At 45.4% G+C, this 144179-nt stretch overlaps 1 protein-coding gene across 1 annotated transcript; it reads left to right on the plus strand.

Annotated features, from left to right (window-relative positions):
- The first annotated feature begins 9131 nt into the window (after positions 1-9131).
- On the plus strand, positions 9132-90175 carry LOC129383851 (complement C3-like). Its single transcript, XM_055068788.2, has 26 exons — positions 9132-9188; positions 12898-13110; positions 26072-26261; positions 26841-27069; positions 35329-35538; positions 45229-45328; positions 48762-48854; positions 52924-53112; positions 53591-53669; positions 55317-55473; positions 59942-60022; positions 62000-62168; positions 64195-64367; positions 65490-65648; positions 69580-69690; positions 70989-71094; positions 71186-71221; positions 74842-74923; positions 76182-76269; positions 78097-78168; positions 80125-80230; positions 82516-82605; positions 83331-83435; positions 84585-84668; positions 86697-86841; positions 89806-90175. Exons 2-26 carry the CDS (start codon positions 12981-12983, stop codon positions 89975-89977), a joined length of 3156 nt encoding a protein of 1051 aa, XP_054924763.2. The 5' UTR covers positions 9132-9188; positions 12898-12980; the 3' UTR covers positions 89978-90175.
- Positions 90176-144179: the final 54004 nt, after the last annotated feature.

The raw sequence follows: 144179 nt of genomic DNA on the forward strand, positions 1-144179 counted from the left end.
GAAATATTTATCCATGTTGACGATGGTGTGTGAGATTTTTGTTTGGCGCAGAGGTGAGAATATGCGACTCGAGCGGAAAATTTTTCCACTCGGACAGCCCTCGAATTTTCACTACTCCGTGTAATCAACCACCGTTCTCTGCAAGCTTTGCTTTGCTTCCACTGACGTCGATTCTGTAACTGTCGCAGACGAATGAACTATTGGTTCTGCGCAATGTTACCTTCACGAATACATTTCTTCTTCAGTATCTAAACTAGTGTGCTATTATCTACTGTCATCGGCTCCATTACTTCTGCTGAAGTATTTCCAGCTCTTGATGATGACAAAATGTATTTATTAAGGGATGGCGCGAAGGCCTATAATGGGGAATAGGAAGAGGAGGGGGGAGGCGTATTCAGAGCCGTCCTAGAAGCTGCGCGTCCTTGGCGAAAGGTAAGAGCGAGTCTAGAATGACCCTGTCGGAATCCATCGACCCAGTTGCCGGTCTAATCCACTCTTCGTAGAACGACACTCGCACCGCCCTCAGGTGGTGGTCCCGCTGCTGAGCGTGTCGCTGGCACTCCCAAAACAGATGGGCTGCGGATGGCCGCGTGGCCATGTCGCAGTCAGGGCACCTGTGTGGCGTCTGGAGCACTTCTTAGTCCGCGGAAGCTGTGGGATGGCCGGGTTCCTGCGATGGAAGGGAGTTGGGAGACGGAGATGGAGGGCGTCTTTCCCCGCGTGGCCGGTACTGCCGCTACCGCTCCAGCACATCCGGTGTGAGGAGGAAGCCGGAACGGAGCCTATGCAGCAGCACCTGCCCCGACCTGGGAAGACCCGCTGGAAGTGGGTCTGGGTCTGAGGGCACACTCGCACGGAGTTCCCTCTTGCGTCGGTTGGCTGCTGCTCTCAGAGCTCTGTCTGGGTCATACGGGGCTCCATTTGCCGTGTTGTTTGTGGTGGTTGTGAGGGCTTCTGAAGGATCCCGGGAGGCGACGCGGTTGGAAAGAAGGGCGCGCGCCGCCTCATGGGCTCTCTCATTTCCCTCGATGCCCTGGTGACCAGGGATCCAATGAAGTGTTGCAGTGACCCCGTGGGCCTCTGCACGCCTGAAGGCCTGCTTGACGAGGAGTACTTCCGATGATGCTGTGTGGCGTGACTTGCAGGCATGCAGCGCATACTGAGAGTCGGTGTATATATCAATGTGTTTTGCTTGCGTGGTGCTTGAAACTCTATCTAATGCCCAGACTATTGCGCGGAGTTCAAGGTCCGTTGAGTCGTCAGCATCAGCAGTTGTAAAGGTAGAATGTGTCTCACAAGAACCCACTATGTGGTAGGCGACTGCTCCTTCGCTGGTGCGTGGGTCGACTGCTGCGCCAGTGTACACTTGTTCATGGCTTGGCGGTGCGTCTGCCAATGTCTTCACATGGCGCACAGCGAATGCTGCCCGGTGGTGCTCATGTTGGGCGCCCATGTTTCGGGGCGTTGGTGTAGTGTCGATGACAGCAATGTCATCTCACGGTGAGATGTTGGATGGCAGTTGTGGCAAAGTTGTTATATCCTTTCCCATGTAGGCCAGTAGAGTCCTGCCTTGTCTGGTGCGCTTCAGGCGTTCCTCGTGTCCTGCCTTCGATGCTTCGATGGTTGCACGGAGGGTAGGCAACTTCGCATAGCGATGTAGCTCCTCGACACGTGTGTGTTTCGGGAGCCCTGTGATAACACGGAGAGCTGATCTGTGTGGAGTACCTCTAGCTGTGTCCAGTGCCGAGCAAGCAGGTCATAACAGCGCGCTCCGTATATCGCTCGGTATGTCAGCAAAACACTAACAAGCTTTCGGCATACGTCGGTACCAGCACCGCCCATGCGGAAACAGATTCGTTTTATGAGGTGCAGAGTGTTGTGCCATGTCCGACGAGGGTCTGCGAGCCACGCATCCGCGGTGCCTGTGCGGTCAATAGGTATCCCGAGAACGCGCACAGATTTTTTCGCTCGCTGCAGCCTTTTGCCTGCGAGAGCGAGCGTGAGGGCTGCTTCGTCCTGCGTTGAACCTCGGATCACCACATAGGTTGTCTTCTCTGGAGATGGCCGCATGCCAGTTTGTGGCAGGTAGTGGTCAATAACGTCAAGTGCCGCCTGCAGGGTCTCCTGCTGCTCATCAATTGGTCGTGATGCAGTCCATAACGTGATGCCATCTGCGTAAATTGTGAAGCCCAGTTCGGAAATAGCCTCCAGTCGCTCAGCCAGGCCTATCATAGTCAAATTAAAGAGGAGGGGTGATAGTATGGAACCTTGTGGGACTCCCACTATGTTTGGGTAAACCTTCCCCACGTCTCCGTCTACCCGTATTGAAAAAGTGCGATCTTGAAGGAAGGAACGCACAAAGTTGAAGGGGCGGCCCGTGATTCCGTGCCTCTCAGCTGCCTCGATGATTGCCTCATGCGTCGCAGTGTCAAAAGCTTTACGGAGGTCCACCGCCACCAGGACGCTCGGGTGTTGCTTTCCGCGACCGACTGTCTTTCGACGCAGTACACCCTCCCTCACAAGTTGGAGGCTGTCGAGTGCCAAGGTTTGGTCTAAACCCTGTCTGTGCTGGATGAAAGCGTGTTTCTAGAAAGTGAGATATGCGTGTCAAGGCCATTCGCTCCGCCAGCTTACACGTAGTAAGTGTGAGAGATACAGGGCGCATGTTCGACAGTACATCTGGCTGTTTGTTTGGTTTCGGTATGGGTGTGACTATCGAATGCTTCCATCCTGCCGGGATTTCACCGTTGATCTACACTTCGTTAATCTCCTCGAGAAGTTGCTTTTTAGCGTATTCTTCCAGATTCCTCAGAGCCGCCCACGTCACGCCGTCATAGCCTGGCGCGCTGCGCGCGTTGATGGAAGAAAGTGGCTGCTCGAGCTCAAAGAGTGAGAATGGGGCCTGGATGCCCTCATCGGTCACTGGCGGCGTTTTCCGGTAAATGTCGACGTTCGGGGGCGTCGACGGTTGGGGAAAAACGTGTTCGCGGCATCATCTTGGAGTTGGCTGACTGACTGGCTAGTTTTGAACAAGACGTTTGAAATAGCGCTGCGTGTTTTACGCTGACCTGTCATAGCCTTGAACGTGTGCCACACCTTGCGGAGGCCAGTTCTTTTGTTGAATGATGAGCAGTGCTGGCTCCAACGTTCCCGATACAGGCGCTTGGCGTATCTTCTAGCGATGGCAGTGCGACGTCGAAGTCGCACACGGTCGCGATGTGGTCGGCCATTGGCTTCGTACGTCAACTGTGCTCGCTTGCGCGCATCCCAAAGGTTTAGCATATGTATGTCCGGCGCCGGAGCATCAGCTCTCACCTCAGTCTCAGTAGTGGCCTTGCGCAGAGCGCGTGACGCCCGCTCCGTTACGGATGAAGTATTGAGTTGCTCCGCAAATACTCTTCTGTAGGCATCCCACCTGATCGTGCGCACAATGCGCCCGGCCGCACTCTTTCGTCCCACGTTCAAAGTAATCCACAGTGGATAGTGGTCGCTGCCCCAGGCGTCCGGGTCGCATCGCCAGTCTTTCACGTAGGCTGGTGTGGATAACGTCAGGTCTGGGGTCGTGTTACGTTGTCCACTATGCAGGGCGGCGCGGGTGGGGTAGTCGGTGTCATTTGCGAGCACTAAGTCAGCTGACTCCGTGGCATCTGCGAGTGCCATTCCGTGGGGCGTGTGATAGTCATAGCCCCACTGCGGATGCTTGGCGTTGAAATCGCCACCTATCAGGAAGTCGTCGTTTGGGTAACGTCTCCGCAAAGCGCGAATCCACGTGAATGAACCGCGTGTACGGGAGCTAACTTCAGGGCGCATGTATACCGATACCAGCAGTGCATTTCGCTTTGCAATCGTGCAACGGACAGCCACCACTTCCTGCACGGCAGTCGAGTACTGAGAAGTGTCAATCTGCGTTTACGGAATGTCGGTGTGGACAAAGACAGCCGCTTGTCCCCGTATTACAAATTCTTCGGCTGCACTGGCGATACCATTGTGCTGCGGGTTTCGGTGTCGTTTCCTGTTTCTATGCTCTATTGATGGTTGGTAATAACCATTGAACTGTCGTAGTGTCCGATCTGTGCCATTAGTTTCTTGAAGTAAAAGCGCAAGGGGGCGTCCGACACAGTCAAACACGAGGTTCAGTTCTGTCGCACAAGTGCCGAGCCCTCGGCAGTTCCACTGTAAAACGTGTGGAGTGGGACTGTCGAGGGCTGTACGCGAAGCCGGGTGGCTATTGACGCGAGGCGAAGAGCTGTTGGAGCAAGCCATATTGTCGTTGGAAGTGCTTCTCCTGCGCTTGGAGGAGAGGGTGCAAAAGTTGTTGTACCAGCAGAGCCAGGTCTGTCTGCTGTGTGGTAGTAGAGGTTGTTTCTTGCATTTTAGTGAGCTCCTGCGGATTGCATGGCTGCTGCTGTCGCTTGGCACGAACACGTTCGAGCAGTGCTGCATGCCTTTTTTCGTTCTCTTCTAGTTTCCGCCGCAGTTCGACGTTCTGTCGTGCGAGTTCTGCAATCTCAGCTTCTACACTGTCTTTCGATGTATCAACCAGCTGCGATGGTGAAGGTAGCATAGGTGTGGTATAAGGTGAAGAGTTTGCCGGTTTGTCTCCACTTGGTTGAGTTCGCTTGAGCGCTACTGCGTAGTTGAGGTTGCAGCCGTTTCCTCCCGTTGTTGGTTGTGCGCAGTTCTTTGAAACAATCTCGTTCACTGCTTCCTTTATGGTACGTGGCTGCGTTGAGATGTTTTCACGTTCAAGTAGCTGCTGCGTCGATTTGACGTGATGGCACTGGACAGTTCTAGTGCGGCTTATCGATCGTTGTGCGCCGTGCCTTCTACGACGAGAGCGGGGCCTTGAGCGGAGTTTCTTAGCAATTTTTGCGTCGGACTTCAGTTTAGCTGGACACTTCGGGTCAGTCGCCGTGTGACCTTTTTCATCACAGTTGCGGCATCTGGGCGTCGTCTGTTTGCATTCATCGCCAGTAGTACTACCTTCGTGTGTCTTGCCGCATGTAGGACATACCGCTTCGTGCGGGCAGACATCCTTTTTGTGACCAAAGCGATGACAACGATTACACACGATGATTTTAGGTTCGTAAATTGAAACTCAGGTGATGCGGCCGTAATACACGACTCTGTTAGGGGGGTGGCGTCTTTCAAAAGTCAGTAGACATGCCCCACGCTTTCCCATTGGGCGCGCGTCAAGGATACGTCGGTGCTCACAGGTCAAGGCTGCCCGGAGTTCAGCCTTTGTATCATTGCAGTCAATGCTGTATATAACACCTCGGCACATGTCTCGTCCTGGTGCCTGATACACTTGTACTGGTATCTGTCCGTGGTTCACGTCTAGGTGTGAAAGCTTGAGAAGCCCGTCTACTTGCCTCTTGTCGTGAACGAGCAATCTTATGGTACTAGATGCTGGTTGCAACGTGTACGTCAAAGGCTTGGTGTTGAGGGCAGCGGGTGTGGCCATCACGAATTTGCGGTGGAGGTCCTTGCCTGGTACAGTCGTGAGCGCCACGTTTACCTGTGGTTTCACGACTAGCACAAAAGTTTCTGGCGGTGTTTCCTTCTCGGGCCGCGTTTGGTTGTGCTTACGGCGTTGCACATTCCACGCTGCTTCGTCACCGTAATCTTCAAACGCGTCCTGGGAGAGGGCTGTGGTGTCTTGAATTGTCTCTAGCTTCTCAGTTCAGTTTGCGTAAGAAAACAGTTCTTGAGACGCGTGCTATGCAGTTTCTGCTTGACGTGGTGTTGTCACATCAGACTGTAGGCTTGAGGATGTCGGTGGTGCTTGTGTTTGCATGTCGTCTTCGTCACTGGAAGGGGCGGAAGCGTCTTCGTAGGTAGATGACGTGAAAGAGTAGTGCCGCGTTCGTTTCGATACCGCACTGGCCGTCGTTGACAGACTTGCAGAGCGGTCTCTATCACGACGGTGGCGGCTGCGGCTGCGTTCGTTCGGTTCCGTATTGTTCTTTCGTCTTTGGCGTTCGCGTCTATGTTGTTGGTCAGTGGTAGCATGCCCACAGCGTTCTTCATGCATCCCAGCAGAGCGTTCTGTGGTAGACGCTTCCGGAACGCCTTCGGGACGTGGCGTAGCCGCTTCCTGGCCCCAGTCTTGGGTAGGCGTCATCAAAGCTGATTGTTCCTGGCGTTGTTCATGGTCGTCAGATGGAGGTAGCTTCGATGACCCGGGCTCGGTCATCAACGCAGTCGTGGCCATGCATTAGGCTTAGCAAAGCCGCCCGCTGGCGCGTAAAAGCGGCCGTAAAACGGCCAGAAAGCAACGCACCTTTCCGAGGCTTGTCTCGACGTGTGGCCGAAGCGACACCGATGAAGAGGATGTGCGACAGAAGATGGTGATACGCGAACAGCGCGCGTAACTGTCGAAAAGAAACGGAGCGCCAGGAAAAGACGTGCACACACACACACACACACACACACACACACGCACACGCACGTACGCACGCACGCACAAAAGCAACTTGTACTATGAGTTGTGGCTTGGCAGAAACTCTACAAAGGTGGCAGACAGGGGGCGACACCGCCTTCTTTCATTAGCTGCACGGGTACGTCATGCCCTTTCAAGGCGTGTGGTCGGGCCTAGTTAGTTCTTTATAGCTTAACATGGTGTGTGTTGTATCCTAAAGGAGCTAAAGATTTATTCAACTTAGCAAGTTTCGAGAGCATTTCTGAGCCACTATGGGCCGAGTTCGAAAAGAAAGAACACTTTGAAAACGTTAACGTTTCAGTGACATACAGGCACTCGGGTTCCAGCGCCAAATCAAAGAAGAAAGAAAAAGCAAACAAAATTTTACCTTAAAGTTTTCATCTAATGATCGACATATTACCGTGAAATCTCCGAGGATAGAATTAGGGAAGGAAACAATAAATCTGTCGACACTGATTTATTGTTTCTCTTAAGCGTCCGTTTAATGTAGCCGCAGTAGTCTGCTGCTTCGTCGTTTGGTCCGCAGTGATTATCTCCCTTACATGTCTGTCCACGAGAATCGTTCTTATGGAGCCATTTTTCTACTTCCGGGGCGATCATTTTACTAACTCGTTGCGGTAACTGAGGGGCTATGACGACATGCCGCTAAGCGCGAGGTTGCGGGTGCCACACCCGGCCAAGGTGGCCACACATGGATGCGGACCAAATGGAAAAAACGTTCGTGCATCGTGCGATACATGAACATTAGAGGAATCTGTGAGAGGCCGAATTATACCGTTGCTTTCAAACTATGGGGCATTCCCCACAACCCACTGTGAAAACGCTGGGATCTCAAACCCGACAGTTCGCGTTTTGTGGTTTTTCAAAAACTTCGTACTGTTTGCTTGTGTTTAAGTGAGCATCTTTTTGATTTTTCTTCCCAACAGCTGTTTGCGATGTTGAAGTCGCACGACATGGGCTATGGTCCTGGGGGTGGTCACACAACCGCGGATGTATTGTCCAACTTCGGCGCTGTCATCGTCAGCAAGGAGTCGCCGGACATTGTTCATGTAAATGGTATGAACCTTATTTGCATTCGAAAGGAAGGAGATAATACGGAACCTAATTTCTGAAGCTCTGACCTGCACTGCATCCCTCAAGCCACTCAGATGTTTGAACAGGAAGCCTTGAAATAGCTTTCGAGGGCTTCCTTAATTTTATTCGCGTAAACTGCCGCATCCTTGAGCAAACATAATCAATACTCTTGAACGGATTAAAGAATGAATTTGCAATTTATTGCGCACGTTAGAAAGCTTTGTCCTTAGCTAGTGTATGTCTATTAAGATTCCCAGTAGGTAGGTAAGATTTTTCTTTTATCATTGACGAAGCCAATATAGGCGACGCCATTGGAGGATCTTGATGTTATACTGTACATAACAAAAAGAAAACACAGGTTTAACGTGTCAGTAACAAATGTGGATAGGTAAAAACTTCAAACACATCAAAGACATTCACGTCACGAACGGGTCCATGCGCAGTGGCTGTACCATGGGACTATAGAGAATTTTAGCGCGTCCGGTATTTCAGTATACTCAATGGCGTTTGCTTGTTATCGGATTAAACCGGATGCTGATAACGACATAGTATGACGCTTCGTCTAACCACAGTACCTTATAAACACATTTTTGAGCTTTACGAGCGTTGTAAAAAAAAACCCACAAATTTAAAAGGCCGAGTTTTCCCTATCCTGCCGCCACCGAACATATACACCGGCAGCAAAGTATAACACGCTTGGTCACTGCAGCGATAGCTTTGGGCTTGTCTGGTTTAACCCGCTGTGGTTGCTTAGTGGCTTTGGTGTTTCGCTGCTAAGCACGAAGTCGCGGGATCGAATCCAGGCCATGGCGGCCGCATCTTTATATGGGCGAAATGCGAAAACACCAGTGTACTTACCTTTGGGTGCACGTTAAGGAACCACAAGTGATCAAAATTAATTCGGAGTTCCCCGCTACGGCGTGCCTCATAATCAGCTCATGGCTTTGGCACTTAAAAAGCCATAATTTAAAAATTTGTCTAGATGAGCTCTACACCAACAGGTGGCAACACCAACGCATCCGCTCACGTTTACGTCTCCGGTAACCCGGTGATCAGCAAATGCAATTGCGCATACTGCTATACCGGACGCGCTAAACTCTCCATTTTATTCAACTGAAATTGGCACAGTAAGCCCGGTAGTGCACTGACTCTGGTAGGCCCATGCACTTCGGTGCCGTTTCTTTGACACATGTAGCATTGGGGAGTTTTATTTTACATCTTTCTCTTCAAGGGAATTTAGGGGATCTGTGCCGCGGCCCGCTTTCGCTCGTGTGAAGAGCGTGGAAGCGGCGCCGGAAGAAAAAAAAAAAGAAAGAAAAGCAGTGCACATGTAATTGCACTTGGAAACTTGCAAGCGAGAATGCTTTCATCACGTGTCGTTCTTCGCATGACAGTGGACGCGTTATGTCATATACATGTGCCCATGCGTCCACCGGCTCGCTGACACAAGCCGTTCAGGAGCAGTGGGAAGGCAAGCGTAGTTAGGGATTAAATTGGCTCCCAGGAATGCCGAACCAAATGTGAAAATGCGTTGAAGGATCGTGCGCGTAGTAATGCTAACGAATTCGCAGGTGTCAGATTTTTTTTAACTAGTGCTTCACACTTTCAGAAACCAACTGCCCAAGCCGGTCCCGCCATCGGAGGAGTCTTGGGCGAGTGAAGCACAGTACACGTAAGTCATTGAATGTTAACACATTCGTGATCGTCTTTAAAAAAAAAGTTATGCGGAAGTTTACGGAGTGCTTGCAGATGTTTTTCTCTGAAATTTGTTGATTGTCGATAGCTGAAGAAGCACAAGGCTGTACACTTTTTGCCGAGAAACGTCCCGTTCGAACGATCTATTGGAAGGTCTTTCCATAGACGGCTTGAATTCATATTTGAATAAAGAGTCACAAGAAGTTCAAGATTGATGAACACATATAAGTGGGGCACGCCACAAGAATGCTTCAGTACTTGTGTCCCGTTCGAAGTTCGTGCTCGAAATGGCAGAACGGACACAGCGTTGAATTTTGTTCTTTAAGTGGAAAAGAAAAGTGAGTGTTAAAGGGCCCTCCACCAGGTCTGGCCATTTCAAGCTGATAAACGCCGTGCATACAATGTGGTGTAATGATCACGTCTGCTAAGTATTACATCGCTATGCGCCTCAGAAAGAGCTCAAATTTCAAACCAAACGCTATATGCCCTTCTCCACATGGGCGCCGCGTTCCCAGCCGGAGAGTCGATGTATATCCCACAAGTGTGCCTACTACATCGCACTGCTGTGGGGGGCCCCTCACCAGGTCTTACCATCTTGAGCTGACAAGTGCCGCGCATACAATGTGGGCTAATGATCGCACCTGCTAAGTATTACATCGCTACGCACCGCGTAAAGAGCTGAAATTTCAAATCAAATGCCTTTTGCCCTTCTCCACGCGGGCGTTGCAGTCCCAACCGGAGAGGCGACGTATATAGCACAAGTGCGCCTACCTACATTGCACTGCTGTGCCGACGGTCGTAGTGACAAGTGACTTTGAGAATTATTGAAGTCAACATCTGTTAGTTGTGTAATCTGTTGCTTTAACAGACAAATGAGAGCTTAGAGAAATAATAAAACACAAATCGAATGTCTGCTTGTTTTTGTTTTACTTCACACCGCAGCAAGAGAGATGTCCATCCGTTCTGTCTGCTTGTTCTCAAGTGGTCCAGTCGCGCGCGCAAACAACGAAAGTTTGTCATTTTCTACCGCGTTCCAGCACGCGATTATGCTCTATGAACCACTTGTGTCTGCCTCATTATTCACGTAGCACTGACTTATACCGCTAGGTAGATGTTCTCGTTCACAGCACACAAATGAGCGTGCTGCGCGAAACGAGACAAACGCGACAGCTCACGCGCGGCGCTGTCAACGAAAGTGCGTCGCGCCCATGACGAATGTGTCGCGAGATCTTCGAGGTCGGTATGGGAGAATGCAGTGTAGGGATTTCGATTGCGGAGGCTAGACGGGGCAAGTGGAGAGAGTGTATCTTGGCAGTGGCCCTCACCTCTTGAAAACATGGGTTCGCGGCACTGAAATATTTCTGTCTCAGCTATTAATGAACCATTTTGAATAATTCTTTCAGCAGAACGCACCCTAGAGGGCACGTAACAAGTTCCAGTGTACAATCGAATTTGCTACATGGCCTGGTGAGGGACCCTTTAAGAAGTAATAGGGGTCGCGGAGATAATGAGTTGGTATTCGAAGTGTTAGTCACAGTTCATGGTAACGGGCCGAGACAGAAGAAGTGAACGTGACGAAAAAAAAAAAAGAAATGGCAAACCTCCCACCATCGTTATCTCAGTTCTTTAGTCCATCTAAAGGATGTATGTTGGCGCAATCAGTCGCAGTGCACAGTGCTTTACGTGCCACCAAGCGAAAGTACTCTTGAAAATGACCAATCCGGAGCTCCTGAAAGGGACACCAAGGCTAAAATGTTAATTAGGTACACAATCTTACTTAAGTATCTTGGCGTTTTTTTCTGACTGAAAGTGTTGCCTATTAATCGGTGTAATGTTGAACATCCCGGATCCCTCCTTCAAACTACGGACACTATGTCATAATTCCGTCGTCACGGAGTGAGTGCTTCGGTGGTAGTTGCTGTTTATTTTCTCGTATTTAACCTATATGGAGCAAGCTGACTTTGCATATAGAGTGAACGCAGTTCATCCAGTGCAACGAGCCATCAAAAGCATGCTTAACTATAAAACGAGCAGTTACTGCTGCAGGAGAAACTCTCAGTGCTCCTTTTTCTGCAGCTGCAGCTGCTTCATTATCTCATATTTTACTCCATTATCGAGAATTCACGCTCTTTCTGTTTAAAATATAAGTTCACCTAATCACTGACATCTTTAGCGAGTGCCTAAATATAAAATATTTTCTCCCTAGACACGAAGCCAGCTCCGCAGACTAATCGCTTTTCTTGACGGCTCTTACAGCCGGCTGGCATGTTACGAACTTGAAGAGCTCACTTTTAATGCTAGTAATAGTAACAAACTTCATTAAAAGCTTAATGGGTAAGATCTCTTATCCCCTGGACAAAAGTGACCTTGATTCCTCCCCCTCCGGTGAATTTACTTCTCAGTCCACATGTCCAGCACCAGACTGCAGTTAGATGCCAATGAAATCACATCCATGTTGACAAAGTAACAGCCTCCTCATTTTTCTTGTGGTAAAGTAAATTTTTACTTCATTAAACACAGAAATGAGGACGCAACATGTCATGGTGGGTTGCCTTGTTGATGCTCCCTCCTAGAATTTCACGCGAACGCGGGGAACTCTAAACACGTACTTCACGCAACGTTTTTGTAGGCTGCGACGACGCAATGGTCCACGTAAAATTTGTTGTAAATATTCTCGAAGGCTGACGGCTAGAACACGAATAAATCATATGCGTACAGTTAGCTATGCAATGGACTCCAACTCGGGATGGATACTGAACGTAACTGCTTACGAGTTTGTTGGATTGCGAGTTCAGAAGTTTCAGATCAGAAGATTGCGTGTTCGGATCATGACCGGGTCACCACTGCGGGGAACCGAGGGTCTCAGCGGAGTGCCAGCACAAGAGGACCTGCGTAGCAGGCTGCTAGAACCGAACTGCCCGTGTCGTGCCTGCGCATCGAGCACTCGCAGCCCATCTTTATTTTCCTCAACTGTCGCAGCCGGCACCTTGGTGCCGGCTGCGAGCGCCGACTTTAGGATTACTGCGTTGCTGCGTCGCTGGGCGCTCCAAGGTACATAAAAAAAGGCAATGGCACTGGGTAATGTAACATAGCAAGAGTATTAGAAGTGAATCTAAAGTGAAATACAGGACGGGGCGTTTCTTCTGCGGGAGGACTCGGCAGCAGTGCGTTAGGTTTCTCAGGGTGCCCGTTACGTCAGAAGCAGAGTTCAAATGAATAATTGGGGGTGAACAAGGGAAGCCTCAGGTAAAACCAACGTTTTGAGAAATGAATTTTTTTGTCAGTCTATTTACACCGCCTCGGTATGTGTCTTTCGAGAAACTAGCTTGTCATTGTCAGGGTCTTCATCAAGATCTGTGATGCTCACATGCGTAACTGCTAAAACGCGGGATCGTTCTCCACATGTGGGAAGTTGTTTTTTCACCCACTTTCATTGCCATTTATTTATCATTTCTTTAATTCAGTTAGTAATTAAGTACAGGTAATTTCCCCTAAGTTATCATTGGCGCCTTTGTTTATTGGCTTCTTATGATATGTCTCCACCTGGGTTATTTGACAAGATTTGTCTTCGCCCTGACGGAGTCAAATCCCTCTTGGCGAAACGTCGGCTCCAGGCTGAGGCCTCCCTTATTCGACCACTGTCCCTCGCTGCAACCACGTTTCCTGTAAACTCTTTATCTTCGCAGTGCCGAAGTATGCAGTGGACCCATTCCTGAAAAAGTGCTGCTCGCTGGGAAAGAAGCGAGACCGGGCCGGACGGAGCTGCCCTATGAGATCTTCAATCGTGCGGCGCTACATCAGTGGACAGAAGGGCGAGCAGTGTGCAGATGCCTTCGCTGAATGCTGCCCGCGCGACAAAGGCCGCCGCGTTTTTAACCTTATGCGGCCAAGCCACCCCCGTGAGTATGCCTGCGGTGAAGTGTGGATTTGTTGTTACTGCCGCTGTGGGACAAGTTGCATGGTGTAAACAAGTGGGCGCTGCACCTGCTAAGTGCGCGATGACTACGTTGACACGTCTCCTCTTCGCTGGTTGCTGATTCAAACAATTATTATTACCAAACAAAGTGCTTTAAATTTGGATGGGGCTATTATTCTTGCAGGTCAGAACGTTAAGGCCAGTAGAGTTTGTGAGTTTTTTAGGGGCCTGCGCTGAATGTGATGGCAGCACCTCCGCACCTTTCTAACGGTATGCTCTCCAGTCTGTTCATAGAAGAAGCTGTAAAGCCTAACGTTACGAAGGGAGAAAAACAAAAAAAAAGAGCGGAGTGCCATGATCTCACAACGATTTCACACCGCATCTTCCTGACGTCCCGCTGTGTCGCTTGCCCCTCTTCATGATGTCAGGCTTTGCAACTTCTCTATGAACACGCTACACCGAGTGACTTGTTTAAGATTCCGCGGTGCTGCCATCACAGTCAATACTGGAAAAAGAAGACGTTGGTGCAAGTTTCCTTTTAGCAATACAATGTTAAAGAGACACAATAGAGGAATGCAAAGGTCGTCTGATAGTTTAAAACATGTAGAATTTACATGAATATTTGCATCTATTTGAGCAAGAGAGGTTGGTTGTTAGTGGAGGAAACGAAAGGCACAGTTTTCATTTGAAATGACCATGACCGAGCCGCAGTGTGGATGCGTTAGTATGACGTCATGGATGTACTGTATCTTGAAACTGGAAGAGCGCACACAGACAAGAATGAGAAGAGTGGACAGGACGAGGTGCTTACTCGCAACGGAAAAATTTTTATTGAAAAGAAACGAATACATGCGCACAAAAACAAACTATGACGACTGCGCATGCATGTCAAGGATCACGGGTTAAAACCATTCAATGGCAACGTTAAATGTTAAAGAAAGTATAACTATCAAGAAACTTGTACTACTTATCATGTAGCAAGACCGAGGGGTGGATGACGTAGTTATGTCCTCTTTTCTTTATGTGGAAGGCCCGTGCCATTTCACGACTTTGCTGGTTAGTGCTCTTGAAGATCATCTAAGTATCTTCGAGAACAGGATAACAGTCGCAATCCCTACAGTGGGCATCTAGATGTGTCGTTCCTGATGAGTTGTACGTTGCCAGATGCTTTCTTAGCGGCACATTGACGTAACATCCAGACTGGCCTACGTAAACCCTACCGCACCTAAACGGGATCATATATGCTATACCCGTTGCATGATCCGCAAATTTTTCGGTTTGCTTAATATTGTGTTGCGATGGCTTCCTGCGAATGCGTGAACAAATTTTCTGAAGTTTGTTGTTCGCTGAAAAAAAAAACCTCAACCCTATACCTAGTGCCTATATGTTGTAATTCTTGCGATGTTCTATGTAGGTGCGGAGCGACGGCTATTTTATTATTTTTACGACGATCTTCCCGGGTGATCTGACTGTGTTCTTTGGTTTTATTTCTTTTAAAGTGTTAGTGCGCGCTGATTTAATGGCATTCTGAGGATAGCCTGCTTGTTCAAGCTTGTCGATCTTTGGCTGGCTGATTTTAGCTGGTCTTTATTATTCCTTTTTTTACAATTTATGAATGACCCGATCGGTAGTTAAGGGTAGGCTTAATAGACCTGGGTCAGCAGTACCAGCAGACATGAAGCGTTTGAAAGACTAGTCTTAGAGAAAGGAATTGTAATTAGTTATCCCTCGGCGATTCAAAAGAAAATTATTTTTTCATGCAGCTTTCCTTGAAAACATATAAAATGTTTACAACGTCCCGTGTTGGATTAATGGAATTAAGACCAGCTCGTCTCCATATCTGAACACATTAGTTACTAGTCCTGAAAGATCAGGCTGTAACCCTCTATTGAGCTTTCTTTAAAAAAAATTCACTTATGATTGGAGCAACTGACGATCCTATGCAAATCCCTGAACGCTGAACGTAAAGTTCTCCTTTCCCCCAAGGCACATACGCACAATTTAGGTAAAAGCTCAGCAACTCGAGAAAGCTTGCAACCGGGGTTGCACTTTTTAGACTAAAAGAAAGTTCATCATAACCGACCGTGATACACTCTTTTACCCAATCCATTAGATCGTAATGAGGTATGGAGTAATACAGATCTTCGATATCGACACTAAATGCACTGCCTCTACTGGGATTATCTGTTTTAAGAACTTTACTACTGCTTCGGAATTGATTACACGATAGATATCAAGGATAGTTAAACACTCCAGGTTTTTTTGGAGATACCTAGAGATCACGCTTTTGGGTTTTTATAGATATGACATTATGTAGAATCGAGCTTACGGGTTTTTATAGATAGCTATGGCTTTGATAGACAGTCTTTGTGTGCTTTTATGGTTTCAAGATGCAAGTTTCAAGTTGTCTGTTCTGTTACCGAGGTCCCGTACGTTAGGGATGTTTTTGCTCAGGGACAGGGGCCAAAATTAAAAACCTTTTAGTTCCAAAGTGCTGCTTTCTATTGGCAGAAAGCCTTTGTTATTAATTTGTGCAATGCAAGGTCGATATAATGCAAAGTTGTTTCAATGCGTTCCTGTTTAATTACAGCTATTAGCACTTTGTGATTGGTAAAAAAAAAATCTTTTTTCTTTCCTAGCTCACTTTGCCTCTCTATCACGCCACTTCACGAAAACCGCGAAAAAGCTCACGACCTTAAGGTGACGTGCACGCATTAAGCATACATTGTTGTGCCTAATAGAAGCGCATTTCTTGGAATTTATTTAAATGATGCCTAATTTTAAATCACTACGCTGGCCTTCAGATATAGTGCTCAGAAAAGGAGCAAAATAACTATTTTAGGATTGGAATTTCGCTTTTACGGACGAGTTTCTGTGGGTACATCAATAGAAATCATTTTGCTATGCGACACCCAAAGAAGACAACAGCCAGTGCATGAACTGAAAGCAACGACGTGGTGGTAGTTGGACTGGTGGTGGCAAACGAGTGTGTTCACAGTTCCCGTTTGTATGCAGTTTTTTTGCTTGCTCACGGTCATTAGAGACATTTAGAATAGGAGCCCGAATCATTTGGGGACCCAAAGAAATAGCTTCAAAGCCACTGCGCATGCGGGAGGAGCAAACTGCATGTGGGTTTTGCGTCATGCACGTTATTTCTCTGATTTAGTGGGAGCCCCAAAGGCGTTGCGACAACAAACATGGCGACACGCATCGAAGTGACGGCTCTAACCTAGCACTAAACTGGGTTCGATTCGGGGAGACGCATGAAGTTCGCAAGCCAGGAGAAGTGACTGGTTGTCGCTGTCCCTCAACTAACGTGTTTTATCAAGATTGATTCATTAGATGCCACTGATTCCGAATTCCATTGTCGATTTCATGGATCGTAGGCGTAACACGGCTTAGCTTGGCTGCTGAAGGCAGGTAAAGTTTGTTACTCAAAACTAAGTGCAACAAATTTCTTGCTGCTAATAGAAGAACCTCTAAATGATAACTTAACGCGGAACTCAAATGCCAAAATTGCTGTTCTCATTATAAGATGGTATATTTTATTTAGTTATTTATGATGGCTTTTCTTTGACGCCTTAGTGGCGCTGCAAACGCGAGATGTTATCCACAAACGCAAAGCCCCATTCGAACGACAGAAAGCTGAGCTAGTTGGTAAGGATTCATTATGCAAAAAAGAAGTGAGGCGTGCAGTCAGGACAAAAGAGTAGAGAAGTGGACGTGTTGTCCAATTCTCTACTCTTGTGTCCTGTCTGCCCGCCTCACTTCTTTTTTGCATAATGAAGCCCCATTCTTACACTCCTCACTCCTGCGTACCCAGACGCTAACACCAACAACATCTGACACGACCTAATTCTAAACAGTCTTGAATCCTCCCGATGCGGAAAACGCATCTATGATTATGTCCGAGACTTTTTATCTGACCGCATGGCGGTGCCAAGGAATATGAACCCTGAGTTCCACAAAGAGCGGCGGGCGGCGAGGGCCAAGGCGCTCATCGATCTCTATGCCAAGGACAGGGGTGCCGTGTTTGTGGACGCGGCAGAGTATCAACATGACAGAAGGGCATTCGCCGCTGCAGTCGTCGGGGCATCGACCGGTGCAACGAGAACAGCTGTGAGTGTGCGGACTCGTGGCGCGCATCAAGCCGAGGAGGTGGCCATTGCTTTGGCCATCGCCGACCCCGAGTGCACGACTGTGCTCTGTGATTCTAGGACGGCAGTGAAAAATTACGCCAGAGCAAGGGTGTGTGGTGAAGCCGCGCGTGTCTTGCGTGTGGTCGATCTCGCGAGTGAAAGTCGGTGTGTGGTGATAAAGTGGTTTCCGGCCCACATGGGCAGTGATGTGTCGGATCGCGGCAACGCTAACCACAACGAGACGGTGAACGCGGCGGCGCGAGGACTAACGAACCGTGCCGCTGCAACTACAGCCGACCCGTCGTGGTGGTGGGAAACCAAGGACAAAATGACTTCCTATAACGAAATTGTGAAATGGTACCGACTAGAGCGAAGGACTATGCCGCCACCTCATCCGGGCTTGAACCGTAAGGAGGCGGTTTTATATCGACAACTTCAAACGGGGTCATTATTCACCCCGGTGCTGATGAGGCACGTGTGTCCAAGTGTTTATGAAAGTGATCTGTGTTGTGTGTGCCGAAAGGAAAGAGCCACTGCAGCTCACATCCTTTGGGACTGTGCTAAGAATCCGCATGAAGCTGCAACAATAACAACGATCCCGCCGCGGCTCGAGGCCGCAACGAGATGCTATGACCAAGATGTCCAAACCCAGGCCGTCCAGCAGATCTCGGCGGCCCTCGAAAGGCAACGACCGAGCGAAATCGGAGGGAGGCTGCCACCCCAAAAGAGGGGCAGGCGTGGTCGACCAAAGGGAATAGTGCGGCCGCGGCCGAAGTAGAGGCGCCACACGCCGCGAAGACGTCATGGCCGCGTCACGGTAACGCCTCCCTAACAGGGGAAGGCTAACCGTTCTGCAGGCGTTCACAACAAAGTTTCCTCACTCACTCACTCACACCGCATGGCCACCATCGGCCTAGGTGAAATTTGGTCAGATATCATAAAACTCTGGCAGAGGAACTCTCCGGGGTTCAGTTCTGGAGCCCACACTCCTCAACGTTGCGATGGCAAAGCTACGACCTCTCCTCAACAAACTTCCGAACGTGGCGCATGCCCCGTTCGCCGATTATGTAACAATCTGGGTGACCACAAGGTCGGACGGCGCTATTCACGACGCACTATAGGAAACTGTGGATACAGTACAAGAGTGTGCAGCAGCCGGAGGACTCACCTGTGTATTTGAAGAGTCTGAGCTTCTGCTTGTATTCAAAAAACGCAATACGGCCGATATTCTACCAACTATTACATTGCACCTTAATGGCAACCTTATTCCAATGGTAGACACACTATGTGTACTAGGCCTTCACATACAACACAACGGGAAGGCCACACATACTCTACACATACTCTGCCAACAAATCGCCCAAGTAATGCACATGATAAAGCACATTACAAACTGTAGACAAGGTCTCCAAGAAAAAGATGTACTCGGAATCGTGTAAGCCCTAACGATTAGCAGACTAACCTACCACCTCCCCTATTATAACCTGACTCAGCGGCTATTCAGGAACTCAAGAAGGTTGATAAGGCGATGGAAATCTGCGAGACAATACACACTATGAATAGTAAAACAGCTACTTGCGTCAAGGTACACTGGATTCAAGGCCATTCAGCGAACCCTCACAACATTGCTGCTGACCAGCAGGCACACTGCCCTCCTAATCCTGATCTTCCGCCTAGTCCCCTCCCTCCTGAAATCCTTAATTCGCTCCGAACCCGTAAAAATTTTCTCCGGCAGGACACACGCGCTCTTATCCCACCGTGTGTCTGCTCCCTCCCCCCTTCACCTTACTAGGGCGGAGAAAGTTGTGCTTAGGAGGCTTCGGGCCAGGTTGGCCCTTACACCGGCTGTTATCTCAAGGTGGAACTGGTCGCATTTACGACTGGGTGCTACGTGTCCATACTGCTCCGTTCCTGTGATGGAAGCAGATGCATACCACCTAATATGGACGTGTACTGGTTTAAAATCGAAACGCTCGCGTCTCCTACTGCAAGCCGGCCTCCGCTACAGTGTGACAACCAGCTATGACCGCTGGATACATGACAACAGATTCCACAAAACACTGCTTCAATTCATACGCAACACAGGCCTCACAGCACACATATAATACACATATACGCACCAAGAATTATGCCTTAAGGGCAAGTCTTTATCGCAATAAAAAAGAAGAGAAGCACCAGATTAACACCCTCCTCCGTAAGGCCCTGAAGGCAGCGCTGGGACTACCCCAATGTGCATCCACGCAGCTCCTACTATGACTCAGGGTGCGCAAAACCATCCGCGAGCTTGTCGAAGTTCATCCTAACAGCCAATTGCAACGTCTTCAAGGAACAATGCTGGGGAGCCTCATTCTATCCTGTCTAGGATAACCAAACGCCAAGAAAACCACAACAGGAAGACCGCTCACTTCTTGTGCTTAGCACTCGCAACAAAGTTCACGTCGCCACACTTTCCAGTAATATGCACCCTGACCGTCATAAAAGTCGAAGAAAGGCAAGATCACAAGCCTTGGCTCGACTCTTTGGCTATGACTCATCTGACACACCGGTCCCACAGAGACATGCCCTATGTCTAGTCGTACTAGAGAGTGGAGACATTCTGAGGGCTTCGGCCACGCTCAACACTGTGGACAGTGGCACGCGGAAGAGGCTGCTATTGCCCTAGCCATCGTACACGCTTCAACCATACCGGCATTGGATGGGCCCATCACAGTGGTTACTGATTCACAGACTGCCTGGAGGACTTTGGCACAAGGGATGGTGACACCCTACACAAAGTGCATCATTACACCCCACAGCGTTGGTAATGGTAATGAACCATAATGGTAATGGTAATGGTAATTAATCTCCATGGTAATGAACGCGCTAATGTGGTAGCCCGAGAGCTCGCTAACCAGGTGCTATTGGATTAGCTGTCGAACCCAGACGATGCACCGACAGAACCACTGAACTACACTGAAACTGTACAACATTACAGAGATAGCTGGAGACACTTCCCCCACCACATAATTCCCTTAACCAAGAAGACGCCGTCACGTAGCGACTGCTTCAAACTAATTAATTGCTCTGTCTCTTTTATCTTTACCTCTTCCACCTCACACAATATCCTTCTTACTGTCCCTACTCTTGAGCAAAGCCCACTGTATATCATTGCACCTGGGAATGCCCACAGCCTCCAGGTTAGCCTTTCATCTTCCTCCTGGGAGACTGTGTTGACTAGCTTAGACCCACAAGATCGGCGATGGCTGATCCGGCGGGCACGTGGAGTGGGGCGAGCCAATGAAGCCTTGAACTGAGGGCTCCATCCTACCAGGAAGTCTCACCACCTCATTAAAATAAATGTTTTCTCTCTGTCTCACCTCTTCTTAGCCTTCGCATTAAGGAAAACGTGTCAGAGCAGGCAATGGTATTCTTTAAAACGAAAGCGACCTCGTGCAAATGAAGAGAGCGTTTGATTGGGATGTTACGAAAACGCTGCTGGTCCTCACCCACGCTTGAAGTGGTAACATAATTTTGATGTCAGAAGATAGGAATTACATGAAAATGAAATAGCTTTACGTTATAGCGCTTCAGGCGTTGCAAGCATCTGATCCTATGAAGAGTATTATCATAAGGAAGGTTTTTTGGATATGGGCCCAATTCTTTGAGTCCTTGGTGACATAAGAATGAAATGTACGGAAGTGTTTTTTTAAAATTAATTTCTAACCAGTGCCAAGCATACGCTGTCGAAATGTCATGACATCACGAGGCACTAACGCGCGAGCATCCAACCAGTCTACCGCTCCTGCATCTTTTCGTTTTGTTTGTGTTGCCGTAGGTTCTCTCACCGAAGGCTGATGTTGTCTTGCTGTTTAGCAATCCAGAATAGCTTAATTCTCTGCTTTAGTCCCTTCACACACTATACGCGACTCATTTTCGGCAGTCATTTCTGTTGCTATAGCGAGAGAAAATACAAAGAGCATCAGAGCGCAGGTAAGTTGCGCTCTCTACATACCCACTGTGGTCACATTTGACTTCATCGTGTTAGGCATTTCCGCCCACAAGCACTTTGATGAAGGGAAATACCATTCTCGACTTGTAAGGTGACCCAACTTCTAATAATAAATTCTGATTCTGAGTCTGATGTTCGATCCGCAGCGCGTCGTCGCCACTTTCTCGCGTGGAGGCAGGAAAGCAAAATGAGGGATGACCGTGAAGCCAGAAAAAGTCTGCACAACACGTGACCACGTCTAGATAAGATTTAGTGTCTTGAGTGCCGCGCTAAGTGCACACTGTTCCGTAAAGACAAAACATACGGTTGTGACAGCAGCGGGCAGCGGCCATACTCGCAGGTCACAAGAAAGTGGACAAATGTATGCATTGCAATAAACGAGTGAAGTTACAGAAACCTACTGGGAGAAAATATGTTGCTTGGCAAGGGACGTGAAAAAGTGCTCGTTAATGCGAAGCTACTGGGAACCAAGTGCACTTGGTGGAGTACGCCGAGCGTTGAGGCACATGCTAGGCTGACTTTTTGAGCGAGAAAAAGCACAAGAAATGGCTTCGCTGAGCGTGAGCCTCCGATCGAAGGCTGGTCTCTTGAAGTTGGAAGTAATGCTCCCTCCTAGTTTCTCCTCCCGATGCTGCCATGTGAAACTTACTTCGTCCCATCATGGTGACAACAGCGATGACCCTGACCCTGACGATAGGTTGTTTGTTGACAAGGTTTCAGTGTTATAGCGATGGATATAGTTTCCGGACCCATGTTCTTAGTGTGAGCGGCGCGCACTCCCATGTCAGGCAGCGCGCTCCACCGCCGCAATCCCGTAGATCACGAGACGCACGAGAGACGCGGCCGAGGAAGGCAGGAGAGACGCACGAGCGACGCGGCCGAGAAAGGCAGCGGAGACGCACGGGAGACACGGCCGAGGAAGGCAGGGCAGACGCACGAGAGGCGCGGCGGAGGAAGGCAGCAACACGCTTCACGCCGACGCTCTGCAGAGAATAAACAGTTTTTCATTTAAGCAAGAACCCAGCCTTATTCATTTTCGCTGACATGGCGCAGCCGACAGGATCTGCAGATGCGTCTTTCCCGAACGAAGAACGAGCGGCCACCACGGAGCCCAGCAGAACGCCATCGGTGAGCTCGGAGTCGACATTCATCTATTCACCGGTGAAATCAACTGTCCGCGAAGTTCTGAGCGCCCTGAAAAAGCAACAGCTGACCGACGAGCTGAGAATGCGTGGACTTCCGTGCAGCGGCCGCAAGGACGATCTCGTGACCCGTCTCCAAGACGACATCGTGGTGAGAAGATCGATCGAGGGAGGACGAGCTTGCAAAAGGGTGGTGGTTCCTGCGGCGCCCCGAAGCAGCGTAATGGCAGTCTTTCATGACAACAACGGACACCTCGGAAGCGAGAAAACGAAAGCCTTGGTCCAGCGAAAGTACTGGTGGCCATCTATAGTAAGGGACATCCGCCGCTACATCGAGTCATGCCACACGTGCCAAATGATTAACTCACGAACGACACGAGCCGAAGGGTGCCTCAGCCCCAGAGAAGTTCCAAACGAGCCCAATGTTGTCATCTCTCTCGATCACATGGGTCCCCTGGATGGAGGTGAAGGTTATATCCTCGTATGCATCGACCACGCTACAAGGTACATGGACGCGGTAGCAGTGCCAAGCACATCTTCCAAGTACTATCTGGAATTTCTTACGAACCGGTGGATCCCACGATTCGGCGTCCCAAACATCATCCTCACGGATCAAGCGAAGGGCTTTGTGAACAAACGAACAGCGCAAGTTCACAACAGGCTTGGAATCCACCACATAAACTCTCCTCCGTACTGGCCGCAGTCGAATGGACTAATCGAAAGAATGGTGGGAACCCTGAAACAGGTATTGCGAAAGGTCATAAGCAAGTCTGAAAACTGGAAAAGGGAACTACCTAAGGCCATATTTGCCATCAACGTCTCAAAGCACCGACACGGCAACCTAAGTCCCTTCTGGCTCATGCACGGCTACGATCCGAGGGTACCGGGAGAACTAAATATTGGAACAATCGGAGAAGAAATGGAAGCCGCACAAAGGCTCCATGAAATGGCCAAGGGGCGCCAGGACATGATAAGCTGTCTTAAGAAAAGCCAAGAGGAAACGACCAGCCGGTACAACGAGAAACGCCGGACACCGCATTTTCAGTGTGGTGATCTCGTTCTTCTGGAGCTCGGCGCAAGGTCTCCATTAGATGCCAGATACGAAGGGCCGTTCGAAATAACGGCACTGACAGGTCCCAACATGGCTGTTATAAGCAGGGCTACCCCCATCCCCGGAAGGTCAAACGAAAAAAACTGTAAACGTCGAACAGCTGAGGAAGTACAAAGAACGCGCCTTGGACACCGAGGAATTGACATCGACGGACGCGTGCGCCTGAGGACAGTCGCAAATTTTGGGTGGGCCGTGTGAGCGGCGCGCACTCCCATGTCAGGCAGCGCGCTCCACCGCCGCAATCCCGTAGATCACGAGACGCACGAGAGACGCGGCCGAGGAAGGCAGGAGAGACGCACGAGCGACGCGGCCGAGAAAGGCAGCGGAGACGCACGGGAGACACGGCCGAGGAAGGCAGGGCAGACGCACGAGAGGCGCGGCGGAGGAAGGCAGCAACACGCTTCACGCCGACGCTCTGCAGAGAATAAACAGTTTTTCATTTAAGCAAGAACCCAGCCTTATTCATTTTCGCTGACATTAGGAATATGTGTGCGCATTTCCTATCGATGGCGTCATTGCCAGTGCACATGCAAACAGCAATACCCTGTAATATAATGCTACACTCTGAAGTGGTTTAAAAAAATGCAAATTCACTGTCATGCAAATTTATTAAGGACATGCTTACACAACGCGATCCTTGTTTTCTTTTCTGATATGGTAGGCCTCAATAATCTCCCTCGTGCTATGTAAGCACGCCTTTACTAAGTTTGCATGACAATGAATTTGCATTTTTAAACCGCTTCATAATGTAGCATTAGATTACAGGGTTTTGTTGTTCGCCTGTGCACTGATAATAACCCTATCGATGGGAGAGCACATGGTCATAGCTTGTAGCACTTAAATTTTATGTATGCATTCTAATAAAGTTTGTTGTGAGGTCAGCGCTGTCCTGTGTGTTTCCTGCCTTCTGTATTTTTCGTCTTGCGCTGCCCATTCAAGATGTTCAACCAGTACCAACTTGCCTAAATGTCGATTCTTCTATAGTGCACATTCAAGCTGTCTAGTTGGCCTGGGGATTTGGGCAGTGAAGGTTGTCCCTTGAATAGCTCTAGCACTTTGTGTTGTCTCTGAGCTGACCACTGGCTCTGAAGCCGTGGCCCTGATCCCATAATATATATATCCTAAAGCGAGCAAAGGGCTCGACACGAGAGCAGCAGGAAGTGTCGGCAGCGTTTTTCAACCAGAGCAGCCCAGGCAATCTCATTCTCGCATCTTTCTGGAGACTGGTGATGTGGCCGCAGTGCCGAGCATCCCTCTTCACTGCAATATATATTATTTCTGAAGTACCAGACATTGCTGTGCATTAACAAACCTTCTGCAGGCTGTTACGTTTCGCCTACGACGCGCGGTATAGCCGGCGCCGATGCAACAGTTGCCGGGGCTTCGTTCAAAGCGGCGGACATTTTGGCCCGCCAAGCGCGTCCAGGCATGTTTCAGTGCCACGTGTCTTCGTGTGTGCGTGTGTGTGTGTGTGCATGTTGGTGCCCACGCTTGTCAAAGCGCGGCAGCCGGGCAGAGGAGCTTCTCGTCTCAACGTGTCCGTGCGCCGCGGTCACGTTCGCCTCTTCCCGAGCCGTTCCCGCTTGCCCTCGACTCCGAGAGTATAAAAGCAGCTGCCCCCGGACGCCAAGAGAGAGGCTTCGAATTCTTCCGTCGAGTAACGTGCTCTCCCGTCTCTCCACTTCGGTCGACCTGACCGGCCGCTCTTTTTCGATGCTATAATAAAGAAGTTGCTCTATTAGCAGTCGACTCATCCTTTGCCAGGACTTTCGGATGCTTCCAGTTGTGCCCCAGGCGGCCAGGCCAACGCTAACCTTGGGGCTTGCGACCCAGATGCAACAAGGCTCGATTGCCATGGCACAATGGTATGCAGAAGTTGACAGTCTTGTGTGGTGACGCGATCAACACAACGTTGTTTCTTGTGCAATAAAAGTGGCTGAAAAATGCTTAAGCAGGGTTGCTTTGCAGGCTTACAACAATAATTGGCCATATTAACTTTTAGACAGGATGGCGCACTTGTCCAGATGCCTTGACATTATTCCTGGTGGTAGCGCTACGATATACTATAGCTAATAACTTTTGATTAAAAACATACCCGGTTTCATATATATATATATATATATATATGCTCGCGGTGAAGTTGATATTATAGAATACCAACTTTAAAAAATGTTGACAGCTGGCGATATATTTTGAGAGGAATGTTTTTTTTTATATAATTAGGATGCAGCTTGTACTAACAAATTGTAGTTAAAAAGGACCTTGAAACCACTGATCGTTTTTACACTGTCGTATGTTACTTAGCTGGGCATCATTTTTTTTTGCGAGAAATTAGCTGGTGCATAGTTACTTTATGATGTTACTTTCTTGCTGCAAACCTGCTCTCTTTTGCATCTGCAAACTGCTCAAAAATTGTAATGTACCCGCAGTATAAACGCAGACGCCCTCCCTCCGTCCGGCCCGTTTGCCCGCGCACACGCACGCACGCACGCACGCACGCAAACAAACACGTATACAATGGATGAACAATCGGGAAAGCTGAACTGGTTTGTATGCTCATGCAGAGGAGTTGAACGTCATCTTAAGGGATCCTCTGCCAGAGTCCCTGGTCAGGGAAAGTCCCACCAAGCCGACGCCTTCCTTTGACGAGGTAGATGGAGATGACGGTGAAGAAGTAGATGATGTCCTGCCTCCGGCTTCTCCAATCCGAAAGGAGTTCCGGGAAACTTGGCTATTCGACGAACAAATCATTGGGTATGACCGCAATCGGCATCAGTTTTGTTTCTTTATCGCTCATTATGTTAGTCATGACAGTCTTGCGGGGTCGTGGTCATGCCTTGACTTTTACTTCGTGAGTCGTTGGCGGCGTGAGTGTTTGCTATTGCGCCTCCTTAATGAGATAATGTTTTACATCATGGCGTCAGGAGCTGGCACACCCATTATAAGGCCTCTGACCCGATCATCATCCTTCTTTGTCAATGTATGTCAAAGATGAGCATTGGAGCATTGCAGAGGAGCGTAGCACTTTAAAACTAGAATGCCATAAGACATCCATTGCACTGACATGTCATAGAGGAAGCAGGACCTCCAGGCCCTCAAGCGATTCACTAATCTCGAGATCGAGAGTGAGAACATCTAGCCCGCACTAGAGCTAACGGTTAAACGAATGCTTAAACATTTGCGTAAACACTCGTAACTGTCTTGAGACTTTTTTTATGCTTTTTAAGTCTGTGTAAGATAGTCTGGATTTTCCTTGAGCGTGAATTCGCTCCCTCTAGCGCAGCCCTGAATTCTCTCTTTCGGCTACTCTTGTACGCTCTAATTTCGGTGCAGGCCGGACGGTGTGGCAGACATCTCGGTGAGCCTTCCTCACAGCATCACCACGTGGTCGGTGCAGGCGGTGAGCGTGTCGCCCTCTGGCGGTGTGTGCGTTCCCGAACTACGGGAGGTGGGCGTCTTCCAGCCGGTCTTCCTGCAGGTGACGTTGCCTTACGAAGTGGTGCGCAACGAGCAAATCGAAGTGCTCGCTACTGTCTACAACTACGGCAACGAAACAATCCGAGTGAGTTCTATGTCGTCGCCAAATTGAATTGGCGTGACTTAGCTCCTCAAAGCAGCACACGAGCTGTTGGGTGCGTCGTAAGGAAGTGAGGCGAGTGGGTGCTGGTAGCGAGGGGGCTATTTGCAATGATTTCGACTGCCAAGGAACTTTATTGCATTTATCCTCCACGAGTGAGGCCGCTGTGGCCAAGAATCAAAGTTGCATCCTCTTGTCTAGCAGTAGGAATGATTGATTGATTGGATGAATGAATGAATGAACGAATGAATGAAGGAGGGAAATTTATTCCCAATGGTGCAAAAACAGCACAACTACCCATTTATCGCGAATTGTTCGCCGTGACTGGGTATAGTTTGTCTGGTTGATCGAATTATTTATGCAAGTGGTATGTTCAACTAATCGGGCATTTGTGGCATTGACTACCGCTTAGATTCCTAAAAAAAGTTAAGAATAACTTTTTATCAAGTAATAAAACAATATCTACCTAGTGCCTCACCCCCAAGTAAATTTTGCCTACCAAACTGAACAAAGAAAGTTATGTTTCCCTTAATTTTATTGCATGTAGCCATCAAGTGTTAGTCACATTGTACCTAAGAGCGGTAGGTTAATTGACGTACTTGAACATAAAAATATTATCAACGCACTCTGTCAGTATTAGGACACTGGCCGAAAACTTGTGCGACAGCAAATGAGCTTCAGAGATAAGCGATGCTAAAGTTAACACAGCGTGACGTTAATACTCAGAAAGGTAGCTGCGGGATTTAGAGTCGAGAGCATACGGGGGGGGGGGGGGGGGCGGGGGGGGGTGAGGGCAAAGTTACTATTTTAGCAGAGATTATTTATTTATTTATTTATTTATATTTATTTATAGTACCCTCAGGGCTTACAATGAAGCATTATAGAGGGGAGGGGCTAATAAATACAGATAAGTATGCAAGAAAGGAGAAAGAAAACACGAATACTAATTAGATGACAATGCATGGTACAACGTAAAAATAACTCGAGAGCGACACAAAAAACAAAAAAGCATAATGCGGTAAAAATATAATTATACAAAGAAAAACGGAAAACTTCAGTAATACAGATTAAATATAAATACATGGTATATAGGACAGGTTAGAGTGAGACAATAAGCACAGAATGATAGAAAATAAAGCATAATACAGTACACAATGTTTGCAGATTAGGTAGATAATAAAACAGAGAGTTTATCAACAATAATATTCAGGAGAAAGCGGAATTGCTTTATACATTCACATCAGGCATACTAGATAATATTAGTAAGTGCCTTACGGAAGTTATCTGTGTTAGTTATACAGACTAGTGGATCCGGTAGGTGATTCCATTCCTGGCATGTTTTTGGAAGAAATGAATTACCATAGGTAGACGTTTTGTGGAATGGGATGTTCACCTTATGACGATGGTCCAAGCGTGCGGAAGTAAAATGGGCTGGTTCGATAAAGCGTGATTTGAGTGTAGGAATTAAGTGGTATATTTTATGAAACAGACAAAGGCGAGCGATTTTTCTGCGTTTGGAAAGGAGAGGTATGTTGAGGGCAAGTCTGATGCTAGTTACGCTTGCTGTGCGCTGGTAATTGTTGAGAATAAAACGAACGGACCGATTCTGCACAGCTTCTAAGCTGTTAATTAAGGTTAATTGATGAGGGTCCCATATTGAGGATGCATACTCTAGATTAGGCCGAATGTAGGTGACATATAGCTGTTTTTTCAGGGAAGAAGGTGCGAGTGAAAAATTTCGTTTAAGATAGCCCAGCATGCGGTTAGCTTTTGATGTAATGTGTTCGATATGTCGTTTCCATGAGAGATTATTTGTAATGTGCACTCCAAGATATTTATAACAAGATACTGATTCAAGTGGGATGTTGTTAAGATGGTAGTTATAAAAAGATACTTGGCTGCGTGAGATTCTCATGAATTTGCATTTTGAAGTGTTAAGATTCATGTGCCAGCGGGAGCACCAGGTTGTAACGTTATCAAGGTCTGATTGTAATGTAACCATATCAGAATCATTAGTTATTTTTCGGTAAATTACGCAATCGTCGGCAAACAAACAAATAGAGCTAGTGATTTGGTTAGGCAGGTCGTTAATATAAATGAGGAAAAGTAAAGGCGCCAACACAGAGCCTTGGGGTACACCCGATTCTACTGGCACCTCTGGTGAGTCATTGTCATTGATGGTTACATATTGGGTACGATTAGAAAGAAAGCTGCAAATCCATTTGAATATTAAAGGGTCAATATTTAGAAGGCTTAGCTTATAGATAAGTAATTCGTGATTAACTTTATCGAAGGCTTTAGAAAAGTCTAAAAAAATACAGTCCGTCGCAAAACCTGAGTCCAAGAACGCATGCAAGTCTTTAGTGAATGTTATTAGTTGTGTTTCACAAGAAAAAGATTTTCTGAAACCATGCTGATAAGGGCTAAAAAAATTGTTTGATTCAAGAAAGTTTACAAGGTGAGTGAAAATGATGTGCTCAAAAATTTTGCAGGGTACCGAAGTTAATGAGATGGGTCTGTAATTCAAAGGGTGATGTGGGTTTCCCGATTTAAAAAGTGGGGTAACCTTACCGGTTTTCCAATCAATGGGTAGGGCACTGTCGTTAAGTGATCTAGTAAAAATAAAGGTAAGTATGATGGAGCTGTATTCTGCAGTGTTTTGGAGAAACTTGGAATTAATACCGTCAATACCACATGATGATGACCGCTTTATCGTGAAAATTCTGGCTCGGATACCTGCTGGGTCCAGGGTAATGGGATCCATCGCCGGAAAGTTAGGGGATGTAAAAGGGGGATAGTTACTTAAATTTTCTGTGCAAAATGATTGGGCAAACGTGTTGTTTAGTACAGAAGCGCAAAGATGATTCGGAACTTGATCGCCTGAATCGTTTACGAGACTTATAGCGCTATCTTTGGTACATTTCATAACGTTCCAAAAACGTTTTGGGTTAGTTTTTAACAGAGACGGTAGGGTTGAGTTAAAGAAGTTAAATTTGGACATCTTTAAAGCGCTTGTGTAGGTTTTCGCAGCGGATGTATATGCTAGCCATCGATCAGCGTTTAATGACCTTTTGGCGGAACGAAAAAGTCTGGATTTTGTGTTGGATAATCTTTTTAGATGGTGATTGTACCAGGGGGCGTTAGAGGATTGATGAATTATTCTAAGTGGAATATATTTGTAGATAAGATGCATTAGTGTAGTTTTAAAAGACAACCACATTTCTTGAACTGATAGGTCTACATGTGTTAGAAGGAAGTAGTCAAGAAAGGATGATAGCTCAGAGTTTATAGTGTTATAGTTAGCCTTTTTGTAATCCCTAATATACTTGGTGTGTTTCTTTACTTTTGTAGACGGGATGGAAATGTTAAAGTGTAAGATGTCATGGTCGCTTAAGCCAGGCACGTGGGTTACTGGTGAAACCTTATCAGCATGAGTGGTCAGAATCAAGTCGAGCAACGAACTTGTAGTAGATGTGACACGTGTTGGTTTGATAACGAGCTGTGCAAGGTTAAAATCTGCACAAACGTTAAGAAATCCTGTAGCCTCTGCAGATGTTGGATTAGAAAAGGGGCAGGAACGCGACCAGTCGATAGTGGGGAAATTAAAGTCTCCTAAAAGAAACATAGGTGATCCAGGAAATCGAACGGATATTTCGCTTAGGGTGTCATGAATTTTGTCTGCAAAAGTACTATCGGGATTAGGGGGACGATAACACACCCCTATGATTATTTTTTTTGAAATTAATAGATAGGCAGCACCAGAGTAATTCCAAATTAGTGGTTACATTCAAAAGGAATGATTCAAAACTAGAGTTAATAGCAATCAAAACACCACCGCCTATTCTATCGGTGCGGTCTAGCCGATATACAGTAAATTTCTTGTTGCATTGAAAGAGTTCGCGTGTCTCTATTTTGTCAGAGAGCCAGGTTTCCGTTAGTACAACAACATCAGCTCCAGTATCGTTAATTAAACTGTTCAAACCATCTCTTTTAGGAAAAACGCTCCGAATATTAGTAAGGATAACGGATGCTGTTGCCGATGGGCCTCCACCCCTCGCGTGAGCCTATTTATTTTCCGCATAGACACGTCCAGAACGCGTTGCTCCTGGGGAGATGGCCACAGCATTCCTCGTTTGACTGCCAGTGTTCACTTCAATGACGGAATTTTCGTCGGCATTGAACATGTAGCACTTTCCTTCCGAAAATAGTCTTTTGTAGTTTAATTTGAAGTTAGTGTTCAAGCCTTTACCAAATTCCAAAAGTTTCTTCCGGGCGTGACGTGTGGCTTCGCAAAAGTCTTCGCTTACGCTGATACCTGTTCCCGCGAAAGACGACCGTTTGGAAAACACCAGCTCTTTTGTCTTGAATGTGGTAAACTTCACCACTAGAGGCCTATTCTTGCCGCTGGCAAATTTCCCGATTCGATGTGAACGCTCTATACTATCAGGTGGTAAACGTATATCCAGTTTATCTGAGGCGATGGAGATAATTGTTTCTTCGCATTGACGCGCATTCTCAGACGGGCCATCGGGTTTCCCGAAGAATATTTTTTTCTCTTCCTGTCAATTAGAATATCGTCTATAGCCGTTTGCTCTCTGATCCAAATCGCTCTCTTTTTGTCTCTTAAAGTTATGCCTAGCATTCTTTGTTCCATCGCTCTTTGCGCAGTCCTTAACTTGTTCTCAAGCTTCTTTGTCAGTCTCCAAGTCTCTGCCCCATATGTCATCACCGCTAAAATGCACGGATTGTATACCTTCCTTTTCAATGATAACGGTAATCTTCCGGTCAGGAGCTCTCGATGTCTGCCGTATGCGATCCAACCCATTTTTATTTTTCTATGAATTTCCTTTTCATGGTCAGGGTTCCCTGGGATTAGTGGACCTAGGTAAACTTACTCCTTCACAAACCCTAGAGGCTGACTAGCGATCTTGGCATCTTGTTCCCTTGCCCAGTTATTTATCATTATCTTTGTCTTCTGCATATTAATATTAAGCCCCACTCTTACACTCTCGTTGTTAAGGTCTTCAGTCATTTGTTGTAACTCGTCCGAAGAGTTGCTGAATAGAACAATGTCATCGGCAAACCGAAGGTTGCTGAGGTATTCACCGTCGATCCTTACTCCTAAACCTGCCCAGTTTAATGGCTTGAATATTTCTTCTAAGCACGTAGTGAATAGCATTTGAGAGATTGTGTCTCCTTGTCTGACTCCTTTGTTTATAGGTATCTTCCCACTTGTGTAGAATTAAGGTGGCTGTGAAATCTCTGTAGATATTTTCCAACGTATTTACGTAAGCGGTCTGTATTCCTTGATTACGCAATGCCTCTATGACTGATGGTATCTCTACTGAATGCTTTTTCGTAATCTATGAAAGCAATATAAAGAAGCTTGTTGTACTCTGCGGATTTCTCGACAACCTAACTAATGGCATGGATGTTATCCATGGTAGAGAATCCCTTCCTGAAGCCTGCCTGTTCCCTTGGCTGACTAAAGTCCAGTGTTGCGCTTATCGTATTGGAGATTATTTTGGTAAATATTTCATATAATACTGGAAGTAAGCTAATAGACCTGTAATTTTTCAGTTCTTTAATGTTTTCCTTTTTGTAGATTAGTATAATGTTTGCATTCTTCCAGTTTTCTTGGACCCTTGCAGTTGATAGACATTTCTTATAGAGAGTCACCAGTTTTTCAACCATTATGTCTCCTACATCTTTGATTAAGTCGACTGTTAATTCATTTTCTCCTGCCGCTTTTCCCTTTTGATGACTTGCAAGGCCCTTCTGACCTCACCTCTAGTCATAGGAAAAGTTTCTGTATCCTCTTCATTATCGTTCCGAATGGAGTTCTCCTGAGTCCTCTGGGTATTTTACAGGTCAGTATAGAATTCTTCCGCTGCATTTATTGTACCTTCGAGATTGCCGATAATATTACCCTGCTTATCTTTCAGTGCGTACATCTTGGTTTGTCCTATGCCAAGTTTCCTTCTCACTGATTTCAGGCTGCGTCCATTTTTTATGGCTTCCTCAGTCTTTCTCACGTTATAATTTCTAATATCACTTATTTTCGCCTTGTTCATCAGTTTTGACAGTTCCACGAATTCTATCTTATCTCTTGAGTTGCACACTTTCATTCTTTGTCGTTTCTTTATTAGGTCCTTTATTATTTAGGAGAGCATGCCTACTGATGGCCTTGGTGCCTTGCCTCCCACTTCAATTACTACTTCTGAAGTCAGCCTCGTTACAGTTTCATTCATTAGCTCTATGTCATCACCTTCATCTCGCTGTTCTAAAGCTGTAAATTTGTTTGCAAGTACCAGCCTGAATTGATCTGCTTCTACCCTGACTGCCTGTAAGTTGACCTGTTTCTTCTTGACCGATTTTACTCTTTCTCTCTTCAAATCGAGGTGAATCCTAGCCCTCACCAACCTATGATCACTGTACATTACCCTACCTATCACTTCTACATCCTGCACTATCCTGAGATCTGCAGAAAGTATGAAATCAATTTCATTCCTTGTTTCACCATTAAGGCTTTTCCAGGTCCACAAAAGGTGTTCATTATTCACAGCTTATTCCTTTCCGCGACTTCTACCAGCACCCCTCCTTTAGCGTTTCTAGAATAGACGCTGTAGTTGCCAGTTGCCTGTTCACCCGCCTGCTTTCCCCCCACTTTTGCATTGAAGTCACGCATTACTACTGTATACCGAGTTTGCACTGTTCTCATCAGTAATTCAACATCTTCATAAGACTGATCTACTTCCTATCGTCGTGGCTGGATGTAGGAGTGTAGGCTTGTACTACCTTTAATCTATACTTAAGTGTGATTACGACTACGGCTACCCTCTCATTATTGCTGTAGAATTCATCAATGTTGCCCGCTATGTCCTTATGGATTAAGAATCCTACTCCCTATTGCTTCCTATCAGGGAGACTTCTATAGAACAGGTCATGGCCGTTACTCAGCAACGTATAAGCCCCACCAGTTCTTCTAATCTCACTAAGGCCAGTGATATTCCAAACAATGTCTGATAGTTCCTCGAACAGTACTGCTAAGCTAGCCTCACTAAAGAGAGTTCGGGAATTAAAGATTGAAAGGGTCACTTTCCATTGGTGGCCTGTCCAGATCCAGCGATTCTTAGCACCCTCTGCTGCGTTACAGGTCTGACCGCAGCCTTGGACAGCTGCTCCGCAGCTGCTGGTGACTGAGGGCCGTGAGTTAATTGTAGATATCATTGGGGAGGTTGTGGCCGAATACTGCACCAGGGAGTCCAATTCCTGTTCTGGTTATGCCTTGGTAGGTAAATATAAAAATATGGATTGCAATAAATCGCAGAGTTCTTATGCCCTAATATTAAAGCCAAGTTTATCAAAAGTCACACATTATCGCAAACGTAAGAGCTTAACCATTAGTCTTATAAACACTGCAAGCGCAGAATATCCGATTACAGAATCAAAACAAGAAAACTGTTTGCAGTAAGATGGAGATTTGAAGTGATTAAAAGTGATCGAACAAGAAATGTCACTGGCACGAACGTATCGAGAAGGGGAAGTACAACTGTCGTCACCTTCACAAAGATGAGACCCGTTGCAGAAACACTCCTTCCAGCCACATTCCTCGTTCGACCGCTGTTAATCGCAATGAAGAGGTACAGTTCGAAATAGTTCGAAATGTCGTAATGCACCTACAAACAGCTTCACAAGAGCCATGAACTGGCACATATCACTGCCCCAGAACGAAAATTTATGAGTTGGTTGATCTAAAGTGCCAGAACTGTGACAGGAATTTACTTCAAACCCAAAGTTCCAACCGGCTCTCTCTTCAGGGGTCAGGTGGTGAGAGCTGTAGCGGTGCTCATATGCGTTTCATTTAGTTGGTCCCAACTCGATGGATCTCTGCCGAATGTTTACCTTGGATCCGCATTTACCCCTTTGCAATGTTTTGACAATATCGCGCGAGTGTCGACCGCGTGGCGTGTCTGGCCTTGTATCAGTGAGGGGCACTCCTGAAGTGAACAGTGCAGCAGGACACATTCGAACTAGAATTTCCCTTGCACGACCGCACATAAAGTTTACAAACCCGCCGTCCCTCGCCGATACAAGGCCACTGACGACCGGTCGACGGTCGATGGTTGACGGTCGACGCTCGTGTGATACTGTTAAATAATTGCAAGGGTGTACACACATTGCTTGCGTACAATGTAATTTTCACTGTTCAAAGACACGCATTTACTTAATTTTCATCAACAGGGCAATGTTTACGTGTACGGTGTGGAAGGAATATGTGCGGGTGCTCAGGAAGGCGAACGATCTGAAAGGCGAACCGTGTCAGTTACCGCCAACTCTGCATTGAGCATCGCCTTTCCCGTGGTACCACTCAGAGAAGGTCGCTTCGTCATCAAGGTCCACGTGCACTGTCCTCAGGGCGAAGACGTCGTCGAGAAAGAACTCAACGTAGTGGTAAGCGCTGCACGCTATTTCAAAATGATGTGCAGCTAGAATTCTGCTCCAGTACCTCCTCACAACATTTGTTCATCCAGGATGGCATTAATGGGCCACATGTCCGAAGCACTCTAAGCAAATTTTCCGCCCTTTGGGACACATCTGCTCCCCAAACAATAATCTTCACCTATATTTCATATGCCTTTAAAGAACCGCTCACCATGCCCCATTACAACATTTAATTTTTGCGATTTTGCGTCTAGGCCGGTTATAACGAAATAGTTTTTCATATCTGCTCATTATTGGAGGAAGTAAAAGAAATGGAATCGCCCTATCGCCATACCCCGGAGGCCAGCGCGACTGCCAACATATAATGTCCCTCAATAATTTTAACGTACGAAAGGCTTTGATCCAGCCTACGACGCCAGCGATAGGCTGATCGGTGAAATGTGACCTTGCTCCGCCCCTTTGCCGCCATGAAAGTTCCAGCGCCCGGGGCGAAGAGCACGCGTTTCGCCTGTTGTGCTATGCACATTGCTGCGATAATTTTGTTCTGGGAGGTCCGAAATTCCTTGTTGCTGTGCGGTTGGGTGCCGAAACTGGACGGAGGATGGCAGGAAGGTATTTTGCATCTCGCGCGGCAAAGAAAACATAACCAGAAGATAAGTGTGGTCGCATATAATGGGACGGAAAGACTAAACCGTCGGTAACTGTACAACTATGCGAGGAAAGTAACGTAGAGCGATACGAAGGTGCGAGAGAAAGTATACACGTGTGTGTGTGCAGAGCTGCGATAATATTTCACTCGCGCGCAGGAATGTTCACTGCCGAAATTTGTGGAGATTATTGATTTTAGTGTATTATGAGCCTGTTGACTTAGCAAGGGCAGTATGACGTAGCATGCAAGTAAATAGCGGGGCAGAAGCGCATTAACTCGCTGAAAAATATCCGCGTTGTGTTACGTGCGATAAAAAAAGCACAAACTTCAGCAGCGAATTCTACTATTACACTTTCCTGTGTTTGTGTGCGCGTTGTTAACTGCACTTTACAATATGTCCGAAAGTCATTTCCAACTCTGCATATCCTAATCGTATTTTGTGCATCGCCTATGTGAATGAATATATTCCCAAGTGCCTGCATTACTCTGCTTTTAAAAACAAATACTGCATAGCCACTGATACTGACCATCAAATAATAAAGTATAATACAGTATATTGAAGTACATTACATAGAGCTGGGAGCTCATTCCTTCCAAGTTTCCCTTATGCTCGAGATGTTTCAGTAATCGGCGATGCCATTTTACTGATGAATAACACAGAACTGCAAATTAACATAAGAAAAACGCCAGAAGCGATAGACGGATTGCCAGCAAAACACAGTGCAGTAATAGCTAGGCCAATTCGGGTGCGTTTTGTGTAAGGGCCCTCTAATTCTTAAGGGGCTTTAGCGGTGCACGGAGGCGAAAACACATGAACACAACAATGCGTGTCATGATTCAACTTTAAGTGGTGACGTCGCACGGTTCACGTGAACAGTCGACCCCATTCACACACGCGCACACACTACGCTCAGTGTTGGTGTGCCGTGATCACGCTGGGATGGTGGTGATCACGCTGGCACGTTGGTGTGCCGTGATCACATCACGCTGGGAGCCCGAGCGTCATCGAGGAGACTCGCTGACACGATCCATACTGCCGCTTAATTTAGAATGTCATCACAGTTGCACTGGCTCGTAGCACTCAGCGCTGGATTAAGGAAGGGGGGGCTAAAGGGGCTGCAGCCCAGGGCCTCACCTCGGACAGTAGGAGAAGGCGGCCCATTTATTCTAACCTGCTTAGTATATGGAACCATGGGCAACGGAACTTCGAGCGACATGTATGAAGCGAGAACACCAGAACGAGCAGACAGGGCTCCCAGCCTAATGTAACAGCATGCATTTAGCCTGATCATTTGGGGAGAGCTTGTCGAGCTACAAAAACAGAAATCCCGCGCCACACCGGCGGGGCCCTCTTTCTTACGAAATGAGGTGCGTCTGCTTGGAATAGTTATCGTGGTTTCCTCTCAGTCCGTCTGTTCAGTGCTGTCTGGAGAGGAGGGGCAAGGGGTAAACACCTAAAACATGTAATGTGGGATGAGGACCTAAATCTCCCTTGCCCCTCGTCACGACCATGCCACCCCTCCACCTCTCAAATAGTTCCGCCGCTGACGTTCTCATAGAAAGGATGTGCTGCAGTACCCAACAGTGCCTCCCATTCGACTTTTCTTTACCGTGATGGTAATTTGGGCGGGGGAGGATGAGTCCGATAGCAGATGATGAGGAGTCTGATGGCAGAGTCTAGGCAGGAAAGGAAAGAAGACATCACACGTGCTTTTGTTCGCATGTCGTGGGGCATGGATTGTTCACTGTTCGGGCTAGGGTTGTGGAAGAGTGAATGGGGAAGTTGGAGAGCTGGACACAAAGGCCTGTCTCCAGGGCCCATTCCTGCCTAGTGTCTGCGCACCCTCGTGCGCGCTCGACAGAAAAACTAGGCCAGACTGGCCGGCGAACTTTCCAGAAAGAAGTAGAAAAAGATGACTCAGAGGTGAGGGATGGCGCGTAACTTCGCCCGCGCTAGGAGTCGTCCTCTCCCCTTCGTTTTTTGCTTGGCGTTGACGGGGCGAAAGAAAAATTGAGAACCTCTCAGAACAGACGATTGCTCCTAGCCAATAGGATGACGATACCGAAACCGGAGGAGTGAGTTTGTACGGAGAAGGAGGGAATTTGTACAAGGAACCCTATGCGTATGTGAACGCCTGTTTTGGCGCTAGTAACAGACAGACGCGGCACGCGTCTATAAAAGGGAGCTGATCGCGGGCTGCGATTCAGCCCCGAGCTGCTGGTTAAACTTGCATAAGCCGACCCGCTGAGGAGCTCCCCGGGGACGCACCACTCTCGGCCAGCCACGGACCATCCAGGCAGCGTGGGCCAGTCATCGGGACGGCCACCGTTGGACACCTGCGGTCGCCTCGTACTGACGAAAATGCCCGGTAAACAATTAGCATCCATTCATGCGAAAATGCTCGTTCGGAAGCATCAAAGTGGTGCGTCTAAATGAAAGGCGAAGTTAGAAAGAGAAGAGCATGAAAAGAAGCTACCAAAGATGACAAAGTACCTACTGAGTGCAGCTTCCGCGGAGCAGTATGATCGCTCTACCCAGAGTCCATGTCAAACTCCCAATAGTACCAACTGTGCTTCCATGGAGGACTTGCCAAGTCCATCACCACCGTTTCCTGGCAAGAAGCAAGGTTTGACTCATCTTGGTTGTCTAGATCCTGCGAAAACGGTGCCAACCTCGGTCGTCCATATTTCTCAGCAACCGACGCTAACAAGCCCTGTCCTGTTCCTGAGTCAGCAACGTCTGCTACAACGTCAGCAGCGCCTGCCCCTTCCACAGAGCTCCATGTGTCCGGTCTGCCTGGCCCGATTTCTACTTCTGCTGATCAACAGGTGCCAAACCTCTCCGATGAGCCTCTGTCTACTGACGAGCGCCACGAAACAACACTCCAAGATCCGACTCACTTGTTTCCTGTTTAGCTTCAAATAATCATGTTCCCACCCACAAAGTATGCCTCGAGATGACGAATGAGACGCCTTCTCGTTGCTGCAACAGAGAAGTACAGACACCCCCTCAGCAAGAGGTACGTTGCGAGATTCTCCGAAGTGACCCTGCTAAGTGGCCGGACGTTATTACTGACAGCTTTCGGAGTGTACGCCTTGAGAAAGGGCCATTGTATTTTCAAAATCGGGCGGAAAATTTTCCGTCTTCCGAAAGGCAATACAAAACTCAGAAACGCTATATGTCACCTCATCTTTTCGTGCGAAAGACCGTAAAGGGGGAGGCGTACGAGCGACACTGGTTAACGTACTCGGAGTCCAAAGGTTCTGTTTACTGTTTCATGTGCAAATAATTTTTGATTTCAAGCAACCCCAATGCTTTCACCACGAACGGCGTTTCTGATTGGAAAAGAGCAGAAGAAAAGGTTTGCGCACATGAAAATAGCGTCGAGCACGGGAACTACGTGGCGGCATGGCACGCCCGCGCTGACTCGAGCAGCACAATTGGCAAGGAGCTGGTTAAGCGTCTTGTCACTGAGACCGCTTACTGGACAGAGTTGTTGAAGTGCGTAGTCGTTCTAGTTAAGCTTCTAGCTGAGCGCAGCCTAGTGTTTAGGTGCAGTGAGGAGATTTTTGGTTCACCGAGAAATGGCATTTATATGGGAGTGCTTGAGGCCATTGCCAAATTTGATCCCTTTCTAGAGGAGCTCATCAAACGCTACTGGGAGAAAAGAAAAGATCACCCATCGTATCTGTGAAAACCATTTGTGATGAATTTATCGAGCATATGGCAGAGACTTTCAAGTAACGTCTCGTTGACGAAGTGAAACGCGCAAAATACTTCTCTTTAACTGTTGATTCGACTGCAGACCTTACTCATGTTGATCAGCTGTCAGTTGTTTTACGGTACTATTTGAATGGGAAAGTGTACGAAACACTTTCTTGGATGAAAATTGAATCGCATACCGGCTTGTATCTTTTCGATACCGTGATGTCCCTCTCGACGACCAATGGCATGTCAATTGATGATTGTTGGGGCCAAGCTTATGATAATGCGAGTAATATGTCAGGAAAATAGAAAGGACTGCAAGCTCAAATCAAACACCTGAACAGATTGGCAGTCTACGTCCCGTGTGCTGGTCATTCACTGAACTTAGTTGGCGCGTGTAGCATTGACAGTTTCCTTGAGGCAGTCAAATTTTTCACTGTAATTCAGAAACTGTATGTGTTCTTTGCTGCCTCACCTAAGCGATGGAGGTATCTTTTATCCTGCTTGTTTAGAAAAGTCTCGCTGAGACCAGGTGGTCAAGACACGCTGAATCATGTAAGGCCATTCTGAAAAATTTCAATGCAGTCTTGTGTTGCCGTGAAGCTATATCAAAGAACGAGGAAGAAAATGGTGAAACTAGGAACGAAGCGCACTCTCTCTTCAAGAAAATGACAAAACTAGAAACTGCATTCATGGCAATTTTCTGGAGTGTAATCTTGGAGCGCTCTGACAAAGCGAGCGTAGCACTTCAGAAACCAGGCCTAGACATTTCAATTGCTGTAGACCTGCTGCGCTCTCTAGAAGGCTTTGTTAATTCTTTGCGACCTCTCTTTGATACCTTCGAAGAGAGAGCACGCATGCTAAGTACCATTCAGTGTTATCAAGATGAGGGCAAACGCATCATATTGAGTAAGCACCCGGACGGAAAAAGCTATAGTGTGCTACAAGGTATAAAAACGTTTATCGTAGAGACCTACAATGTTGTACTTGACAGTCTAGGCTCTGCTTTGCGAGTGCGAAAGGCTGCCTACACTGAACTCTGTGAAAGGTTCCGATTTTTAATATTGCTGCCAGAAGTTGGGAGCGAGGCCTCTCTGGCACAGCAGGCCGAGAAGTTGGTGAAAACCTACAAAAATGATTTGGAGCCAGCATTTTCCGTTGAAATCGTTCAGTTTGCGAACTTTCTGCACAATTCCTTGTGTCAGGACACGAGTCCCCTGGGAATAATCAAGTTGCTGCATGAAAGAAAGCTTATTGATGTGTTTCCGAACCTTTCTATTGCTTTGCGAATGTACTTAAGCATACGCGTGGCAAACTGTGTGACCGAACGATCGTTTTCCAAGTTGTTGCTGATAAAAAATCGCCTTCGTTCAAGCCTCCTTGATGACAAGGTGAACTCGCTTGCTATCATGTCTATTGAAAGTGACCTCCTCCGCGGTCTATCCTTCGAACAGGCCATATGTGATTTCGCCAAAGCGAAGGCGCGAAAGACAGCATTGTTCTTCTTGTGATATTTAGCGTGCTTATAAAGAACTGTATTTTTGTTGTTTTGATAGTGCCAGGTTTTTTTGGTGTCGTCCTTGCTTGTCTTACCTTCAGAGAAAATATTTTCAAATAATGTTTTGTAATTACAGTTGGTAATTTTCATCTGTATTCTAGTGTATCTTTATGGTGTTGGTATTGCCTTAAGTATTGTATATATCTATTGCATATTTGTAGAGTAACGTGTATAACGATTACTGCAGTCTGATGCTTGAATTTTAATAAAGAATATTTTGGATACAACCATGCGTCTCCTCGCGGGATTAAACTTAGTGATGCAAAGAAAGCCTAGCTTCAGAAGGATCGACATCTGAGCTGTGTGTTCTTTTCTACGTTCTTGTTCGTCTTGAGTGCACTAAACTTTTCCTTTAAGCCTGGCTTTTGCTGAAAACAGCATGCAGATTAATCACAGAGGGAACATATGTGTTGGTGTTTACAACAGCACGCGTTTCAAGCGAGTTTTGTTGTTTTCCTTATAATAATAACAATATTACTAATAATCCCGTTGATCGCACTTTGTTCTTTTTAATTTAGTGGAATTAAAATGAAACATGGAATATTTCCAGTAGCGTAGCAGGCGAGAGGGGGGGGGGGGTCAGTATAGGGAAAGGGGGCTTGCATGCGCGTTAGCCCAGGGCCCCCATTTTTCTTAATCCGGCCCTGGTAGCACTGAACCACAAAGCACAACAGTAGTCGTGTAATCGCTACACGACAGACACACTTAGCGGCAAGAAGACTGTTGGCGCACTCGTTTCCACACAAACAAGATGTTGTTTAGTTGCCGTGAGGGTCGCATGTTTCAGCGACGTCATGTCGAAAGTTTTTCGGTCCAAGCGACTGTCAGCCTTGTTTTTTGCACGAATTCTTCGCTCTAAGCAGCCGCTATGTGTACGCAGCACACGTACAAGCAAAAGAATTCACAGAGCAAACGGAATTAAGCCCAAGCAATCACCAAGGCTCGCGCATAGAGAAACAAATCGCGGATAGACACGAAACACGTCTCGCGTTGTCTTCGACTCCGTGTTGTTCACCCGTCATGTGCTTCGACTCTTTTATGAAATGCCAGTAAATCAACACTTCATGCTGTTCTTAATTATATGCAGATAACTTATGCTGTGAACATGTAATTTAATTCAATACGAGCGCGAACGAACGAAATGTAAACATGCGGAATCGAGGCGACCAAGCACTCATTCATCTCTCTTGAGCGTTTTTCTTTCAGCGCTCCTTTGAAATTAAAGACTAGTTTGGGCAGTTCGAGCCTTCTTTCGTTTTTCACCACAGTCAGGCACCAGTGGGTTTTATTTCCGCGCCTGTGCAGATATTTCTTCACCTCGTCAGTGCTGCACCGCGGTTTAACTTGGGCGCCGTCTGCTACAGGAACTTCCTAGGTGGCGCGAGCAGCAGATGCCGCTACCTTAAAACGCCCACTCTTTGAATCTCGAGTGGCGTCCGCAAGTGGTGTTTCTTCCCGGCTTTCTACCGTGCCGGAGCTGAGGGATCGCGTTACGTCCACGTTACGCACTCTGCTTCCCTTGTTTTCTCTTCGTGTTTCTCGTTGCAGTGCGCTTACTATGGCGACATTGCGCGTTCCCCATTGTATGGTTTACTGAAGGCAAATACATGTCATGGGTGACGTTGAAGAGACTGTCTTTTAATGCGAAAGCAGTATACGGTACAAAATGTCACATGGTCACAGAGACGCGTTGTGCCACTGCTTGCGCGTTTCTCGTCTTACTGCGATGCTGCTCATCGTGCCAGCGTTCCCATACTGCCCCTCCCTCTTTGAAGGTGCCAGCGGCACTGGCCCACAGCCAGTCCGTGCGGAGATTTTAGTGAGTTCTGTCGTGCGCTCCGATGGACGAACGTTCCACTTCGACTTCTCATTCAGTAGCCGCGCGCGACTCCTTTGGACGTCCCACGCAAGTATGCGAACGGGACCGAAGGACGCGATGCTAACAATTATACAAGTGTAAACAATACCATTACGTTTTGTAAAACGAGTTGCCATCGGGAAGACGTCGCAATGCTTTTGCATACGTCCAAGTTGCATACTGATGTGTCCACGATTTTTTTTTGTTTATAGGCACATTTGTGGGAGCGAGGGAGCACGGCGTTGCGTTCGAGATGGCTGTTATTTTCGGCATGCACAGTGGGTGCATGCCGGGTCCACAGAGGTGTAATACTTTGCAGCCACGATTGTCCAGGGCGTGATAAGTGCGCTGCGCTTGTCTGTGCAAAATTGCCAAACCTGGCAAGGGGCCCTAGCGCAGCGTCCCTCGTACTTTCAGGTCAGAAAGGGAATTTGTATGGCGCGGGTATCACGACGCGAATATTTATGACGCGGGTTTGACTCCGTCCACCGCCGGAGAAATTAAAGTGATTTCTTTTTTATAATTGAAGAGCGGCACATACGCATGAAACACTCCCAGTGGCTGAAGTTGGCTTTAGTGACGTTCATTGAAGAGCGGTGCATGCCCAGTTACATATAGCTTGTGAGACAAATTGGTGTAAAAGATGTTCAATGAAGAGAGGCACACACCCACTTACGCATACCCAGTGTCCCGAGTTGATGTGAAACAGGTTTACTGATGTAGTGTGGCACGTACCTGGTTTTCACATACCCAGTGATCTAAGTTGGGCTGAACGAGGTTCATTGAAGAACGGCACATGAGTCCTGGCACATACCCAGCAACACAGGTTGGCGTGAAGGGGTTTAACTGACTGACGACACATACGCAACGTCACGTACCCGTGGCCCAAGTTGGCTTGACGACTGGTGTCGAGCCCGGTTCCCTCACTAATCAAGCGTGATGCTGTAGCCACTAGCTCATGGACTACCCAGTGCTTCAGGTTGGCGGAGCAATGGTTAAAGACATCAGCAGACCAACAACCCTGGAAAGTCAGTGAAGTACCGTAATATTGCTAATCGCATTAGAGCCGTAGCGCTGACTCATGAGTACCGTTTTACTCAGAAATGTAGTAAAAGTCAGGGATGACGTATGCATCGTGATGCCACCTCACTCGTGGCGGGTGATTTGAAATGCATCAGGGGAATGCGACCTCTTCTGTCGCAGTCTTCTCTGGTACTAAATCTTTGATATGCACGAAGGAAGCTCTGTGAGTTTTTAGGAATTGTATTTTACTAGTACACATACGCTGGCGTAATACTTGCCTGTAATGTTATTTTAGGGAATGAATAGAGGCCAAGGAAGATAATGTTTCCTTAATGGCACACCACGTTTGGCGGTCATTATTTTACCCATCTGGTACCTTCCAGAACATTACAAACATATTTGTTTACAATGAACATAAATTATTATCCGTGGTCAATATTGATTTTTCGTTACGAGTATTCAGTACGGAGATTGAAAATATCACGATTAAAAATATGGTGTAATATATGACTGTGTTAAAGCTAACCATCTGAAACTATAGCGCCTTCAACTACTTTAGAAATGCCTTGTGATGCTATAGTAGGTGACATAGCTTAACGAAAAGAAAAACTCAGAAATAACCTGCATTCAGCTTTCTGAACGAATACATGTCAAGTTCTGCGTTCTACCAACAATTCGCAATGTGGTTGAACAACAGCGGCTCTATTTTTTAATTTACTATTCTCAGTACAAAACTTTACAAACCATACAGGACCCTCAAGATTGGGTAATAGACTTGCGCACGAGCTGGTCTTGGAGGAAATGGACGAAAGCGCTGGAGGTTGTATGATTATCCAAAAGTCTGTGCTGCAGCGCAGCTATGGTCGGTCATGTTGTGCTTAACAGAATCTTATCTGTTCCAACAGCCCGAAGGAGTGCCAGTTGAGACGGTCTTCTCCGTTCCTATCGACCCGGCCAATGCCCGCAAGAGGACAGTGCCGGGGGCCTCGGCGGAGAGGTACTATGGTGTGTGAGTTTTAGTAGCACCTTGCAAGCAGGTAATGGTACATTCGACTGTTTCCTACCACACTCCGACTCGGTTAGCCGTGATTAAGAGCCCTCTCGAAATTGGAGCGAGGGAAATCCTGGCCCAGGCCGAAGGCGCTATCTGCTCTCGTAGCATTTGGTATAGCCACGTGATGAGCTTCTCTAGCATCTTGGTCGTGCTTTCTCAGGTTGAAGGTGGGAGATTTTCCGAGTGCTCTGAACTGAAGTGCGGTCTTCTGAATGAACCTGCCGAATGCGTTACCATGCTTTATTTGTCTCGCTATGCCACCCTGCTTAATTCTTTCTACCAACACTTGGAAGTCTACTTCAGTAGAAAGCCCAGAACTGTAACGCGTTTAACAGCGATCTGGTTTCCAAGCACTAGGCAGACTGACTTATCAGGTAATGGTCAAAGGCTTGATTTGGCATGGAACAACGCAATTATGTCCAAACCATCCTGCTCCGTTCCCGCGTGGTATGCCAGTGATACACGCGTCGTCCAAATTGTAATATATCATCTGCGCAGATTCAAAACTTCAGATCGTCGACCTCAGCGAGGCCGTGTGGCAGACTGGCCACGGCGGGGCTGAAGAGGGCAGAGCCGCGCTGCTGGCTTTTCTTACAGCATGTTCAGGTGGTCGTTTCAAAGCGCTCTAGCGGTTCTACAAATGTATACTAAAGAGCAGCGTAGCGTTAATTCTACCATAAGCGGGCTTCGCTGATGATAGAGCGGCAATATCATCACTTTAATTCTCGGTTATCATCGTAATACAGTTCTAAAGCAGTGCTTTTTTTTTGAACACCTTCATAGCACGGCAAGGAACATCTTAAACGGCCTCTCGAATATGCCCTTTGGGATGGCCCATCATCGACGCAGGCGTCGGTACAGGCGCTCTCGCCGATGTCACAGCCTTACGGGCGCCTCGGAGCTTCGGTGTAGGCTAAGTTACAGCGTGTTCCTTGATTGACATTTGATACCGATCATTCCTGTGAACGCGTGCCGTCTTATTTCACTGCGGCTGCACGAGAACCGATGCTAATGACTTCTTGGCTGGAAAAGTAAAAATAAATATTCGGGGTTTTAACCTCCCTAAGCTGTACCACAATCGGGCTGATTGCCATTTCTGCCCTGCGATGGCGGTGCAGGTGGCATTGAGGGAAAGACCTTTGTGGAGGATGGATGGATGCAAAACTTTAATAAGGTCCTTAGGTACGCGACTCAGCGCGCTGCGGGCCGCTCCCACGTTGGGACAGTCAGGCCTTGCCCGACCGCCGCATCGTGGGCCCTCTGGACAGCCCATAGTTGCGCCCCGGCATCGGGGCTCTTGATAGCGGAGAGCCACTTGTTCCCGTTGATTTGTTCTGTGCCTCGTAACGAGGGGCAACGCCAGAGCATATGGTCTAGGCTAGCGATGTCATTGCAGTGCCTGCAAGAACTAGTGGCATAGGTGTCGGGATAAATTTTGTGGAATAAAGCCGGGTTGGGATATGAGCCTGTTTGCAATAATCTGAGGGTCAATGCCTGCGCTCTATTTAACTTCTTGTGTGGAAGGGGAAAGCCTCCCCTGCCGAGATAAAAGTGCTGCGCAATTTCGTTGTATGTGGTCGGTTGATCTCTGTTCTCCACCACTGCGGGCCGGCGTTGGAGTTCTCCATGGTCGCGGAAAGCGAGACCTCGCGCCTTGGAGTGGGCCAGCGCGTTGAGGTTTGTGGGGCCTCCCATGATGGATCCCATGTGAGCGGGGAACCACGTGAGAGTGTGGGTGGCGATGCTTTTGCCGTCGAGGATGCGACAGGCTTCCTTACACACGGTGCCAACACTGAAGGCGCGGATGGCTGCCCTGGAGTCGCTAAAGATATTGGCATGTCCGTAGTCCAGGAGGGCCAAGGCAATGGCCACTTGCTCGGCCGCACGCGACGACGTGCTTCGTACCGAAGCGGCGTTAATGGTCGAACCGCTGTGGTTGATTGACACTACCGTGAAATTGTTGCTGTTGCCATACTGGGCCGCGTCAACGAAGCAGCTGCCGCCAGGGAGTTCTGCTGCGCGGCGTAGGAGCGCCACCGCTCTGGCCTTCCTTCTTTCTACGTTGCGCTGCGGATGCATATTGCGCGGGGAGGGCGATATGATGATGTTATCTTTCTGCGCTTTCGGAAGGCCCCGGTAGGCGTCTTCGACAGTGGCCGGGGGGACGCCCGTCTCAGTTAGGAGTCGTCTGCCCGCCCTGGTGCCGGAGAGCCTGAGAATCTGTGCCCTTTCTTGTGCTTCTGCAATCTCTTCAATGTCCACACGTTTCTTCAATGTGCACACGTAAAGGACGGCCGACTAGTGGTTTTTCCATTGCGCCCGCACCGAAGTCTGACCGTTGCTCTCGGGAATGGAGCTGGTCGGGAACCGACCACCTCGTGCTCCTTAAAGGGGGTGCTAAAGAAAAATAGGTCAAGCCGGTTGAAAGATTTAAGCCTCTGTTATAGCGAATTTTGTCATTCGATCGTAGCTAAAACAAAGGTTTTTGTGAGCGAGAAAATGAAAAACTCAAGGAAATCGGAGTGCCGCTCCCATCTTTGGACATACGCTCTCTATTTTTCATGTGATGTAAGCACTGGCTCTTTCACAAAGAGCGGCCAAGGGGTAGGTCACATGCGGATCAGGCCAACTAGTCCATTTTGGCGCGGGTGATTCAAACTTAGGAATGGCACAGGTGCCTTGGGTTGGAATTTACCACGCAACGAAATGATATATTGTCACAGAGAAAGCGATGGGAGACTTCTAGACGAATAATCTATCAATCTAACTCGGCCTCATATTTTACTTTAGTCTCCCTTAACAGGGTGCAATTGATTATTCATCCCAGCTGCATCTATGTCCTTCTAGCGGGGAAGCTCAATAATGTTTTTGAGATTCTTAAGATGCAACCTGAGTCATCTCAAAGTTATCCCACCGTACGACCTTTGGGTTTGTCTTGAACTTCATGTGGATGTTTCTAGGGATAATGAGGAGCAGGTGCTTCATTAGAGCCATTCGCACTCATTGAGTGAAAGAAATGAAATGGTAACTGGAGACCGGTGCAGGATGCAGATTTACAGCTGAATCCCTGAAAAAAATTATACGTTGGCAAAAAAATGCTTATTTAACAATGATCATCAACATTATCGCCACTGTCAGCATAAGCCAGGTAAAATGCTCAACAATAACCACTACCGGTATTTCCGCATCTTGCCCAATGTGAGTGAATGCATGGGTTTCAAGTAATAGCTTGTAGCCTCGTGCTACGTTTCGGTTAGATGTCAATTCTGCCCTTTCGTCTACTTTACTCCGTCTTGCGGGCTTCCGCAAAAGTGATTCGCCATTTCCAATAGTAGATTTAACATGCCGTGACCTGCTGCTTCATCTATTCTACATATTTTGTAGTTTTGAAAACCAGCCAGCAAAGCATCTCCGTTGATGTTGTTTCGCCTCCGGATGCTGTGCCAGGCACAATGCGCTGTTCGCTTTCCCTGATGGGTAAGTGGCTCCGCTGTATTGTCTTGTTTTACCCGAACAACGCTGATGACAGTTGAAGTTGCTACCTATGTGTGGTACAGATTTCAGGGGGTGCTTAATAAAGACTGAGACTGATGCTTCCAAATCTTTTTTTCAATGGAAATTATTTATCGCCGCTTGTATCCCTTTTCGTAGTCTCTCCAGCAAGTGAAATGCACTCGTCTGTCTGTTCCCACCAAGTCCGGATAACATGATGGAAGCCAGCTTTTTTTATCCCTTTTTAAACATTTCCTCCAGTGCACTATAACTACGCCTTGTTCCATGTCAAAGCAATGCCTATTTTAACCCTCAGGTACGTAAAGAAGTCGGGAATGCCCGATCTAGGCTGTAGAATGCATCAGAAGACTATTGTAATGCTTCGGAGAACGGTAAATGTAAGTATATTTGTCATGTAATGAGACATGGAACGTGAGGTAATTAATGGACATTGGAGGCGATTTTTAAAATGTTGAAAAAAAGATGGCTTTCGTTATATATGCTTGGTAGACACGACGGGACGCGTGCATTTCACTTGCTGGAGCGCATATAGAAATTAATAAATCTGCCATTAAATAATTTTCAAAAATAAGGATTTCGGAGCATCAACCAGTGTTTATTGAACGACCCCTTTGTAAAAATGTTTATTTTTGATTTTGGTCTCTTCGTGTGACGTCTCATTGACACAGGCGCCAAGGCAAGCACCGGCTGGAACCCTTCACTTTTCTTGTGCAGCCCATTCAGACGCGCTTTTCGTTTCCACAAGTCCATGTTGTTTATTTTTGTTTTAAAAGGGGCCCTGCATCGGTCTAACTTTCGAAGGAGTGTTTAAAACAACAACGACTGCAGGCTATACTGAAAACGAATTTGTTTCTCAATATTTCAGTGCAAAAACGATTGGAACACATGTTAAAAACTCACGTAGCTTCGCATCTAATCCATGTTGTGGGGAGCATGCAAAATAATGACCAGTGGTTGTAAGAAATCATTGCGAGGATTTCCCATATGGGGAACATGCATCCAGTTTTTTTATTATTTTTTGACTCGGGTATGTATATTCCTCGGCGACACGCACACACAGACGCACATATGCACGCACGCACACGGACTTTTTTTAACTCGTCAGTACTTCTTTCGAGGCTAGTTATAGGGGATACACATCAGCGCAGTAAGAAAAAGAACACGCTTGCAAGAAAACGGAACCGGCATTATTTGTTTTTATTGCGATAGCAATTATATGGACATTCCAGGCGCATTTCTACGATTGGCGTTGCCGTCCCCGCGATGTTCTATGTAAAGTTTAAGGGTCATAGCATCGTCGCCGCGCGTCGTATGCTGTATGTGCGAGTGGTATCGTGCGAGTGTGAGCTGGCGATGGCGGCTCAGTCTCACATGCGCAAAGAAGGAAAGCAAGGAGGGAGCGCACCGTCTTCCGTCCGGGCAAATCACCGGGAGAGGAGGAGGGAAGAGGGGGGGTGGATTTTTGTTATTGCGTCTACTGCGTATTGCGCGGCCGCTATCTTGAAAGCAGTGTGCGATGAGTACAATCTAGATGCACCGAGGGCTCATAGCTTCAGGTGCAGTTCGCGTTGAAGCAAGAGGCAGCACGAAGGTAAATTCACTCGCTGCTGCAGCCGCACTTTCTCACTCCATTGTTTTGACAGCGAGTGTGCACCGTCATCGAGTGAGATGTGTTCTTGTTTGCTTGTGCGCGAGTGACACCACGTTTGTTAATATAGTTAGTAAACGAATGCTTAGACATTTATACGGCCGATAAAGCTACTATCTTTACTTCGTGTAGCTTTCGGCTAATTTGCTATCGCAGTCGATGCTTCTACTTTCGGGCGAAACTGCGGCTTTTTTCCCAACTTAAGGTTCGGACTGAAGAAGAAAAGCATGAATTCCGCCTGTTTCTCCGTGTGTTGCCTTGTATTTTTCACGGCACCCTTTTTCATGGCACCGTAAGATAGAGCAACAATGGGCAGGACAGAGTTGTGCCTTTTCGAGGTGCAGCACTCTCTTCTGTTCCTGATTGTGTTTTTTCTGCGCTTTGTATGGGCTGAAACAGTGCGATGAAAGAATCGTCAGCATCAAGAGCATGCAGAAAATTAGCATGGACTGCAGGGAAGAGGTCTGTTCGAGCTGTATATGGCCTCAATAGTTCGTATTATTATGACATATGATATTTCTGTCGCCTGTGAAATGAATGTGCGTACCCGCAGAAGCGGGCGTCTTCCAGTTGAAGAAGCGAGCTTTTTCTAGGGACAGGGCATGTTGTGTATGTCTGCCACCCGTGTAGTATTCTAGAGTCATGTCAGTGCAGACAATAAGCTAGCAAAAAAATTCGCACTTCTGCCTGAAAGGCGAAGCACTGATTGCGATAGGAAATTAGTAAATAGCTGTGTAAGCGTGACTAAACGAGGATTTAGAAAGAAACAGGCACACAGAGACAGCGCTGTCTTTGTGCGTCTGCTTCTTGCTATGTTCTTGTTCAGTCGCGCTTACACATTCTATCATGGATTCAAACCAAGTGGACCGCCAACATGTTTTAACTAAAGTAACCAGCACGGTGTCACGCGCACACAGGTAAAGATGAACATATCTCGCTCGATGAGCGTGGAAATTCGCTGCCAAAATTCTGGAGTGAGGAATCGCGGCAGCAGCATGCGAATTGACCTTCATACATCTCTTGCTTCAACGCGAACCAAAGATCGAAAGCACAGCGCATACGAAACTACCAGCCATACGCTTATCTTGCAAACATCACTGATCACTTTGAAGATGAGGTCCGCGCGGGCGCGTAATTGGCCCATGGTGTAAGAAGATTATAACCGTGATTTGGCCACGTCGCAGATTGCTTTCAAGGCACGAGTGCCGGCAACGCGTCCCTACGGCATCTGCCAAACGCGTCTACTACGGCATCCGTGATGGCCATAGTAGAGGCCGCAGTGGTCTCCATTATGTGACATCGAGGCACCCGAGCAGCCGCCGAAGAAGAACGCCTCTTCTCCCTCGCCCGACCCCTCCACCTCGCGCGCGACAGGAGAGGCTATGCATTGGGCCACGTTCCTCGCTCACGCACGCGAGATTGAACCGCGTTCGCCAGCTCACCCCCCACACGCTTTCACTCATACGAAACCTCATGGCGTCGCCGACGGCAGAAATGCGCCTGGAGTGTCGATATAATTGCTCTCGCAATAACAAAATGTGTATCTCTTCCTAAACAATCTCCATGCGTCATGTCTCGCACATACGTCTGGTCAGCACCGTGTGCATTTCAGGAGAAAATTGGCCTAAAGTGGGACTGTCAGTTCTGTAATGAAGAAGAAAGAAATACCCTAAAACTTCAACCTTCAAACTAGCTCCAGAGCAAAAGTTTCTGTAGCTCACGGTTGTATACTGCCTAAATACTACAGCTGGCCCTTCGGATTCTTTCGAGCTGTATTTACAGTTGATATTGGATGTCGATGTTCAATGACAGAACGTAGCATTGAGGCGTTTTTCAAACGTCTCTACGCTGGCCTCTGCATTAATTTTGACCTCAGGGGTCTTATGGATCTTTTTAAAGCACTCAGGCGCAGATCACGATGGTGTTTGCCTTCCATGTACATTGAAATTGGGCCGCTTCAATCGGGAATTGAACCTGCAACATAGCTCTCAGCAGCAAGACATCATAGCCACTTAGCGAGTTTACGCAATCTCGAGCATTGAGAGTGCCATTCTTAGTACACTGAGAACCATTTCAAGGCACAGGCAAACATTAGTGCCCTTACCACGCGTAGCCTTGGTGTAAAAAAATAGGTTTTTCTTTCTTCTTTTCTTTCTCAGCAGATAACTCTACATGTAGTGAACAAATCCCGGAAGTTCGTCTACGTTTGTTATGGGATAGTTTGGGCAAATGGAACTACCCGATATATCTAACAAACTTTTTTTTTCTGCACAAACCTCATTGTTTTATAACCAGATTCGAATGCACTTCCGAAAGTTATTGACCCAGAATACCACTCTTTATTTCGGGTGTAATGATGACTTTCCAAATCATCTCGTCGCCTAGGAAACCAGGTAGGCTCGTTGGCTGAAGAGACGCTGGAGAAGATCGGGGTCCTCATGAAGACGCCCAGCGGAAGCGGCGAGGAGAATGCTGTGCTCATGGCACAAGCGCTGTATGTTCTCGAATACCTCGAGAGGAGGAATGTTACTGACCCTGCACTCGAAGAGAGAGGGCATCGGTACCTGAGGGAGGGTAAGCTTATATTTTTCTTATTTCTTTATTTTTTTCTTATTTCAAGGCACTATAGGTAATTTGGCCTCACCAGCAGGGACATGTTTCTAGTACATTGGTTAAAGAAAAGTTCAAAGATTTACATAACATTGCAAATGGGCTTGTGATAATGTACACGTCAAACGATGGAGGAAGCAGAGAAAGTACGAAGATTGTAATGAATTGTCAAATAAGCAGGGGAAAAAATGAGGTGAGCAGGAACAACCGAACATGAAATAATATGCGGATAAAATAAATCGTGAGCACCTTTAAAGTGTAGATCTACTGATAGAATATTCCTCCAATTCATTCTCTTAATTGCTTCCTTGACTGACTGGATCCGGAGGAGTGTTCTGTTTTTCAGTAACACGAGGAAAAAAGTATGTTGAAGTTATAACGCTTTGTCTGTGCGCCGAAGGAAAGCCTGATGAGAAGTCCTTGCCTTTGTTTCCCCGCGTAGGATATCAACGGCAGCTGTCTTTTCGGAACGAGACCGGCTTTTTCTCGAAATTTGGGAACACGGTGACCGGTAGCCTGTGGTAAGCTCCACAGTATCTGCCTATTCACTGTTTTTAAGCGGTGCACTTTAATCATATCAGCTATAATACTCTGCATCAGACTTCAAGTATACTAGGGTACGCAAGGGTAGCTGAAAGGGGCATGTTGGTAATGTTGCATTTTTGATTATCAGCATGACGACCTACATGAGAAGTAAGCAGCTTTCTTTCCTGTCACTTGTCTTACTTCCCATGTAGATCGTCGTGCTGGTAACCAAATATGCTAGTGTACCATTTTGTGAGGGGCGGGGGGGAGGTATTTTACTGACGTGCCGCAAGCTAGTGGCAAGGTGAAGCTTATTAGGCTTTGAATCCGAGCTAGTTGGTATGGAAACGTCTTCGAATGAATCAACGCTAAAGACGGGAACACTGCGTATGGCAAACGAACGCGCATATCGGTCTGTGGCTTCCGTTGTCACTCACTGCGTGCTGTCCTAATGCTTTTTCGTTCAAAGATGAAGCTTGTCGTCACCAGTAGGCGGATGACATGAGCTTGCGATTGGAAATGGCTAACTAAAAAAGGCAGATTCGTCCGAAAGGCAGAGCATTGATGGTGGTAGCAAATTATTAGGCAGCTATACGGAGTAAGGTTAGCCGTTTTAGCAGTTGCATAAAGTGCTGTAGACGCTCACTTACTAACTAAATGAACAAGCACGTTGTCACACATGCACCGGCAAATATGAACACATCTCACTGCATGGTCGCGGGCATTCACTGTCAAAATTCTGGCATGATGAAGAGAGGTAGCAACACCGGTCTTTGTCACGGTGCAGCAGGCTTTGTACAAAAATTATCCAGCTGTGTCTACGAAAGCAATTGTCGCCAATAACTTTTGTTCCTACAGGAAGTATTTGTACCATAATAAGAAAAGAATGACTGGTTTTTCACGCACTTTTGAGGTTGTCAGTGTGGCTCGCACTCTTACGCGCCGGCGCAACGGCGCCGATACAAAAGGCGCATGCTCTTGCGAAACTGCAGTTCCGGGGTGCGTAACGCCAAATATTATATAGCTCTTTGAGAGGCACGCGTTCTCATGTGAGAGCTTGACGTGGTTGATATGTGCTTTGTACGAGACCTATACGAGGCTTATACCTGGTTTAGACGTGGTTATGGAGTGCTCAGGAAAAACAGTTGGGCCGCCAACTTCTCCCCCTCTGACGGCTGCGGGAGAGGGCTCTATCGTCTGGAGAAGAGGACGACAGTTGCCTTTTACGCCGGCGCTCACTACGTTGCTGGAGGGGACAGGGATGTGACGAATCGGCTTATATATGGACCTCTAATTACTGCTGCAGATGTACAGGTGAACGGCTTTGTTCTCTGTGAAATTAGGCAAAGAAAGAACAAGCGCTGCCTCAATTTTTTCACTGTAGCAAATATATGCCTTCAAGCGCATCATTCCTTTATTGAAGCGAATATCTTTCTTGAAGCGTTTGGCCATTCGCTTACATTAACGGTCATCTTTGAATGTTTCTACAGAAGGTATGTTTTCGGAAGTATTTCACTTGGGTGCATTTGTATGCGTCCAGTACAAGAGCCCACACAAGAAATATGCACAGGGCTGCGTTTGATAGCGTTTGTTCAATGTGTGCTATTTTTTTTTCTCGTTTGATTTTTTTTTTGCTTCGAAAGGTTGACAGCATTCGTCACGCGCACGTTGTGCAAAGCGAGGCAGTACACTAGTATCGACGACTCGGTCATTTTATCCGGCCTGTGGTGGCTACTGAGGCAGAAGAATTCGATGGGAGCTTTCCGGAAAGAGTGGCCTTACGCGGAGGACAGCATTCTGGTAAGTTAGCAAGTTGACGGACCTTGACTGGTTGGCTGCCCGATCCTGCTTAATATACGCGACGCTGTAAACGGACTATGAAAGATGCCGCAGTGGAGCGTTCCGGATTAGCTTTGGCAAAGTAGGTGCGCTTGCTTCGCACTCAAAGCTCTTTGAGTGGGCGTTTTTTTTGCATTCCTCACCCATCGAAAAAGCTCGGCATCGGGCTCAGCGACAGACCATCATTGCCACTGAACAACCTGCTATGGGGAACCAGAGCTGGATAGGCGGCGCGTCGAAAAGAGTGCGTTGCACGCCGCCCTGGCGACGAAACGCGGCATATTCCAGCCACACAACCAGACGACACACACATACGCAGCCGTATTATAGTTCGTATGTTTCCGTTTTCGCGCCGCTTCAAGTGGAGTTTTTGTAATGAAGCTAGCGCCATCAAGTGAAAAAATGACGAAAGAAGCTTTTTAAGCTTTATACATTTTTCACAGTGCGTCGCGGCGAGCACGTGTGTTTCTTTAACGGTTGCGTCGTGTATCGATGCCATGCTTGCGTGGCTGCCTGCCTCGCAAATCTAGCAGTTATGGCTCCGGTCGTGCTGCGCTATGGTTTCGTAAGTATTAATTGGCCTGAAGATATTCCATATTTCTCTGGCTAGACATAAAAAATTCTGATGTTACTTCGCCACAGCAGTCAATGGAGAAGAAAGCTTTATCGCATCAGCTGACTCGCGCAAGCAAAGGTTTGAGTGCTCGGCTGCTTGATCCGTAACGATCCTGGCTACATTTAGCACTAATTACATTCATTTGCCGGATGCATCTCAGCGCCGAGTCCTCATCCGCATGCGCATTTTTATAAACTCATAGGTGGCTTAGTCGCGCGTGCGCCGGCACTATGCGCATACAACTCGTATTACAAGGCAGCTTCCCTCCCACATAATTCTTGGCAATGAATGGATAATTTTTACCTTTCGTATCGTTCACTTGGTGCGGTGGCGTTGGAAGGGGCTTGGCGGTGGCATTGCGAAGGAAAAATGGTACATATGCCGGATGGTGCATGCTATTGCTCATTTTGTTTTCGACGAAATACCGACAGCAGATTCTGCTGTTTGGTACTGTCTGCCATGGCTGACCGTCTTCACTATCGAATAAACCAAGGATACACGCGAAATTTGATTTAGAAACCAGCCCGACACCGCTTGACAGGGCGACAAGACGGGAGCTTACTCCGCTCGCCTGACTGCTTGGATCGAACGCCGCCTCCGTTCTTGTTCGTAGGGTTTAGATGGAAAGACGCAGAAGGATACATCCTCCCTCATCCCGACTTAGTTGTGGCACTTGTATACGCAACAGTATCGTCGGCGCCCTTTTGTTTTCCTTCGACTTTAAGGGCACGCAACGCAATTTTCGTCCGCGGGGGAGGCTGCATTGTGCACGTTCTGACCGCCAGGGCGGCGCTGCAGGCGCCGTGAAAGCTCCAGCGCTGGTTCCCCATAAAGAAGCGCTCGCACAAACTGTAGTACTGAAGTCTGTACCTGGTACAAGAAAACGAACTGGGCCTTGCTTGCTTAGTGATATGTGTGGTGGCGCAGAGTTGTAAGGTGAGGGATAGCTTTAGATTGAAAGAGAAAAGTTAAACTCCACTAGCGAGTTCAGGAAATTATGAATACGAAGGAAGCCGTATTGGTTTTTTTTTTTAAATAGAAGCACATGTACAGGGTGTCTACAAAGTTCACATTCCCAAATTCCCTGAGTTTTCCAGGTTTTCCCTGATAGCCTTTGCAAAATTCCATGAATGAGCCTGAACTCTGTTTTATGTCAGGACATGCTGACACCATGTTGCCCGATGCTGTAGTATGCATGTTGAAACAAAAAAATGACTTAATCCAGTTTGAATAGTAAGGAGTAATATCTAGTTTATTTAAAAAGAAAACAGAAGGAAGGTGTTAGTAAAATGCACAGCGAAAGAAATGATAAAATGCATAGCAAATTGGGTCGAACATATTCAAATATGAATTGTAAGGAGATGCATACATAAGTAAATATTTTTGAATATGAGCTATTTCTATCAACTGATAGCAAGCTCATCGGTATGAAGCCTGAACTTTGTCACAACTAAGATTCTCTCTCAGCAGCTGGGAAGTCAACCTCAACTGCTCTGACATACTCTCAGCCCGTACACAACATCTCAGTGTTGGGTTTCACTGCTTTAAAGAGCTTATTTTGGTTTGGATAAGGGACACCTGCATCTCGGCATCAGCCAACGCTTTGTTTTTTGAGCTCAAGCTCCTTCAAAGAGGCGGCGGCACGCTTCCTTTCCTGTTAATTCCTCAGTACGTCGGTCCTTCCTGTTCTCATCCTCCTTCTGCCATGTGTTCACTCCCTCGATCATTTGAAGCATCCTCTTCGTCAGTTGTACAGTCAACGTCCTATTTTTCGGACTCCCTAGGGGCCGCAAGAACATCCGAAAAATCGGGCAGTCCGAAAAAAAGGAATGCATGTCCTATCTGCCCTTAAGGGCTAAAATTGCCACAGACACGTCCGAAAAAGCTCCTAAGGCCTGCCAGTACACTTATTAGGCATATCGGTGCTTGTACTGTGACAGGAGATGCCAAAATGTGTGTATACATACTGTGTCCTCTGACAATTGCCCCTTCCCACGCTTGTTATGCTTTACCGCGTAGCACTGCTGTACTGAGGCGAAGCTAACTTTCAAACACTGTCATTACGCACCGCGCTGTAAGCTATTCGCGAGGATTACAAAGGCGGAGTCGGTGCCATTGCTGACAGTGGCGAATTCTTTCAATGAAAAGACACCGCAACGCACGGCAAGAAGCTTAATAGCGAACATAGAAGCAGCTAGACCTAACGTTGCCGCGGTGGTGGCTACGGCCGCCAGCGGATCTGCGTGGTTCGAGGCGGCGAGATTAAATGGCGGCAGTGGTGGCTTTGATTATTGCCATTTCATGCCTGCAGTCAGGGCAACATACACTGACTATATGGAGTACGTGGTGGTGCCGCAAAGCCGTGCGAATTATCGGGCATGTCCGATAAATTGGGCGTCTGGAAAATCGGTCGTTAACTACTCTGGCAATACATCGTGCCGATGACACGGAGTCAATGACGATTCGTTGCGATTCTTCTGTTACTGGAGTCAGCATTAACACGACTTTCGTTCCCTTTCAATGAAGTTACAGCTAATTTTCCCTGATAGAAGCACAAATTCCCTGAGTTTTCCCTCAGTATTTCCAGACTATTCAAATTCCCTGAGAATTCCCGGTTTTGCCGGTTTTCCAGGTTAGTAGACACCCTGATGTAGAACAAATGCCTTTAACAACAACTTATCAATTTAACTTATTGTTGTGAAAAAGATAGAGATAGGTTATTTGAGCTCAACCTGATATTTACCTTCAATAGCCCCTTCAGTCCCACATTACGTTCAACTGTCGACAAATGTGTGAAATTTGCATAATTTTATGCCGCGGTGCTGGAGACTCCATAGAAAGCAAGTTAAGCTGGGATGAGAATAACTGCATTTTATAGACAGCCACCATAATTACATAGCGATTAATTATTATTTTATTGTAGTTATTCATGCTACGTCTCTTCAATAAAAATAATGAATCACCCGCTCGAAATACAAGCACATGTTAATTCCTGCTAGTAACAGCGCAAAATGTAGACAAGGGACGAGACAAGACGACACCACACCGCAGCGCTTGTGGTGTCTTCTTGTCTCGTCCCTTGTCTACATTTTGCGCTGTTACTAGCAGGATGGAAAACCAACAAGCCCAAGCTGCTATTCTAACATGTTAACTAGTGAGTGGAAGCATTTGCAACGAGTGAAAAAAATATTTCGCGATTACTATCAAAACAGTCCACTTCCAATGTCCGGTCAAACATGCTAGTGCCTTCACCAAAGCGGTCGTCTGAAGCAATAAAATTAACTCGGAAGTGAAATGGGTCTACTTTTGGGAAGCAGAATGTTCACTTTACTCAAAGCTTAATGTTCGTTGTCTATTCCTTGCAACCACTGCAAAGTAATGGGAAATGTAAGTTGCGTCCACAAACGTGTACACCATGACTGAAGGGGATAGGATCATCCTCCTTAACATGCCTTGCGCCCACAATCTATAGACTGCTCTATTCCTACCTCTGCGAAGGCTTGGAAAATTGTTCCTTAGAAACCAAACGCCAAACGGGCTACGAGAATGATGTGGGAATTCGTCGATAAGCTCTTAGCAGATAACTCTCTAATGTTTTGATAGCGCCATAATTTTCTTGGGGCAAATGCCGTATAATGAGTTCAGAAATGGTAGAGACATGACTTGGAATGCAGGCCCTCCGCCGACTTGTTTGTATATGAAGAACTGAATCTCTGTCTGAGTTACTGTAGCTGCAAAAATGAGTGACACGCACAATTCCAATGTTGGCACAATCAAACAGTGGTTTGTTATTCTTGTTTCTGAATCTTACAGGGAACTGAAGACAGGTTTACGGCCATGACAGCCTTCGTATTCATCACCTTGGTGGAATGTAATCTGTTCATCAAAGAAAAGGTACGCCTAGTCAGGAAAGTGACTCATTTCACCTAGCGGCACGGGTTCAGTTCGTACATGACTGAAACATTCTCATGGCACATGTTCTCTTGACCACAAGCACTTTTGGAAGAGAAATTCTACAAAACTTTTAAAGTATTTTATCAGTCAAGCTATCCAAACAAGTACTCGGGAGTGCACTCGATGCTTCTGCTAATGACCCGTACAATACACCCTAGAATTTCAAGCTCACTTGCGCAGCCAAGAGAAAAATTACCTTTATCGATACTGCTGCGGCTCAAAAAAATTTCGGACAGATAAAATGCACAGCACAACTGCGAAACGCAGGGATGTGCGATAACTTCTCAGTCGTTTTATGTTTACGTGGCGCTTGGTTGCGCAAGCACTATCGTCGGTGCTATTACGTGATGGTAAATAATGTGAAGAAGCTTTGCCTGTTGATAACTTCCGGTCTTGCCTATTTTAGTAATATTTTCCCCAAAAATATGGCTACATTTGTTGTTCGAACCCATCGTGGTGTCACAGTAGGTGGGGCGCTGTGCTCTTTAGCACGAGCTCGCCGACTTCGTTCTCGGCAGCATTCCGCGGGAGCGGAGGAGGAGGATGAAAAGGAAGGCAGGAAAGGTAGGGAAGTCAACCAGACGCACGTCCGGTTTGTTACCCTACACAGGGGAAGGGGTTTAAAGGAAGCAGGAGCTGAATGCAACAACGGTCATGCACCGCGTTTCGGGTACACCTTAAATAATCCCTGGTGGTAAAGATTGCTCCGAAACACTTGTCTACAGCGGGAGTGATAGCCCATCGTGCAGTACTCGAAATCTCGCAGAATAATTTAATATTTAACTTTATATTTGAATGCAATTGTTTACGGGATCATTATTCAAAAGACTAGCGCAAAATAGCAGGGACACAGACAGAGAAGACGACAGGACGAGCGCTAATCAGGACGAGCGCTCGTCCTGTCGTCTTCTCTGTCTGTGTCCCTGCTATTTTGCGCTAGTCTTTTGAATAATGACACACCAACTAGCCCAGCTTTCTGCCTTGTTTGCGGAACATCGTTATAAGTTTAAACATTTTCCCCATTTTGCATTACCACAAGCTTCGTCGTGATGCGAGCTTTTGTGCATCGAGTCCTACTAGGATTCGATGCACAGGTAGGAAAGCTATAGGGAGACGTGTGTCCTATTTGCTACCCTAGGCAGAGTAAGGGGGCTAAGGGTCAAAATAAAGAAAAAAGAGGGAGCGAGGCACTAGCAGTGATAATGCAGTCGATTTCGCAAACTGCAGTAATGCCTGCGTTGCTTTGTAAGTCTGCCACGTACACGTGGGCTGCCACGGGAGTGTGTGAGTTAAAAAACTTTACTTCGGAACAGAACGATTCGTGTCCAGCGAGTTAGTGGGCTGGGACACCCGCTGAGGTTACGGCCAAGTGTTCTTGCTTCCCGGCGGCCTCCTTGGCCCGCTGGATGGCCCAGATTTGGTCTTCTAGTTTCGAGCTGAGCAGCGCGGCCTGCCATCGCGTGCGGAGGCTGTCGATGGAGGCTTCGCTCTCATTGTCCTCTGTCAGTCCCTGGCATTCCCATAGCATGGGTTCTAGCGTGGCTCTGGTGCCACACACTTTGCATCTTTCTGTTGTGTATATGTCTGGATAAATAGCGTGCATCAGTATCGGACTCTTGTATGATTTGGTTTGTAGTTGTCGCCACTGGACAGCTTGCGATCTACTGAGTTGAGGATGCGGTGGTGGATAAGTGCTCCTTTGCATCATGTAATGGTTGGTGATGTCATCTCTTGGGCCACAGCCAAAGAAACTTTTTGTTTCCGGAAATGGTCCACAATATTTGTGGTTTAACACACTCCGAAGACCGTATTGTTCGATGTTAATAACGATCCCACAGTAACACAGCGCGTGTACGATTGAATCTTCACAGTTGCATGAGTCACAGATGGTTTTGTGTCACGTTTCGTATTTTGCAGTCTGCACTGCATCCCATGCGAGAGACTGCAATGTATCTCAGCGAGACAGATTTCGGAAATGAAAACGCCCACGCAACGGCTCTCGCAGCGTACGCAATGATGCGAGGAAACGTCACGGGAAAAGACAACGCACTGTTGGCCCTCATGCAAAAGCTCACCCACGAACCTTGTAAGTCATTTATGTGCTTCCTTCCTTATAGCACTGCATGTTTAAAAAAAAAAAAAACGAACAAATGAGAGCAATAGTAATATTAGTGTGTGGATGAGAACCTATATTGCAAATTTCTCAATAAGAGGAGCAAAAAATAAAAACGCGATATTACTAGATGTTACTATGTTATTAACTTCGTCGGCATTGACTGCTGTTTTTCATCTTAGTTTTATGACCATAGTATCCTAGCATAGGGAGAGGCACGAGGCAGTTATATGCCAGCACGTCCTGGTGATAAGGAGGTGTAGCAGTCAGTGCTTTCTATCTCCGAAGCCACTTTTCCCGTAAGTTGTATCAAGAAACTCTCTAGATTTCCGCAGAACTTTGTAAGATAAGTTTATTCAGTTTGTCTGTGTGAATTTTGTAAATATATACTTCTATGTTATAACAGGTATATAGAAAAGTGATAGTTCGAATTTATTTCCAAGCTTGTTTTGTAAATTTTAACAATGAAATCGCGGCACTCGAAGTGAAATGATGTCGAAGTGCAAGCCACGCTAACCAGATTTCTTCGTGCTAGCAATACAGTCTCCTGCATGAAACTACATTCAGAGAAAGAGATGTCAGCGCTTTTATACTCGTTCCACGGGCAAACTAAATTTCAACAAAAGCAAAATGCCCAGGTTGACACGGAACCCTAGTTGAATTGTCAGCAAGCGGGCACAGGACTACGCTGGATTGCAGATAAAGTAGCCATATCAAAACTGTGTGTCCCTTCACCACACCAATCTGAAGTATGTGCTCTAAAATTTTCCGAGATGCTGTGCTGTACCGACGTTCCAGCACCACGTTTGCTTGCTTACAAGTCATCCGCAGCAAAGCGTGCAGATATGCGGCCAATTATTTTTCTTTCCCCTATGCCAAAACACGCCCAAGTACGTGACTACTGGGACTCTACAATGCGATTCTGATGCCCTCTGCCTATGAATGGCTAATTTCAGTGCATAGTCGGCTACGCAGTGCCCCGACCACCTAGTCACGCTTGGCGCTAGGTATAAATGTCTGCTAATGCCAAGAGTTGCAGGTGCTGCTCTGGCTGGCATTGCGGCATACGTTCGTTTTATTGGTTACAGATAAGTATACTTGATTTAAAGGGGGACATCCAGTTGATGAGAGGCATTCAGTGCACTGCAGCAGGACAAGTCGTACTTCGCAGGCTAATGTGAAGCTAATTTGGGCTGAGTGTGAGGAAAACATGTAGTCACATCAGCAGTTCCTCATAGCGATCATTTCGGCGTCGTGGCACTGGTTTCTCGTGTCCTTGAGTCTTTCTTTTTTCTCCACGTCATAGCACCAATTTTCTCTAGATCCGAAAGAAAAATTTCCCAAGCAAAGCGGAGAATCCCTGGATCTAGGGAAGTCTTGCTTGTGTTAGCAGCACTGGTAGCAGTGCACTAACTGCGCTAAAATTATATGTAGCCCTATCCGTACTGCCATTACAGATGTGTTGGTGGCCGACTTTGTTCTTTACGGAATTACAAGGCATAACAGGCGCTGTCTAAATAGCAGTGCTCAAATACCCTAAATAACCTCACTGCGACAACTATACTCCTTTAAAACCGTGATTCTTTTATTAAAGAGAGAAATTCGATGCCCTCTTGGATCCTGGAGGTAGCGTAATCGACGGCCGCATTGGTCATGCGGTAGAGGTCTCCTTGTCCTGTAGTTCTACCTGGCGGGCAAGCTGTCTCTACGCTGCGAAAGGCTGTGGCAGAAGATTAACAGTTGCACAGCTTTTGAATAAGTGAATTGCGAAAGCTTTGCTTCGTACATAGATGCCATTATGTCGGTCGGATTGGCATAATTTTTTTTACAAGTGTTGGTTGAAAACACTTTGTAGAACAAAGATAAGCAGGCAATTGTCTCGAGCAATGAATTGCTTTCGAGGTGCAGAGGTTTCACGGAAGGCAACAAACTATTCCACACTTGCTCTCAGACTGAGACTTCACTGTACGTCATGCTATACACTCCACTTATGTCGCAGTGCTGAACACACGAAGTACGGGAGGCAATGTGACTCCATACGTTGTCGAAGGCACAAGTTACGCGCTTCTTGCTCTGCTAGCCAGCGACAATAGCTACGCCGATGTGATCCAGACCGTTGTGAGCTGGCTCAGCACACATCGCCCTCTGTCCGGTACTTCCTCTTCAACACACGTGAGTGTAAATCTTTATGTAGAAGAAAAAGAAACCTGCCTTTTTTGTACGCACAGATTTCAGCACCCCTATACTGTGGAACTGAGGAAAACTTCTGTGAGTCCCTATATGCAGTAGGTAATGTAGCTTAGTCGGTTAATGCGATGGCGAAAAAAAAAAAGGCAAATGACCTTAGAATTGTAGGGGATGCGAGATAAGTATTCAAAGCATGAAGAAAAGGTGGGCTTCTGTCCATGAAAAAAGGCCGACTATATCAACTTTAATTGCGCAGAACAAATATCTGGGATTTAAAAAAAAGAATGCACAACCGTATTTGGTTTCGTGGATAAGCTTTGGGCTACATTGCCGTTACAGCTCACCGTAGAGGAAAGTTATACTATCGTGTGATTTGTTGCGCGTTGAGGTTCTGCTTACGTTTTGTAATCACTGAGATGAACTTTGCCATCATTGCTGAACAGGTGGGATAAAAGTGGCGTAAAATTTTTAAATTCGCAGCGGCCAGCAGAAAACAGCGTCCGTGAGAATAATGCAATATAACCAACTGTGTCTCAAAAAAAAAAGGAGAAAGAAACTCAATACAAGGACAACAGAATTCGTGTGAGTTTTGTAAGGGTATCGCAAATTCTTTTTTTCGAAGCACCCGTTAGTGCCTTTACTTTACGTTTTCCTGCAAAGTCACTGTTGGCTTTGTTCACTCTTTTGTCAAGTACATGTATAACGTTTGATCTTATTGAGTTATTGGATCTGCTAGCTTTATTCATTACATTAAATTACATACATTAAATTATCCTGTTAACATGTTCAGACGTGCCTCCACCTTCATCCTTGTATAGAGTGAGCATATATCTGCACACACCTGACCAGTGAAAATGCTGCCATGCACGCATTCAAATCCACATACACCTCAGGTGAATTAGGAACTCGTGTTCGCACGCGGGACCTGAACTTCTGTTGGAGGTAAACACTTTATTGAAGAAATAGCTCCCTGTCTTTCCTTCCGGTCATTGCACTAACTCGCTGCGACATCAGGTGATGGCTACAGTTGCAGTAGAACCTATGTTATCCAGTTCTCAACGGGGACTCATAGAGGGCGTCTGTGCACGCAAGAAACCTTAATTTCAGGATGGTGCAGTAGCCCTCCAGGCGGTTATGGAGTTTGATGTGAAGTCTTCGGAACCTGACATGGACCTCATGTGCGATGTTACTATGAGTGGACAGCAGTACTTCCACAAGAGCATTCGGATAAGGCCCGACAATGCAGCAGTGCCCCAGGAGGTGGATGTGAGTATACTCATGAAAGATTGCCTTTAGCTTGTCAAATAAACAGTACAATTAAGGAGTCATAGTTTTCTTGATATGCAATGAAGTTGACGGAATACCACACCGGCGTAGATGTGGGCGTTTTGAGTCTCTCTTGTGTGTATGTATGTGTGTGTGTGTATGTATGTATGTATGTATGTATGTGTGTGTGTATGTATGTATGTATGTATGTATATGTATGTATGTATGTAGTGCTCTTATGCCAACCCATTGACCCAAGTTGTCTTCGAGCTGACGCCACTAGGTCTCTGTTCGTGGTCGTGATGCCTTGGTTATTCCAGCCGTTGTCATTCCAGCTTTCTTATTTCAATTTCATCATGCCTTCTATGCCTACCCAGTTGCCCAAGTTGTCTAACAGTTTGAGCCACAAGTTATGTGCTCGTGGTCGTTGCATTTTCATCACTCCAGCTTTGTGATACAAATCTCGTCAAGCCATCGTCGTCTCACCGTTCTCATACAGTCATCATGCAGTCGTCATACTGTTGTGAGGTCAGCGTGGTCGTTCTATCTTCGTCACTTAAGCTTTGTCAATCGACTGTCGTCATGCCGCGATCACGCCATCATTGCTGGGCAGTATTCGTTATACAGTCGTCACGCCATCGTCCTTATGCACTCGTCGTCATCCCATTGTCCCAATACTGTTGTCATGCTGTAGTCATAATACAGTCATCATCATGAATTCTGTCACACTGTTGTCACTTTGACGTTGTGATCATTCCACCTTCGTCATGCTGAATTCGTCATCAGCACTTCGTCATTCTGTCATCACTCCATCGTTGCCACGCAGTCGTCCTCATACAATTGCCCTAATACCATCCTCGTCACGTTATAGTTTTTTGGGTGTCTACCAACCTGGAAAACAGAATTTTCAGGGATTTTGAGTAGTCGGGAAAAACTCGGGGAAAACTCAGGGAATTTGTGCCTCTACAGGGAAAATAAGCTGGAATTTTATTGGAAGGGTTGAAAGTCACGGTAATGCTGACTCGAGTAAAGGACAGGAATCGCAATGAGTCGTCTCTGATGCCCTGTCGTCTTCTGGAGGAGTTGCCAGTGTATAGTCAGCGACCGACTTTCCGGATTCCCGATAATTTGGACCGCTTCGCGGCACCACCACGTTCCCCATAGAGTCAATGTATCGGAACGTTTGAAATTTCGAACGTAAGAACTCTTCGCCGTCCGAGTTTCCGGACGTTTTGCCGTGACCGCAGGTCCGAAATGGCATTAATCAAAGTCACCACCGCTGCCACATTGATCACCTCGCCGCCTCGAACCGGCACTCGCACGCAGATCCGCTGGCGGCCGTAGTCACCACTGCGGCAACGCTAGGCCTAGCTGCTTAGTCTCGCTATGAAGCTTCTTGCCATTGGGTGCCGCGTTCTTTATTGAAATAATTCGCTGCTGCCAGCAATGGCACAGACTCCACCTTTGTGGTCCTCGCGATTGGCTTAGAAGCTTAGAAAGCACGGTGCATTGCATAATGCTGGTTCCCGAAAGTAAGCTTTGCCTCTGTACAGAAGGGTCACTTAGTGAAGCATACGCATAAGTATTGCAGTGAATCATAACAATCATGAGAAGGGGCTATTGCTGCAAGACAGTATGTTTTCCTTAATTATGCACTCGTGCACACAGTATTTTCTGTCACAGTACGAGTACCAATATGGCAAATACGTGTACCGACAGGTCTTCAGAGCGTTTTGGAATATGCCTGTGGCTGATTGAGCCCTTAGGGAAGTAAATGACATGCATTTATTTTTTCCAACTGGCCGATTTTTCAGACGTTTTCGAGGCCCCTAGAGAGTCTGAAAAATCGGACGTGGACTGTGCAACTAACCAAGAACATGTTTCAAATGGTCCGTGGGGCGAACGAGTGGTGGAAGGAGGGTAAGAACAGAAAGGACCTACGCATTGGGCAATGAAAGGGAAAGGAAGCGTGCTGCCACCATTTTGAGCTTAATCGGTCATGGCTGAGGCCGAGAGGCAGGTGCCCCTTATCCAAACCAAAATAAACTCTTTAAAGCAGTGAAACACAACATTCAGGCGTCGTGCGCGGGCTGAGAGTATGTCAGGACGGTTGAGGTTGACATACAAGCTGTTGCGAGAGAATCTGAATTGAGACAAAGTTTGGGCCTCAAACCACTGAGCTTGCTATCAGTTGATAGAAATAGCTCATATTCGAAAATATTTTCTTCTGTATGCATTCCCTTTTTATTTGTATTTGAGAATGTCCGATTCGATTTGCAATTTTTTTCAGACATTTTATTTGCTGTGCATTTACTAACCCCTCCCTTCTATTTTTCTGAATAACATAAGCACTGCTTTTTAGTATTCAAATTGGATTAAGTCATTGAAAAAAATTTTCATAGGCTTTCTAGAGTGTGACAGCATCGGGCGATATCCTTTCAGCCCGTCTTGACATGAAACATAGTTCTGTATCACCCAAGGAATTTTGCTAAGGCACTCAGGTAAAACCTGGAAAACTCGGGGGTTTTAGAATTGTCAACTTGGTAGACACCCTGAGTTTTACAATTATCACTTTAGAAAGGCCATTACATTGTCGTCATGCCGTCTTCGTCTTATGTTGTCATCGTCATACCACCTTCGTCGGTCCAATGACGTCGTTCGTTGTTCGTAATTCTATCGCAATCACGCTGTCGTCATTCAGTCGTGATTAGGCCGCCGTGTTCACGTCATTGGCGTCATTGCGTCTTCATCACAGTCGCTCCCATGCATCCATAGTCATACCGTACGTTGTAGCCATGCTGTCATGCTTGTGCCATTGTTGTCTTTCTAGCTTCGTAATCCAGTTGTCCCATCCATTCTTTTCGTCACGCTATTGTCGTCATACACTCAGAATCATCCCACTGTCATGCCGTCGTCGTCATGCTTTTTGTCATTTTACTATCATCATAAATTCCCAATCGTTATCTCATTGTCATCACACCACCTTTGTAGTTCCATCGACATCATTCCTTTTTCGTCACTACGTCGCAGTCATACATTCGTCGTCATGCGGCCTTGGTGGCCTTGGCGACCACTACTAATTTTAGGCAAACGTATTTTCAGCAATATGATGCATCGCTACATTTCTTGAATGCTAACCACATTATCATCGAGAGTCATCGTGAGGTACTTATAACCGTAATCTTTTTGTCGCATGTTCTCGTAAAGTGCAAAATGAAAGTAAGAGCTATTATAAATTTGTTATTCTTCATGTTGCCGATGCCTTTACACCTGTAACTTATCAACACACTTTCTGCACTCTGGTTTAATTAAATGTCACCAGATGGTGCCATGATTGCTTCCGTTCACTTCTACGTTTGTGGTGTTGAGACATTAGGTATAAAGGGCAACACCTTTACGGACAAGCTAAAGTTAAATTTTTTCGAAATGACGAATTATCATACACGTACCTGTTGATGATGACGACGATGATTTATTGGCATCCCCTTTGAAGGGAGCGGTGAAAAATGGTTATCTAGCGTGCTTGAGTTCATCAAGTATGCTATACATATGGTACATATACTATAGCTGAACAACAATGGTGGTGCCATCTCGTGAACTTGTGCTAAATCAGCGCATACGAAACCATTACATGAACTGCGGTCAAATGCGCTGCTCAGGAGCTCATGTAAAGACATTGGCACTATCACAGTTATGAAAGTATGGTGGCCTCAAAAATATTTTACGAGAAAAGTAAAAAAAAAAAACTTCCCTCGCCATGTTTGTAATTGGTCCAACACCCCGCGATGTCGCCACTAGCGCGCCTGCTGAAGTTCAGACAGCTAGTATAATGTGAAGTGTTAAATGTCATAGATAAGTTACTTCAGTGGTAAAGCTGATTACATCCGTGTGAGAAGGATTAAATTCCTGTTGCCACTTTATTATGCTACAGATTTGCGACATGTCGGGCAAGTTGCGCGTGACAGCTAACGGAACCGGAAGTGGGCTGCTTTCCGTTAGGATGAAGTACAACATTCTTTTTCCACCGGAAGTGTTGTGCAAGGTAAGTTTACCGCTTTAGTTTATTATGCAAAGCACTCCAATGTTAAACTTTAAATGAACCCAGTTCTTATCGCAACACATCTTGCATGGGCAGTACCTACGATAAAGTCTACGCACTGCCTGTGTTCATCTGTGTACTAGTGCATGAAGGAGTGGTTTCACAGAATGGTTCTTTTGTTGGAACACAAGATCTTGAGGCCAGAAAAGCTACAGGAATGGCAGCAGTAGACGCGCCATTGTAGTTACTTTTTGTCCATTGTTCCAAGCTGTGCACACTCCACTAATGACAGCCTTATAGAGGAAACTCACTGACCTTTGATGTTCGTGTTAACGCAAATTAGAGTACTGATCCCCAAGACTGGGTCACAGATGCGCTTGGGGGGAGGGGTGATATATTTATTCTGGAGCTTGCTATGTACCATCAGAAATGTTTTAATTCGGGCTTTAAAAATTGTATATTTTAGAGCCTGTTAGTTCATGATTTTGTAATAAGTAGTTCAGTATGAAAAACGACAGAAGAAGAACAAATGAGAACAGAAGGTGCTTTCAACAGAATTGATTTCCACAGGTGCGCATAGATATATAGGCTGAATCAATACTACACAGCATTCGCGACGATGATTTCTTCCCGAAAACATTCATACACAGCATCATTAGAAGTTATTTGCTCCGTAAGTTTCTGCCTGCGCAGAAACCACTAATATCCCATAGTATATTTCATCAAAACAACCATCACATCGATCTTTCTGTCTCCTTTGAGATTTCAATAAGTGCTTATTCCTCTAATATTTGAAAGAAACGTAATCTGATGCATTAAATTAAGTAGTTCTCGAATGGAATACAAAATCAAGCAACGGTTACTTCTGTATTTGGATTTGAAATTTCGAATAACCAGAGGTCCCTAGCCTTGATGTCATTTGTAACGTGGGCCGATACCGGAGACATTGTATTCAAAGTGTATTCGAGTCGCTCCTGATAATGTTATCGCATTACAGTCGCTAATGAGTAGCATGAGGAGTTTGCTTCTTACGTTAAACTGCTTTATGTGTTTGTCATCTCAAACCGTTGACAGGTGGGTCCCTTTAAGTATCAGCTGCTCAACGTTAATCCAGTGATTTGAAGCATTTGTTCTGTATATATTTTCACCTTATTACGTATTTTCGCATAGCGCAGAGCTTTATTTTCTGTACTGTGATTGGTTACTATTTTTGGCTTAAGTCCTTTAGGTCTGTGGTATGCGTGAAGTCATGAACAAGAGTAAATGATTATGCTGCACAATGTTTCACCTTTCATCCGCAGTTTAACGTGACTGTGCGAGCTGGCATCCATGCACCCAAAGCGAAGAGCGCTGCCTTGGATGATTTCCCGGAAGAGCTTTTGAATGAGCTTCTCGGATTCGACCGAGGTAAAATCATTTGCACAAGGAACTTTTGTGCAGAAAATGACTAATGAATTCCGATTCACTTTCGCATGTCTTTTTTTTTTTTTTGCTTCAGAACGTCGATCTGTGGATTTTGGATCTTCGCTGCATGGTGAGTTACATTAATTTTACAGATCAAGTTGCTGTTGTTCACCGACTTCAGTGTTGCACAATAGTATTTTGCTAATGATCGATTTACAAATTACTAGTATTGGTGAGAGCTGTGGTTACGTGTCGTCTACAATTTAGGTGCCTTAGCATATTCAGTTTGGAAAAACTTGATAATATTTCGTATTTCCGAGTAGCTAATTGATAAACGTACAGCTGTACTTTGTCTTTTAAGCTTTAAATGTACCAGTAATTTGCACCAAACTGAAAAATTAAGAGAGAGTGAGAGAGGAGGAGGAGGAGGAGACCGATGTAAAGAAGCAGGAAGTTTAAATGGACAGGCGTTAGGCTTGCTAGTCGACCCTGGGAGGCTGGGATACAAGGTAAAGAGAGATTAGATAAATGAATAGGAAGGAGACCACCTGGTGCATGTAGAAGAATACAGATGAATACTATGGAATCACCACACAGGCAGAAAAATGGCTTCGAGCAGTTGTCGCAGATCATCCTTGTCTTTTGAAAGCAAAAAAAGTGAAAAATCCATTTGTATTACTCCAGCTGTTGCCTGGGAAACACACGGGCGTTTGTGCACTTTACAAAATTATGAGATTACCCGCAGCCGTGCTCTAGGCCTGTCAACCAACTTAACAGGACCGCTGACCTTCCACACGTTGTATTGTTGAACTCGTAAAAACAAAAGGTGAGCGCCTTTTGTTAAAGATGGGTAAAAAGGGGATGTACACGACACATGATGTTCACAGTTCCTCCCATACCACTTCCTCTTACCCCAACCCACAACGCTGTTCGGTCGAGCGCGACTTGTTTGGGTTCAGTGGGTTAAAACATCAACTGGAGAGAGAGAGAGAAATGATGCATAGAAAGGCAGGGAGGTTAACCAGAGGTAGTTACGGTTGGCTACACTGCTCGGGGGGAAGGGTTAAGGGGGATAAAAAGAGTGCGAGTGGAAGGGGAGAGAGAGACGAGCACAAACAGCATACACTATGGAGTGGTAGGGGGCGGAGTCTTAAACCAAACAATTGAAAGACCAACGGGTTGAATATGTCGAAATTTGGAATCTTGAGGATGGGAGTGGCAACCTCTTATATGCTGGTAACTTTCTCAATGCATTTGTTCGCCTAATTTGTTTTTCTGAGCTCTAAAACGATGCCTACCCAAAGCATATAGGAAGACATGAAGACGATAATAACGTGCTTGAGACCTTCTTGGTGTGTCCTTATTTGTGTTCCGGTTTCTGTGGCACCGTTCCTAAGTGAAAATTTTAATTTGTTTACCTTTCCGAGCTACTACTGATATATACAGGCAGTATTGTCCAGCGCTTGTTCTTGATTTTAGGTGCAGTTATGCCATCACCTGAAAAACACTGCTGAATATAGGATTAGAAGCATGAGCAGGCCTATTGTGGTTGTGCTTTAGAATAGTCCACAAGGCCAAATGACGTGACCCTACAGGGATGTTTTTAGACCGTTCGAGTACTGTGTGCGCAAATGTACACGCAGGCATAACGGCTCTAAATCTGTTGTGCAAATCAAAGTACTAATAGGGATATCTAAAATGTGTCGCATGCATATCAAGAGAGTTCTAAATGAAACCATGCTCGGAATATTTAAATGTGCTAAACGTGGTAGAAAACTGCTTTGCAAGATTGGCAGATATATTTAGTTACCGCGCCTATAGAAGCCGGTCAATGCACCCGAAAGCGTTTTTTCCGAGCTATTAAATATTTCCAATGGAATTATACTAGCAATGTCATTGTGCCCTCTGAAAGGATGGCGGAACCTTAAGTCAGTTAGATATGACCATTTGGCTTATTGTGGAGTCTGGAAAAATATAGCTTTGATGAGATATATCGTTGAAGCTAGCCTGCAGTGTTCCTAGCCCTTCCTCAATAAAACAACACAAGATTTGCACTTTGGTCGACTGGAGCAACATATTTTTTAAATGACAGCAGTAGTGAAGACACCGTAGCTTCTCTCAGTTTCTCTAATTTTCCGATCCGACGTCTAGGCTTCTAAATTCGAAGCATTTCTTGGCGAACATATGCCACTTTGACAGTATCTATCTGTCTGTGTCTCCTTGCACTTACAGTGGTTTCGTTACATACCCAAACTTTCGTTGTATGACGAGAGTGTATGACGAACATAAACGATCAGTCACAATGTGTGTCATGTACGTCACGAAACAGCCGCCTATGTCTTGGTGCTCTTATGGTCGTTTCGTTAACTTGGTAGGCTCCCCGCAGGCTGCTTCGCACAACATCGGTTCCCACAGGGCGTGGGATCTGCCGGGTTTTTTAAATCTATGTCTCAAATAATGGTAGGTGCTCAAACGTGCAGCTTTATTTTTCCCAACGCGGGTTGCTTTTACAGCCTAAATACCAATTATCACGCACAATCTCTTCCGGCATGTGGGGTTTTCCCTCGCACAAGAATACGCAGTTGATTTCATACTGACCTTCGACCTAAGCTTGACTAGCAGTCTAATCTCCTAGATTTTTTGTGCCACCTGTGCAAGTTCCGTTATTCATTACTGTACAGTATTTTGGGACGCTCTAGATAACTGCACATCACTGTACAGGAACTGAAGCAAACGTGCAGGCTGCAGCGCCAGTTAAACGCGCACTAGGCGACCTTGCTCGGGGCAAACTGGTTGAACGCAACAATAAAATATGAGGAGGCGTCCGCATGCTCCCTCACTTGACAAACATTGTTTTGTGAGCCTAAAGATTCCAGTAAAACAAAAATGAAACATGTGCCTACTGCAAAATAAAAACAAATGCTCCCTGCACAATATGAACTTACCTGTTTCAACATTTGTATATCTACCGGTTTCCTGCACAGCATGAGCATAACTATGGTTAGTATTGACGCCAACAAATATTCGTAATAATTTGTTCCTCGATCTGACTTACAAAAACTGGAAATTAGGAGCCAAGTGCATATTTTGGATTTGGTTACTCTGAGTAATTATACCAAATATAGCGAATAAAAACTTTCATTCGTATTCCTTGAGGTGTTTCTTTGAAGTTTGACATTAGCTTTGTGCGAAAATATCTTATCAGACATTACTGCTTTACATCCATTCGAACCAACAGTGATCGGGCTATAATTTTGTCTATTGTATATGTTGCCTCTACTACGTCTTGAAACAGAGCGTTAGAATGTAAAAGCACCATAAATAAGCACATTTATAGCAGTAACGAAAAAAATATGTGTGCTAGCTGTGACAATCGTATGTCAGCATGCGGTGGGTTGGCTATGATTTTTTTTAATTTTTAATGCAAAGGATTCGCCACTAGCACAATGTCTGACGTGGCACACAGTTTCTTTTTTAAGAAGAACACGCTTGAAATACCCATTTTCTTAACGCAACGTAAGTATTTTGGTGGCTTAAGGCTTGGAGTCTTCATTTTTTGGATGCAATAAGACTCGCAGAAATTTCAGCATTATTCATTTGCTCTTCTGCAGCGTTTTTAGTGATGATGAAAATGCAATAAACCTGTCATAGCTCAATATCTAAGATATAAAGTTATCCGAAGCCTGGCATAGACAAGGAGATATCGACTTCGTTCTTATTTCTAATAACCTAATTCACGTTTCCTTTCAGTGACAGGTCCATACGGCACTGTTAGACCACCTAACGAACTGCAGGGGAGCAAGCTTGTTTACGAAATTGAAGTTTGCTCACAGTAAGTTAAGTTGTTGTGTTGATAATAATACATTTTTATGACACAGGGCTTGTAAAGGTACTTGAAACTATTGAAAAAAAAAAAAAAAACCTTGAAGGGGAAACTGGCATTTTCATGGCTTTAAGAGCGCTTAACTTTCACGATGTGCTCCAAAATCGTTGAATTAGGCTTTCCGTTAAGGTTGGTCGACTTTATTTGTGCATCTGACCACGAGGTTTGTGCAAGCTAAGAGTGAAGCCATTCTGATCCAATTAACATATTTATGGTAAGGAGCCATCTTGTTTGTAACAGTTTCTGAAGGTTTCTGCGAAAAAGTGGCTCGGCAGAAGGTTTGTCTCTTTTTCGTGCGAAATGAAAAAAAATTATTGCCGTTATATGCATTTGTTAGAATTGAATGATGACATTTAACGCGTTTAGCACTCTAGCTTATGAGTGAGGCGTAATTGCTAATTATATGTCTTATATAGTGATTATTACGAGAAGTGGAACATGGCTAGTGACCAGTACACTTGATATTAGTTGACGTCAAAGAGGTGCATTGAAGAGCGTCACACACCGAGTGGCGTATAAACAGTGGCCCGTGGTGGCGTCAAATGGATTCACTGAAGAATACCACGTACCCATAGTAAATACCGAGAAATCCAAGTTGGTGAGATGGTTTGTTTGGAACCCAGTTCCCTCAGCACAGCAGCTCAATGTACTAGCCATTATATCATGGACTACCCAGTGGCAAAAGTTGGTGGGAAAACGGTTACAGACCCATTGACCGACCGGCCCCGGTAAGTGCGTGAAATAGGTGAAGTAAGTGTGTGTCTAATGGTAAACGCTTTCAAAGCTTGCTCGTTGTTCAACGCCGTGTTTTGTTTTCGAATTGTCAGTTATTATGTTGCTTTAATCCTTGAAAATGCGTTTGTCAGGGCCCCGAAAGTTCTCGAACACCCTCAAATATTCCTTATAGAAAAAGAAGACGTTTGCTATATATCCAATAATTTCGTAAGAGTGGATGACAGTCCTGAATAAAAACTTGTAAGTTCCTATATACCTTACAGGAATCACGATATGATACATGGGAGCGCATGAGTTTTTATATGGGACACCCTTATATTCATAGGGAACTATTAGACATAGGGATCAATTGGTTTTGATCGGCGAACTCTGAATACAGGCTGTAATTCAGTGTTTAAGGCAGCTACGTATGGTTATTGTGGAGATTTGACGTTGCCTCAAAAAGTTTTGAAATAATTTTATCTTGCTTTAGGTATGTTGGCGAGTCAGACTCCAACGCTGCTGTCATCGAAGTTGGACTACTCAGCGGTTTCGATCCGGTGGTCGAAGACTTGACCGCTGTAAGAATGCTTTCCAGCACTCTTCTGTCGATAGATATATTTGGTAGGTCTGTGCGGAAATTTGCCGACCCCTTCATCAAGAGCAGCGTTACAGCATATACAAACATAGGAAAAACCAAGGGACGAGACTCAGTGGTGACCACAACTCATAACTTGCTCAGTGTCTTTAGGAAGTGGTACCCCAACCAGCGTGTGGTCCTCAATTTTCATCTTTCCTGGGATGCCTGTACGCTGTGTGGCCAGTCGCTTCCAGAGGAGATTGAGCAAGTCAATTTGTGGTCGGCACTTTGTCCGGTACCTTCTTGGTTTTTTAGAGCACAGTTCTTACTCGTCTGTTCCTGGAGCGAGCGTCGGCGTCAGTGTTGTCCCTCGTAGCCGAGTGAACTAGCACGGCGAAGAATGAAAGGGAACGCCGAGCGCAATGGGAGATGAAAGACGGCGATAGAGAAGAAAGCGCGAGGAGGAAAGCTGATGAGGAGGGTATGGCGAAAGTGTGAGAATGAAAGCGTAGTGCCGCGCAAGTCTGGCTCTGCAGTGACGATGACTGCGAGATGGCTGTGAGATGGCACCAGAGTAGCGCTTGTCGTCGGTGTGGAAACAAAGCGCTGCATAAGTGGAGGTCTGTCTGTGGCGGCTACCGTGAATTGCGGCCGCGCTTCACCCACACGCTAGCTCTCGTGATCTGGTTAGTGAGGCAGTCGCGCCAAACTTCGGTCCGTTTGCAACGTGCCGCACGAGACAGATTGTCTGCGTCAGCCAATATATTTTGAAACGAAAACACGTATAAGCTGCACTCAAATTTTGCATTACTGAGTATCGTAATTGCTGGTGAATTTTTTCTTTACGTTTACGTGTACTTTGACACTGCTACGAAGAATGCATAACTAGCTAGCCCGCTGTCAAACATTATTGCTTCATTCACTTGCGTTTGGTCGAGAAGTGTGTCGATATCCGGGGTTCACATTAGCCTCATTGGCTAAGGCATTGTGCTAGTGAGAACGAGTACCTTGGTTCGACTCCCGGCCTCTGTGGCTGCAGTTGAATTGAAGCGAAATTAAAAAAGCTCGCGTACTTGGCTAAAGTTGCACGTTGAACAATCACATGGGGTCGGAAGTTAATTCGCTATGCTGTTGGTTACGGTGTCTTTCGTAGCCTCAGTGTTGCCAAATTATTCAGCCAGATGTGTAGATTGTTTTCAGCATTAACATACATGGCATTTCAACTGGCACCACTCGGCTTTTTCATAGCAAGCAGGACCTTAGTTGTTCATTCTCAATACTAGTTGATAAAGCCAAGTTAATGCCTCCTGCATCTGCGGCTATTGCACATCATCGGAGTTCAAGGGAACATCAAATATGCGTGAGCTCGCTAGTTACAACAAGGTGACAGTTTTTAATTAATATTGAGCTCTAGAATAATCAGATACTGCAAAGTACACATTTATTGCACATGTTTTACGGGAGGAGCACCAAAAATGAGAGTGGTAATAAAAGCAAAGATGGCGCGTTTGGAATTGAGGCCATTTGGAGAGTGCAGTGGACCGCAAGCACAGAAAAGGAGAAAATCCAGAGGAAGACAACATAAACAAAGTCACAGTCACCTTCCTGTTACTTTGTCTATGCCTGCCTCTCGATTTCTTCCTTTATCAAGTTTGCTGGTATTCTCTTATAAAAATCTGTTTTTTACGCGAGCTGTAAGCAGGCGTGTTTTGAAGTATTCTGCTAACAAATCCTGAAATTGCCATGAAGGTCAAGTATAGCTTGATAGGTGCCGAAATGCCTGACGTGAGAGAAACGTAGCTTTAGTATGTTTCTTTTTGTTTTACAGGCAATAACAGGGAATCCGCATCTGGCCAAGTACGTCTTAACCGAGAGAAAAGTGATCCTCTATTTCAAACAGGTGAGGATGCGTTCCTCCACATTCTCATATTCGTGAATCCAGCTTGCTCGTTGAGCATACGATTATTGGTGCACTGTGTCCTCGGTTTGAAGTGTCGCACAACTTGCACGTACCAACACGCAAGAAATAAAACAAAGCCCTTGGCTATCTTCCTTGTGTACCACTTTCTGGTATGTCTTTCTTACATGTTACATTTCTTTTGTGATACATGGGTGATATTTATTCTGAAGGGTTCCATGTCTCAATAATGAATTGTTTAAATTATTCATGAGTGCTTTCTTCAGTAATTCAATAATCGGCGTTTCCTCGTGTAGTGTGCAGTATAATCTAAAGCTTGACGATATAGGTTGAGGATTAAATTTCTGTCCCCAGATTGTAACAGGTATTTTCAATTGTGGACCATGCGCCGGCATATTCTAGCTAAATGCTTTCATGACAGCACATATTGTGATATGACTTGATGAAAGGCCGCTGCACCAAATTCCGAATTAGCGATTCCTCGCCCAGCAAATGCCGACGAAATTGCAAGTCAGTAGACGTCCAGGCTCTGTGTCGCGTATTTAAATTTATAATCTCGTCCTTAGCCTCAAAGGCCGAGCTGTCCTGCCAATTTTAACAGATATAGGTGGTGTCTAAAATATGACTGTCATGACGTCTTTCCGGCTCCGTGATCACTTCCGGTGTGCACAGTCCGGAAAATCATCGCCTTAGAGATATGTTTCTGTAAGCACCTGTAACCTTTAACCACTGACGAGTCCGACTCGTTCACGGTGCATTTTGCTTTATCTCTGTCTGAGGGAACCAGTCGTGAGTATCCGCTGGTAGAGGCTGTGTTTGGGAACGGATGCGCGTAGCTTGATACTTAACATACATATTGATGTGATGAGTTCTAACAACAATATTAAAGAATTTTACCCACGTCGTGAAATTTTTTGTCTGGACGCGTAACTCAATGCTTATATTGAATACAGGAAATCAACTAATGCTGTTTTTGTTAAGTACATTTAGCATGAGAAATTCTCTAAGAATTATGAGAAATTTGATGTTCTTTTTCATGAAAGGCTGTGAGCATTAAAGAGTCGAAGTAAAGGCCATGGTTAAGAGGGACTGGCAACCAATTTTTACGGTCAGCTTTTTTTAATTCTATGGAAAGAGTACCGGTCGCAGTGTCAATTCATGAAGTGGTAACGTGGAAAATGCCGTGGAACATGTTTATCAAAATTTTTCGATCTGCTGTGAGGATGTAGTCATTCACTGGAAGCATGCTCAAAACTGTGATAAGTGAGGGCGATAGCAATAATAGGCCGGCATTAATGGGATTCAGACGACGAGTACGGCCGTGTGAGTAATTATTGTTTTGCTTATCAAGTCGATGTTCCCGCGATTTATGTTTTCCGATGTGGTAAATAATTTCTGCAATAGTAACTATGTATTTTCGTGGATTCCTGTCCCACTACCTTGAAAAACGAAATCAATCATATCGAAAACGAAATGACGCTTTCACGCGTGGTACACAGTTCAGCGTGTTGCCATAGCCATGCATGCGCTTTTGATTTAGGAAGCATAGAGTAAAGTGCAATTGTCGAATAATATAACTGCAAGTTTAAGCAATACTTATCTTGTACTTAATAACAGCCGACCTACGTACAGTAATCTCATAGCCTACCCCGAAATTCCAAGATTTCACCACGAAGCCACGCCACTTACTGTTTCTTAGACTTCTTTGAGAATCTAAAATTAAAATTCCTTCTTAAATCGTGAACAGCATGGATTTTATCACTATAAAGCGTGGTCATTTCATTTTCATCAACATCTCGCAACACATTCTGGCCCGTTGTCAGTCCCTTTAAGTCAAAACGACAATGCAAATGTTCAGGGGAGCTGTCTTTCTCTTTTGGCTGGCGCACAATCCGTTCTTTGCAGTGGCCCTCATGAAAGTTTTTTGTCGGTGCCCAGATACCGTGGCAAGCACCTACTTGCGTGAAATTCAAGACTGAACGCAAGCACGTCGTCCGTAACGTCCAGGCGGCAGCAGTCAAGGTGTACGACCACAGCGACCCCTGTGAGTTTCGTCGTTTCCGCAGCGTTGCAGGCACATGACACATCACGGTTAAGGCAAAAGCATATAGCAGCTACAAAATAGAAGTTACATTATATCTCGCATATATTTAGACACGTTTTTTAAGTGTGTAAACCTGTCTATGCCTACCCAATGAGGGAACCCGTACGTCCATCCGTGACGCAAGATGGTCGCTTTCGAGTGCACTTGCAGCCGCGAGCCAATTCGCCTTCGGGCTGGCTGCCTCTCGCGTAAACGTGAACTAAGCGGTGAGAACACAGCACACATGAAGCTATCAGCACTCGGCGCACTCCGTCCCCACCGCAGATCGTCTTCAAGATAAGGCATGCGTGGCTGTGCCATACGCAGTCGCCGCTGGAGTAGAACGCACTCCCCGCCTTGCGCGGGATGGAAGACAGCGCGCTACCTCCTTGCTTTCCCGCCTTGCACGCACGAGGTTGACCCACTGTCGTCGGCTCGCCCCTGCCCGCTTTCACTCGCACGTACAGCCGAGTGCGTGCGGCGACGTTGTTATTGCACTTAGTTTTTATATGGAACATCACGGCGATGACGATAGCGGAAATGTGCCTGGAGTGTCCGTATAACTGATAGTGCAATAAAACTTTCGGCATAACCTTAGCCTCCTGTATGCATTAATGTCAGCCCAGCGACGCCAAAGACCGGGGGACTCTGAAAGGGCGCCACTTTCCCAGTAGTTGGCCACAGCCTATGGGGGCAATGTTATTGTTTTGCCAGCTATGTCCCATCGCAGGAGATCGGACGCTATGCAGGAGTCAAGGAGCGGGTATGGAGCGTGGCAGCAGTGCCAAGCTAAAGTTCATACTCTTGTAACCGCAGGAATATATTGATTGGGATTAGCCGACGTGCTTGCTTAGTAGTTATGGTGTTCGGCTGCGAAGCATGCGGTTGCTGGATCGAATCCCTGCCACGGCGGCCACATTTCGATGGGGCCGAAATGAGAATGCCCGTGTGCTTAGATTTAGGCGCATATTAAAGAACCCCAGGTGGTCCAAATTTCCGGAGTCTCCCACTACAGCCTGCTTCGAAAGCATATCATGGTGCTGGCACATAAAACCCAATAATTTTAGGACAACAAGAAACTGAGCTAGTTGGTAAGGATTCATAATGCAAAAAAGGGGCAAGGCGTGTCGACACGGACACAAGGCAAGAGAAGTGGAGTTTGTGTTGTCCATTTCTCTTCCCTCTTGCCCGTATCTGTGCGGCTTGCTTCGTTTTTGAATTAGGAACCCAATAATTAAATTTCTTTATTGATTGGAATTGTGATTTTGCAGAAATGGAGATGTGGCTCCCATGTGCTGGATAGTGACTGGGCAGACATTGAAAAAGTATAGGAAGCCGTGACTTGGCACGTGTTCGTGTCGTGGTAGGTTTTAGTGTTTGCCGCCGCCGACCCTCGATCAGCGCGCGCTCTTCCAGTAACACAATGGCTGCGACCGCAACGCATGGCTACCACACCGGCACTTGACAACTAGAGAAGATAATTGTATACGTTAAAAGAAGCGACTTAAGTTGCGCACGCGATACTGTGAGAAAAATTTGTGCCGAGCGCTCGCATTTGGCAAAGCATGGAAATGTGTACGCATCGCCTCAAGAACCGGCCAGGAACCACACACTGGGCCGGAGCCCCGAGCAAGCACAGCGGGGACTCGTGGGTCACGTGTCGGCCCGACATATGGAGAAATGGCAGAGAGAGAGAGAGAGAGAGAGAGAATACAATACACGGAGAATACACGGAGAATTGACTTGCGGAGGCTGGCTAGGGGAACGCTACGCTCCGTGCGAGTTTTATATCTTTCCTCCGCACTGGCACTGTGTCTTCGTCATTTTATATCCCAACCGAGACTGACAGCACGCATAAATGAAAGAAATAATATAGTAAGCAGAGTCGGCTGGAAGGGAGATTTAAACTTCGCGAAAAGACGAAGACAAGCGAAAGAAACACACAGCACACCACGACCGCAGTGATGTGTTGTATGTATATGTAAAAGTATGAACCAACTAGCCTTCAAGAACATCCTACAGAGTCGGTTAACCATTAAATACGAAAAAAATGTGCACCTTAGTGAACGTTAGCGTGTTCAGAGTGCACTTCATCGTCTTGCTGCCGCATTGTGTCTCCCAGTCGAATAAAGCATTTTGTCGGCTAAATTAACCTGCCAAGTTACAGTGGGGATGACTAGGAAGGTTTGGTGTACCGGTGAACGCTGTCACGCTGAATGCGCGTGTTTTACTTTGTCTCTCGACAGCACGTTCTTGCACGCAGTTTTACGGAATCGGATCGACGGACCCTCGCCTTAAGCTGGCCTGCGAAGGACGCAAGTGCCTGTGCATAGAAGGTAATGACTCCGCCCAGTGCAGAGCCGTCAGCTCGGTCTCTTCCTTCCTACCTCTTCTCGGTGAACCAGTAACTCTCAATATATATATATATATATATATATATATATATATATATTATATGTGTGTATAATCATAAGATGCCAACAGAAACTGACACCAAGGATAACATAGGGTAGATTACTTGTGCTTAGTAAATAAAATAAAGCAACAATAAATTAATGGAAATTAAAGTGGAAGCAACTTGCCGCAGGTGGAGAATGATCCCGCACCTTCGTGGGATCGTTCCTTACCAGCGGCAAGTTGTTTTTTTTATCCCTACGCAAAAAAGGTGAGGCGTGCAGACAGGACACAAAGGAGAAGTGGACAACACGTGTTCACTTCTCTTTTCTTGTGTCCTGTCTGCACGTGTTGTCCACTCCTGTTGTGTCCTGTCTGCATGCCTCACCTTTCTTGCATAAGGAAGCCTTACCAACTAGCTCAGCTTTCTGTCGTTTTTTCATCCACTTTCATTTCCAATATTATATCGTTTTTTAATTCATTTATTAGGCGCAAATAATTTCTCCTATGATGTCCTTGGTGTCAGTGTTTGCTGGCTTCTCATGATATGACTAATAAATATCAGGCCCCTCGGTTAACCCCCTTTCTTCTCATATATATATATATATATATATATATATATATATATATATATATACACAGAGGTGGTTTTTTTTCTGCCTTACAGCTGAGTGTCCTAGACGAGAGCCCTTTCTGAACGTTGAAAGAGTGATACCAGTGGAAATAAAGCGGCAGATGCTCCTAGAGATGGCCTGCAAGGAGCATGACTTTGGTAAAAGAGTATTCAGTTTTTTCTTTTTCTTTTTTTGCATTGTTTACTCTATAAGAAAAGTAACAGGGAGGACAATTTCCTTTCATTGTGACTTTCTGTACAGATTGCATCAATGATTGTTTTTAATTTTACTGAAGTAAACCTAATTTTTTAACATTGTTGTCATTGTACCATTTGATCCAGAAGTATAGGCTTCAGCTGTGTCTAACCAGTTATAAAAAAAAAAAAAAAACATTAAAAAGTTTTACTGAAGTAAATTTTTTTTATAACTGATTGGACATTGCCGAAGCCTATAATTGTGGGTCAAATGATACAATAACGACCATGCAAGTAGTCTATGTACATCATGGTTAGCGTGCAACACAGCATATAGAACAGATAAATATCACACATGACTACACATATCATTTACACATTTCTATACTAAGTTGCCAAGCTTATAGAGCAGAGAAACTTTAAAAGTTAACGTATAGCCCATCTTAAATAACTGGTAAACGCTTGTTTAGTTGGTAAAAAGAATGCGGGCACTAACAGTGTAAAAAAAGAAATGCAACATTTCGATTTAAGCATTCAAAGGTGTAAAAAAAATATCTTTAGTAAGTTGGGCGCGACAATGAAGAACAGAGTGTTCTGAAAATTTTCATAACTATATGGAATAGTGGTTATATTACCGATAACATTTTAGGCCTTTGCTTATCTCATTAAAATAGTTTAGAGGACAGAAGAAGTGTACCTATTATTACTCTATTCACAGCGATGTTTATTTGTGGAGAAGTAAAGCATTCGGCTACAAAAATGTTTGCCAGAATTCGGGGTATTGTAGTGAGTGATTGTGTACGCAATTCAACCTCAGGACTTTGATAAGGTCATTGGCACTGTCACCACAGCGCAATTACTTGATCGAAAGAAAGCTTTCTCTTGTTCTGCCGTATATTCACAATTCAATAAAAAAAAGCTTGTGTAGTCGGTCATTACCACCGTGTAACGTAATTTACCAGTACCAAGTTGCTGGCTAGTATAAAACTTACGTAGTTTTTAACATATGTTGGTTAACCTTCTGATAACAGCCATAGGGTGCTTCCCGTGACACCATATAGCATGCAAGAAGCGTGGCTGCATTTGCTAATTTTCCTACGCTTTTACGTGCAGTGTGGATCGCAGATGTGTCTGGGAACAGTGTTGTCAACGGCTTCCGTCACATACGTCTACGTGTCACCACTGTGCTCAAAGAAGGTGACGGACGTGACTTGACACTCGCATGGTATCGCATACATAGTTTCTTGAGCTTAACCCCCTACAGGATGATTTAGGAGACGATGCTGAGTCAATGAGGCGAAAGAAGTTTGTCTATGCGAAAGCTTTGGGTGAGCGCGTACTAAAATATCACAGGGGAGCGTGCTACTCGTTGCTTGCAGGATCACGATAGGCTCGAGTGGCATGCCTAATAGCCTGTCAGCCGCACCGAAAATGAGAAAAAAATGTCACTAGCGCGGTCGTTATCGATCTATCAATCAATCAATTCTAATGAGAATGCCCAAGTGAGTCTTAAACTGGTAGATTACGTTTTCAAGGCTATCTGGAATTCATCCGATGTAGTTGATTGTTTATTCGAGGTGACAATGAATACCAAAGTTGCTGTATCGAGTTTCGTGTGCAGAGTGCGTCAGCAGTAACGTCAGCATGATGTTAGATTTCGCTGTATTTAGTGTATTTGGTGCCCTTTGGTGGCAAGTAAGGGTGCGTTAAAGTTACCATGATGAGACTTCGTTTACTTTTGATTTGGGTGTAATATGTTTCTTCTAATAAACTAGTGCTCAGTGGTCACTACTACAGAACTATCACGTCAAGGGCAGTTCTTAACAAATATACGGCGTGGCGTCACCGTCCACCTTTCGCTTGTGCCTGTCCTGGCTGAGCACGCGCTGGTCATTGTACGGCTGACCTATTCGTGATTCCGTATTTCATAATCTGCAAACCTAGCTTAACCTAAATGCCTATTTGTTTGTAGTGCCCCTATCGACTTGTTCGGGCATCTGCCCAACGCAAAAGGTGTAATACAGCTTACATGTGTGAGTCGGACATTCCAATTGATCTACTTTATTTATTTGTTTAGCGCGCTACTCGTTCCTTACAGGACCACGATCGGCTCGAGTGGCATGCATAATAACACATCAGCCACACAGAAAATGATAACAAACGCTACTAGTGTGGTTGTGATTAATCACTCGATCACTCAATCCATGGATGAATCAATCAATCAATCAATCAATTGTTTGGTCGGTCAGTCAGTCTTTCAATCCGTTATTCGGTTGGTCGTTCGTTCAGTCAGTCGTTCAGTTTAGTCATTCAATCATTCAGTCGTCATTTAGCCACTCGTTCATTCGTTCGGTCAGTCAATCAGTTATTCAATCAGTGTTTGTCGTTTGGTCAGTCATTCGTTCAGTCAGTCAGCAGCTTATTTGTTCAGTCAGTCGTCCTTTCAGTCGTTCAGTCCTTCAGGGAGTCGTCCAGTAAGTCATTCAGTCAATAGTTCATTCAGTCACTTGTTTAGTCAGTTATTTAGTCAGTCGTTCGGTCATTCAGTCAGCTGTCCAACCATTCAGTCAGTCGTTTGGTTGTCGTGTCAGCTGTGTTGTTAGTCCTGTCAGTCGTTCATTGAGTCATTTAGTCAGCCATTCAGTCAGTTCTGTCGTTCAGTCAGTTTAGTCGTTCATTCGTTCAGTCAGTAAGTCATTCAGTTTTTGGTCCTTCAGTCGTTCAATCAGTCATTCGGTCAGTCGTTCAGTCAGCCGTGCAATCGTACAATCAATCGTTTGGTCGTTCAATCAATCTTTCACTCAATCTGTCGTTCAATCGTCCGGTTGTTCAGTTGTTCAGTCAGTCGTTCAATCAATCGGTTCCATCGTTCGGCCGTTCAATCAGTCAGTCAATGGGTCGTTCAATCAATTGTTCAGTCGGTCGTTCAGTGGTGTAATCAATCGGTCGTTCAACAAATATATAAATCAGTCGTTCAGATAGTCGAGTCGGACTGGGTCGGATCAGGTCCGGTCCGGTAGGTGGGTTGCAGTGAAACAATCAGTCATTCAATCGCTCAATCAGGAATCAATAGATCAGCCAATCAGTCTAAAGGCAGTGTTAATCAATCCAGCCATTCTTTTAACACTAAAGATTAAATTTTATTCCTATATTACAGTGGGAGGGTAGCCATAAATGTTGGAAATTAGACTTTCTCAATTCGTCCTATCAACCCGAACATTTCAGGTGCAGAGAACAGCGAAACCGTCTTGATGGGTGAAAAGCTGTTCTTGGCTCCGCATCACTGTACCACGGCCGACTTGAGCGAAGGCGTACGCTACTTTGTCTTCGGCCGAGATGGCGAGCCTGTTGCGAGAAACGGATCTCATGGGTAAGTTTCTGAGCAAATCGGCCTTCGCTTCAGCCCTGTCATTTAAATTCCTAACTTGCCGCTGGCAGGAGCCAAATCCACAACCTCCGCAATTTGTGGGTTTGGCTTCCACCGGTGTCAAGTTACCTTTTCATCCACTTTCATTTCCTTTTTCCGAATTGTTTTCTACATTCCAATTTCAACCGCAGCTAATCTCCTTGATGCTTTCTTTGGCTTCATTACCTTTTGACTTTATATATACACACACACCCGCACATATATATAGATTGTACTGAAGGCAGTGGGCCTGTTGCTAGTGAAAGAGAAGACGACGGGAAGGGCTGGTTTCCCCGTTTTGATATAACGTCGACCTGTTGGAGCCTACCGCTACAACCTAGAACTAGTGCAGCTATGCGAACAACCCCGTTGTATTTGGTGGAGGTGCTGGGCTTCTCTTTGACATCCTGGAACTCTGCAGTCGGATGATACCACCAGCTATTGCAATGCATGAACTGGGTCCATCCCAGGCTGGTGCTCCCGTGCCCTGCGTGATCTGGCTATATTTAGCGGCACAGACGACCACGACGTGGAAGACTGGCTCGCCGAATATCGAATATGACCGTGTAAGCGCTTATAATAAGTGGGACGACCGCGTCAAGCTCACGAATGTCATCTTTTACTTGACTGACGTGGCAAACCTATGGTTCCGCAATCATGAGGCAGATTTTACCACCTGGTCAACTTTGACGACAACTTTGGCTGAGGTCTTCGGCTGTCCCGCCGTTCGCCGGCTTCGCGCTGGGCAGCGCTTGCGTGGTCGAGCTCAACGCCAGGACGAGACCTTCACCAGTTATATTGAAAACGTGCTATCGCTCTGTGAGCGCGGCAACTCCTCTATAGACGAAGCTGACAAGATCAAGCGCGTCATGAAAGGCATTGATGACCATGCTTTCCAGATTCTTGTCGCGAAGAGTCCCTTGACTATTGCCGAGGTCATACAGCTTTGTCAGCAGTACGACGAGCTGCGTTAGCAGCGTGCATCAACACGCGCTGCTCAGCAGGACACCGCAGATATATCTCCGTTGGATTTCGGCCGCGACGCTGCCGATGTCTCTGCTTTAATGCCGGAGATAAAGCAGTTTATCTGTCAGGAAGTTGCCCGCCAACTCTCTTTGGCGAATAGCACACCCGAGCCGTCGACAACCTTGACTACTTCGCTTCGTCACAGTGCAGCGGGGGTGTTCGCCTAGCAGCACTAGTTCTAAGTTGTAGTGGTGAGCTTAAACAGGTCGGCGCTATATCAAAACGGGGAAATGAGCACTTCTCCTCGTCTTCTTTTCTTTCACTAGCACCATGCCCACTGCCTTCAGTGCAATCACTCCCCACCGAAAGAGTAGCCACCCTGGCGACCTAAGGACAGGAGAACACCGGGGTCATGGCACTGCTTGAGCAGGGAGACGTGGACAATTTTCTGGCCGCGACGACGCTGGTCAGAAGGCGCTTCTATTGGCTCGATGAGGTAGTTGACAGCGGATGTTTGTTTCACTGCCCGATAAGGACTGTGGTACTAGAGAGCAGCTTGGAGGAAAGGCCTGGAGGTTTCTCGAGAATTACCGATGGTTCTATCCGCTGTGTGTTGTCACCGAAGCTTGTGCAATCTGATTTCATCGCGCGATGCGAATGCTGGAGAACTTTCTGGAAGACACGCGGGTCGATTACCCTGGAATCTTCTACGACTTTCAAGCAACATCCGATACATGCAGGCGGTGAAACGCGGTCACCCTATAAGTACACATATCAATACAAGTACACGTGTCAATACACATACACACAAGTGCACACCCACACGCACACATACTCACACATACATACACATACACACACATGCATACACACGCACACATACACAGATATAGTGCACTTGCTGCGCAACCCGGACTTGGAGCGGTGGAACATTCTCGGCCTGTGGCAAAACGTAGCCGGTGCATTACCCGAAAGCGATGCAGGTGTTTCCGAGATTTGCAGGCGTCAACGAAAGTTTGGGAATATCTTCAGTGTCTATGTTTGTGTCTGTAACACTATGCAATGTTTCTGTGTGTACGTCATCTACTGTGCCCAGCAAATGGGGTAGGGCTATCATATTGTTAACGTTTGTATCTATTTTTCTATCTCTTGGCAGCCGTATGCGTATTTGAGTAAGTCAGTGCGCGTTGAAAAAAAAAACAAATTTATTACAACGTTAGGGTTTGTGACCGGCGGGAACGTCCTAGTAAATTTGTTATGCTTGCCAACGTGAAGCTGCTCATACACATCTGTTTAAATAGGTCGGCCAGAGAAGACCTTTCTCAAGGCTGAAATGCTTTCAGTCTCGAGAAAGGTGGAAACGTCGACACAAGAAACAGTTGTTTTTTAAGAAGTGTACCAACTTTTCAATCATAACTTGCAGCAACCATAGATACCTGCACCTTGAAGTTATATACAGGGTGTCCCAGGTAAGTTTAGCCAGAGTTTAAAAATATGCGAATGCCACTTAGCTGGACAGAACCAAGGTAATGTTTGCTGTTGCTTGGTGATGCTCAGATTTTCTGTTATTTTGCCTAATTAGATAATTAGTCCTAATCAGCTTTCTAAATATTAGATGAAAAGTGTCAATGAGAAAATTGTAGAGTGACATGAAAACTGTCCATACAGCTTTCTGTTGCCCAATACATGCTACATAAAAGTGTTCGTTCGAGCGTGAAAGAAGCCCGCAAGTGCACGAAAAATTACCCCACGATTGGCTGCTCGAGGCCGCCGGCTGAACCAGAATATATTACAGCGTCACATCACGCACATGCCCCCCTCTCCCCGCTCCCTTTACAGCGTTTACCCATATATGTCTAGGCGCAGTTGTCTTGAAGTCTAGCTTGAATCGATTTCTTGACTTTGAGCACCCTCCTCTGATTTTTCTTGCGCTAAATTTTTTTCATCACTTTCTCTTTGCAGCATAAGATACAGCATGGACAAGCACGTGCGCCTCTTCAACACACAAAATAAGTCTCGAAGGGCCGCAAGGCTTTACTCAGTTCTTGAATGGCTGTCGTCGCATCTCCAGAGGCACGGAGGCTGCCCGGAGCACTCTAGAGTCGTGCGGTCAATGTCAGTTCACGACGCTTAGCAAAAGTGCAGGCAGGTCTCCTCCTTTGCGTGTAAAGGGTTTTCTGATGGAAGCAATACTCTCAGGTGGCGTTATCTTTCCACGGTTGCCACGGGCAACTGCACCCGACTCCGTCTAAGGCAAGTAGTAACAACATGGCTTCTGAGGTGCGACACAGCGCAGCAAGAATGAATACTTGACAGTGAGAAGACAACACAAGCCGCTGGCTAACAACAATGGCTTTATTGCAACAAGACAATATATAGCGAGTGCAGCACCATGCATGTCTACAGTGAGTGAGTGAGTGAGTGAATAAAGTTTTATTGGGTCCAGCAAAACCAGTTAAAACGCGCACCCGGCTAATCCCACGACGGGGCTGACAGATCTAGTCTGCCGGCGCGATCGCGAGCGTGCTGGATGGCGAGGATTTGGTCCTATATTCATAGGCTATAGTCGTTTTCTCGACGAATAATAAAGAGTAATAGCAGTAGTGTAATACTGAGAAATAGTTATAAACTTTGGATAAGAGGTTTGCGTGCATACTACTGTCACACGCCCGAGAAGCAAAAGGTCACTCGGGATTGAAAGCACAATAAAAAGAAACATCGTGCAGGTGTGCAAACAGTGGATCATATATGTATATATAAGCGTGAAGTTGTGCTTATTGTCCTTGTGTATACCCTTCGCCCATTGAAAAATGCAGTATATATATATATATATACACACACACACACACACACACACACGCACGCGCGCACACACACACGCGCACACACACACACGCACACGCACACGCACACCCCCCCCCCCCACACACACACACATATATATATATATATATATATATATAAGTGTAGGCGCCAGCACAACGGCAAAACAAACATTTAATTTTGCTATTTCGGCCAGGGTCCGGCCTTAATCAGGAGTCTGACTGTAAGCGCGTGTACGCAAGCACGCACATACACACCATAGTAAAAAAACACTACGGAAGTCCTAGAGGCCTGTATCCCATTGAACTTTATCCATTCTGCGTGCGTGAGCACAGACACAACTTCTTGTTGGCTTCTTAAAAAGTCACGACTATGCTTTGCTTTTTTTTACTTTGTCTTGCTCAAACATTTCAATTCGGCAGTTATATTTTTTTCACTTTCACTCATTGCACGATGGATTTGTTCCAGCTGACCACTAATGCAGGTCTAATTCTAGGACCATGTCTAGTGCCAGCAGTTTGTTCCTCGATTTAATTATATATTAAGAAATCGTTTTACGCTTTCAGTGCCAATACAAACATGTCCCAGCGGTCACGTGAGCCCCCGACCACGACCAACTCATCTCGACAAGTAGTGTGCCGTTCTTTTCGGGTCTCACATTAGAGACGCTTAGGCACCACACTTTTCTTGGCGGGATCATGCTTTGGGCAAGATTAGCTACCACGTAAAATGATCCTCCCATGATAGCCCTTTGAATAGGTATAGTTGATTTTCTCTCTTGGGCGCAGGTAGCTGTACTTGAAGATACCGTTGAAAGAGCCGAAGCAATCTCTGGGAATTTGGTTGACCGGCTTGCACTTTCCTGAAAGTGATGCCGCAATTGAAAGTACTGCCGTGAGGGTTTCAGACACAGCATACAGATAAAACACGACTTCGTCCTTGCTCTCAATAATGCTCATTGTGTAGAGAATTGCTGTGCTGCGTATTATTTGCAGTATAATGACTTCTGAACATTTAGCACTCATTGCACTTGATAATGTTTGAAGACCGTAAACGAATCTACATATTTGAAAGAACGCTCCAGCCAGCGTGCCAATCATTTCTGGCATATGAACGGAAGATATGTTTAAAGAGAGCGTACATCTGTGAACTTGTTTACGAAACAACTTGAGCTCTTCTCGCCCTCTTCCTTCTCTTCATTATAATTAATTCACATTGCGTGGAGGATTTGTCCATCTACATAGGAATCACCGAGGAATCAACACAAAGAAAAACATAGGCGTGTGTAGCTCGCGATTATGGATATTGCGCCAACCGCGCCTTTCATGGCAGCTTTGCGGAACACACTACTGTGCTGGAATAAGTCACTAACGCAGAAGAGAAAGACAGATGGCACATTTTGCCTTGAGATCAGTCAGCCAGTGTGCTCGACAGTGTTGCCTTTCCTTCACAGACACGTAGCATGCGAGCTAAATCGCGCTTACTGCTGCGTTATGCTACCAGCACGCATGCCAATTTCAAGTAACTAGTCGTAAAAAACAGTTAGTCTGGTTATTTTGGTTAGAATGTATTTGCGGCGTGACAGCATATCTTTCAGCGATTGCTGCGGTAAAGCTGGCGATAAGTGTGCGCACTTAGATGGAAGCAGTTGCTACAGGTTCGCCGAGAATGAGATATTGATTACCTTTCGGCCGAACGGACTGATATAACCAAAGTCTAAAGCAACCTGCGATGTTTGCAAGCACGTGTAAATGCGGATATGTCCCTCCTACTTCACAGCTCGTAAATTCGCTTGGCAGTAAAGATTATGTGGCTGTGGTTTTAATTTAACCATTCCCCAATGTACGCTTGCTAGATATAGGAGAAGGCTTTCGAAAACTTGACAAACGTAGATACAGATGGCAGCGAAGACAGAGATGGCAGCGAAGTACACCATTTTTACCGCGCACACTGTGCTTTCACTTCGAGAGGAGACGCAGTCTTTTGCATTTTCAAGAAGACATATTGCCAAGTGAGGAACCGTCCACAAGCTGTTACCACTTTTATATATTCATGTCAGAAAGGGTACAAGTGGCCTTTGCAAACCGTAAAGTTTGCAAAGGCCACTTATAGGTTTCGGCGGACAGCTCGGGAGCACGTGAAGTCCACGGCATTGCAAATAGGCGGCCATGTTTCGCATCCACTGCGCCAGTCAGTGCGATCAGCTGCTAGAATGAATCGGCTTTTGCGATTCAGGCATAGTTTACAGCAGCGCAGTTCAACAGGTTCACGCGCTGCAAGTAGCGTATGCGCGGTACCGAGCGTCCCAATGAGCATGCTGCACGCAACTTCCGCCGAGGTTTGACCTTGCCACATCGCCTGCTTTGCCTAAGCTATTAGTGCATTGGTGCATGCATTCGCCCTTTTTCGCAGCAGGGTGAGCTTTCAGTCTGCCTCATCAGTGTAATGGAAGATATTGCCATAGAACCTCCGCGACACGCCGGACGGGAGCTCATCGCGGCTTCACGGACATCACGGACGGGAACTCACCACGGCTTAGTAGCACCATGACGGCTGCTATCGATTGAGGGGCGAAGTGGTAATGTATTAGCCCGGGGACAGTTCACCGCGTCACTTTGAAGCGAAAAGTAGCGAGATGGTGTTGGAGGATAGAGCGATAAATCTGCAATCATGGTATCATCGTTGCTGCTATTAGCATTGGCGTCGCCATGCCGCTGTCGTTACACAGATGATCACTCCGTACGCAGGACTTCTCGCCTAACGTAGACACGTTGGGCCTTGTGGCGACGCTTTGCAAGAACCCCCGTGACTTTGGAAAGCCAGCTTCCTGAAAAATGCCTTAGTTGGAGCAGTACGTACGAGATGCCAAATGCTTTAGCAATTCATTTTATAAATGTAAACTTCGCTTGGGAATGTCTAGCAGTCGAACCTATGGTAGAGTGTATAAGCGCGACTGAACGAGGACGTAGAAAGAAAGATACACAGACACAGCGCGTCTGTGAAGCGCTGTGTCTGTGTATCTGTTTCTACGTCCTCGTTCAGTCGCGCTCATACACTCTACCATGGATTCTAACCAACTAGCCCGCGAACGTGTTTTAACCGAGTCGAACCGCAAGTACAAAAGCTACAGCATTAAGACCCACTTTAATGGTGTCCATGCTCCGTGCGATGAACTTCGACTGCCTAAAGGTCGTCAGTTGCCCAGTGAAAGTAGGCCGTCGATCCCTAAATGAATTAAGTTATCGTCGTAGAAGACAATAAAGCCGCTAAATATCACGACATAATTGGTAAAAGGGGGAACTGTTGGTGGTCTGGGACAAAGAACGTCCTGTTCTTCGTTGCGACTGCCAGTTGCTCAAGCATGAGGTCAGCGTCGGGTCCTAGCGCAAACGTGCTCGCTTCGACCAGGGGATCCGCGAGGCTGGGAATGACGCTCTGCGGGAAAGGTCGCGCGTTCTCAGCACCGTGGGTGACCAGAATGACCAGGGAACCTTCTGGAAGACCGTTGGGCTTGGTGAGCACCTGTACATTGTAGATACCACCTCAGCACCCCCAGAGCACTCAGCACTCACTTAAACGACATGTACGAAATATTGCTGCAGTAACACATGTGGATCAGGAACAGCAACGAGAGCGTTTCAGTTTCGCTTTATTCAGACATACATTACCTGGGTTGAAAGGACTAAAGGCAAATTAAATTAACAGTGCCTGACTAGGTACCTCCCCCCTTGCATTTGCTCAGAAGCAGTGAAAGATAATATTAAAAGAACAGTGGCAGTTTATATCAGTGCAGGACAAAAAGTTCGAATTCAGAAGTAACATCGTGAGCAGTCATATTAAATTATGTCGCAGAATCAAATAATGCAACAGTGATAACCTATCACAAGAACAAAAACACAAAGAAAGAAAAAGATCAGCGTCAACACATTAAAAGTAAAGGATGAAAGCCCCTATACAGAATGTAACAAACATTCGCTGATATGTGCAGGAGAATCGAGGGACATCAAAAAGTGGCAAGGAGCACTGCGGAAAGCAGCATCGGTAAATAAGCGAAAACATTTGCAACAAAAAAATTGGAGGACGCTTAAGCTTCGCCTTCAAGAATGGAACGTGATAGTGTTATCGCACCCCGTTCGCACCGTCCACTCAAACGATCTACGCGAGCCAAACGTCGCTACCGGCACGGACAGCCGGGCCGCGCCACGAAGGCGAACGCGATCATGGGTAAAGCCCCGCGAGTGGCGCGCCACGTGTCGGGGCAGCGCCGTGCATTGCGAGGAGGGGGTCTTCTGTGTTTGCCGCAAGATGGCTCTGCGTGTGCGCAGAGCGCAGAAGAAATGCAGCAGAAACGTACTTCGCTACTCGTGTAATTGGGACTTCTGTAATTTACATGCTCATAATTACCGATATACATCGCAGTATAACTGTCTACGGCACGTTTCTAAGGCAACACCGCATTCACTAGAGGCGCTTTTGTCCCTCTGAATTTTTGAACTCTTGGCTGAGTGGTAGCGTCTCCGTTTCCCACTCCGGAGACCCTAGTTCGATTCCCACCCAGCCCATCTTGACAGTTTTTTATTATTTTTGAAGTGCTTTCCCAGATTCATCGCTCACGGCCAGCGCGCTGACGCCGACGACACCGGCTTTTCTGCGACACGAACTCCTTAATGCTGTCGCGTTATATATTATCTTACGATATTATATACTTATATAGTTAAAGTCATACTAATATATTATAGTTATATTAAACGCTATCGCGTTAATATAACTTAAGTAGCGGGGAAGAAAAGAAACCAGTCCGGGAGGCAACATTCCGGCAATCGTCGTCAGTGAGGACTGCAGCTACCTTTATTGCGATAGCAATCATATGGACACTCCAGTCGCATTTCTGCCGTCGGCGTCGCCGTGATGTGCCGTATAAAATCCAAGGGCGATAAAATCGTTGCCGCGCGCCCTACGCTGTATGTGCGAGTGAAGGCGTGTGAGGGGAGCCGACGATCGCGCCTCAATCGTGCCCGCGCGATAGCGAGGAATACGAACGGGGAGGAAAGCGTGCCTCCCGTCTTGCGCGAGGCACCGGGGGGTGGAGGGTGAGGGGGCGTTCCACTTCTGCTGCAGCTGCGCATATGACGCCTGCGTGCGGCCGTACGGCCGCAGCCTGAGCGCGATCTGCATGCTATGTATGCTATGTTCCCTCCTTCAGGCAACCCATCTAAAGGAGCCGAATTGCCCTTTTATGGTTATTCTACAAAAAAAAAAAAAAAAAAAAATAAGACGAAGCATATTGTATAAGCAATTGGTATCACTGATTCATTCATTTGCTTTATCTCTAGGCAATAATCGCCAAATAGATGTAATATTTTTAGATTTCAGAAAAGCCTTCGATAAGGTTCCGCACGACAAATTAATCTTCAAACTTGGAATTATTGGCATACCTGACATTTTCATAAACTGGATTATTGCTTACCTGAGCAAACGCACTCAGTATGTTACAATAGGTGAACGTAGCTCGGCCACTCTCCCAGTCACATCAGGGGTGCCCCAAGGTAGTGTCTTGGGGCCTTTACTGTTTTTAATGTATATAAATGACATTGTTAAAACCATAACTCCTGGTGTGCAAATTAGACTGTTTGCCGATGATTGTATTTTGTACAGTGATATAACTTGTCAGAATGATCAGACTGTCCTCGAAAAGAACTTAAATAACATGTTAAAGTGGTGTAATGAATGGGGTATGTTTATTAACGCTGATAAATCCGTATTTCTTCGTGTTACTCGTAAAAAGAGCCCACTAACTTTTTCTTATATGCTAGGTTCTTCAGCTCTGCGTGAAACTAACAATTACAAATACTTAGGTGTTACTTTGACTTCCACATTGTCATCGAACATGCACATTAATGATATTTGTTCTGCTTTCCGCAAACTCTGTTTCCTAAGACACAAACTGAAAAATGCCCCTCCTAATGTGAAATTACTGTGTTATTTTACATTTATTAGACCAAAGTTAGAGTATGCATGTATATCATGGGATCCTTACACTAAATCACATATCGTACGTCTTGAAAAATTACAAAGAAAGGCAGTCAGGCTTATATTTAATAATTTCGCAAGACTGGACTCTCCCTCTAAAATTATGACAGAAAACTCCATACCTACTCTTAAATCACGCCGAAAGCTGCTAAGACATGAATTCTTTTGCCTTCTTCTCAACAACGGGCTTGAAATTAAACCATCGACTTATATAACGCCTGCAATAACACGGCAAACAAGACAGCATCATCCGGATTCACTAACACCCTATTATGCTCGAACTGACACGTTTAAATTTTCTTTTTTTCCCAGAACAATATCAGACTGGAACGACAGTTTACAGACACAAGTGTGACTAAAATTGGTATAAATTTGTATTTGTTTGTTCTTAATTTGTTCTCTTTTGTTTGTATACGTTCTATTGCCCCTCTGCTTGGACCGAAAGGTCTGCAGTATGTACTAAATAAATATGCACCTGAATTTAACCTTGCTATACGGTTTCATACAAGAAATACAACGAGGAAAGCGGATCAATAAACACCAGGCAAGGCGGTGATCTGTGCACTCTTGTACGGGCTTACGCACAGTGTTCGAGCGCAGCTCTTCAGCGCCCGTTCCTGCGGCGAGCGTCGGCGTTGTCCGACGGCTTCGGCGTAACCGAGAAAATGAGCGCCGAGCGCGAAGAATGAAAGCGAACGCGGAATGCAGCTGGAGATGAAACAAAGGCCATAGACCAGGAGGAGGGTACCGAGGAACCATGAGGCAGAAAACAGAGGAGGCTTAAAAAAGGGGAATCATGCCAGCAGCAGATCGAAACGGGAAGAAAGCAGTCATTCCTTATATACATCAGGTGGGACATGGTTTGAAAAAGACAACCATGAAATATGGTGTTAAAGTCGTCTTTCCGCCAAGAACACGTTAAACAAGGTATGCACTCGTGTTAATAGTCCTATGTAGGCGTCCAACGTCATTTTTCGTATCAAGCACACGGGGCACTTCATGACATGCTCAGTGGGAGTTGTGTACGTCATGCCACTTTCGTGTCGCAGAAGGTACTTTGGGCAGAGGGGACGTTGCCTTAACCTCGGCCTCAGGGAGCACCAAGCCTCTATCAGGAATTCAACCGGCTCGAATCTGGTCCCGCATTGTAGAATTCGTGAATGCAAACCTTTGCTTAAAAATACTTGAATACCATACCAAATCAACCGCGAGATTGTAGGAGCTTACTTTTTGCATGTTAACTCAGGCGCATGCGTCAGCAGACTTCTATCTCTCCGCATGATAAAGAACCAATCTTTTTGAATCGCAAGATGGCCCGACACCCTTTCACCGCTTGTACGCTCCACTTGATCACATTATGTATATATTTAATCATTTGTTTGAAGAAAGCCAGTTGTCAGACACCGCTCGTATCGTCTACATCCTGTTTGCTTCGTCTGGGTTGCGCTGCCCACCCCTAGGAACATTTTCAGTTATCAACTTGCCCAGCTTGCTGTGTTAATTCACTTTCTTCGTCGAGGGCCACCCTTCCTGTCACGACCCGGCCTATTTTAACGCGAGATTAGCTGTGTGTCAGTGCCGTGCAAGGGTGGCGTCTCGGCATATACGCCATGTTAGTACGTGCCCTGAAAAAGTTGGGTACGGAATGTGCCGCCCCACGGTTGGCCATACCAGCAGGATATGCAAGATCTTGCGGTCTGATTGGACGCGCCAAGCCAGGGTGCGGAGGGATTGCCTCAAATCCGTTTGCGGTTTCATGTAAGGAAGACATCGGGAGAGCCCTCTGTAAGGCGAGTGGTCTAGAACAAGCCGGTCTTCACTGGCATTCCTCTGGAGCGACGTCTGGCGCAGCCTACCTTCGAGGGACAAGTATCCGAAGCCGACGAACAAAGTGCTGAAGCTGGCTTAAGTCGCCGTTCCAGATAAGCGCATGAACTTTCTTGAATTAGGACCAACGCTTTGCCTTGAGCCGTGCTTAGACACGGCCTATAATACAGCCACTGTTAGATCAGTGTCCAGGCGTGTAGAATAAGATGAAAAATTCAGGTGCATTATTGAGTAGACGTGTTAGCTAAATCTCAAGGAAATCGGAATGGCAGTGTGCGAAAAGTACAACCGCTTGTGCAATTTTAGCAGAAAACGATGGAGAAATATCTGCTGATAAAGAATGTTACTTCGTGCTCCTAACGGAAGGGCAGTTTTCTGAGAAAGCCTCGAGTGCTTTGAAAAAAAAAAAAATGCTTCAATAAGGCACACCTCGAACCTTCGAAAGTTAAAGATCAAGCAACAATATTTTCGCTGGATTTGAACCTCGAGCGTCTATCTAGCACAGTAAACAAAAGTCGTGGATGCAGCCTAGAAGTTTTCTTTGCGATAAAGACCCGCAAACCTCAGCAACCTTTGCGTACAGTTGTCTGAGGGAATCGCATGGCAACACGTAGTCTCCGATTGTCTATAGGACTTAATTCGGAAGAAATTGTTAGATTTGTACAAGAGGTGCATCCACTCGTCAAATTTATATTATTCCCTTCCGAAAAATCAGCTAATGAAGACAAAGGCTGCATTATGGATAACGGTGAGTTAATGTTTAGGAACGAGAGCGGTGTCCCGGTTCAGTCATTTCTCAAGCTTCTGTTTTTTTTATTTAAATTCCATGTTCTTTATCTGGGATGGTGACAATGATTCAGACGCATGGGGTCTGCTCAGGCTTTCAGGCTGCCCGAATTTCTTAGCGAGATTTTTTTTCGGCAGTTTAGACCGGGTGCTCGAGAGCGTCTTGTTCGAAAGGCATGGACCCAGCGAGCCGGCAACGGCGAGCGGAGACCCGCGCCGAGTAACGGCAACTTCGAGGATGACGTAGGCCCTCGTCGGGGCGCGCGAGCGCCCAACTGCAGGCATAAATAATGTTTCTCCAATCCAATCCAATACAGGAACAATGATTAAGTACTTTAGGTTTGTTGACTAATTATTAATTATTCGCTCGCAAACAAGTTCCAAAAACATTGGCGATATTCTCGCTGCTTTTAGTAAAGAAGGCATGGGTCTCGGATTTACTCATGAGCTGACGATTAATAAGGTAATTCAATTTTTGCATTTACAGTTAAGATTAACAGCACAGCACGTTGGTTAGCAATGTAACCCCTGGAGAAGCAAACGAATTTCGAATTACGCGTAAATTGGCCACATTGAAATTGATTGTCAACACGGCTGAAGTAGGCGAAATAACGAAAAAATTTTGAGGACCATGCTTCACTTGGAAGCTGCCAGTGTAGAATGACCAGCGTTACCAGACGAGCCGAAGGGCAACCGACTCAGACGGACGAATCAGAACGTGCGGTTTATCTGTCACGGCCTGATAGAATAGACAAGCGCAGACAACTATGCGCAAAAGTGGAGAGGGAAATTGCTTACCTGCAGTGCCAGTCCAACTCCGCAACAGATGCACGTTTTCATATTAGGTCTGACAACGTTCACTTTAACAATAAATCTTTGACGATTCGTCAAATTCACAAGACGACGACCGTGGGTTATTTTGGCGTACTTGTCAAATTCTACTATAACCAGTCTTTTCTTGCCATGAGGTATGAATTTAATGTACGTCTGGAGAGCTTCTTTTAGAAAAAATTATCCCATCCTTCATCTGCGACATAGAAAACGTTCTTTAGTGCAACATTTTAATAGCTTTAAGTGTCTGAGCGGGGATATATCGTTAAAAGCGGAAGCGGAAAGCCAACATTTGGCTTTCCCTAGCAGTATCTAATAGTAACCAAAGGCATCATCCGCGCACTGGCATGCTGCGCACGCTCCTGCTGCAATCTCGCGCGCGGCGCGATTCTTGCTCTCTCCTTGACCTCCAAAGCCGGATCACGTGTTCTCGGCTATTCTCTCGCCCCTTCCTCCGCGCAGCGCCGTTGCAGTGACTCTCGCCGCTACCGTCCACTCCGCCCTCGCCGTCGCGGCACTGCCGTGGTGCCGCCGGCGGGCGCTACTTGCAGCCTCGCGCGTGATCCGCGGCTCTCCGCTCCTCCGTCTCCGCTTCGCGTGGCTGTACGGCTCTCGGCCGTGTCTCTCGCTCCCCCTTTTGCGGAACGCGTACCTCAGTGGCATTTGCCGCCTCTAAAAAGTGCTTGCGCCTGGCTGTACTTCTCCCGCCACCCCTATCGCCCTATACCTCCCCTTACCTGGCGCAGTGCCGTTGCGGTGACTCGACAATCAGTTATAGCGTTTCGTCCCCTTAACATTGAGGCCTGTCTGTGAGTGAATGTGTGTGACCTTTAATCAATATCCCTCTTCCCCACCCGTTTCCTTATCCCACCTGAGAACAAACATTAAATAATAATTGCTAATCTCCCTTCCTCTTCGCGGCGGTGACCCACTATAATATGGCGCGGCGCCGGAGCGCCGGCTCGATATTGACGGATTGCGGTGTGTGCTGCCCCAATCAGAAACGCAGAACCGCCTGCGTTCGGCGCTGCGTGTTCTGTATGCGGTTGCATGTTGTTGAAATGGGGCAGCAGCAGCACTCAAAGATCGCATTACTAAGCGTAATCGTCGGCAAATTTTCTTAAGATGTGTTTATTAAGATACCTACATCGCCCAATTCTTAATTACGGGTCGTAGGAAATAAAGGACGGCGAGAATGCGATACGAGTCGAACTTTAAAACGAAAGTTCATTCCGCTACATCTATTCACCTGCCTGCAGGGATCCTTTGGAAATCCCTCTCGCATCCACTGAAGGACGGACGGCTCGACAACGGGTGGATGCGTTCCCTTAAGTTGAATAGCGTGCGAATGGACGTGCGGCGAGCTCAAATGGTACATTTAGTCGCGGCTGGCGCTGACAGTGCGCGCAGTAAGTGCTTTAGGCTTATTATTTTTCATGCAGAAGTGGCCCGACAACTATTAAGGAACGGCTGTTACCGCCATGCTGAATGACATACCCAAACCAGAGCGCCTTCTTGGGGCTCGTCTGCTTCCTGCGCTTCTCGAAAAAAGACAGCAATGTGCTTGGACGAATTTGGGGCTGGTAGCCTGAAAGCAAGGTTTTAGAAGGAACGCAAGTCAGATTCCGCCTGCCTGAACGCATAGCTGGAAAGAAAACAAAGAACCAAACAAACACATGTGTATCAGTCAGGTAATTGTTAATCCCTTACTGTCAGCGAAATACTTGTGAACATTAGCCTGGAGAATTAGTTGCTCATCTTTGTCGAAGCTCAGTTGCACACTGTCTTCTTAGGAAACGCGCAAGGCGTAGCAAGTGGCTCGCTACAGCTTGTGTATTTTGCGCAATGCTGTGAGCCTACATTTACGTATTTGAGCACTAGAGCAAGGAAATAAACAGAATAAAGATTTACACGATAGAACTCGCACCATTCTGAGGTTTGCGTGGCATTTGCACTTCATGCGTATCATTTCTTGTTTGTAGGCTAATCTCAATAATACTTGTATGACGTATTATATGTTCGTTGGATTGGGTGCGTATTCCTATCTTCCAAGCACCAATGCTTGGAAATTAGGGACATAAAGAATCGTCTAGATTTCTCAAATTTGGTCCTCACAAAAGCCGATGAGTCACCGGACTTTTCGAGGCGCATTCTCTGCACAGATGAAGCCAATTTTCAGAGAAATGCCCAGGCAAATTTGCATAATACGCACTATTGGAGTAACTAGAATGCAGATTGGGTCAAAGGCAGTGGGCATCAGCGCTAGTGGTCGTTCAATGTGGGGTGCGGAATTTACACCGGTGCTATAATCAGTCCTATCTCCTTCGATCACACGCTAACTGGACAGTGTTACGCGGACGAGATCTTTGGAGTGGTGGATGAGTTTCTCAGCGAAGTCCCGCTGTCACGTCTTCCACATCTGTGGTGTCAGCAAGCCAGCACACGGCAGCAGCTGAGCACGAAACTGGTTGTATGCGACTTTTCATGCGCAATAGATTGAAAGGCACTGGCCTGTATATCGGCCGGCTTGGTCACCTGACCTCTCTCCATTCGCTTTCTTTCTTTGGGGTTATGTGAAAGATCGTGCTTACACGACCTAAACGGACGTCAGATTAGCGCAAGACAAGGATAACAGATGCCTGCCGTAGGCTTCTGAGCGTCGGTCTTCAACAAAGCTGCTGAAGATGCGATAAAGCGGACTCAGTACTGCATAGCTGCAGAAGGACACCTATTCGAATACGTCCTCTAGGCAGCAGCCGGTGTTCAACGGCGCTAACGAATTCATAGATAATAAGGGCACACTGAAATATGATGCATGCTTTTTTTGTAGTTTTTTGTGCAGGCGTCCCGATTGCCAATTCGGCGCATTTACAAGTGGTTATTTACGTTCTTGAACGCATCAGTTCTGCCTTATCTCAACACTGTTTATTTCGCTTTCATTTTATGCCATGCACCTGTCTTCTTTCTGTTTTTTTGTAGCGCGTATAAGAACCGTACCTCTAATTTGGCTTTGCTCCGAAGCTAGTTTAGAGCGCGAAATATAGCTTCGCGCGCACTTTGTGTATGCGGTACGAGCAGAGCGGGATTTTGAAACATTTTGTGCCTATTATCGCAGTCGAAAACGCTGTCCTATGTGTTTCTGATTTTGCGCCTTTGGCGCGTGGTCAGAGCGGCGCTTCGGCCGCGTTATCAAGGGGCTTTTGTTATCAGGGGGATCAATCGGCCTTGAGATATGGATAATCAGTCTCGCGTAGAGAGAAAGGAATAGCTGCAAAGCCGCGAAACTGTTGCAACTGTTGGGTTACTTTTTTTTTTTTTGATAATGGGGTTTTCCGTGCCAAAACCACGATCTGATTATGAGGCACGCTTAAGCTTAATTTCGACCACACGGGGTTCTTTAACGAGCACCTAGATCCAAGTACACGGGTGTTTTCGCATTTCGCCCCCACCGATATGCGGCCGGCGTGGCCCGGATTCGATCCCGCGACCTCTTGCTCAGCAGCCCTCCACCATAGCCACTGGGCAACGATGCGGGTCACGCACCTAGATTTTAAAAAATGAACCCAACAGTGTGCAACTGTCCTATGTGTTTCTGATTTTGCGCCTTTGGCGCGTGGTCAGAGCGGCGCTTCGGCCGCGTTATCAAGGGGCTTTTGTTATCAGGGGGATCAATCGGCCTTGAGATATGGATAATCAGTCTCACGTAGAGAGAAAGGAATAGCTGCAAAGCCGCGAAACCTGCTGTTGGTGCTCCTTGCGCACCTTCATCAAGGTGATGCGCCGTCTCTCCGGGTTTGCGACAGGCAATGCAATTGCTTTCAATGAGATTATTTGAGGGCGCTGCTTTGATGATGATGGTGGGAGCGCAGTCACGTGGTATTTTTTCATATTTCGCGAGCTTTGTTTGCCAGTCGGAAAAATTGCACACAATTGGTACGTTTCTGGAAACGCGTCAGCCAGATGTCATTTGGGGGTGCCTGAGGGGGGGGGGGAAGCTACAAATGCCTCATTGACACTTTCATAATTTGGACAGTACTTCTCGAATTAGATAATCGCAATTCTCGAATTGCATTTCAGGAACGAAAAATTACTGGTGGCTGCTCCGCTGTACTATAAACAATATGCACTGTTTTCTTCGAGTAATGACACTGCTTTATCATTTTTTAAAGTCTAGGTGCGTGACCCGCATCGTTGCCTAGTGGCTATGGTGGAGGGCTGCTAAGCAAGAGGTCGCGGGATCGAATCCGGGCCACGCCGGCCGCATATCGGTGGGGGCGAAATGCGAAAACACCCGTGTACTTAGATCTAGGTGCTCGTTAAAGAACCCCGTGTGGTCGAAATTAAGCTTAAGCGTGCCTCATAATCAGATTGTGGTTTTGGCACGGAAAACCCAATTATCAAAAAAAAAAAAAAATAAAGTAACCCAACTGAAGTGTTCCCAGAAAGTATATTGTGTGACCTGTTGCAAGTCAAGCTATTTGATTGTTTTTTTTTCCAGCTCAAGCGCAACTTTGCCTCTGTAGCTCGTGCTTAAAAAAATAGTTGTGAACTGAAACTAGACATTTCCCTCCGATTTCTGAACGCAATTTTTTGAAAAGAGAATACTAATCGGTACAAAATGTTTGCAAGGTACATTTAGACCACACCACGCACTTAGAAAACTAGAAGCGATATACACTGCATGATATAGCAGGGAGAGGCCCCTTGTCATTTGATTCGCATGCAATACGTGAAAGAAATAGCAAACGCAAACTACAGTCGCACTGAAGGAGCCAAAAGTTATTAGAGAGCGACTCCGGCGCAGGTTTTACTCACGTGCACCCTCAGCCATTCGTGCTTTCAGTTCATGGAGATGTGGCTTTGGCTTTCTTCGAGCCTGGCTGCTTCATGTGTCGACATAGTTGCCGATGCGAAACTGTGGACCTGCCGTCACGTCCGGGTAGCATGCTCCTCTCGCACCCCGGAGGCCCGAGATAGATTCCCACCCAGACCAAATTTTAAAATATTTTCTTTTCAAAGCCACTATTTTGCTTTGTTTACAGGGACCCTCCGCGAGAAATGTGACGCAAATCCAAGCATTTTTGACGTGTTTTGTTTATTTGAGACGTCGGCTATTTTTCATCGCGGCGCATGCGGTTTCGCCAGTCACCTAAGCCTCTCGGCTTAATAAGCATCAAGCGATGTCGTACACGATGCCCCTAGATAAACGAAGGCGAGGCACAGCGGCTTCGAAACAGGTCGTAGCTGGAGCAAGGTTCTCGACAGCAGCCACAAGGCACGAACGAAGCGATGACGAAGTCGCGTTCCCCAGTGCCACGGGAGAAGCACACGTACACCTACTGGTCCCATGACCGCCGGTATCCCGTGACCATTCTCAAATACTCAAATAAAAGTCCTCGCAAATCCAGACGTAAGCAAACAAAAAAGTAAGCTGGTTGACAATCTATTTACCGGAACAGAATACACTTGAATAAAAAGCAACAAAGGAAAGCAAAAAAATATAAATTGTTCACACGAATTACTGTTACACTATTTACACAAAACAAAAAAAAGCAAGAAAAGAATGTATTTGTTCACACTATTTACACTATTTACACTAAAAGGAAAAAAAAGAGGTTTACAAATTCAGTGTACAGTGTACATAATTAAAAATATATGGCAGAACTGATTGACCATAGTCGCCAGATCTCCGATGACAAAGAAGTCGTGGCCTGTAAAAAAAAAAAAAAAAGGAAAAGAAAACTTTGTTAGTTTTCGCAATAGCAGCGTCTCTGCTCTGCGGTCGTTAAGTGTCAAATGCGCTGGAGCTTCTGTTTGCAATCCTGCAAACAGAAGCTCGCGTCGGCCATCATTTTCCATATATGTTACCTTTCATTGCAAGCTTCTGTAAGTGGAAATAAAAAAAAAAAAGAAGTTTCAAGGCTATTAGCGAAAGAATAGGTGAAGAAATTGAGATATTTCTGGCAGTGTGTGACAGCTCGAAAAAAGGTTACTGGTATCATGTATTCGCATTACCGACACCGAAATAAATAAGCACAACCTGTGATTAATAAGTACGGTGGATTAATCGCTGGTGTGTGAAGTAGTTAATAACAGTGGTCGACAGTTAGGTCAGTGGAACCCGAGGTCTGTCGGTCGTCATTCGACAAGACGATGAGCAAAACGAGAACAAGGTGAAGGCAAGAGCCAACGTTTCGACAAGTGCACTTCGTGTTCTTCAAGGCTCCTTGAAGACAAGTCCACTTGTCGAAACGTTGGCTCTTGCCTTCACCTTGTTCTCGTTTTTCTCATCGTCTTGAATTTCCCTCTCCCGCCTTCCCCGTGTCGTCGTTCGAGAAGACATGTTGGCCCTCCAGACGTACAGCTGTCCAGATGCGCACAACATCAGGGGGCCTACCTTGCAAGTCTTTCACGCCCAGGAATTACGGGCATTTCCTTAAGAGGAAGCTTTAGCTCGGGTGCTCCTATCTAAATACATGTAAAAGGAGAATTCGTTTTTCTCGGCAACCACTGTACCAAATTTGACGGGGTTTGTTGCATTTAAAAGAAAAACTTAAAATCTAGTGACTGTTCGTTTCGAATTTTCGATTTAGGTTGTCAATTTTTTATTAAAAATGGGCAAAAATGGCAAATTTTCAGAAAACGTTGCTATCAAGTTTACAACTCCGTAACTCAGCAAGAAACAATGATATCGCAATTCTGTGAATTGTATCTGATTGCACATCTAAAGCGGACAAATGTGACATCTTATACATTTTTCTAAAATAATTTATTATGTAATTACAACTTTTGGAGAACCCTCGTAAACAACGTAACAAATTCACGTAAGATGCAAAATGACATATCAAATTCGTCCGCTTTGAATAATCTAACGGATGCCATTTACAGAACCGCGATATCTGTTCTTGATGCAGAGCTATGAATTTGTAAACTTCGTGCTTCTATTTTTTTTCAAACTTCTGAATTTTTGAATATCTTTTGTACAAAATTCAAGTCCTAAATCAAAATTCGGCTTCCAACAGTCACTAGAATTTAACTTTCTCTCTCAAATGCCACAAATTTCATTAAAATCGGTCCCGGGGTTATCTCAGCAAAACGTTTTTGCGTTTTTACATGTATTTGAATAGGCCACGTCGGAGTTGGGCCCGAGCTAAAGCTTCCTCTTAAGGTTCCTTATTATCGTCACCAAGTGTCGTACACCAAGTGTCGAACGTAATAAAAAAAGGCACACCGTGAGACTGTCGCTTCACCTCGGTACTTAGAAACACATGCTTAAAAATAAGTGTGTGTGAGTGTGCGTGTGTGTGCGGGGGGGGGGGGGGGGGGGTGTACGGATGCAGAAGGCCAGGGTAAGCAATGAAGATCACCAAGGGGAACCTCAGACTAGCATACGGTTTATAAAAAAAAAATGGAAGAAATGAAGAAAGAGGAGCGCTCGCCGTGCAGTAAGCTACATAAATATGCAGGGCGGCAGAAGAAAGGCAACGTGGTTAGAGATTGAGAAGCAGTTAAGAAGAGAACAAACAGGTGTGTATGCCGCTACAGAGGCCCACCTTAGAAAATTAGAACAGCCACCAGTTGATTGACAATTACCCGTATATTTGGGGAACGTGCAACAGAACTAAATCGGACAAAACGTTGAGGGCAAGGAGGAAGTCGGAATGCCCATGCATCAAAGGCCCAAATTGTTTTAGATGCTTCTTATAAGTGCGCGAAAAAAAAACGAAGACGCAAGAAAGAAACCCATACCGCACCACGAGCGCAGACTACACACTGTTCATTTTTGGACAGCAAGTAACCTACATATATTTCATTCGGGAACCGGTCCACGTGTCTGCATTGTCACTCTCACATGCGCCGATAAACAAACATAAAAGTTATCTGCTGGGTAACATTGTAGTCTAAGATTGTGACAAGCGATCACCGAAATAATCATGAGCCATTATTAGAGCGTCATCAAAAACAGAGATAGACAATATAAAGGACGCAGGAAGAAAAAACCGGCAGAAACCGCGAGTATGTGAAGGAAACGTGTATGGCACTTACCAAATAACGAGTGTAAAGGCGAAGGATGAGGGCATAAAATCGTTTGAAGCACCCAAAAAAAAAAAAAAAAACTATAAGCACCGCAACAAACGGGGGGAAATCGCACCGATCAACAAATGTCCCAATGACGTCGTGAAAAGCACGAATGCTCAAAATGTGCCTCAATGAAAACTACCACGTAAAGGGGGGGGGGGTAAAGGCGGCTATTTGCAGACGTGACTGTGGAAAGAGCGAAACCTGGTGAAAAAGGCTAACATTCAGCAGCATTCAAAGCACAAGACACCTACAACAAACAAAGCCAAACGACAAAACACCAATAAGAGAAAAGATGAAGAGACGCCCAGAGCCACAGAGGTAGATTAGGTTCCCGTTAGATTGATTAATCAAATAGGAGCGAGAGGTGAGGAAGCTTTGTTGAAAGCAGTTGAAAAAAAAGCTTACAAAATAGGCGAATGCCAGACGATTGGCGACAAAGTAGAATCAATTTAACACATGAAGATAAGGGGGCAGAACGTAGAATTCATTCATAAAAACAAATACTTTTAAAGCTCAAATAAGAGACACCCCACAAAAGGAAGGTCGTACGCAGGACAGGCGCTACTTTCGACTGTTTACTCGACGACATCGACATGAAATATATATGACAGAGGCTCATGCGCAGATGCATTTATGAAAAAAATACAAGATGTGAATATATAGTTACGTGTAGGTGATGCCCAATGGTATTTATAATTTATTTACAAGGGAGCTAACGGAGGCCAAAATGGCGACGCTATATCAAACGGGCACACACGACGTCTTTCTCCTCCTCAGTGCAGCCACACTGTGGCGGCTGTTCCGTATCAATATGAACAAGAAATGCCTAATTCATATGCGCGTTGAGGTATGCAAACTTTTGTGCACAGGCTTAACTGATGCAACCTTCGCCCCTTCTTTTTTTTTATGCGATATGCTTCCAGTATCAAGCGGGCCCACTCAATGCGGCTTTTACCTAGAATATTTCCGTCACGAAATAATGTCATACGTCCTTCGCAAGAGTTCACGTGATCCGCCAAATGGTTTTTTCCATATTTTTAATATTCAAGACGCGCTACTAAATCTCTCATTGACACACCTTCCTGTTCGACCGATACAGCTTTTACCACAGATCAAAGGAATGTCATAGACAACTGCGCTGGTGCAGTTTAGATAGGGCCAACGGTACTTTTTTTTCGGCAACCTCGACTTGTTTCGCCTGTTGTAGCTATGCGAGGGGGATAGGCGGTGAAGTTTGTTGAGGGCAGAGAAAACCACTCATTCGTGCCTATTCGCGACCTTCGCGAGATTATGCGAGACCATACGAATGCAGGGAACTACTTCAAGCGCCCGCTTTTTTCCCTGAAATTGTTAATGTCAATATTGTTTCTTTCGTTAGACGTCTGTAACAGGAACCTGAGCAACTGCAGTGATGATTCTCGGGGGTAACCTTCTATCAGCAGTTTTGTCGCCTGCGCATGAAAGCTTTCTTGCATCTTGTGGTGGCACGATCTCTTCAGCGAAGATTCGAAGCAAACTGAAGCGATTTCGGAAAGGGAAGTTCATATTTGAAGGTATATCGCTTGCCATGTAGTTTAAAAGTATCTAAAATCACTTCTTGGGGCTCACACAGGCAGCCTGCCTGTGGCGTTAGCAATGGTAAAAGATCATCACCAAATCTAAGAACACGCAAAGCCTTCCCGCCTTCTTTAAACGCATGGTCCAGTGTGCGGGTGACTTGGGACAAAAAGAAAAATATCGCATAAAATTGGCGCCACACGGGAACCTCCATATTTCCTCCATCTGCAAAAAGAACTTGTCGTCAAAAGATATAAAAGTGGAATGCAATTAAGCCTCTAATACAGCAATAAAGTTACTTGAACCCACTGTGTTGTGGAAAGCGACTTCGGGGTTTTCGTCAATGCATATCACATATATATAAAGCATATCACATGATAAAGAGGGGCGAAGGTTGCATCAGTGAGCCTTCGTTAAGCCTGTACACAAGAGAGAATGCATACCTCGACGCGCATATGAAATAGGCGTTTCTCGATCATATATCCACAGTTTGCATTTTTTCCATAAACGCATCTGCGCATGTGCCTGCGTCATATATATTTCGTGTCGACGTCGTCGAATAAACAGTTGAAAGTAGCGCCTATCCTGTGTATGATGTTTGCCACAACTAGGCCCACAGAAAGTTCTTGTAATACCGTTCATATGGACCGTTGATCAGTACATTGGTATATATAGGTTGCGTTGGTAAATTTAGGTGGTAATGCAGTCGATTAATTCAATATGCCTACCATTGGCAGAACATAATGGCATGTTGGGAGAACTTCAGAATGGCTTCACAATAGGAAGGCGGCCGGATGATAGCTTATTCGTTCTTACTCTGTATTGAAATATCCAGAGAAAATAGGAGACCGTTATATCTAGCGTCTTCAGACATTACCAGAGCGTATGACAACGTCTGACATTTCTTGCGATATTTTGGAAAGGGAAGGCTTAGGAAACAACTGTCTACGGCTTTTGAGGCAGATTTCTCCATCAAATACCGTTTGCGTTGCAGGGGAAGGGATGATAAGCGAGGTGAAAGTTCATATCACCAATGGACTGAGACAGGGATGCCCTTTATCCACCACTGTTGTTTATGATGAGCATATGAAGGACGGAAAGGACACTAGGACTAATCAATATCGGGTTTAACATCTCATAGAAAATCCGCGCACGATAGTAGTGTAGCAGCTTCCACTACTATTTGATGCAGACGACAACGTGTTGCTTGCTCACAGGCAAAGTGATATGCAACGTCTGGCTAATATCTGTGGACAGGAAGGCGAGAACTTAGGATTGAAGTTTAGCCGTAAAAAATTGGGTTTTATGGTGATGAGTCGATGAAGGCAGTGAACGTATAACGTCAATACAGGGCTGAGGAAATACCTCAGGTACATGGACAAATGAAGGCAACACACATATGAGAAGAGAAATGTGGCCATAACAAAACACAGAGTACAACGGGGATAAAATATGAATGAGGTGCCTTGATTGGTCCCAGGTCTTGCATTTGGAAATGCGGTTGTTTGCTTGAATTCGAAGGTACAATCAGGACTATATGGCAACCGAAGGTCAGTGGGACACCTCGCATTTGGCACTTATGGGGAGACTGCAAATGAAGCTGTGCAGGGGAATATAGGCCGGACAGCTTTCGAGGTGAGGGATCACAAAATAAAAATTTTTTTTTAAGAATGTCTCAGGACTAGGAAATAAATAAATTGGTTTCGAGAGTGTTCAAGTATTTGTAGAGGAAAAAAATTGACTCAACGTGGAGGAAATGAACTAGGAAGCTTACCAGTTACCAGTAAGTATGCAACCAGTATATTTAGTGGGCACCATAGCCACAACGAACGTGAAACCCCAAAGTCAGGGAGGGTGAGACAATCTCATGGCTGAGAGCAATAGAAAAGAAACTTGCAATGAATACCTACCTAGGAGTAAAAACGAAATTAAGAAAGAAACAATTTATCCTAACTCAAACGAACCACTTTACTAACCGAGGCGAGATCAGGGTGCCTCAGAACGTATATAGCTGTACAGCGAGGTACTCTAATGAAGAAGCTTGTACTCGTTGCGGCAAAGCAAGAGAAACGACGTAACACATTTATTAGAATGTGAAAATATCTTTCTAGTTGTCGATATTGGTTGAGCCAGTCTCCCTGAAGCCCTTCGGTTCAGGGATAGCAGGGGGAAAGTAAACACCTTCGCAGCAGGCATCAATAAAAGGCCATAAGAGGTTTGTGGGGAGAAAGTGAGGGGACCACAAACAACGGGTGCGTGGAAAAACAAAAGTTCCCGATAGTGGTTCAGGAAGTCTGATGTCGGGAATCCTTGTTTTTTAGCGCGCAGCACTTCTGCACCCGTTTCTGCCGCCAGCGTTGTCCGGTGGCGTATCCGAGCGAAGGATGAAAGAGCGAAGGCGTAGCACCACGGGGTTATGAAAGACGCGAGGAGGAAAGTGGAGAGGGTGCCGCGGAACCATCAAGGGAAACGCGAAAGCAGGCATGGCGGAGTAGGTATTGCCAGACTAGCAATACCTACTCCGGTAGGTCTGCAGGCGGCGCTTGCTGCGAATCGACCCTGGCGTGTCACCCACGCGCTGGCTATCGCGATCTCGACATTACGCGAGGCGGCCACCCCACACTTCCCTCGTCTGCACCGTGCCGCAAGAAACACGTTGTCCGTTCCAGCTAATATATCGCGAAATGAAAACACGTGTAGAGCGGCACTCTAAATTTAGCATTGCAGTAGAACAACTGTCTGTGAATATTTTTTTAAAGGGACACTAAAGGGGAAAACGATTTCTTCTGCATCAGTAAATTACCGTTCTACAACACCAAAAACACCACTCTTACAACAATAAGACGTTTGGTAAGCCAGAAAAAGCGCAAGAACTAAATACGGGTGGCGACGCCTACCTAAGTTCCCGCACCTGGGGGCTGTGACGTCATGGATTTTGATGGCATCTTCTAGGGCCTTCTATGGCTTATGCTTCTTAAGAACTACTGCATCTTGGAGGAATACTAGGTCCTTTGCGTTGAGAGCAACGTCAAGATTTAAAATTTAGCTTGATATTCCTTCAACACATTGGCTTCATTCCCAAACTATAACTTGTCTACATCAACACCATCACCTTTGTCTTACCTGTACATACCATGATATATTTTCTTGTTTTGAAAGCAAAGTCTTAGCTGACTTCACATGGGTTTGGTATATCTGGGTTCTGGGTATCTTGTAAAACTTTCACGCCTCTAAGATGTCCTCACGAGTCGCAATAGGTACCAAAACCTAGGTCACGCTTTAACGAGACACAAAGCGAGAATTAGTCGCAGAGCACGTGAAATTAACAATACTGGCGTTATTTGCGCCAACATAGTCGAAAATTATCCATATTGCGCGATGCCCCTGTACAGAGTGCACCGTCGTGTTCTTGTATGTTTAGGCAAAGCCGTCATACGGCATATTTTGGGGTGAATAGATCGATATTGATTGGACTAAGAAGGACTTGCACGAGGAAATAACTAAAAGCGGCTTCAGCTGTGCCCACAAAACGTAAGAGTCAGTCGCAGAGTAGGTAAAGTTAACGGTACGGCTGTAATTAGCGCCAATATAATAAAAAATTAACGTTGCACTATATCCCTGTAAAGGGTGCACCGCCGTAGTTAAACGCACCATGAGGTAAAGCCACCGCACACACAATTGTATGTGTGCCTTACTGTTTTGACGCTGTTAAGCCTAGAGGGGTGCCGCGCGCTGTCGCCACTCGATCTCGGAGGTGATGGACGCAAAAAGTGTGTCGACTTCCATCTAATAGATGGCGCCACATGACTGTGCAGCTTAAATGGACGCTAAATGCTGTGGCGCCATCTGTTAGGTGGAAATCGACACACTTTTCCGCTTCGATGGCGTACCTCTAGGCCTACCAGCGTGAAAAACGTACCGATCTCAGTAATAATGAAAAATAGCGCATTTACTTTGTAGTCGGCGTGAGATTAGATTAAGCGATGGCCGCTTTTACGATATATTTCTTGCTGTCACGAAGAAGAGCAAGTGTCACGTGTGAATTAGGATCGAAGCAGGCAGTCTGGATGCTGTCATGTGGTTGAGCAAACAAGGTACATGGCAGAGCGTTCCAGTGAACTTAGACCGGAGTGCTCTAATCGGCGCGCAGTCTTGCCAAGTGGTATACGGTAGCGCTCGCGGTGTACGGTAGTATTCCGCTAAAGCTCATTAGTATAGTTGAAAATGAACCACATTGCACTATAACCTTGTAAAAGCTGCACTGCCATAGTTATAGACATGGTGAGGCAAAGCCGCCGTATGACATTCTTTTTGTGAAATAGGAGTTCGCTTGGACTAAGCAGGGTTAGCGCGAGGCAGTGGTGTCTGTAAAGCGGCTTCGGCAGTGATGACACGGAGCGAGACATAGTCACACAGTGGGCAAAAATTAACAGTACGAGGGAAATATCGTTGATATAGTCCAGAATTAACCACACTGCAGCATAAGCTTCCCCATCTTCGGGATCGGCCCAACTGGCTTCCTGGTAAAACGAAAACAAGAAAACGAAAAAAAAACTGAGTTAACCAAGTGCCGACCCTAAATAAGATAAGGTCGACATAATTGCGCATGAAATATACGATTAAGATTGAAATGGGTAAAAATGAGTATTGAGAAGACAGAGAAAAAATAAATAAAAGAGAGATATAGCCAACATTTAATCATCGAATTATTTGAACCACCACGTACGTCAGCCTTGTCTTCTTTAGCGTGGGCAATTCGTTCAACTTTCTTTTACGCCCCCTTCCAAGGGTCTTTTTGTCCCCAATCTCATTCCCTATGCAAAGGAACATGCAGGCGCTTGCAGATACGCCGGCAAAATTCTTCGAATTTCAGTAAAGAGCGCACTCTTTCATTTTTCTTTGTATAGTATGTTGCCCTGCTGCTAGCATTACGCAATGTAACGCAATTCATCACCTTTTAACACAACGTCCTCCACATGATGGCGCTGCTTCCCGTGGCTCCTCAAGAAAATTAAAATCCTCTAGCGAGAAAAAGATCAAGTGTCTCAAATCCCGCCGAATCAATTTAAAACACTTTCGACAGAGAAACAGTCCCGCGTCGGGTTTTTACGTTTTGTCTGAAAGGGCATTAAGGTCCATTAGAAACCGTCACACGACAGATTCACCGCTGCCAAAGAATGTAAGCGCACAGTTAACACGGCGTTGTCAGGTTCGAAGAGGCGTCGACGATGAAGTACTTCAGTGTATTGTTTTATACGTTGTAAGAAGCCTGCGCGACAAAAATTCATTAACTAAAGCGTCACGTGTTAGTGTGGTCTCACGTACTTGACCAATAACGGCTTGGGCTGGGCCCATGGTGCGCACGCAGGTCCGGAAGCTCGAATCCAGCGGCATTCGAACCACGACCAAGTACTCGCTGAAAGAGTGGAGTCGGTTGTCGAGTATTGGAACCTAGGTCTGTGCTCCACAAGCCCCATTCGGACTGGCTGCCCCCTATTGGTGCCAAGCACTTGTACTCGGAGTCGTTGGTCCCGTGTGCCTGGTTGACGTCATCGTCGTGCTGTTCAGAGGTTTCAAACAGGTCAGCGAGAACAAACTGTCGGTCTAATTTGCGATGATGCACGTCAGGCCGGGCTCGTCTTCTCTCGCGCAGACTAGATACGTACTTTATTTCTGTGTATCACTACAAATTCCATTACTTGGCAGTGACATAATTTTTCTTAGTGATATCATTGATCAAAGACTTAGCAAAATAGCTAGGACTGTAATTGTTACTGAAGTGGAGTTAGCCAGTTGAGCGTGTTGCCTTTGGGCATGTGGACGCGCGCCCTAAGGAGAAGGTCTCAATCCTGCGCCATTATAAGGTAAAAGTTTCGTTCACTCACTTCTAATCCTTTCTTATCACTCTCACGTCATTCACAGTCTCCACGACCGTCCAGTCCTGTTGATAACGTTGGTGCAGTGCCGCTCAGACCACTGACAAAAGGCAAAAAGGAAGTGATTCAGTATGGGTTCTTGAATTTTTTTCAGGCTACATCTGGCTACAAGGGTATACATCAGCGCAATTCGTCATATTTGGTTTATTGACGAAATGTTCGAAAATACTTGGAATGATTGAAGAGTAAGATCTTACCTTTGCCACCCCGAACTTTAACTTCTGTTGTTGTCGATATCGAATGACCAAGAATACAATACTCCTAATTTCGTTGGAATATGTGACCTAACCTAAAACCGGGCCCCTCGGTTGATCTTCTTCCCGTTCTTATATTGGTTTGGCTCCCACATCTCTCCCCATGGAAATGCTCGTGCTGAGCTAGATGTACGTGATGAATGAACGGATATGCAAAAATGAACTTTTCTTATAAAAAATAAGGCAAGCCTATAGACCGTTTTATTGGCGAGCAGTAACCAAGCCTAGAACAAACGAGCCGCACCACTCCATCTCCCATTGGTATGTGCGAACCACCGTTTTCAGGAGCGGCAGCATGGTACGGTAGCGGTGTCATTGCGAAGTAGTGCGATTCTAGCCTGTTACGCCTAAGATTGCTGCGATGTAGCCCGGTCAACGGGCTACCACTGTACTGTATTCGGTGGCAAAAGATAGCTTTCGGAAGCCAAAGTGAGTGAGTCTTCAACCGTGGCAACTACATAGACTCAGCCGCTGCGGTTTCAGCTTTTACGCAATCAGCTTCGTCAGGTGTATGTTCAGAAGATTTTGTTTTCAGAGTGCGCAAGGTAAGGAACACGGTACCCATGATCAAACTGGGATACGAACGACAGCTGTATATTCGACACGGTCAACTAGTGCGAATGGACTAGCTATTTTTTTTAGTTGCAGGTAGATCAAAGCCATTCAGTTCAAATGCGTTCAAATTTTATCAAACAAGAAACGTTCTCGTGGAAGTTGACTGATGACGTATTATGAGAACAGTACCTGCCTACGAATAAGATGAATGCGTGTTCTTTCTTTTTTTCTTTCTCCGACTAGAGCAGCGCCTACCCTGTGCTAGCCGCACCTCGTTCACATGGCTTCTCCCGCGCTTCCGAACCTCGCCGGCAAGCTGTGTGGCCGATACCACGCATTGAGCACGCTGCTGCTTCAGAAAATAAAGTTGCTGTTGCCAAAAGTAGTTGTCACTTTTTCAGCTCTCTCGAGTCGGCGAGTAGCCCATGCACAGGTACTACTCGAGACTTAGGAGAGCACATATACATTCAACGCCTCAGGTGCGCCTGGTTGATCGGGGCATATTCCCGGCCACTGTCATCGGGTCATTTTGTCTGTGTTAAAGGGCCTCACCGTAGAGTTACATTGCAATTCTTCATTTTGTAAAGGTTTAAACCCGGGTACCAGGTAAACAATTCTTAGAAAATTGTACGGCGATAACTTCAGAACCACGAAAGCTGACAAAGCGTGTTTTCTTACCGGAGCTTCGCTAGTTCGCGGTCACGTAACCGCGTGGCTCATGGGGACGCACCTGACTGATGTCACCCGGACTGCTATCTTAACAGATTTCCAAGGCTGGACGAGCAATAAAAACGCGCTGCACCTATGTTAGGCATCGATAACGTTCAGACTTGCCTTGCCTCCCATTTCGATTGCAAGCATACCCGGGCTAGCGCCTTTAGTCCCGTAGGTTTTCGATACTGGGGCTATATCGGAGCTCGCAGCTAAGTAACGACACGCTCATAAGCTTCCCAATTACGTGTTGACACCTCTCGGGGAAACGGGAATATTTGCCCCATCTCGTCATCGACACGTTCAGCGCGGAGCCTCAAGTGCGATCCCACATATTAGCATGGCACCGGAGGAGCGACGGCGCTGTCATCGCCAAATGGCGGTACCCTCAATTAAACGATCTATAGTCCCGCAAAATGCCGGCCTAGACTGGTCCGCTCAATTCTCTTCAAAAGCGACAGTTTCCGGCATACATTGTTGCCCGTGGCTCTGTACGTAGGGAGGCGGATTTACGCGATCTAGAGACAGACGCGTAAATTGGCAATCCCGGAGAACAGGTAAGCCTACATCCCCTTAAAATGGCGGACAAGCCAAGCCCGCTCAGTGTAAAAAAAAGAAAAGCGCTGTTTTGGAGGATACATCAATCTCATTAGATGGCGCACGGGACAAAGGAGGTTTCGGCGATGAATAAATGCGTGTGCCGAAATTGCCTTTGTTTGGATAAAAAAATAAGCCTAGAGCCCGTTAGTATGTCGGGCCAGCCAGGTCCGCTCTCTTCTGTAAAAAAAAAAAAAAACCGTTAGATCTACGCGTACACCATTCCCGATAGTAATGCACGCGCTGCGACCGATTTACACAACTAAATTGAAATGTACAAGTATGCTTTTCAGGGCATAAAGTTAAGCATAGAGACCATCAAGATCTCGGCTCAGGCGAGTCTACTCGTTTCTCTTAAAAGCCCTGGTTCTCCACATACATGGTTCTTCACCCACGGCAATACACCTTCTGAGACCGCTGAATGCGAAGAATAAGCTGATATGCACAGACATGCTTTTCCGGGAAGAAAAGTAAGCCTATAACTCAGGAAAATTTCGATCCTGCGAAGATTTTTCACTACTCCCCAAAAGCCTTTTCTCTCGCCTAAATGGTTCCCCGTGATAGTTAGTACGCGTGCTTATAAGAGGTTTACGTGAAGAATAAACGTCGATTTGAAAATGACCTTTTTTGGGAGAAATGCTAAAATAATAAAAATAATAATTTAGAATGATAGTAAGAATAATAATTAAAAAGAATAATTTTTTCACTAAAATAGAAAAAATGGTAAGCCCATGAAAATATCGTTTTTCCAACGAAAAATAAGTGTCTCGAAAGCGCTGGTTGTCGGCATATATCGGTTCTCCGGCATGCGTAGACGCAGTTTAACGCCATAAATATAAAGCGCTGGTTCTCTGCATATATCGGTTCTCCGGCATGCGTAGACGCCGTTAACGCGATAAATAAACGACTAGGCAAAGAATATTTTTTCCCCAAAAATCGAAATAATGGTAAGCATGAAAATATCGTTTTTTCGACGAAAAATAAAGTGCGTCGAAAGCGCTGGTTCTCTGCATATATCAGTCGCAGGAGATGCGCAGAGGCCATTTAACGCGACAAATGAACGATTCGGCAAAGAATAATTTTTCCCCCGAAATCGAAAAAATGGTAAGCCCATGAAAATATCGTTTTTCCGACGAAAAATAAAGTGCCTCGAAAGCGCTGGTTCTCTGCATATATCGGTTCTCCGGCATGCGTAGACGCTGTTTAACGCGATAAATAAACGACTAGGCAAAGAATAATGTTTCCCCAAAAATCGGAAAAATGGTAAGCCTATATAGCCCATGAAAGAATCGTTTTTTCGACGAAAAATAAAGTGCCTCAAAAGCGCTGGTTCTCCGCATATATCGGTTCTCCGGCATGCATAGACGCTGTTTAACGCGATAAATAAACGAGTAGGCAAAGAATAATTTTTCCCCCAAAATCGAAAAAATGGTAAGCCCATGAAAATATCGTTTTTCCGACGCAAAATAAAGTGCTTCGAAAGCGCTGGTTCTCGGCATATATCGGTTCTCCGGCATGCGTAGACGCTGTTTAACGCGATAAATAAACGACTAGGCAAAGAATAATTTTTCCCCCAAAATCGAAAAAATGGTAAGCCCATGAAAATATCGTTTTTCCGACGCAAAATAAAGTGCTTCGAAAGCGCTGGTTCTCTGCATATATCGGTTCTCCGGCATGCGTAGACGCCATTTAACGCGATAAATAAACGACTAGGCAGGAATAATTTTTCCCCCAAAATCGAAAAAATGGTAAGCCCATGAAAATATCGTTTTTCCGACGCAAAATAAAGTGCTTCGAAAGCGCTGGTTCTCTGCATATATCGGTTCTCCGGCATGCGTAGACGCTGTTTAACGCGATAAATAAACGATCAGGCGAAGAATAACTTTTTCCTGAAAATCGAAAAAACACTAAGCCTATAGCCCATGAAAATAGCTTTTTCCGGGGAAAAATAAAGTGGGTCGAAACCGCTAGTTCTCCGCATATATCGGTTCGCCAGCATGCGTAGACGCCGTTTAACGCGATAAATAATCGATCAGGCGAAGAATAATTTTTTCCCGAAAATCGAAAAAACACTAAGCCTATAGCCCATGAAAATAGCGTTTTTCCGGGGAAAAATAAAGTGGGTCGAAACCGCTAGTTCTCCGCATATATCGGTTCGCCGGCATGCGTAGACGCCGTTTAACGCGATAAATAAACGATCAGGCGAAGAATAATTTTTTCCCGAAAATCGAAAAAACACTAAGCCTATAGCCCATGAAAATAGCGTTTTTCCGGGGCAAAATAAAGTGGGTCGAAAGCGCTAGTTCTCCGCATATATCGGTTAGCCGGCATGCGTAGACGCCGTTTAACGCGATAAGTAAACGATCAGGTGAAGAATAATTTTTTCCCGAAAATCGAAAAAACACTAAGCCTATAGCCCATGAAAATAGCGTTCTTTCGGGGAAAAATAAAGTGGGTCGAAACCGCTAGTTCTCCGCATATATCGGTTCGCCGGCATGCGTAGACGCCGTTTAACGCGATAAGTAAACGATCAGGCGAAGAATAACTTTTTCCCGAAAATCGAAAAAACACTAAGCCTATAGCCCATGAAAATAGCGTTTTTCCGGGGAGAAATAAAGTGGGTCGAAACCGCTAGTTCTCCGCATATATCGGTTCGCCGGCATGCGTAGACGCCGTTTAACGCGATAAATAAACGATCAGGCAAAGAATAATTTTTTCCCGAAAATCGAAAAAACACTAAGCCTATAGCCCATGAAAATAGCGTTTTTCCGGGGAAAAATAAAGTGGGTCGAAACCGCTAGTTCTCCGCATATATCGGTTCGCCGGCATGCGTAGACGCCGTTTAACGCGATAAATAAACGATCAGGCGAAGAATAATTTTTTCCCGAAAATCGAAAAAACACTAAGCCTATAGCCCATGAAAATAGCGTTTTTCCGGGGAAAAATAAAGTGGGTCGAAACCGCTAGTTCTCCGCATATATCGGTTCGCCGGCATGCGTAGGCGCCGTTTAACGCGATAAATAAACGATCAGGCGAAGAATAACTTTTTCCCGAAAATCGAAAAAACACTAAGCCTATAGCCCATGAAAATAGCGTTTTTCCGGGGAAAAATAAAGTGGGTCGAAACCGCTAGTTCTCCGCATATATCGGTTAGCCGGCATGCGTAGACGCCGTTTAACGCGATAAATAAACGATCAGGCGAAGAATAATTTTTTCCCGAAAATCGAAAAAACACTAAGCCTATAGCCCATGAAAATAGCGTTTTTCCGGGGCAAAATAAAGTGGGTCGAAAGCGCTAGTTCTCCGCATATATCGGTTAGCCGGCATGCGTAGACGCCGTTTAACGCGATAAGTAAACGATCAGGTGAAGAATAATTTTTTCCCGAAAATCGAAAAAACACTAAGCCTATAGCCCATGAAAATAGCGTTCTTTCGGGGAAAAATAAAGTGGGTCGAAACCGCTAGTTCTCCGCATATATCGGTTCGCCGGCATGCGTAGACGCCGTTTAACGCGATAAGTAAACGATCAGGCGAAGAATAACTTTTTCCCGAAAATCGAAAAAACACTAAGCCTATAGCCCATGAAAATAGCGTTTTTCCGGGGAGAAATAAAGTGGGTCGAAACCGCTAGTTCTCCGCATATATCGGTTCGCCGGCATGCGTAGACGCCGTTTAACGCGATAAATAAACGATCAGGCAAAGAATAATTTTTTCCCGAAAATCGAAAAAACACTGAGCCTATAGCCCATGAAAATAGCGTTTTTCCGGGGAAAAATAAAGTGGGTCGAAACCGCTAGTTCTCCGCATATATCGGTTCGCCGGCATGCGTAGACGCCGTTTAACGCGATAAATAAACGATCAGGCGAAGAATAATTTTTTCCCGAAAATCGAAAAAACACTAAGCCTATAGCCCATGAAAATAGCGTTTTTCCGGGGAAAAATAAAGTGGGTCGAAACCGCTAGTTCTCCGCATATATCGGTTCGCCGGCATGCGTAGGCGCCGTTTAACGCGATAAATAAACGATCAGGCGAAGAATAACTTTTTCCCGAAAATCGAAAAAACACTAAGCCTATAGCCCATGAAAATAGCGTTTTTCCGGGGAAAAATAAAGTGGGTCGAAACCGCTAGTTCTCCGCATATATCGGTTAGCCGGCATGCGTAGACGCCGTTTAACGCGATAAATAAACGATCAGGCGAAGAATAATTTTTTCCCGAAAATCGAAAAAACACTAAGCCTATAGCCCATGAAAATAGCGTTTTTCCGGGGAAAAATAAAGTGGGTCGAAACCGCTAGTTCTCCGCATATATCGGTTAGCCGGCATGCGTAGACGCCCTTTAACGCGATAAATAAACGATCAGGTGAAGAATAATTTTTTCCCGAAAATCGAAAAAACACTAAGCCTATAGCCCATGAAAATAGCGTTTTTCCGGGAAAAAATAAAGTGGGTCGAAACCGCTAGTTCTCCGCATATATCGGTTAGCCGGCATGCGTAGACGCCGTTTAACGCGATAAATGAACGATCAGGCGAAAAATAATTTTTTCCCGAAAATCGAAAAAACACTAAGCCTATAGCCCATGAAAATAGCGTTTTTCCGGGGAAAAATAAAGTGGGTCGAAACCGCTAGTTCTCCGCATACATCAGTTCGCCGGCATGCGTAGACGCCGTTTAACGCGATAAATAAACGATCAGGCAAAGAATAATTTTTTCCCGAAAATCGAAAAAACACTAAGCCTATAGCCCATGAAAATAGCGTTTTTCCGGGGAAAAATAAAGTGGGTCGAAACCGCTAGTTCTCCGCATATATCGGTTCGCCGGCATGCGTAGACGCCATTTAACGCGATAAATAAACGATCAGGCGACGAATAATTTTTTCCCGAAAATCGAAAAAACACTAAGCCTATAGCCCATGAAAATAGCGTTTTTCCGGGGAAAAATAAAGTGGGTCGAAACCGCTAGTTCTCCGCATATATCGGTTCGCCGGCATGCGTAGACGCCGTTTAACGCGATAAATAAACGATCAGGGAAAGAATAATTTTTTCCCGAAAATCGAAAAAACACTAAGCCTATAGCCCATGAAAATAGCGTTTTTCCGGGGAAAAATAAAGTGGGTCGAAACCGCTAGTTCTCCGCATATATCGGTTCGCCGGCATGCGTAGACGCCGTTTAACGCGATAAATAAACGATCAGGCGAAGAATAACTTTTTCCTGAAAATCGAAAAAACACTAAGCCTATAGCCCATGAAAATAGCGTTTTTCCGGGGCAAAATAAAGTGGGTCGAAAGCGCTAGTTCTCCGCATATATCGGTTAGCCGGCATGCGTAGACGCCGTTTAACGCGATAAGTAAACGATCAGGCGAAGAATAATTTTTTCCCGAAAATCGAAAAAACACTAAGCCTATAGCCCATGAAAATAGCGTTTTTCCGGGGAAAAATAAAGTGGGTCGAAACCGCTAGTTCTCCGCATATATCGGTTCGCCGGCATGCGTAGACGCCGTTTAACGCGATAAATAAACGATCAGGCAAAGAATAATTTTTTCACGAAAATCGAAAAAACACTAAGCCTATAGCCCATGAAAATAGCGTTTTTCCGGGGAAAAATAAAGTGGGTCGAAACCGCTAGTTCTCCGCATATATCGGTTCGCCGGCATGCGTAGACGCCATTTAACGCGATAAATAAACGATCAGGCGACGAATAATTTTTTCCCGAAAATCGAAAAAACACTAAGCCTATAGCCCATGAAAATAGCGTTTTTCCGGGGAAAAATAAAGTGGGTCGAAACCGCTAGTTCTCCGCATATATCGGTTCGCCGGCATGCGTAGACGCCGTTTAACGCGATAAATAAACGATCAGGGAAAGAATAATTTTTTCCCGAAAATCGAAAAAACACTAAGCCTATAGCCCATGAAAATAGCGTTTTTCCGGGGAAAAATAAAGTGGGTCGAAACCGCTAGTTCTCCGCATATATCGGTTCGCCGGCATGCGTAGACGCCGTTTAACGCGATAAATAAACGATCAGGCGAAGAATAACTTTTTCCTGAAAATCGAAAAAACACTAAGCCTATAGCCCATGAAAATAGCGTTTTTCCGGGGCAAAATAAAGTGGGTCGAAAGCGCTAGTTCTCCGCATATATCGGTTAGCCGGCATGCGTAGACGCCGTTTAACGCGATAAGTAAACGATCAGGTGAAGAATAATTTTTTCCCGAAAATCGAAAAAACACTAAGCCTATAGCCCATGAAAATAGCGTTCTTTCGGGGAAAAATAAAGTGGGTCGAAACCGCTAGTTCTCCGCATATATCGGTTCGCCGGCATGCGTAGACGCCGTTTAACGCGATAAGTAAACGATCAGGCGAAGAATAACTTTTTCCCGAAAATCGAAAAAACACTAAGCCTATAGCCCATGAAAATAGCGTTTTTCCGGGGAGAAATAAAGTGGGTCGAAACCGCTAGTTCTCCGCATATATCGGTTCGCCGGCATGCGTAGACGCCGTTTAACGCGATAAATAAACGATCAGGCAAAGAATAATTTTTTCCCGAAAATCGAAAAAACACTAAGCCTATAGCCCATGAAAATAGCGTTTTTCCGGGGAAAAATAAAGTGGGTCGAAACCGCTAGTTCTCCGCATATATCGGTTCGCCGGCATGCGTAGACGCCGTTTAACGCGATAAATAAACGATCAGGCGAAGAATAATTTTTTCCCGAAAATCGAAAAAACACTAAGCCTATAGCCCATGAAAATAGCGTTTTTCCGGGGAAAAATAAAGTGGGTCGAAACCGCTAGTTCTCCGCATATATCGGTTCGCCGGCATGCGTAGGCGCCGTTTAACGCGATAAATAAACGATCAGGCGAAGAATAACTTTTTCCCGAAAATCGAAAAAACACTAAGCCTATAGCCCATGAAAATAGCGTTTTTCCGGGGAAAAATAAAGTGGGTCGAAACCGCTAGTTCTCCGCATATATCGGTTAGCCGGCATGCGTAGACGCCGTTTAACGCGATAAATAAACGATCAGGCGAAGAATAATTTTTTCCCGAAAATCGAAAAAACACTAAGCCTATAGCCCATGAAAATAGCGTTTTTCCGGGGCAAAATAAAGTGGGTCGAAAGCGCTAGTTCTCCGCATATATCGGTTAGCCGGCATGCGTAGACGCCGTTTAACGCGATAAGTAAACGATCAGGTGAAGAATAATTTTTTCCCGAAAATCGAAAAAACACTAAGCCTATAGCCCATGAAAATAGCGTTCTTTCGGGGAAAAATAAAGTGGGTCGAAACCGCTAGTTCTCCGCATATATCGGTTCGCCGGCATGCGTAGACGCCGTTTAACGCGATAAGTAAACGATCAGGCGAAGAATAACTTTTTCCCGAAAATCGAAAAAACACTAAGCCTATAGCCCATGAAAATAGCGTTTTTCCGGGGAGAAATAAAGTGGGTCGAAACCGCTAGTTCTCCGCATATATCGGTTCGCCGGCATGCGTAGACGCCGTTTAACGCGATAAATAAACGATCAGGCAAAGAATAATTTTTTCCCGAAAATCGAAAAAACACTGAGCCTATAGCCCATGAAAATAGCGTTTTTCCGGGGAAAAATAAAGTGGGTCGAAACCGCTAGTTCTCCGCATATATCGGTTCGCCGGCATGCGTAGACGCCGTTTAACGCGATAAATAAACGATCAGGCGAAGAATAATTTTTTCCCGAAAATCGAAAAAACACTAAGCCTATAGCCCATGAAAATAGCGTTTTTCCGGGGAAAAATAAAGTGGGTCGAAACCGCTAGTTCTCCGCATATATCGGTTCGCCGGCATGCGTAGGCGCCGTTTAACGCGATAAATAAACGATCAGGCGAAGAATAACTTTTTCCCGAAAATCGAAAAAACACTAAGCCTATAGCCCATGAAAATAGCGTTTTTCCGGGGAAAAATAAAGTGGGTCGAAACCGCTAGTTCTCCGCATATATCGGTTAGCCGGCATGCGTAGACGCCGTTTAACGCGATAAATAAACGATCAGGCGAAGAATAATTTTTTCCCGAAAATCGAAAAAACACTAAGCCTATAGCCCATGAAAATAGCGTTTTTCCGGGGAAAAATAAAGTGGGTCGAAACCGCTAGTTCTCCGCATATATCGGTTAGCCGGCATGCGTAGACGCCCTTTAACGCGATAAATAAACGATCAGGTGAAGAATAATTTTTTCCCGAAAATCGAAAAAACACTAAGCCTATAGCCCATGAAAATAGCGTTTTTCCGGGAAAAAATAAAGTGGGTCGAAACCGCTAGTTCTCCGCATATATCGGTTAGCCGGCATGCGTAGACGCCGTTTAACGCGATAAATGAACGATCAGGCGAAAAATAATTTTTTCCCGAAAATCGAAAAAACACTAAGCCTATAGCCCATGAAAATAGCGTTTTTCCGGGGAAAAATAAAGTGGGTCGAAACCGCTAGTTCTCCGCATACATCAGTTCGCCGGCATGCGTAGACGCCGTTTAACGCGATAAATAAACGATCAGGCAAAGAATAATTTTTTCCCGAAAATCGAAAAAACACTAAGCCTATAGCCCATGAAAATAGCGTTTTTCCGGGGAAAAATAAAGTGGGTCGAAACCGCTAGTTCTCCGCATATATCGGTTCGCCGGCATGCGTAGACGCCATTTAACGCGATAAATAAACGATCAGGCGACGAATAATTTTTTCCCGAAAATCGAAAAAACACTAAGCCTATAGCCCATGAAAATAGCGTTTTTCCGGGGAAAAATAAAGTGGGTCGAAACCGCTAGTTCTCCGCATATATCGGTTCGCCGGCATGCGTAGACGCCGTTTAACGCGATAAATAAACGATCAGGGAAAGAATAATTTTTTCCCGAAAATCGAAAAAACACTAAGCCTATAGCCCATGAAAATAGCGTTTTTCCGGGGAAAAATAAAGTGGGTCGAAACCGCTAGTTCTCCGCATATATCGGTTCGCCGGCATGCGTAGACGCCGTTTAACGCGATAAATAAACGATCAGGCGAAGAATAACTTTTTCCTGAAAATCGAAAAAACACTAAGCCTATAGCCCATGAAAATAGCGTTTTTCCGGGGCAAAATAAAGTGGGTCGAAAGCGCTAGTTCTCCGCATATATCGGTTAGCCGGCATGCGTAGACGCCGTTTAACGCGATAAGTAAACGATCAGGCGAAGAATAATTTTTTCCCGAAAATCGAAAAAACACTAAGCCTATAGCCCATGAAAATAGCGTTTTTCCGGGGAAAAATAAAGTGGGTCGAAACCGCTAGTTCTCCGCATATATCGGTTCGCCGGCATGCGTAGACGCCGTTTAACGCGATAAATAAACGATCAGGCAAAGAATAATTTTTTCACGAAAATCGAAAAAACACTAAGCCTATAGCCCATGAAAATAGCGTTTTTCCGGGGAAAAATAAAGTGGGTCGAAACCGCTAGTTCTCCGCATATATCGGTTAGCCGGCATGCGTAGACGCCGTTTAACGCGATAAATAAACGATCAGGCGAAGAATAATTTTTTCCCGAAAATCGAAAAAACACTAACCTATAGCCCATGAAAATAGCGTTTTTCCGGGGAAAAATAAAGTGGGTCGAAACCGCTAGTTCTCCGCATATATCGGTTAGCCGGCATGCGTAGACGCCGTTTAACGCGATAAATAAACGATCAGGCGAAGAATAATTTTTTCCCGAAAATCGAAAAAACACTAAGCCTATACCCATGAAAATAGCGTTTTTCCGGGGAAAAATAAAGTGGGTCGAAACCGCTAGTTCTCCGCATATATCGGTTCGCCGGCATGCGTAGACGCCGTTTAACGCGATAAATAAACGATCAGGCAAAGAATAATTTTTTCCCGAAAATCGAAAAAACACTAAGCCTATAGCCCATGAAAATAGCGTTTTTCCGGGGAAAAATAAAGTGGGTCGAAACCGCTAGTTCTCCGCATATATCGGTTCGCCGGCATGCGTAGACGCCGTTTAACGCGATAAATAAACGATCAGGCAAAGAATAATTTTTTTCCCGAAAATCGAAAAAACACTAAGCCTATAGCCCATGAAAATAGCGTTTTTCCGGGGAAAAATAAAGTGGGTCGAAACCGCTAGTTCTCCGCATATGTCGGTTCGCCGGCATGCGTAGACGCCGTTTAACGCGATAAATAAACGATCAGGCGAAGAATAACTTTTTCCTGAAAATCGAAAAAACACTAAGCCTATAGCCCATGAAAATAGCGTTTTTCCGGGGCAAAATAAAGTGGGTCGAAAGCGCTAGTTCTCCGCATATATCGGTTAGCCGGCATGCGTAGACGCCGTTTAACGCGATAAGTAAACGATCAGGCGAAGAATAATTTTTTCCCGAAAATCGAAAAAACACTAAGCCTATAGCCCATGAAAATAGCGTTTTTCCGGGGAAAAATAAAGTGGGTCGAAACCGCTAGTTCTCCGCATATATCGGTTAGCCGGCATGCGTAGACGCCGTTTAACGCGATAAATAAACGATCAGGTGAAGAATAATTTTTTCCCGAAAATCGAAAAAACACTAAGCCTATAGCCCATGAAAATAGCGTTTTTCCGGGGAAAAATAAAGTGGGTCGAAACCGCTAGTTCTCGGCATATATCGGTTAGCCGGCATGCGTAGACGCCGTTTAACGCGATAAATGAACGATCAGGCGAAAAATAATTTTTTCCCGAAAATCGAAAAAACACTAAGCCTATAGCCCATGAAAATAGCGTTTTTCCGGGGAAAAATAAAGTGGGTCGAAACCGCTAGTTCTCCGCATATATCAGTTCGCCGGCATGCGTAGACGCCGTTTAACGCGATAAATAAACGATCAGGCAAAGAATAATTTTTTCCCGAAAATCGAAAAAACACTAAGCCTATAGCCCATGAAAATAGCGTTTTTCCGGGGAAAAATAAAGTGGGTCGAAACCGCTAGTTCTCCGCATATATCGGTTCGCCGGCATGCGTAGACGCCGTTTAACGCGATAAATAAACGATCAGGCGACGAATAATTTTTTCCCGAAAATCGAAAAAACACTAAGCCTATAGCCCATGAAAATAGCGTTTTTCCGGGGAAAAATAAAGTGGGTCGAAACCGCTAGTTCTCCGCATATATCGGTTCGCCGGCATGCGTAGACGCCGTTTAACGCGATAAATAAACGATCAGGCAAAGAATAATTTTTTCCCGAAAATCGAAAAAACACTAAGCCTATAGCCCATGAAAATAGCGTTTTTCCGGGGAAAAATAAAGTGGGTCGAAACCGCTAGTTCTCCGCATATATCGGTTCGCCGGCATGCGTAGACGCCGTTTAACGCGATAAATAAACGATCAGGCGAAGAATAACTTTTTCCTGAAAATCGAAAAAACACTAAGCCTATAGCCCATGAAAATAGCGTTTTTCCGGGGCAAAATAAAGTGGGTCGAAAGCGCTAGTTCTCCGCATATATCGGTTAGCCGGCATGCGTAGACGCCGTTTAACGCGATAAGTAAACGATCAGGCGAAGAATAATTTTTTCCCGAAAATCGAAAAAACACTAAGCCTATAGCCCATGAAAATAGCGTTTTTCCGGGGAAAAATAAAGTGGGTCGAAACCGCTAGTTCTCCGCATATATCGGTTCGCCGGCATGCGTAGACGCCGTTTAACGCGATAAATAAACGATCAGGCGAAGAATAACTTTTTCCTGAAAATCGAAAAAACACTAAGCCTATAGCCCATGAAAATAGCGTTTTTCCGGGGCAAAATAAAGTGGGTCGAAAGCGCTAGTTCTCCGCATATATCGGTTAGCCGGCATGCGTAGACGCCGTTTAACGCGATAAGTAAACGATCAGGCGAAGAATAATTTTTTCCCGAAAATCGAAAAAACACTAAGCCTATAGCCCATGAAAATAGCGTTTTTCCGGGGAAAAATAAAGTGGGTCGAAACCGCTAGTTCTCCGCATATATCGGTTCGCCGGCATGCGTAGACGCCGTTTAACGCGATAAATAAACGATCAGGCAAAGAATAATTTTTTCACGAAAATCGAAAAAACACTAAGCCTATAGCCCATGAAAATAGCGTTTTTCCGGGGAAAAATAAAGTGGGTCGAAACCGCTAGTTCTCCGCATATATCGGTTAGCCGGCATGCGTAGACGCCGTTTAACGCGATAAATAAACGATCAGGCGAAGAATAATTTTTTCCCGAAAATCGAAAAAACACTAACCTATAGCCCATGAAAATAGCGTTTTTCCGGGGAAAAATAAAGTGGGTCGAAACCGCTAGTTCTCCGCATATATCGGTTAGCCGGCATGCGTAGACGCCGTTTAACGCGATAAATAAACGATCAGGCGAAGAATAATTTTTTCCCGAAAATCGAAAAAACACTAAGCCTATACCCATGAAAATAGCGTTTTTCCGGGGAAAAATAAAGTGGGTCGAAACCGCTAGTTGTCCGCATATATCGGTTCGCCGGCATGCGTAGACGCCGTTTAACGCGATAAATAAACGATCAGGCAAAGAATAATTTTTTCCCGAAAATCGAAAAAACACTAAGCCTATAGCCCATGAAAATTGCGTTTTTCCGGGGAAAAATAAAGTGGGTCGAAACCGCTAGTTCTCCGCATATATCGGTTCGCCGGCATGCGTAGACGCCGTTTAACGCGATAAATAAACGATCAGGCAAAGAATAATTTTTTTCCCGAAAATCGAAAAAACACTAAGCCTATAGCCCATGAAAATAGCGTTTTTCCGGGGAAAAATAAAGTGGGTCGAAACCGCTAGTTCTCCGCATATGTCGGTTCGCCGGCATGCGTAGACGCCGTTTAACGCGATAAATAAACGATCAGGCGAAGAATAACTTTTTCCTGAAAATCGAAAAAACACTAAGCCTATAGCCCATGAAAATAGCGTTTTTCCGGGGCAAAATAAAGTGGGTCGAAAGCGCTAGTTCTCCGCATATATCGGTTAGCCGGCATGCGTAGACGCCGTTTAACGCGATAAGTAAACGATCAGGCGAAGAATAATTTTTTCCCGAAAATCGAAAAAACACTAAGCCTATAGCCCATGAAAATAGCGTTTTTCCGGGGAAAAATAAAGTGGGTCGAAACCGCTAGTTCTCCGCATATATCGGTTAGCCGGCATGCGTAGACGCCGTTTAACGCGATAAATAAACGATCAGGTGAAGAATAATTTTTTCCCGAAAATCGAAAAAACACTAAGCCTATAGCCCATGAAAATAGCGTTTTTCCGGGGAAAAATAAAGTGCGTCGAAACCGCTAGTTCTCGGCATATATCGGTTAGCCGGCATGCGTAGACGCCGTTTAACGCGATAAATGAACGATCAGGCGAAAAATAATTTTTTCCCGAAAATCGAAAAAACACTAAGCCTATAGCCCATGAAAATAGCGTTTTTCCGGGGAAAAATAAAGTGGGTCGAAACCGCTAGTTCTCCGCATATATCAGTTCGCCGGCATGCGTAGACGCCGTTTAACGCGATAAATAAACGATCAGGCAAAGAATAATTTTTTCCCGAAAATCGAAAAAACACTAAGCCTATAGCCCATGAAAATAGCGTTTTTCAGGGGAAAAATAAAGTGGGTCGAAACCGCTAGTTCTCCGCATATATCGGTTCGCCGGCATGCGTAGACGCCGTTTAACGCGATAAATAAACGATCAGGCAAAGAATAATTTTTTCCTGAAAATCGAAAAAACACTAAGCCTATAGCCCATGAAAATAGCGTTTTTCAGGGGAAAAATAAAGTGGGTCGAAACCGCTAGTTCTCCGCATATATCAGTTCGCCGGCATGCGTAGACGCCGTTTAACGCGATAAATAAACGATCAGGCGACGAATAATTTTTTCCCGAAAATCGAAAAAACACTAAGCCTATAGCCCATGAAAATAGCGTTTTTCCGGGGAAAAATAAAGTGGGTCGAAACCGCTAGTTCTCCGCATATATCGGTTCGCCGGCATGCGTAGACGCCGTTTAACGCGATAAATAAACGATCAGGCAAAGAATAATTTTTTCCCGAAAATCGAAAAAACACTAAGCCTATAGCCCATGAAAATAGCGTTTTTCCGGGGAAAAATAAAGTGGGTCGAAACCGCTAGTTCTCCGCATATATCGGTTCGCCGGCATGCGTAGACGCCGTTTAACGCGATAAATAAACGATCAGGCGAAGAATAACTTTTTCCTGAAAATCGAAAAAACACTAAGCCTATAGCCCATGAAAATAGCGTTTTTCCGGGGCAAAATAAAGTGGGTCGAAAGCGCTAGTTCTCCGCATATATCGGTTAGCCGGCATGCGTAGACGCCGTTTAACGCGATAAGTAAACGATCAGGCGAAGAATAATTTTTTCCCGAAAATCGAAAAAACACTAAGCCTATAGCCCATGAAAATAGCGTTTTTCCGGGGAAAAATAAAGTGGGTCGAAACCGCTAGTTCTCCGCATATATCGGTTCGCCGGCATGCGTAGACGCCGTTTAACGCGATAAATAAACGATCAGGCGAAGAATAATTTTTTCCCGAAAATCGAAAAAACACTAAGCCTATAGCCCATGAAAATAGCGTTTTTCCGGGGAAAAATAAAGTGGGTCGAAACCGCTAGTTCTCCGCATATATCGGTTCGCCGGCATGCGTAGACGCCGTTTAACGCGATAAATAAACGATCAGGCAAAGAATAATTTTTTCCCGAAAATCGAAAAAACACTAAGCCTATAGCCCATGAAAATAGCGTTTTTCCGGGGAAAAATAAAGTGGGTCGAAACCGCTAGTTCTCCGCATATATCGGTTAGCCGGCATGCGTAGACGCCGTTTAACGCGATAAATAAACGATCAGGCGAAGAATAATTTTTTCCCGAAAATCGAAAAAACACTAAGCCTATAGCCCATGAAAATAGCGTTTTTCCGGGGAAAAATAAAGTGGGTCGAAACCGCTAGTTCTCCGCATATATCGGTTAGCCGGCATGCGTAGACGCCGTTTAACGCGATAAATAAACGATCAGGCGAAGAATAATTTTTTCCCAAAAATCGAAAAAACACTAAGCCTATAGCCCATGAAAATAGCGTTTTTCCGGGGAAAAGTAAAGTGGGTCGAAACCGCTAGTTCTCCGCATATATCGGTTCGCCGGCATGCGTAGACGCCGTTTAACGCGATAAATAAACGATCAGGCAAAGAATAATTTTTTCCCGAAAATCGAAAAAACACTAAGCCTATAGCCCATGAAAATAGCGTTTTTCCGGGGAAAAATAAAGTGGGTCGAAACCGCTAGTTCTCCGCATATATCGGTTCGCCGGCATGCGTAGACGCCGTTTAACGCGATAAATAAACGATCAGGCAAAGAATAATTTTTTCCCGAAAATCGAAAAAACACTAAGCCTATAGCCCATGAAAATAGCGTTTTTCCGGGGAAAAATAAAGTGGGTCGAAACCGCTAGTTCTCCGCATATATCGGTTCGCCGGCATGCGTAGACGCCGTTTAACGCGATAAATAAACGATCAGGCGAAGAATAACTTTTTCCCGAAAATCGAAAAAACACTAAGCCTATAGCCCATGAAAATAGCGTTTTTCCGGGGAAAAATAAAGTGGGTCGAAACCGCTAGTTCTCCGCATATATCGGTTAGCCGGCATGCGTAGACGCCGTTTAACGCGATAAATAAACGATCAGGCAAAGAATAATTTTTTCCCGAAAATCGAAAAAACACTAAGCCTATAGCCCATGAAAATAGCGTTTTTCCGGGGAAAAATAAAGTGGGTCGAAACCGCTAGTTCTCCGCATATATCGGTTCGCCGGCATGCGTAGACGCCGTTTAACGCGATAAATAAACGATCAGGCGAAGAATAATTTTTTCCCGAAAATCGAAAAAACACTAAGCCTATAGCCCATGAAAATAGCGTTTTTCCGGGGAAAAATAAAGTGGGTCGAAACCGCTAGTTCTCGGCATATATCGGTTCGCCGGCATGCGTAGACGCCGTTTAACGCGATAAATAAACGATCAGGCAAAGAATGATTTTTTCCCGAAAATCGAAAAAACACTAAGCCTATAGCCCATGAAAATAGCGTTTTTCCGGGGAAAAATAAAGTGGGTCGAAACCGCTAGTTCTCCGCATATATCGGTTCGCCGGCATGCGTAGACGCCGTTTACCGCGATAAATAAACGATCAGGCGAAGAATAACTTTTTCCTGAAAATCGAAAAAACACTAAGCCTATAGCCCATGAAAATAGCGTTTTTCCGGGGAAAAATAAAGTGGGTCGAAACCGCTAGTTCTCCGCATATATCGGTTCGCCGGCATGCGTAACGCCGTTTAACGCGATAAATAAACGATCAGGCGAAGAATAACTTTTTCCTGAAAATCGAAAAAACACTAAGCCTATAGCCCATGAAAATAGCGTTTTTCCGGGGAAAAATAAAGTGGGTCGAAACCGCTAGTTCTCCGCATATATCGGTTCGCCGGCATGCGTAGACGCCGTTTAACGCGATAAATAAACGATCAGGCGAAGAATAACTTTTTCCCGAAAATCGAAAAAACACTAAGCCTATAGCCCATGAAAATAGCGTTTTTCCGGGGAAAAATAAAGTGGGTCGAAACCGCTAGTTCTCCGCATATATCGGTTAGCCGGCATGCGTAGACGCCGTTTAACGCGATAAATAAACGATCAGGCAAAGAATAATTTTTTCCCGAAAATCGAAAAAACACTAAGCCTATAGCCCATGAAAATAGCGTTTTTCCGGGGAAAAATAAAGTGGGTCGAAACCGCTAGTTCTCCGCATATATCGGTTCGCCGGCATGCGTAGACGCCGTTTAACGCGATAAATAAACGATCAGGCGAAGAATAATTTTTTCCCGAAAATCGAAAAAACACTAAGCCTATAGCCCATGAAAATAGCGTTTTTCCGGGGAAAAATAAAGTGGGTAGAAACCGCTAGTTCTCCGCATATATCGGTTCGCCGGCATGAGTAGACGCCGTTTAACGCGATAAATAAACGATCAGGCGAAGAATAATTTTTTCCCGAAAATCGAAAAAACACTAAGCCTATAGCCCATGAAAATAGCGTTTTTCCGGGGAAAAATAAAGTCGGTCGAAACCGCTAGTTCTCCGCATATATCGGTTCGCCGGCATGCGTAGACGCCGTTTAACGCGATAAATAAACGATCAGGCGAAGAATAATTTTTTCCCGAAAATCGAAAAAACACTAAGCCTATAGCCCATGAAAATAGCGTTTTTCCGGGGAAAAATAAAGTGGGTCGAAACCGCTAGTTCTCCGCATATATCGGTTCGCCGGCATGCGTAGACGCCGTTTAACGCGATAAATAAACGATCAGGCAAAGAATGATTTTTTCCCGAAAATCGAAAAAACACTAAGCCTATAGCCCATGAAAATAGCGTTTTTCCGGGGAAAAATAAAGTGGGTCGAAACCGCTAGTTCTCCGCATATATCGGTTCGCCGGCATGCGTAGACGCCGTTTACCGCGATAAATAAACGATCAGGCGAAGAATAACTTTTTCCTGAAAATCGAAAAAACACTAAGCCTATAGCCCATGAAAATAGCGTTTTTCCGGGGAAAAATAAAGTGGGTCGAAACCGCTAGTTCTCCGCATATATCGGTTCGCCGGCATGCGTAACGCCGTTTAACGCGATAAATAAACGATCAGGCGAAGAATAACTTTTTCCTGAAAATCGAAAAAACACTAAGCCTATAGCCCATGAAAATAGCGTTTTTCCGGGGAAAAATAAAGTGGGTCGAAACCGCTAGTTCTCCGCATATATCGGTTCGCCGGCATGCGTAGACGCCGTTTAACGCGATAAATAAACGATCAGGCGAAGAATAATTTTTTCCCGAAAATCGAAAAAACACTAAGCCTATAGCCCATGAAAATAGCGTTTTTCCGGGGCAAAATAAAGTGGGTCGAAAGCGCTAGTTCTCCGCATATATCGGTTAGCCGGCATGCGTAGACGCCGTTTAACGCGATAAGTAAACGATCAGGTGAAGAATAATTTTTTCCCGAAAATCGAAAAAACACTAAGCCTATAGCCCATGAAAATAGCGTTTTTTCGGGGAAAAATAAAGTGGGTCGAAACCGCTAGTTCTCCGCATATATCGGTTCGCCGGCATGCGTAGACGCCGTTTAACGCGATAAGTAAACGATCAGGCGAAGAATAACTTTTTCCCGAAAATCGAAAAAACACTAAGCCTATAGCCCATGAAAATAGCGTTTTTCCGGGGAGAAATAAAGTGGGTCGAAACCGCTAGTTCTCCGCATATATCGGTTCGCCGGCATGCGTAGACGCCGTTTAACGCGATAAATAAACGATCAGGCAAAGAATAATTTTTTCCCGAAAATCGAAAAAAAACTAAGCCTATAGCCCATGAAAATAGCGTTTTTCCGGGGAAAAATAAAGTGGGTCGAAACCGCTAGTTCTCCGCATATATCGGTTCGCCGGCATGCGTAGACGCCGTTTAACGCGATAAATAAACGATCAGGCGAAGAATAATTTTTTCCCGAAAATCGAAAAAACACTAAGCCTATAGCCCATGAAAATAGCGTTTTTCCGGGGAAAAATAAAGTGGGTCGAAACCGCTAGTTCTCCGCATATATCGGTTCGCCGGCATGCGTAGGCGCCGTTTAACGCGATAAATAAACGATCAGGCGAAGAATAACTTTTTCCCGAAAATCGAAAAAACACTAAGCCTATAGCCCATGAAAATAGCGTTTTTCCGGGGAAAAATAAAGTGGGTCGAAACCGCTAGTTCTCCGCATATATCGGTTAGCCGGCATGCGTAGACGCCGTTTAACGCGATAAATAAACGATCAGGCGAAGAATAATTTTTTCCCGAAAATCGAAAAAACACTAAGCCTATAGCCCATGAAAATAGCGTTTTTCCGGGGAAAAATAAAGTGGGTCGAAACCGCTAGTTCTCCGCATATATCGGTTAGCCGGCATGCGTAGACGCCCTTTAACGCGATAAATAAACGATCAGGTGAAGAATAATTTTTTCCCGAAAATCGAAAAAACACTAAGCCTATAGCCCATGAAAATAGCGTTTTTCCGGGGAAAAGTAAAGTGGGTCGAAACCGCTAGTTCTCCGCATATATCGGTTAGCCGGCATGCGTAGACGCCGTTTAACGCGATAAATGAACGATCAGGCGAAAAATAATTTTTTCCCGAAAATCGAAAAAACACTAAGCCTATAGCCCATGAAAATAGCGTTTTTCCGGGGAAAAATAAAGTGGGTCGAAACCGCTAGTTCTCCGCATATATCAGTTCGCCAGCATGCGTAGACGCCGTTTAACGCGATAAATAAACGATCAGGCAAAGAATAATTTTTTCCCGAAAATCGAAAAAACACTAAGCCTATAGCCCATGAAAATAGCGTTTTTCCGGGGAAAAATAAAGTGGGTCGAAACCGCTAGTTCTCCGCATATATCGGTTCGCCGGCATGCGTAGACGCCATTTAACGCGATAAATAAACGATCAGGCGACGAATAATTTTTTCCCGAAAATCGAAAAAACACTAAGCCTATAGCCCATGAAAATAGCGTTTTTCCGGGGAAAAATAAAGTGGGTCGAAACCGCTAGTTCTCCGCATATATCGGTTCGCCGGCATGCGTAGACGCCGTTTAACGCGATAAATAAACGATCAGGGAAAGAATAATTTTTTCCCGAAAATCGAAAAAACACTAAGCCTATAGCCCATGAAAATAGCGTTTTTCCGGGGAAAAATAAAGTGGGTCGAAACCGCTAGTTCTCCGCATATATCGGTTCGCCGGCATGCGTAGACGCCGTTTAACGCGATAAATAAACGATCAGGCGAAGAATAACTTTTTCCTGAAAATCGAAAAAACACTAAGCCTATAGCCCATGAAAATAGCGTTTTTCCGGGGCAAAATAAAGTGGGTCGAAAGCGCTAGTTCTCCGCATATATCGGTTAGCCGGCATGCGTAGACGCCGTTTAACGCGATAAGTAAACGATCAGGCGAAGAATAATTTTTTCCCGAAAATCGAAAAAACACTAAGCCTATAGCCCATGAAAATAGCGTTTTTCCGGGGAAAAATAAAGTGGGTCGAAACCGCTAGTTCTCCGCATATATCGGTTCGCCGGCATGCGTAGACGCCGTTTAACGCGATAAATAAACGATCAGGCAAAGAATAATTTTTTCACGAAAATCGAAAAAACACTAAGCCTATAGCCCATGAAAATAGCGTTTTTCCGGGGAAAAATAAAGTGGGTCGAAACCGCTAGTTCTCCGCATATATCGGTTAGCCGGCATGCGTAGACGCCGTTTAACGCGATAAATAAACGATCAGGCGAAGAATAATTTTTTCCCGAAAATCGAAAAAACACTAAGCCTATAGCCCATGAAAATAGCGTTTTTCCGGGGAAAAATAAAGTGGGTCGAAACCGCTAGTTCTCCGCATATATCGGTTAGCCGGCATGCGTACACGCCGTTTAACGCGATAAATAAACGATCAGGCGAAGAATAATTTTTTCCCGAAAATCGAAAAAACACTAAGCCTATACCCATGAAAATAGCGTTTTTCCGGGGAAAAATAAAGTGGGTCGAAACCGCTAGTTCTCCGCATATATCGGTTCGCCGGCATGCGTAGACGCCGTTTAACGCGATAAATAAACGATCAGGCAAAGAATAATTTTTTCCCGAAAATCGAAAAAACACTAAGCCTATAGCCCATGAAAATAGCGTTTTTCCGGGGAAAAATAAAGTGGGTCGAAACCGCTAGTTCTCCGCATATATCGGTTCGCCGGCATGCGTAGACGCCGTTTAACGCGATAAATAAACGATCAGGCAAAGAATAATTTTTTCCCGAAAATCGAAAAAACAATAATCCTATAGCCCATGAAAATAGCGTTTTTCCGGGGAAAAATAAAGTGGGTCGAAACCGCTAGTTCTCCGCATATATCGGTTAGCCGGCATGCGTAGACGCCGTTTAACGCGATAAGTAAACGATCAGGCGAAGAATAATTTTTTCCCGAAAATCGAAAAAACACTAAGCCTATAGCCCATGAAAATAGCGTTTTTCCGGGGAAAAATAAAGTGGGTCGAAACCGCTAGTTCTCCGCATATATCGGTTCGCCGGCATGCGTAGACGCCGTTTAACGCGATAAATAAACGATCAGGGAAAGAATAATTTTTTCCCGAAAATCGAAAAAACACTAAGCCTATAGCCCATGAAAATAGCGTTTTTCCGGGGAAAAATAAAGTGGGTCGAAACCGCTAGTTCTCCGCATATATCGGTTCGCCGGCATGCGTAGACGCCGTTTAACGCGATAAATAAACGATCAGGCGAAGAATAACTTTTTCCTGAAAATCGAAAAAACACTAAGCCTATAGCCCATGAAAATAGCGTTTTTCCGGGGCAAAATAAAGTGGGTCGAAAGCGCTAGTTCTCCGCATATATCGGTTAGCCGGCATGCGTAGACGCCGTTTAACGCGATAAGTAAACGATCAGGCGAAGAATAATTTTTTCCCGAAAATCGAAAAAACACTAAGCCTATAGCCCATGAAAATAGCGTTTTTCCGGGGAAAAATAAAGTGGGTCGAAACCGCTAGTTCTCCGCATATATCGGTTCGCCGGCATGCGTAGACGCCGTTTAACGCGATAAATAAACGATCAGGCAAAGAATAATTTTTTCACGAAAATCGAAAAAACACTAAGCCTATAGCCCATGAAAATAGCGTTTTTCCGGGGAAAAATAAAGTGGGTCGAAACCGCTAGTTCTCCGCATATATCGGTTAGCCGGCATGCGTAGACGCCGTTTAACGCGATAAATAAACGATCAGGCGAAGAATAATTTTTTCCCGAAAATCGAAAAAACACTAAGCCTATAGCCCATGAAAATAGCGTTTTTCCGGGGAAAAATAAAGTGGGTCGAAACCGCTAGTTCTCCGCATATATCGGTTAGCCGGCATGCGTACACGCCGTTTAACGCGATAAATAAACGATCAGGCGAAGAATAATTTTTTCCCGAAAATCGAAAAAACACTAAGCCTATACCCATGAAAATAGCGTTTTTCCGGGGAAAAATAAAGTGGGTCGAAACCGCTAGTTCTCCGCATATATCGGTTCGCCGGCATGCGTAGACGCCGTTTAACGCGATAAATAAACGATCAGGCAAAGAATAATTTTTTCCCGAAAATCGAAAAAACACTAAGCCTATAGCCCATGAAAATAGCGTTTTTCCGGGGAAAAATAAAGTGGGTCGAAACCGCTAGTTCTCCGCATATATCGGTTCGCCGGCATGCGTAGACGCCGTTTAACGCGATAAATAAACGATCAGGCAAAGAATAATTTTTTCCCGAAAATCGAAAAAACAATAATCCTATAGCCCATGAAAATAGCGTTTTTCCGGGGAAAAATAAAGTGGGTCGAAACCGCTAGTTCTCCGCATATATCGGTTAGCCGGCATGCGTAGACGCCGTTTAACGCGATAAGTAAACGATCAGGCGAAGAATAATTTTTTCCCGAAAATCGAAAAAACACTAAGCCTATAGCCCATGAAAATAGCGTTTTTCCGGGGCAAAATAAAGTGGGTCGAAAGCGCTAGTTCTCCGCATATATCGGTTAGCCGGCATGCGTAGACGCCGTTTAACGCGATAAATAAACGATCAGGGAAAGAATAATTTTTTCCCGAAAATCGAAAAAACACTAAGCCTATAGCCCATGAAAATAGCGTTTTTCCGGGGAAAAATAAAGTGGGTCGAAACCGCTAGTTCTCCGCATATATCGGTTCGCCGGCATGCGTAGACGCCGTTTAACGCGATAAATAAACGATCAGGCGAAGAATAACTTTTTCCTGAAAATCGAAAAAACACTAAGCCTATAGCCCATGAAAATAGCGTTTTTCCGGGGCAAAATAAAGTGGGTCGAAAGCGCTAGTTCTCCGCATATATCGGTTAGCCGGCATGCGTAGACGCCGTTTAACGCGATAAGTAAACGATCAGGTGAAGAATAATTTTTTCCCGAAAATCGAAAAAACACTAAGCCTATAGCCCATGAAAATAGCGTTTTTCCGGGGAAAAATAAAGTGGGTCGAAACCGCTAGTTCTCCGCATATATCGGTTCGCCGGCATGCGTAGACGCCGTTTAACGCGATAAATAAACGATCAGGCAAAGAATAATTTTTTCACGAAAATCGAAAAAACACTAAGCCTATAGCCCATGAAAATAGCGTTTTTCCGGGGAAAAATAAAGTGGGTCGAAACCGCTAGTTCTCCGCATATATCGGTTAGCCGGCATGCGTAGACGCCGTTTAACGCGATAAATAAACGATCAGGCGAAGAATAATTTTTTCCCGAAAATCGAAAAAACACTAAGCCTATACCCATGAAAATAGCGTTTTTCCGGGGAAAAATAAAGTGGGTCGAAACCGCTAGTTCTCCGCATATATCGGTTCGCCGGCATGCGTAGACGCCATTTAACGCGATAAGTAAACGATCAGGCGAAGAATAACTTTTTCCCGAAAATCGAAAAAAACACTAAGCCTATAGCCCATGAAGATAGCGTTTTTCCGGGGAAAAATAAAGTGGGTCGAAACCGCTAGTTCTCCGCATATATCGGTTCGCCGGCATGCGTAGACGCCGATTAACGCGATAAATAAACGATCAGGCAAAGAATAATTTTTTCCCGAAAATCGAAAAAACACTAAGCCTATAGCCCATGAAAATAGCGTGTTTCCGGGGAAAAATAAAGTGGGTCGAAACCGCTAGTTCTCCGCATATATCGGTTAGCCGGCATGCGTAGACGCCGTTTAACGCGATAAGTAAACGATCAGGCGAAGAATAATTTTTTCCCGAAAATCGAAAAAACACTAAGCATAGCCCATGAAAATAGCGTTTTTCCGGGGAAAAATAAAGTGGGTCGAAACCGCTAGTTCTCCGCATATATCGGTTCGCCGGCATGCGTAGACGCCGTTTAACGCGATAAATAAACGATCAGGCAAAGAATAATTTTTTCCCGAAAATCGAAAAAACACTAAGCCTATAGCCCATGAAAATAGCGTTTTTCCGGGGAAAAATAAAGTGGGTCGAAACCGCTAGTTCTCCGCATATATCGGTTCGCCGGCATGCGTAGACGCCGTTTGACGCGATAAATAAACGATCAGGCGAAGAATAATTTTTTCCCGAAAATCGAAAAAACACTAAGCCTATAGCCCATGAAAATAGCGTTTTTCCGGGGAAAAATAAAGTGGGTCGAAACCGCTAGTTCTCCGCATATATCGGTTCGCCGGCATGCGTAGACGCCGTTTAACGCGATAAATAAACGATCAGGCAAAGAATAATTTTTTTCCCGAAAATCGAAAAAACACTAAGCCTATAGCCCATGAAAATAGCGTTTTTCCGGGGAAAAATAAATTGGGTCGAAACCGCTAGTTCTTCGCATATATCGGTTCGCCGGCATGCGTAGACGCCGATTAACGCGATAAATAAACGATCAGGCAAAGAATAATTTTTTCCCGAAAATCGAAAAAACACTAAGCCTATAGCCCATGAAAATAGCGTGTTTCCGGGGAAAAATAAAGTGGGTCGAAACCGCTAGTTCTCCGCATATATCGGTTAGCCGGCATGCGTAGACGCCGTTTAACGCGATAAGTAAACGATCAGGCAAAGAATATTTTTTTCCCGAAAATCGAAAAAACACTAAGCCTATAGCCCATGAAAATAGCGTTTTTCCGGGGAAAAATAAAGTGGGTCGAAACCGCTAGTTCTCCGCATATATCGGTTCGCCGGCATGCGTAGACGCCGTTTAACGCGATAAATAAACGATCAGGCAAAGAATAATTTTTTCCCAAAAATCGAAAAAACACTAAGCCTATAATAGCCCATGAAAATAGCGTTTTTCCGGGGAAAAATAAAGTGGGTCGAAACCGCTGTTTCTCCGCATATATCGGTTAGCCGGCATGCGTAGACGCTGTTTAACGCGATAAATAAACGACTAGGCAAAGAATAATTTTTCCCCAAAATCGAAAAAATGGTAAGCCTATTATAGCCCATGAAAATATCGTTTTTCCGACGAAAAATAAAGTGTCTCGAAAGCGCTGGTTCTCTGCATATATCGGTTCTCCGGCATGCGTAGACGCTGTTTAACGCGATAAATAAACGACTAGGCAAAGAATAATTTTTTCCCCCAAATCAAAAAAAATGGTAAGCCCATGAAAATATTGTTTTTCCGACGAAAAATAAAGTGCCTCGAAAGCGCTGGTTCTCTGCATATATCGGTTCTCTGGCATGCGTAGAGGCTGTTTGACGCGATAAATAAACGACTAGGCAAAGAATAATTTTTCCTCAAAATCGAAAAATGGTAAGCCTATTATAGCCCATGAAAATATCGTTTTTCCGACGAAAAATAAAGTGTCTCGAAAGCGCTGGTTCTCTGCATATATCGGTTCTCTGGCATGCGTAGACGCTGTTTAACGCGATAAATAAACGACTAGGCAAAGAATAATTTTTCCCCAAAATCGAAAAAATGGTAAGCATATAGCCCATGAAAATATCGTTTTTCCGACGAAAAATAAAGTGCCTCGAAAGCGCTGGTTCTCTGCATATATCGGTTCTCTGGCATGCGTAGACGCTGTTTAACGCGATAAATAAACGACTAGGCAAAGAATAATTTTTCCCCCAAAATCGAAAAAAGGGTAAGCCTATAGCCCATGAAAATATCGTTTTTCCGACGAAAAATAAAGTGTATCGAAAGCGCTGGTTCTCTGCATATATCGGTCCTCCGGCATGCGTAGACGCCGTTTAACGCGATACATAAACGACTAGGCAAAGAATAATTTTTCCCCAATAATCGAAAAAATGGTAAGCCCATGAAAATATCGTTTTTCCGACGAAAAATAAAGTGCCTCTAATGCACTGGTTCTCCGCATATATCAGTCCCAGGAGATGCGCAGAGGCCGTTTAACGCGACAAATGAACGATTGGGTGAAGAATAATTTTTCCCCTAAAATTGAAAAAATGGTAAGACTATAATGAAAATATCATTTTTACACGAAAAATAAAGCGCCTCAAAGGCGCTGTTTCTCCGCATATATCAGTTTCAGGACATGCGCAGAGGCCGTTTAACGCGAGAAATGAATGATTTTCGTGTCGAACGAAATTTCGATTCTTGTAAGATTTTTCATTTCTCCTAAAAAGCACTTTTCTCTCGCCTAAATCGTTGCCCGTGATATGACGCATGCTTATAAGGGGTTTACGCGAAGAATGAACATCGATTTGAAAATGAGCTTTTTTTGGGAAAAATGCTAAATCTATAGCGCAGGAAAATTTCTATTCTGCGAACATTTTTCACTTCTCAAAAAGCACGTCTATATCGCCTAAATCGTTCCCCGTGATAATACGCGTGC

This window comes from Dermacentor andersoni, chromosome 9, assembly GCF_023375885.2.
Source record: "Dermacentor andersoni chromosome 9, qqDerAnde1_hic_scaffold, whole genome shotgun sequence".
NCBI classification, from domain to species: Eukaryota; Metazoa; Arthropoda; class Arachnida; order Ixodida; family Ixodidae; genus Dermacentor; species Dermacentor andersoni.

Coding starts and splice junctions, on each gene's coding strand:
- LOC129383851 (XM_055068788.2), top strand. CDS start 12,981: ATGAGATCTTCAATCGTGCGGCGCTACATCAGTGGACAGAAGGGCGAG. Junction 62,169..64,194: donor AAAGCTCACCCACGAACCTT/GTAAGTCATTTA, acceptor CTTATGTCGCAG/TGCTGAACACACGAAGTACG. Junction 71,095..71,185: donor GCTTCTCGGATTCGACCGAG/GTAAAATCATTT, acceptor TTTTTGCTTCAG/AACGTCGATCTGTGGATTTT.